The sequence below is a fragment of the Vipera ursinii genome (assembly GCF_947247035.1).
Source record: "Vipera ursinii genome assembly, chromosome: 1".
Taxonomy (NCBI): domain Eukaryota; kingdom Metazoa; phylum Chordata; class Lepidosauria; order Squamata; family Viperidae; genus Vipera; species Vipera ursinii.
Window position 1 is genome coordinate 112,851,834 of NC_139512.1, and position 138,710 is coordinate 112,990,543.

The 138,710-nt window shown below is 42.1% G+C and overlaps 2 protein-coding genes across 2 annotated transcripts; both read left to right on the forward strand.

Annotated features, from left to right (window-relative positions):
* Window positions 1-8,858: 8,858 nt before the first annotated feature.
* Window positions 8,859-39,379, forward strand: LOC310631686 (acyl-CoA (8-3)-desaturase-like; the record flags this gene model as incomplete). The annotated part of the gene is made up of 12 exons (XM_083348342.1): window positions 8,859-9,370; window positions 17,038-17,148; window positions 28,909-29,106; window positions 29,938-30,039; window positions 30,715-30,843; window positions 31,821-31,878; window positions 32,369-32,445; window positions 33,559-33,656; window positions 36,095-36,191; window positions 38,286-38,365; window positions 39,044-39,169; window positions 39,328-39,379. The coding sequence occupies exons 1-12, from the start codon at window positions 9,149-9,151 to the stop codon at window positions 39,377-39,379; spliced, it is 1,350 nt and encodes a 449-aa protein (XP_083204468.1). The 5' UTR covers window positions 8,859-9,148.
* Window positions 39,380-48,140: 8,761 nt separating this feature from the next.
* Window positions 48,141-85,184, forward strand: LOC310631687 (acyl-CoA (8-3)-desaturase-like; the record flags this gene model as incomplete). The annotated part of the gene is made up of 12 exons (XM_083348343.1): window positions 48,141-48,362; window positions 67,485-67,595; window positions 69,904-70,101; window positions 70,894-70,995; window positions 71,671-71,799; window positions 72,132-72,189; window positions 72,729-72,805; window positions 75,002-75,099; window positions 81,449-81,545; window positions 84,093-84,172; window positions 84,849-84,974; window positions 85,133-85,184. 12 exons carry the CDS (start codon window positions 48,141-48,143, stop codon window positions 85,182-85,184), a joined length of 1,350 nt encoding a protein of 449 aa, XP_083204469.1.
* Window positions 85,185-138,710: the final 53,526 nt, after the last annotated feature.

Sequence of the window (138,710 nt, forward strand, 5' to 3'; positions counted from 1 at the left end):
ACAAACACACACACACAGAGATATGATATAGATATAGATATATAGATATAGATACAGATATAGATAGATGTATATTGTTAAATAGTGGGTTCTTTGGTGCAGGAATGAAGATGCGGAACAGAGTACAGGATAACTCATTGTTTATTTCGTGCTGGAACTGTTCTGGGGAATTGTCTGCAATTAGTCGCAATATATAGTCTAGCCCCTAAGCGGCAGCCAATAGGTTTGAATTAACCATTGCTGCCTGATGATAGCCAATTGCAACACAGGAGACTTGTAGTCTGGGTTGTTGGAGAGCCTCCCCTCTTAGATCAGACTATAATAACACCAATTAGTCTCAACAATTGTCAAGACTCATTATCCAAGCACACAAAAGTAAAGTGATAATAATAATAAAAATAATAAAAAACACAATGTAGGATACAGTGAAATTAAACAACGTCTCGATGAACAGGCTTCACAATTTGCACTATTAGACAGTTACAACATAGCACTAGTTTCTGTAGTCTAGTGGCAATGGGATTTACAACAATATATAGCTCTTTATTTTACAACGTAATCTGCAAGATATGAAGGAGGCTTGTGTGCCCTAGAGGAACGTCTTGGAGTTCCCATCACTTTGTGGTCTACCAGCTTACCCAGTGGGCTGGGTAGACTTGTGTCCCTTTGTGCTCCTGAGTCAAGGGGATTTGAAACACTCTGGCTGGCCTCTCCAGGTTGGCCCACCCCAGAGTCAGACTGTTTGGCAGAGCAGGCACAGTGGTTGCTGATGTTCTGTGGGCTTGCTCCTTCAGGGGGTCCATGTTGCACTCCAGAGTTCCCCAGTTCTCCCTCTGGTTCCACCTCAGTTAAGAAGGAAAAGTCCTGGTAGTCCCGGTGAGGGCTGGCTTGGCCACAAGTTTGAGGACCTTGGGAGGGACCTATGATGCAGTCCTCGCTTAGTGGCCGTTCGGGAAACCATTTCATGAGCTGATCAATGTGTCGTCTGACAACTCGCCCTCCCTCCAACCCCAGTTCATAAGATAGGGGTCCAGATGCCTTGGTGATTTGACCAGGAACCCACAGGTTCCCATGACCATGGTTCCTGGCCCAAACCCAATCACCCATGTGCAGCCCCCTCGGGGGTTTTGGTTGAGAGGTTTCTGCTGCCATTCTGTCTGGATGCAACCTGTCCAGTTTAGTAATCAAATGCCTCCCCCAATGTAGTTCTGCAGGACTTTTACCTGTGGCCGTGCAGGGAGTAGAATGCTGGCAGAGTAAGAAATCTGCCAATCTGTGATGCCAGTCACCTGTAACAATGCGCTTGAGTGCTTCCTTCATTGTCCTCACCATGCATTCAGCTTGACCATTAGAAGATGGATGAAAAGGTGCAGATGTTGCATGTCTGATGAGATTAGCTCTAAGAAAGGCCTGAAATTCAGCAGCAGTGAATTGGGCCCCATTGTCTGAAACTAAGACATCCAGCAACCCATGTGTGGCAAAGAGTTTTCTCAGCACCTGGATGATCCTAGCAGTAGTCATCTTAGGAACTGGAATTTCTTCCAGCCATTTTGAGTGGTTATCCACTACTATCAGGAAGAGCTGCCCCTGAAAGGGCCCAGCGTAGTCTATGTGAACCCTAGACCAGGGAGTATGCATTTCCTCCCACCTGTGAACTGGAGCCTGTGGCATTTGAGGCCTAGATTGCTGGCATGTATAACAACCATGAACTTGAGCCTCAATGTCCTTATCAGGGCCAGGCCACCAGAGGTAGCTTCTAGCTAAAGCTTTCATTCTGACAATGCCAGGATGGCCTTCATGTAATGATTGTAAAACCCTGTCTCTTAGGGAAGTGGGAATTATGACTCTGTTTCCCCATAAAATGCACCCTTTATGTGCAGATAATTCATGCTTCCAGACAAAATAGCTTTGAAATTCTGACCCTGGACTTCTTTCCAACCAGCCCGTGTATACCCATGAAAACACTCTGCTAAGTATTTTATCTGTGGAAGTTTCAGCAGCAATGTCCCCTACATGGAGGGGAAACTCACGTATGTCCTGTATGGACAATATTCTAGCAGCAGGAGCCGGATCTGGATCCATTAGTGGCAGTTGTAGTCTGCTGAGGCCATCAGCATGGCCCATTTCCTTGCTCAGTTTGTGAATTAATTTAAAATTGTATGCAGATAGGAAAATAGACCATCTCACATTCTTGGAGATAGTATGTAGGGGGAGGGGTTGTTTGTCTGTTGTAAAAAGTCCCAACAGAGGTGTGTGGTCAGTGTAGACCATGAAATCCCTGCCATATAAATAGTCATCGAATTTTGTTATTCTAGCAACGATGGCTAGGGCCTCTTTGTCAATCTGAGCACAGTTGCGCTCAGCAGAGGACAATGTCCTTGAGTAAAATGCTATAGGAACCTTTTTCCCATTTTTTTCTATGTGACTTAAAACTGCCCCCACCCCATAGGGAGATGCATCACATGCAAGACATACAGGTTTAGACTCTTTGTAGTGAGTTACAGTGTTACTTTTCTGACAATAGTGCCTTTAATTCCTGAAAACTTTTTTCATGTAAGTTAGTCCATTTCCATGGAGCTTTCTTGTCAAGAAGCCTGTGGAGGGGCTCTGCTATTGCGGCCTTATGAGGTAGAAATGTGTGATAGAAGTTTAGAAGACCCAAGAATGCTTGTAGCTCTCCTTTTGATTTGGGCCTAGGAGCCATTTTAATGGCCTTCACTTTAGAATCAGCGGGGTGAAAGCCGTTAGCATCAATTAAGAATTCTGCTGAAGAAACCCCAATACTACACTTGTTCTTTTTTAATTTGAGGCCTGCTTTGTGAAGCCTCTACAAAACAGCCCTGATCCTACTGGCCAACACTTCTGGGGATTCCCCTGCAATAAGAACATCATCAAAATAAGGGCAGATGCCCTGAATATCCTTGAGTGTACGCTCCATGATTCCCTGAAAAATGCCCAGTGCAACACTGACTCCAAACCGTAAGCGTTTAACTTTGAAAGCCTCCCTGTGAGTCACGATCGTTTGAGCCATGGCTGTGGCCTCATCAACTGGCAATCGCTGATAGGCCTGGGCTAAATCAAGTTTAGCAAAAATAGTACCCCATTGCAAGGAGGCTAAAATATGGTTGACCACTGGGACCGGGTAAGCATGTTGCTTGAGGGTTTTATTTAGTGTGCATTTATAGTCAGCACAAATGCGAACTTCCCCGTTGGCTTTAAGTGGGGTGACTATAGGAGTTTCCCATTCCCCACCATCAACAGGCTGTAACACTCCCTGTTCTACCAGCTTATTAATTTTGGAATCAATTTTATGTTTTAAGGCAAAGGGGACCCTACGAGGCTTAGCCCTGATTGGAACTACGTTGGGATCAAGCTTAAATGAGATAGGTGGGCCTGTGTATGTTCCAAGAGTTGAATCAAAAACATCCGCGTATTCCTCGCACACTGATGCAGTCTGCAGTTTGTGCCAGTAATCTGAATACCTAAGGCATCAAACCAATCAAGTACAATGAGACTCGTTCTCTGGCCCCCTACTACTATTACATCCAGGTGCCCCAAAAACCCTTTAAACTTTACCAACAAGGTGCCTTCTCCCTTAACTTTAACATGAGCATTTTGAAAATCTATTAGGATTATATCTGAGGGTCTTAGTTTGGCCCAATTGTTACTGCACCTACACACGAAGTTAAAAGTGTCTTGAGAAATAATTGAGACTGCAGGGCCAGAGTCCAATTCCATCTTACATGGAACTCCTTGTAGCTCTACCATGAGCTTAAGTTTGGGTTTGAGGGGGCGTCGAGCGCTGGTGTGGCATACGCTTCTACAGCTTCTGAAAAATCCCACACTAACTGGACCCTGGGCCCCAGTACCTCTCCTAGTCGGTTCTTCCGACTGGTGTTTGGGTGGCCGGTCTCTCTGGCGGGCTCTGCAAACCACCGCGATGTGGCCTGTCCTTCTGCAAGCTCTACACTTGGCTGAATGAAATCTGCAGTTGGTGCAAAAATGGTTGCTGCCGCACCTGTTACATCTCGGTAAGAGAACTGCCTGGTAATTGTCCTCTCGCGGCTGGCCATTGCAGTGTGGCATGTTGGGTTGCTTTTGGAGTCGGTTGATTTCAGGTTCTTCTTCCTCAGAGAGTTCTTCAGTGCATTTGGCATCCTCATGGTGGACCGTTTCTTTGAACTTTGTCGGTTTGGTGGGCTGTACAGCTTGAACGGCACCCCCAGTAGCTTCATCGGCCATCACCTCATCTTGTGCTTCAGAAAATGTTAAATTTGACCTAGCAAATAGTCTCTGAAGTGTTCTGTCCCATAGGCCGCAGACAAGCCGGTCTTGTAGTCGCTCTTCTAAATTTGAAAATTTGCATAGGTGTGCGGCCTGTCTTAGGGCCACTATGAACTCTGATGCTGACTCTCCGGGAAGCTGCACTCTTTGGTCAAACTTGAACCACCAAGCCATTTCAGACATCTTGGGTGGAAGTGCCCGGTTAGCTTCTTTTTGAGATCTGCGTAGGAGACCGCTTCGATTGGTGTTGGCGCAAAAAGGTTCTTGTCTAAATGAAAGATAGCTGGGCCGCACATGCAGAGTAGCATTGCGGCCTTCAGTCCTTCTTCCGCGATCTGGTTGGCTCTGAAGTAGTCTTCTACTTGTGATAAATATGATGTTCATTCCTCCGGGTGTTTCACGTCGAATTCTCACAATTTGCCAACCTTCGGCATTCTTCTTGTTGATTCCTGCATTTTCCGGATCCTGCTTCAGGCTCAGGGAATGAGTCCACTGAGTAGGAGGTCGCTAGCGTAGCTTGCTAGCTGACCTTAAGGGGGGGGGAAATGCCTCTTCCCTCCGGCATGTGCGGCCTTTCCCTCGTAAACTTGAGCTCTTTATTCGGTGAAGCAGGATCCCATCCTCGTCGCCACTGTTAAATAGTGGGTTCTTTGGTGCAGGAATGAAGATCCCGAAAAGAGTACAGGATAACTCATTGTTTATTTTGTGCTGGAACTGTACTGGGGAATTGTCTGCAACTAGCCGCAAAATATAGTCTAGCCCCTAAGCGGCAGCCAATAGGTTTGAATCAACCATTGCTGCCTGGAGATAGCCAATTGCAGCACAGGAGACTTGTAGTCTGGGTTGCTGGAGAGCCATTAGCTGCTCCAGCAACCCACGTGGTGTTTCACAAGAGCCCAGTACATAACATATATATTGCATTTTCTGGCTGTAATTCCATAATCAAGATTAAGACTGATGTTTTTACAGAATTCATTGTGTTACTGCTTGCTATCTCTTCTAAAAACTTTCTGAAACCCTTTATTATGTTACTTCTTGAGATTGTTATCTTTCTTGCCTTTGGCTTCTAGATAGTTTCTCTTTTTGATAATTTCTGCAATTAATTCTATACCCTATTTGCTTTCTTCTGTTCCTTGGTCTTTGTTTGTCTCTTTTACATATATCCTTAACAACCTCTTTGATTTAATTCCATGGTTCCTCTGGTTTATGTCAGTGAGGAGACTTAGGATTTCCAAGCAGTTTCTGGTATTATCCTTAAAAAGGGTGATATATACTCAAGAGAGGAAAGCAAATCAAGCTACCTTCATTTTTCCTCTTTAGCTTGACTTGGAAATTGCACATGAGCAAGAACTTGAAGTCCACGGTCTGTTTACCATCAGTCTCTAGCTATGTCTTTATTGTTATACTTGAACTCTTCCACCTCTTTGCGACAACAATATAGTCAATATTACTTCTGTGTACTTCTCCTGGTGATAGGCATGTACAGGTGAAACTTGAAAAATTAGAATATCGTGCAAAAGTTCATTTATTTCAGAAATGCAACTTAAAAGGGGAAACTAATATATGAGATAGACTCATTACATGCAAAGCAAGATAGTTCAAGCCGTGATTTGTCATAATTGTGATGATTATGGCTTACAGCTCATGAAAACCCCAAATCCACAATCTCAGAAAATTAGAATATTGTGAAAAGGTGCAATATTCTAGGCTCAAAGTGTCCTACTCTAATCAGCTAATTAAGCCATAACATCTGCAAAGGGTTCCTGAGCCTTTAAATGGTCTCTCAGTCTGGTTCAGTAGGAATCACAATCATTGGGAAGACTGCTGACCTGACAGTTGTGCAGAAAACCATCATTGACACCCTCCATTAGAAGGGAAAGCCTCAAAAGGTAATTGCAAAAGAAGTTGGATGTTCCCAAAGTGCTGTATCAAAGCACATTAATAGAAAGTTACGTGGAAGGGAAAAGTGTGGAAGAAAAAGGTGCACAAGCAGCAGGGATGACCACAGCCTGGAGAGGATTGTCAGGAAAAGGCCATTCAAAAGTGTTGGGGACTTTCACAAGGAGTGGACTGAGGCTGGAGTCAGTGCATCAAGAGCCACCACACACAGATAGATCCTGGACATGGGCTTCAAATGTCGTATTCCTCTTGTCAAGCCGCTCCTGAACAACAAACAAAATCAGAAGCGTCTTACCTGGGCTAAAGAAAAACAGACCTGGTCTGTTGATTTTGGAGCACTTCATGCTTCCTTCCGCAGACGAGCTTTATGGGGATGCTGACTTCATTTTCCAGCAGGACTTGGCACCTGCCCACACTGCCAAAATCACCAAAACCTGGTTCAATGACTGTGGGATTACTGTGCTTGATTGGCCAGCAAACTCGCCTGACCTGAACCACATAGAGAATCTATGGGGCATTGCCAAGAGAAAGATGAGAGACATGAGACCAAACAATGCAGAAGAGCTGAAGGCCGCTATTGAAACATTCTGGTCTTCCATAACACCTCAGCAGGGCCACAGGCTGATAGCTTCCATGCCATGCCGCATTGAGGCAGTAATTGCTGCAAAAGGGGCCCAAACCAAGTACTGAGTACATATGCATGCTTATACTTTTCAGAGTGTTCTATGTACACTCCTTGTTTTATTGACTGCATGTAATATTCTAATTTTCTGAGATTGTGGATTTGGGGTTTTCATGAGCTGTATGCCATAATCATCACAATTATGACAAATCACGGCTTGAACTATCTTGTTTGGCATGTAATGAGTCTATCTCATATATTAGTTTCCCCTTTTAAGTTGCCTTACTGAAATAAATGAACTTTTGCACGATATTCTAATTTTTCGAGTTTCACCTGTATATAGTGTAGGCATTGTTTTGATAGTTTAGAGATTGGGAAAATTCAGAGAATTCCAGACAAATACAGAGAAATAACTGGATTGGAAGAAAATGATGAACCATTATAGTACTTCATTTCTGTTTTCTAGATGTTATAGTTCAGTTATATTTCCTTCCTTACTGTTATAATGCAATAAAAAAATACAATTTTGACATTCTAGTCCCCCAACCTCTGTTCATTCCGCCGGGACCTGAAGACCTGGCTCTTCGAGCTCTCTGGCCCAGGCTGAGAATTTTTAATTTTAATTTTAATTTTAATTGGGGTTTTTACTGTTTCAGGGACTGTTATAATCTTTTTAATTGTTTTTAATTTTTGTATTTCTTGTTTTAATTCCCTGTAAACCGCCCTGAGTCCTTCAGGAAAGGGCGGTATACAAATCCAATTAAATAAATAAATAAAATAAATAAACTATAGGTAACACTTCCAGTTTCCAGTTTCTGTCAGGATTGAAGTTTACCAGAAAACATGTCAACCACCTATTCTGCTTCAGGGATTAGATAAAAAACCTGGATATCTGTCATTTTAAATTGTTGTATATGAAGTCTAATCAACCTTATTCAGTTCTTGACTGCATTGTACCCAAGTACTGCCCTTGCTGTTTCTTTCCTGGTTATAAAGGCAAGCATCCAATTTAAGTCTATTTCAATTAGCTCATGCTTCATATGTTAAATGAATTCATTTCATTTTTCACTGTTTGAACTTTCTCACACTGATACTTTTTTTCCTTTCCTGTTCCCACTGTAACTATCTTTGCATCTTTGAAATTTCTTTCATCACAACATTGTTAATTATTTACAATCCTTTAATCTTGTTGCCTCATAAGCACCAAATAGTCTGCAAGATGTACACTGTGTCTTCATATTGTATGGATTATCTGACTTGAGATGCCCGTTATCTAACATTATTTTCTCAATCACTTTATTTTATTTATCCATGTGATTTTCCATTACTGTTTTGTCTTGTTACTAAATGACAATCTGGCTTCTGTATTTTACATTGCTGCTCCCTTATATAGTTTTACATTGCTGCTGTATATAGTTTTGTGGACTTTGGTAGGAGAATCTAGTCCTAAATATTCCCAGGATTCTTCACCCATTCGAGAAACACTGGAGTCCTGCACACTACTACCACAACAAGGCAGCAGAACAGGACTGAGGTGTGGAGATAGTCAGGATCTAAAATTAATTTTTCAGCCAAGTTTACAGCATGTTAGCAATCTTCTAGATATTTTAGACTATAGCTCTTTTAATCCCTGGCTATTAGCCATGCTGATTGGAATAGACATTCATAAGACAAAGCTTCAAGAAGGCAGATAGTTGTAGGTTCTCCTCTCATTTGTATCTCTTTGCTTTAATTCACAGCTATGTTGACATAAGTGTCTCTATACCATTTTGAGCATGCACTGGCATCGGGAATGAAATTAGAAGTGATTATGAGCTTGAAAAAGTGAGTGATTTAAGCATTCCCATGCCTAGAAGGATTTAGAGTTTTGGAAGCAGCCTTATGAAATGCTGATTCTTTGCAGTACTTCTCTCCCTGAATGGGTTTCCCAATTCTCTGCTTTCTTATCTTATCTTTAAAAGTAAGTGTTGGTGATGAGGCTACTAGACTCCTATAGAGAGTTGTTGTCGAACTTATTCAATTCTTACACAGTTGTTTATTATTCTGTTTTTTATTATTATTATTTCTAAAAACCCTCAACAATAATATCCTCATTAAATCAGCTCAAGACTCTAATACTATCCAGTTTTACAACTCCTACAGAGGGAGGAGATAGAAGCCTTTCAAGAATAAATCTGGAGCCACAAAAGGTTAATAGCAGTGTGGGTAGTTGATAAAGGTGTATATAAAGTTGTCTGCAACATTTAACAGAATGAAGAGGTAGAGTCGTTTCAACTTTCCACAGGGGAAAAAAAAACCGCCCAGGAGTTAGTGGAACAGCATCCCTCAGTGCTTCCAGCCAGGATGCCTCCTCAATCAGGAGCCAGTGTAGGGAATCCAGAGACTGAGCCTGGGGTCCCACGTCTCTTCACTTGGCAGGAGGTGGGGCTCCGCACAGGCAATGGAGACTTGAAGGAAGAGAGATGGCTGGTAATCAACCGAAAGGTTTATGATGTAAGTCAGTTCTATTTGCAGCATCCCGGAGGGCCTCGCCTCATCAGACACTATTCTGGACAAGATGCCACGGTAAGTCCTTGCTGAGGGGAAAGAGGGTTGGAATGACCTGAAGGCTGCCACAAAACACTTGCTTTGTATGCACACACTCCAGGTTGAGGCTGTCTCTTCCTCAGTCTTTCTCCAAGGGTCTCGAATAGAAGAATGAGGGGAAAGAATCTCTCTTGTCAGAAGCCATAGGGAATTCTGGCATTACAGAATATCATTCTGGATTGGACAGTCCAATGCTTTGACACAATGTAAGAAGCTCCAGGTGGTGGTTGTATCGCTTGGCAATTCTGTAGTATCTGAACAAAATTTAGAAGTGTTATTGGAGAAAGGACAGGGCAGGGGCCTGGCAGACATACAAGTTGCTTTGATTTGCCAACTTTCTATTTTTCAGTTTGGGGGTCAATGTTTGCCTGCACTTCAGCTACTTAACTTTATTGACTTCTAGACAATGTGAACAAAATACAGTTTAGGTTTGAAGACCTGCTCAGAAGGTGTTTTGCAAGGACATGGACTCAGCTTATATTTTGCCTAAGCAAAATTCACAGGCAGACTTTTTCTGCTACCAATATTACTCAATATGAGTAATATTGGTAGCAGAAAAAATCTGCCTGTCAATTTTGCTTAGGCAGAGAAGTGCGTGCTCTACCAAGGCTTGTTGAATTTTAGGATTTTTTAGTAAATATTTTTTTTAGTAAATACACTGGGGACTGAATTCTATGTAAGTTTAGCATCTGTAGACTCTATTGTACATTTCAACAATAGTTTATAGACCCAGAACCTATTTATAATATTTATTTTGATTAAATGTTTAAATGCATACTCGCACATGTATACATACATGTATATCTAACCCTATGTCATTATTGCTTCAGTGTATAAAATACATAAATACAAGCTAAATAAGAAATTCCCAGGTCAGAGATGGACTTTTTCATTTACCTGTTGTAATTTGCATATACAAGGATCAGTAGCTGAGGCTCAAAAACATCTGGGAATGGGAAAGGAAAGGGGAAAACTGGGGAATTAGCAGATGAGGGTTGCTGGAAACAGGTTACCTACTGTAATCATGATGGGTTAAAACCCCACTGTCTTTGTTAAGGCCTTCTGAGATTGCCTGCTACTTCTTGATATATGTAGATACAGCTGTCTCACATTTTTTTCTGCTGGTGAAGGTTTTTGTGACTCTGTACTTGAGTATAGACTGTCCATTTGATGGTATATTCTGGATGGAAACTGGAAGCATGTAGGTATGCATGGTGATTTATAAGCTTCCTGGTGTTTATGTGTCCATTATGTAGTTTATGCGTCCATGAAGGTCTATTATCAGAAAAGTGGATTTGTTGTTGAATACATCAAGACTTGGGTTGTTAATGGGATTGAAGTATTGGAAGCATTGAAGTCCTTGATGGAATTTAAAGAGGGACTGTTTTCTTGGGTAGAGATCATGAAAATGTCATCAATAAATTTCATATAAATTCAGGAGTTAAGAGTTGAGAACATTTGAAATCTTTCATGAACATATTGCAGAGTGATGTATGTGCACATAAGTGTGCCATTCATACACAGATATATCTGTTACCAGAGTAAAAATAGTGATGAATGAAAGTCATGAAGTCTGGTGGTAAACTGAGCTGGGTTGTCATTGGTTATTATTTTCTTGATAATTTGAAGTCCATGCTTGTCCATGCTGATTGCGCAGTTCATTCTGATAACTCAGTGTGGTACAGGGTTGCCTTTTAGCTTCATGAACTTAATAAGCCACAATCATAATGACAATTATCCCTCCTTTATCAGCTTATTTAATTACAAAAGCATTGTCGGTTTTAGAGCCTTAGATGGTATTTTATTTTTCCCTGCTGAGAGTATTGTGCAACTGCAGGTTGTGTGTTAGTTATGCCCTTTCCTGGACCAACAATCCCTACTCATGGTCACTCATGGCCTAGTCACCTCTTGTCTTGACTATTGCAATGCGCTATACATGGAGCTGCCCTTGAAAAGCTTCTGGGAGCTCTGGTTGGTTCAAAATGCAATTGCCCACATGGATTTGTCAGACCTCAGTGTGCACATACATCACCTCTCCTGTAGGTGTTGGATTGGTTGCCAATTTGCTTCTGGGTGCAATTGAAGGTGCTGCTTGTCACCTTAAAAGCCCTTCATGACTTGGGACCAGGTTATTTGAGGGACCATCTCTTGCCGGTCAGATTATATATTTATTTATATTTTATATTTATTAAATTTTTATACCGCCCTTCTCCCGAAGGACTCAGGGCGGTGTACAGGGCAATAAATATCAAAATATACATACAAAAATTAAAAAAGATTAAATTATTATGCCCAATATAATACAATAATTAAAACAATGTTAAAACCAAATCCAAACCCCAAACCGATCAGACCAGGCCAGATTGTTCAAATAGATAGGTTTTTAAATCACGCCGAAAGGACCGAAGGTCAGGGGCCGTCCGGAGATCAACCGGCAAGCAGTTCCATAGGTCTGGCACGCCCACAGAGAACGCCCTCCCCCTGGGGGCCACCAATTGACATTCTCTGATCGGAGGCACCCTGAGGAGGCCCACTCTATGGGAGCACACTGGACGGAGGGAGGTTGACACCGGCAGCAGGTGCTGCCGTAGGTAATCCGGACCCAAGCCATGCAGGGCTTTATAGGTCATTACCAGCACCTTGAATCTCACCTGGAGGGCAACTTGCAGCCAATGCAGCTTGCGGAGCAGAGGTGTAACATGGGAGTATCAGGAGACTCCCAACACTACTCGCGCGGCTGCATTCTGCACCAGCTGAAGCCTCTGAGTGGTCCTCAAGGGCAGCCCCATGTAGAGAGCGTTGCAGTAGTCCAAACGAGAGGTCACGAGTGCATGAGTGACTGTGCGCAAGGCATCCCAGTCTAGATAGGGCCACAAATAGCGCACCAGGCGAACCTGGGCGAAGGCCCCCCTAGTCACAGCTCCTATATAGTCTTCTAAGGAGAGCTGTGAATCTAGGAGGACCACCAAGTTGCAAGCCCGATCTACAGGGGGTAATAACTCAACCCCCCATAGTAAGAGATGGAATAATCTGAATTTCCCGAGATGCCGGCACGCACAGCCACTCAGTCTTGTCAGGGTTGAGCTGAAGCCTGTTCCTCCCCATCCAGACCTGGACCGCCTCCAGGCAATGGGACATCACATCGAGGGCATCACTGGGGTGGTTTTGGGTTGAAATAAAAAGTTGGGTATCATCAGCATACTGATGATAACCAACTCCAAAACCACGAATGATCTCACCTAGAGGCTTCATATAGATGTTGAACAGGAGAGGCGAGAGGACCGATCCCTGAGGAACTCCACAAACGAGAGGCCTCAAGGTCGACCTCTGCCCCCCTGCCAACACCGACTGTGAATGCTCCAGAAGGTAGGAGGAGAACCACTGAAGAACTGTGCCTCCCACTCCCAACCCCCTGAGATGCCGCAGCAAGATACCATGGTCGATGGTATCAAAAGCCGCTGAGAGATCTAACAGGACTAGGACAGAGGAACAACCCCTGTCCCGAGCCCGCCAGAGATCATTCACCAGTGCTACCAATGCCGTCTCTGTGCTGTACCCGGGCCTGAAACCCAATTGGTACGGGTCCAGGTAGTCAGCTTCATCCAAGAACAAAGGGAGCTGATGCGCCACCACGCTCTCAACAACCTTCGCGAGAAAGCGAAGGTTGGAGATCGGACGAAAGTTATTTAATACAGCTGGGTCCAGGGCAGGCTTCTTGAGGAGGGGTCTCACCACCGCCTCCTTCAAGGCGGCGGGAAAACTACCCTCACCCAAAGAAGCAGTTAGCACTGCCTGGAGACAGCCTCGTGTCCCATCCCGGGCTGCATAGACCAGCCAGGAGGGGCACGGATCCAATAAACACGTGGTGGAGCTCAGCTTCCCCATGATCCTGTCCACATCTTCAGGAGTCACAGGATCAAACTCCTCCCAGATAATATCGACAAGACTGCCCTCGTCCTCATCATCAGACTCTGCCCAGTCGGAGTTCAAACCGGTTGGAATCTGAGCGATTTTGTCCGACAGATGTTGACTAAACTCCTTGGCACGACCCTGCAAGGGCTCCTCCCTCACTTCCTGATTAAGGAGGGAGCGGGTCACCCTAAACAGGGAGGCTGGGTGATTATCTGCGGACACGATGAGGGCGGCAAAGTGATTAGACCTCGCCGTCTTCATCGCCGTGAGATAAGATCTCGTAAAAGACCTTAGTCGCAACCAGTCAGATTCAGATCGGCTTGATCTCCAACAGCTCTCTAGGCCCCATCTCTGATGCTTCATCTCCCGGAGCTCCATGGAAAACCATGGAGCCCATTGGGATCTGCAACAGGTCAAGGGCCACATGGGTACAACTCGGTCGAGTGCCTCCGTGGCCACCCTTTCCCAGGCTTCCACTAGGGCATCGGCCAAGCTGTGAGCAAAGGAGGCAGGTGGGGACCCAAGCGCCGCCTGGAACCGCCTAGGGTGGAACCATCTCGTTGGTTCAACAACCCCACGACGAGGAGTGGCAAAATGGAAGACCAACCTCAGGAGGTGATGATCGGTCCATGACAGGGGCATGACAATTGGGGAACCCCCACCCAGATCATCTAACCACCATCCAGATAGAAAAACCAAATCGAGCGTGTGACCCCCCCATGAGTTGGACCCTGAATAACTTGCGTCAGGTCCATGGCCATCATGGAAGCCATGAACTCCCGAGCTAATTCAGATGATCTCCCCAGGGATGGTAGATTAAAGTCACCCAAAACCATAAGTTTGGGGAACTCAATCACCAACCCTGAGAGGATGTCGAGAAGCTCAGGCAGGGCTGCTGCTGCGCGACTAGGTGAAAGGTACACCAGCAGCAAGGCCAACTGAGCTCTAGGGCCACATCTCAGGAGGAGGGACTCACACCCGACTATCTGGACAACGGTGGCCTCCTGCGGACATAAGGTCTCCCTCACAACTACCGCCACTCCACCACCCCTACTCTGAGCCCGAGGCTGGTGCAGCACCCGGAAACCCGATGGACAAAGATCAACCAGAGGTACACCACCCTCTGGGCCCAACCAGGTCTCTGTAATGCAAGCCAGGTCCGCATGCTCCTCCTTGATCAAATCACGTATAAGAGGAGCCTTGTTAGCTACGGACCTGGCATTGAAATATACGAGCCTGAGCTCAGGTGGCTGCTCATCCTTGCTCCCGGAACCATGGGCCAGAACCAGAGGGTCGGAGCGCATCACCGCTTGGAGACAGCAGAGACGCACTCCCGAATATTGATACCACCCTCTGTTCGCACGCCTGCTGCCATTCCCTACCGCTGTGGGAGTAGACAAACCCACACCCTGCTCCGGGGCCCCGGAGGCACCCAACCCAAGCCTCGTCACAGTGCAATCAATCCTGGGCCTGGTCTGAGAAACGGTTGGTGGAAATACACGAGCCTGAGCTCAGGTGGCTGCTCATCCTTGCTCCCGGAACCATGGGCCAGAACCAGAGGGTCGGAGCGCATCACCGCTTGGAGACAGCAGGGACGCACTCCCTCTGTTCGCACGCCTGCTGCCATTCCCTACCGCTGTGGGAGTAGACAAACCCACACCCCGCTCCGGGGCCCCGGAGGCACCCAACCCAAGCCTCGTCACAGTGCAATCAATCCTGGGCCTGGTCTGAGAAACGGTTGGTGGAACCCCCCCAGTTCCCGACCAAACCTCATGTGAACCCTCCCCCCTCCCTAACCCCACAAAAAATCGAGCTAAAAAGTGCACCAGGGGCCTCTTGTTAAATTTGTGACAGAGGCTCCTGTCCTTGCCCAGCTAAGTGGGGAGGCAAGGAATATTACATGTCCCATCCCCTAAGGAGGTACATCTGGTGACACCCAAAACAAGGGAACGGTCAGTCCAAATGCAGCTTGGTATGTGGCTCCCTCCTCCTTTCAGCTGGATGACCTTGGGGTAGCATCTTGAGGAAGTACTGTCTCTACTTTCAATTTCCCAAGCACTCCTCCCTCCTCCCTACAGTTATGGCAGTCTTTCACCACATAATAGTGAAGCACAGCAAGTATAAGGTGGCACTGACTTTCTGCCCTTCTTGAAATAAGGCATTAGGCCTGGAAATGAAAAGAGAAGGAGAAAGCTAATTAATTAGTGTGGTTTATCAGGATATTGGGCATGGAATTTATGTAAAAGCTTTGGCACTCAGACATGTAGCTTCCCATTCAGCTTCAGAGGAGTGGAGATGATTCCACTGAATAAGACATTTTTCCCTATATATTATGTTTTTATTGTTTGCAAGCTTCCTAGAGTCACTATGAGCAAGTAGACAGCTATATAAATTTTGTAAGTAAATAAATACATTGGGTGAGGAGCTTTTTCTTTAACTGGTTATTGTGACTTGGGTTTATTGGTGAAAGCACTAGATGTAGAAATCCAGTTTAGTGTTGTGTCCATCTGGGGATGTCCATGTGGGTTGTTCATTTAAAGTCTTTGTAGTCTGTTGTCAAACATGTTTTCGATTGATGGTGGCTGTATGTATCCTGTTTCCTGTCTTGAAAATATTCCTTAAGCAGTGAAAAAATAATAATCTCAAGGTCCCCATAGAGTTTAATAATTTTTGAATGTTTATTTCAGCCCCACTAAGTAGACTAGACCAGGAAATCAATTCTACAGTAAGGATAAAACTACTTTTATTGAGATTGGCTATAATAACATAACCTAAAAGTCTGATTGTGCTGCCCCTCCTTTTGTATATTTTCTAAAATTAATTGTGCCTTCATTTTCACTTTTGTGTGTGTGCGTGTGAAAAGAAGGTTCTCAATTTGCTACCAAGGGGATTTCTTCCTCCAACTGAATAGGCAGAGCAAGGAGGGGGTCAAAACCTGAAGAGTGGAGGTGTTGATGCTTATACAAAAGGGCCAAAGTGCCATGCCTACAATCTTGTGGATTCTGAACCACCACCCCATCCCCTCAACTGAGCAGGGTCGGAAAGGAGGGGACTCCTCCATGGGACAGGAGGGAAAAAGCCATTTTCCTTTTTCACTTTCTGCATTCTTGCTTCTGACAGACAAACGTGTAATTCCATTCCTTTTTGTTAAAAAAAAAAGTTCCTCCTCCTTTTTATTTCTCACAGTCAGCCTTGAACTCCTTTCTCCTTCCTTTCCAGCCTTTAGGCCTGAGCACTCAGGAGGCAGCTACGCTGCCAAACTTTGTTTTTTCCCCTGACACAAATGCTAGAAATGCCCCTGTTCTTCTTTTTAAGCAAAAGAAATAACCATTAAGGGTTTCTTTGATGCTGTCTCCCATAGAAAAGCACAGAAATTGCAGCTCTAGAAAGCGGTTAATGTAGGAAGCTCTTCATCAGGCTGCTTCATATATAACAACAAGCTCTTTGCATTGCACCATGCTGAGGGACAGGGTGAATCAGGAGCAAAGCCAATAGAAAAAGACATCTCCATAAGTCCAACCTTTGCAGGGGAAGATGATACTTATTTTCATTTCAGGTAAACTACAAAAACACAGCTTCAGTCCTCAAAATAATCAAGATCATAGAGTTGGCTTCCTCCATAGTCCTTTGGGAAGCATCACCTACAGTGCACTTTTCATTATTTCCCAAAAGTACACCTAGCCATGTTAACCTTATTTTTGTGTGTGTTTGTCTGTCTCTGTGTGTGTATTTAGGATGCCTTTGTAGCTTTCCACAAGAATGAGGATCTGGTAAAGAAATATTTGAATTCCCTCCTAATTGGAGAGCTTGCCCCAGATCAACCGTGCTGTGAGCCCACCAAAAATGTGAGTATTGGGTGATCTCAGCTGTTGGATTTCTTTTGTTGAAACTTTACTGTAGCAACTTAGGCACGCATGTGTTTGTGTATGTGTATGTCCCCATCACACTAATCCCTTTCAAGGCAAAGAACATTATACAAAATGCAGAAGTGTAACATTAAACCAATTGAATGAAAGATATAAGGTTTTAAAAAAAAGGAAAAATACAGCTAAATCTAGGTGACATCTATACTATTCACTTTATCTGTTCATATTTTTCTATAGAAAGTGAAGATGAATGGCTACCACAAATGTGATAGACAGACAAGAGATATTCTTACAAACTGTAATTGTTTCATCTCTATTTACCATTTCATTCATTGTCTATTGCACTTTTAGCTTCTTCTCTCTCTGACTTTAAGGATATCACCAGCTCTTTCCAGTCACAACTTTCTCAGTCTTCCCCTTGACCCATTCACCAATTACTAATTTGTTTTGCAGTTGGGTCCTCATTCATTCTTTTTCACTGATCAAACCACCTCAACGTATTTATTTCATACAGTCACTCACTTTTGTATTTAACAACCTTCACTTGGGATCTTTTAACCCTACCTCCTTCTTTTACCGGTCTACTATAGAGAGCATCCTCTCGCACTTTATTGTGGTTTGGTATGTTGGCCTGACAGCCGTGGATAGGAAAGTATTACAAAGGGTGGTGAGCACAGCATAAGACATTGTGGGCATAAGCACAGCATAAGACATTGTGGGCTGTCTCCTTCTTCAGTACCTCATTCCCACTGCATTACATTTACTTGTATGTTTCTCATGATATAGCAAATTTCCATTTAAGCAGATTTGCAGAAGAATGCTCTTATGTGCAGATAATTTGACTTCTTTTTAACAAACATTTATTATTTGCAACACACCACATACTATCCACTGCATTCATATCAGCCATTGGACAGCCTAACATTTCTCCATCCAGTTTCCTATATTTAATGAATGAATGAACCTTTATTGTCAAAGTACAACCATGTATACATTGAGATTGGCTTAGCCTCCCTTCATGCCCCCACCCCACAACTCACAATGACAACAAACCACCCATCTTGTTACACCATGTGAGCTAATTGCACAAAACCCCGGCCTTGCAAGTCAAGCATACATAAAATTATAAAATTATTTTCCATTCAAGAGCCTAACAGCCCATGGATAAAAGGTGTTCTTCAGCCTGTTAGTATGGCTGGCTATACTCCTGTATCTCCTACCCGACGATAGGAGAGTAAAGAGATACCGACCAGGGTGAGTCGTCCCTGAGAATTTTCCTTACTCTTCCAAGGCAGCGAGCCCTGGTGATGTCATCCAGTGGTGTCAGGGGACAGCCCACAATGTCTTATGCTGTGCTCACCACCCTTTGTAATACTTTCCTATCCACGGCTGTCAGGCCAACATACCAAACCACAATAAAGTGCGAGAGGATGCTCTCTATAGTAGACTGGTAAAAGAAGGTCATTAGCTGTTGTTCTACTCTGTTCTTCCGCAAGACCCTGAGGAAGTGGAGTCTCTGTTGGGCCTTTCTGGCCACCTGGGTTGTATTAACTTTCCAGGTAAGATCTTTACAGAGGTAGACTCACAGAAATTTAAAGGAGGAAACTCTCTCCACACAGCCCCCCCTGATGTAAAGTGGGGAGGTTCCTCTCTTTTCCTCTGGAAGTCTAGCACCATCTCTTTTGTCTTACCAATGTTTAGGTGGAAGTTGTTCTCTGAACACCATATGGATAGTTTTTGTACCTCCCCCCTGTATGCTGTTTCATCTATACCTGTAATAAGACCCACTACGGTGGTATCATCTGCGAACTTAATTATCGCAGTAGATGGGTTGAATGATACACAATCATATGTGTACAATGAGAAGAGGTAGGGGCTAAGCATGCAGCCCTGTGGTGAGCCAGTGCAAAGCTTCAGGGGGGTGGATAAAACAGACCCAACTCTCACTGTTTGTAGCTGGTCCCTGAGAAAGTCTTTAATCCAATTGCAGATGGAGGGGGAAAAATTCAAGTCAGTCAGCTTTTCAATGAGAGTGCTCGGCAAAATGGTGTTGAAAGCCAAGCTGTAATCAACAAAAAGCATCCTGACATAGCTTCCAGGTTTCTCTAGATGGCTTGCTACAGAGTGTAGAGCAGTAGCTATGGCATCATCTGTCGACCTGTTCCCCCTGTAGGCAAATTGATGTTTGTCAGTCTGGTGGGAGGCATGTCCTAAGATGTTAGAGAACCAGTCTTTCGAAGCATTTCATCACTACAGACGTTAATGCAACAGGTCTGTAGTTATTCAGGCACTCAACTGCTGTTTTCTTTGGGACTGGGACAATGGTAGCTGCTTTCAAGCATAATAGTACATAGGTCGTTTGCAAGGAGATGTTAAAGATCCTTGTCAGGACCCCTGCTAATTGGTTGGCACAGTTCTTAACTACTATCCCCAGCATCCCCTCTGGGCCTGTAGCTTTGCTGGGATTCACAGCCTTCAGTATAGCTCTCACTTGGTATTCACACAGGGTGAGTGGCTGAGAATCAGAAGGCCGGCCAGCAGAGGCTACGGGGTCTGGTCTTTTCACCTCGTAGTGAGTGAAGAAGATATTCAGCTCCTCTGCCAATGAGGCATCAGTATTAACCGTGTTCCTCATATTGCCCTTGTGGTTGGTTAGATGCTGCAGTCCCTGTCACACTTGCTTCGGATTGTTGTCTGCTAGGTGGTTCTCCACCTTGTGCTTATATTGTTGTTTCGCCATCCTAATGCCTCTTCTGAGATTTGCCCTGGCCTCTCTATATGTGTCCCTGTCCCCTGCCTTAAAGGCAGAATCCTGGGCTCTCAGGAGTGTTCGTACCTCTGCAGTCATCCAGAGTTTGCAATTCCCATAAACTCTAAAGCATTTTTCTGTTGTCACACTGTCAGTGCACGTTTTGATATAAGAAAGTACGGCATCTGTGTATACATTCAGGTCTTGATCTTTAAATACACTCCAGTCAGTGGTTTCAAAGCAATCCTGCAACTGACTGAGAGCACCCGCTGGCCAGGTTTTAACCCTTTTCATGACTGTTTGAGTTCTTTTCCTGAGAGGGACATACTTTGGGCACAACAGGAGTGAAAGATGATTGGATGTACCCAGGTAGGGGAGGGGGAATGCTCTGTATGCCTGTTTCAGATTAGAGTACACGCGGTCTAGAGTGTTCTTCCCTCTGGTGGAAAATTACATATACTGTACAAACTTGGAGAAAACTGTGTTTAGACAGGCTTGATTGAAGTCCCCAGCTACGACAAGAGCGCCCTCTGGGTGAGTTTGCTGCTGCTTGGAGATGACATATAGCTTGGAAAGTGCTGTGCTGACATTGGCATCAGGTGGAATGTAAACAGCTATAATAATTACCACAGTAATTTCTCTAGGCAGATAAAATGGCCTACATGTGATAGTCATCAATTCCACATCTGGGGAGCAATATGTGTAAACTAATCTGCTGTTGGCATACCAGTCACAATGTATAATTTTGTTTGAGAGAGAAAAGCAGTGAATGACTTTGAACATTCTATCAAAGGACACAAATTCATGTACTTTCTCTAATTTTTCAGCATTTAAATGCAATCCTTCATTCCATTTTCTCTCTCAAACAAAATTATCTTAATCTTTGGTACATTATACAGCATTAAATGGTAGAACCTTGAATATATGATTGTTATGAAGCTCCAGAACATTATAGAAGCAAGCTGATATCTACTCAAGCTACATTTCTATCTGGCTCAACAGCATGTCTGATAGGAACGTAAGGCAACAAAATCAGAAGTAGTGCATATCCAACACCGCTTTCAATACTGCACTCAGTTAGAAAACAATCATGTGCTTTCATTTACCCAGTTCAAGCAATGATTGCACACTCTACTTCCTCAGTCATCTGACCCTACTAGGTCCCTTGGTAAGGGACTTGGTGCCCAATCACTGACAAAAATTTTGCCTCTTATCACTAGTAAAGTGGTTTGCTGGTAAAGGATCCTTCTGATTTGATTTCTCATTCACTTGGCACCAGTTCATCATCAGTTATCTCACTCAAATTGAGTACAATTAGTTGGGGAATGTCACGCTCAAGCCCAGAGATGAGACACTGAGATCCAATTGAGTCCAATCCTTTATTTACTTACATGTAATAGACAGAATCTTGTTGTCATGGTTCTGACAGATGTTACTCTTCAAAGAATTTCCAGGCATTATTTACCTTAAAGAATCTTTATTCAAACAACATGGCATCGGCACGTACATGGTCGAAGCCAAAATCTGAATTCTCCTCCCCTAAACACATAATATCAAAGCACAATTCCCTCCTGTAATTAATAGTCATAAATTACATTCTCCAATTAGTTTGAAATGCTGACCTTCCTTCCAGTTCTCCGACCCTCCATTCCTTATCATCTCTTATTTAAAACAGCCTTGAAAAAAACACTCTACTACGAGGTTATGTCTAACTAATTCCCATACACATTCTTCCTTCTTCCCCCCCCCAGCATCATCTAATTCTATCTCTAAAAGTAACACACGTTAAGGGGGAAATGGCTGTATTTTCATACATTGTCAAAGCAAGAACACCCAATGTTAGCAGCATTGACATCTGCCCCCCTTACAAAAAGGATAGATCATGTAACGTAAACAAAAGCATATGTTAGGGACTATCTCTTGGTTTGTTGGGGTGTTTCTCATAAAACCTTTTGATGAGTTTGTCAGCTTTCACATTGCTAGTTTTCACCCAAGTGGCTTCGGATAATGAGTATCCCTTTCATTATACTAGGTACTGCAATTTCTCTTTAAAAATTCTAGAGTCAAGAATACATTTCACTTCATAGTGCATCTGTCCCACCACTATGAGTTCCGGGGGGAGGTCTTAAAGTGGAGGCCCGAAAAGTCTTCAACAAGCTGCAATGGAAGACAGGGTGAATTCTCCCTAAAAGTCTAGGGAGTTTCAATTCTACTGTGACCAGGTTGATGATCCTTATGAGAATTTTGGTCCTAATTTCTTTCTGGGTAATTTGGGGCATAAATATTTAGTTGACAGATAAACATTTTCTCCAACTTGGAATGTTCTTTGGGGAGCCCTCTTTTTATGAGCCTGATTTTTATAGGTCTCGGAAGTCTTTTTTAAAGCAAAGTTTCTCCAAACTTCTTCCCACCCCTCACCCATTGATTAAGTGTCTGGAAAGTGGAGGGCACCTGAGGATATTCAGTCATTGGGCTGAACTCTTTTCCTGTAGCTACTCTGAAAGGCATGTAGCTGGTGCTGTTGTGAACAGAATTATTGTAGGCCTCCTCTGTGAAAGGGAGGAGGTCAGTCCAGTTTATTTGTTGGTAGAAAACATAGCATCTGAGATATTGTTCCACCATTTCGTTAGCGGATTCTGCAGCCCCATTGTAGCCGGATGAAAACCGGATGGTAAGTCTTGAGATGATCCAATTAATTTAAGAAAAGTCCTTCAAAATTTCGCTGTGAACTACACCCCTCTGTCCAAAATTATTCACTTAGGGGCACCATGCAGCTGGTAGATATGTTTCAGGAACAATTTAGTCAGTCGTTGGGCAGATGTGAGTCCTTTGCAGGCGATGAAATGAGCCTGCTTCAAAAATATGTCTATCACAGTCCAGATAGCTGTATTTCCTCTACTTTCAGGTAGGTCTGCTATAAAGTCCATAGTTATTTCTTCCCATGGTTAAGAAGGGTCTGCCACTGGCTGCAGTAACCCAGGGGGTTTCCCTGGAATTCTTTTCATGGTGGCACATACAGTACAACTCCTGACATAGTTTTCCATATCTCATTTTAACCTTGGCTATCAAAATTGCTGGTGGATGAGGTGTAGTGTTTTTAAATATCCAAAGTGTCCAGCCTGTTTTATGTCATGGCTGTGTTTGAGAGCATTAAGACAGAGGGCTTCAGGCAAATACAATTTCTCCCTTTGTAAGCCAAACCATCCCTGCATGTTAGGGAGTTTTGATTGTCTTTGAACCATTGATCAGTGAGGAGCTCTTGTTTTATCTTCTTTGCCTCAGGGTCATCAGCATTAGGGGCTCTGTGGGGAGTGAGTTGAGCGGCAGTTTGTGGATTGGAGATAATTGCCTCGGTAACCTCTTCACGTTCATTTTTGTACTGGGACAATCACAATAGCACATCAGCTAGGAAGTTTTTTCCTCCTGGTATACACTTTAGAGTGAAGTTGAAACGGTTATAGTACTGTGCCCACCGCACTTGCTTTGGGGACAATTTGCAGGGAGTTTTCAGTGCTTCAAGATTTTTGTGATCTGTCCAACTTCAAAAGGCACCTTGCTCCCTTCTAGATAGTGTTGCCAGTTTAATAGCCCCCACCTAATTGCGAAGGCCTCCTTCTCCCAGACTGTCCATCTCCTTTTGCTTTCAGTAAATTTTTTAGAGGTGTAGGCGCAGGGTTGCAATATCCCACTTTTGTTCTTTTGCACTAATACAGCTCTGACTGCCATGTCGCTAGCATCAGCTTGGATTACAAAGGGCTTCCCTGAGCAGGGGTGCTTTAGGACCGTTTCAGCAGCAAATAGTCTTTTTAAATTCTCAAAAGCTGTTTGACAGCTCATCGTCCATGCTAGTGGTTGGCCCAGTCACGGCTTCCCTCCTCCTTTGATTGTTTTGAGTAGTTCTGTAAGGGGTAGGGCAATCTCGGCAAAGGAGGGGATGAATTGACGATAGAAGTTGGCAAAACCTAGAAAGCTCTGGAGCTGTTTGCGAGTCTTTGAGGGCTGCCATTCAATTATAGCCCTCACTTTGGTTGGGTCCAAAGTGGCATTTTCAATGCCCTCATTGGAAATTCTGTAGCCAAGATAATCTAGTCGGGTCTGGTGAAATTCACATTTTGACAGTTTGACATAAAGCTTGGGTTTCAATAGCTTCCTTAACATTGCTCTCACCAGCTTTATATGATCAATCATATTCATGCTATATTCAGTCATATCAGGATGTCATCAAGATACGCCAGAACCCCTTTGTATAAATGATCATGTAGGACCTCATTAATCAACTGCATGAATACGGCTGAGGCCCCCTGTAGTCCAAATGGCATGACTTTGAATTGATAGCTCCCCATGGGGCAGTTCAAGACAGTTTTCCACTCATCTTCCTCCTTTATTCTCACCCGATAATATGCCTCTCTCAGGTCTAATTTAGTGAAGACACTCACCTTAGCCAGGTGGATTAGTAAGTCCTTCAGGAGGGGGAGGGGGTATTTATTTTCCACACTCACTGCATTCAGATCCATGCAAAGACCCATCTTTTTTTTTCTTTAAATAACACAGGGGCTCCCACAGCAGACTTGGCCCATTCAATGAATCCTCTCACTAGGTTTTTGTTCACATATCGCTGCATCTCCTCCATTTCAAGGGGGGACATAGCATATATTCTCAGTTGTGGGAGTTTGGCTCCTGGCAGCAGTTTGATAGAACAATCATTGGGTTTGTAAGGGGGTAGGGCATCACATTCTTTCTCACTAGGTCCCGGTACTCTCTGGGGATGAGTGGCAGTGAGGCAGCCATGTGCGCTCACTCATTTGGTGGCCTAAAGTGTCCTGCAACATCTGTTGAATCAGTGGGGGGGGGGGTTAGGCCCTATAGGTAGTCTCACAGTTCTCATTCCTTTCTCCCATCAGATAAATGACTTCTATTTGTCCAACCAGGCTATTCCTAGGATCACAGCCTCAGTCATTTTTGGAGCCAACAGGAAGCTAATAAACTCCCAGTGCTCACCTATTTCTAGGCATAAGGGCTCAGTTAATTGCGTGACTAAAATCCCTCCCATCAGGGAGCCATTGGCTTACTCAAATCTCATGGGTTTGGAGAGCAGTTTTGCTCATATGCCCAATTTTATGGTAAATGGCAAGCTAATGAGGCATTGGGAGCATCCAGAATCAACTAGCACTTTTAAATCTACCTGTGCCCCCGACTTAGGGATTATGAGTTTGGCAGGTAGTGAGAAAGGTAGGATGTGTCAGCTCACCATCAGGTCGATCTCTCCTTCATTGTCACTGTCAAAAAAGGGTAGAGCAGGGGCGGATTCAGCCTGAGTCTGGTGTCCTGTGTGGGGGATGTGACTTGGGCAATAGGTTCTTGTGTGATCTGGTTAGATTTCTCTCTCATTAACTACTGGGCAGGTTTCTTTCTCACTGCTGGTCCTGGTCCCGATCTGTTCTGCTGTTGGGGGTAGGGGACTGGGCAATTCACTGCTCAATGGCCCTGCTGTCCACATCGGAAGCACTTCATTGGCGGGCCTGTAGGTGGCCTGGATCTTTCAGCCACTTCAGCAGTTGGACATTTTCAGGGTGGTGGTTGCTCTCACCTCAGCTCGGCTTCTTATAGTGGGCAAGATGAATGTCTAGCCTTACCACTGTTTGGTACCACTCTTGCAACTGATCAGGTACTGCTCAATAGATGCAGGCTTGAGAGAGGTGATTGTCTATCCCTTCTTTGAAAGGATGGACTAGGGACTGCTCAGGCCACCTCTCTATGTGACCAGCTATCTTGCGAAACTCTCTTACGTACTCCAGAGCAGGCCTGCCGGCTTGTTTGATCTTATGGATTTGTTCTTCTGCTTTGAGGGCAATGGAATGGGGGTCCTCCAATTCTGGGGCTCGCTCACTGTATAAATTATTTAGCCATTCAGATGCCTCTTCCTCTAAGCTGGACGTAATCACATTGACCATAGTGGTTGGGTCCGGGTAGAGATAGGCCCAGTGTTTCAAATGAGAGCGTACTTGGTTGAGAAAAAAAATCAGCTTCAATGGGTCCCCATTGAAAGTTGCTTTGAAAGGTGGAGCAATCACTGGCTGCTGGACCCCCCACTGTGGCTGGTGCACCTCAGGTTGCTGCTGGCCCCACCCTGGCTCCTGGTCAGCATGGAGTTGTGGCACCCTCTACGGCTGTAGGCCGCTCAATGGTTGTTGGATGGGTGGGGGTTGCTGATGGATCTCCCCAGTGGCGTAGCGTGGGGGGTGCAGGGGGGGCCGGCCGCACCGGGCGCAACATCTGGGGGGGGGCGCTCGCACTGAGCTGCTCAGGGAGCCCCAAGGGATGCACAGAGTTGGCTTGGCTCCGCTCTCGAGCTGCTCTTTCTTGCAAAGCGAAATGAGTCCGGCAGGTGAGATGGGCGGCCACATAAACTGAATAAAATAAATAGAAGCGGCCAACTCTCCGCCCAGGCTCAGGCCAACCGCAAGCGCCCCACAGGCGCCCTGGCAGGTTTGGCCGAGTGAAGACGGACCCGCCGGCCGGCCGGCCTAGCTTCGTGTGCATGCGTGGCTTTATTTAGCGGGGCTCACATGCGAGCTTGAATGCAGCGGCTCTTGCAGGTCGGAGCCCCGCCCAGCCGCCCTCGAGAGGGACCCGGAAGCATCCCGCATGCGCGCGACTCTTCTTGGAAAGTCTACGCCACTGTGGGGCGTGTCTTTTCAGCAGTGCCGTGACGTCACCGCCCGCCCGCCCCTCTATTTCCGCTTCCGGTTGCCTTGCCCCGGGTGCTGACAACCCACGCTACGCCACTGGATCTCCCTCATCTGCAGGCCCCTCAGCAGTTGCTGTACAATCGTGGGTTGTGACCAACCTCCTTGCTGCAGTTGTCCTCCCACCAGTTGCTGATTTCCTGGCTTCTGCACCACCCCAAGCTGTTGTAAGGCCTCTATTAGCTGCTGCAAGCTCAGGGATTGCTGACTTTCCACCTGCGGGGGCTGCCATATTCCCTATTGCTGCAGGGAACCCATACTGGGTGATTGATATGCACACTAGTCTGGGGATTGGCTGTCCTGGAAACTGAAGCTGTCTCTCTCTGTGGGACTGGAGGCCCTGGCAGGGGACTTCAGGGGATAGAAGGCTTTTCTCAGCAGGAGTTGATTTCTGCTTCTCATCTCTAGCTCTTCAAATCTTTCCACTGACTGATGAGCTGTAGACAGGTATTTCCACTCACCCAAGTCCTCAGTGGCAAATGACCTGGTAGCTCTCCACTGGTCTGCTTTTGAAGGCTTTGAGGGTGGCAAGGCAGTATCAAGGCGTCTGAAGTCTCTGCTGGGCTGGGCCCAATCTGACGACCAGATCAGCTCTCCTAGCTGCTTGGGTTTTGCCTCCAGCTGGGAGTCCAGCAAAAGCTCTTCCAACCCTGGCTCGCTGGCTTCAAGCAATTTCTCTTTCTCCATAATGAAATCTCCTGAATCTTTGTCAGCTTCCCTCAAGTCTAGAGATAGCGACTGGGGCTCAGGACCCCTAGAAAGTTTCGAAAGTTTGTAGATTTTGCTTAATGTCATGGTTCCGACAGATGTTACTCTTCAAAGAACTTTGAGGCATTGTTTACCTTAAAGAATCTTTATTCAAATAACATGGCATCGGCACGTACATGGTTGAAGCCAAAATCTGAATTCTCCCCCCCTAAACACATAATATCAAACACAATTCCCTCCTGTAATTAACAGTCATAAATCACATTCTCCAATTAGTTTGAAATGCTGACCTTCCTTCCAGTTCTCTGACCTGCCATTCCTTATCATCTCTTATTTCAAACAGCCTTGGAAAAAACACTCTACTACGAGGTTATGTCTAACTAATTCCCATACACATTCTTCCTTCTCCCCCCCCCCCCCAGCATCATCTAATTCTATCTCTAAAAGTAACACACGTTAAGGGGGAAATGGCTGCATTTTCATATATTGTCAAAGCAAGAGCATTCGATGTTAGCAGCGTTGATGCTTATTCTATCTTTCTAAACTACTTGATATATCCTGAGAAATTCTAGTTTCACTTTTCCCCTCCCCCTCAGCTCTGGACTGTGTTGTCTCTTGATCTGGGTCTCTGTCTGGGGAAGTTCTCAGTTGGCAAAATTCTTCCTCTCTGCTGCTGCAGGTGCACATTCCACTAGAGAAAGAGAATTGCTTTAGGTGTATTCCTCAAAGCACAAGGGCCAAGGCAATGGAGGAGGAGATCTTCAGCTTCTCTAGAGATTACAAGTGTTATGGTCCAGAGTGGTGAGAAGCATAGGGCAAAAATGAGTCTACTGTTGAAAATCTAGGACTAGTATCTGTGCTTGTACTGAAAGAGAGCTTTTTAAAGGAGCCAGGGAATCCCTATTACAGATTTTTTTCTATTGCTGCTATATTATCAACTCCAAATATTGATGGCTTGGTTCTTTGTTTTAAGATCTGGATGTCCTGCTTAGCATAAAGACAGAAGTGCAGTAGGACACATTTTCCATATGAAACAATGACCTGGTCAATGACCAAGATCATATTTTCTGGTCATCAAGTCGCATAATTGAAATAAATCTTTGGGTATTAACTCCATTCCCTTTATTATTTTGTTAAAAGGAGAATGCACAGTAATTTTTGAAAACACTCTAGTTGCCATTGCTGAGGAGATATGATTGAGAAGATATGATGCCCCACATGTGAGAATCCAAAAACCTCTGGCTGTGGAATCAAGATGACAGAATAGATCATTATTTATTTATATCGTCCACTTTCTTTGAATCTCCAGATGTCATAAATGGGGGTCTCCCTAATTTATCCCAGCAAGTCTGTGTTACAGCTTGCTCTGAGACAGAGCAACTGGTCCTAAGTCACCCAATAAGATGTATGGTTAAGTGGTTCATCCTGGTGCAAATCCAACCTTAAGTTTAATATATACATTGGCTTTTGGTCTAGTCTACCAAAATGGTTTTTACATTCTGAAGTGAGTAAAAAAACTGTCATCACTTCTTGTAGGAAATGCTGGTAAAGGATTTTCATGAACTGCGTGCAACAGTGGAGAAGATGGGGCTCTTGAAGTCAAGATTCAGCTTTTTTGTTTTCATATTTCTGCATGCTTTCCTACTAGACATTACATCTTGGTTTACTATCTGGTATTTTGGAAAGTCCTGGATGCCTTTCCTTCTTGGAATAGCAATGTTCACCGCTGCACAGGTAACCTCTTTGCATAGCAGAACATAGCAGAGTTGTCAAACAGTCTTCAACGTATTTAGAACAATTTAATTGCTTTAGTAATTTCACATCTTGTATACTTATCTAGATTCTCAATTCTTTCAGCTGTTGAATCTGAATGTGGTAATACAACTACACACAGATTAAGAAAAGTGCTATTCCTATTGCTTCAGATTAAGAAAATTGCTACCCCTATTGTTTCAGGACCTGAGGAAATTACATTGCAGAATATGAATGATATTGCTTCATCTTTTTTGTCTGCTGAAATTAAAATGTTTGGAAGGAAGGCATGCTTCTCCAACCTAGAACTAAGGAGAAACTTCCTGACAGTTAGAACAATTAACCAGTGGAACAACCTGCCTCCAGAAGCGGTGAATGCTCCAACACTGGAAGTTGTTAAGAAGAGACTGGACAACCATTTGTCTGAAATGATATAGGGTTTCCTGCCCAAGCAGGGGGGTTGGACTAGATGACCTCCAAGGTCCCTTCCAATTATTATTATTATTATTATTATTATTATTATTATTATTATTATTATTATTATTATTATTATTATTATTATTATTATTATTATTATATTTGCTGACAGCATACAGCGTACAAAGTATTATATAGTTGTGTACTATACAGTACACAGACATAAACAAATACCTATACCTACAGTATATAATCGCACAATATATGTAGTATAACAGGGGTTCTTTTTGATTAATTAATGGTGATTAATGATGTAAATGTGCCAATTACTCCATTCAGAAAATATGTGGAGAAATTACATACATATATGTTGTGTTTGTTGATTTTTACTTCCAGATACAATATGGTTTTCTCCAGCATGATCTTGGCCATGTTTCAGTCTTTAAAAAGCTCAAGTGGAACAGAGTTGCTCACTATGTGGTGCTTGGCATTCTTAAGGTCAGAATCCATCCAAAAGAAGGGATGGTTTAAGTGATGACTTGTGATGATTTATATATTTGAAATTGGATCTGCCAATCCATTGTTATTTTCTGTTTCTAGGGTTTTGAAAAATAGGATAAGGATAATGCATTTATTTAGCACACTTTAAGCATTGAAGTTTTGAAAATATAAGAAAATATAAGATCATCTTTGCCACAAACCTGCAAAAAATGATCGTACTAGTAGTGCTTCCTTACATAAAGGAGAGATGGGGTTAAGAAAAATGTAGCCAGTCTATATTTCATAGCTATGAAGCATTTTTAAAAGTACTGCACTATACTTGCTTTACTTTTTCACTACGGAAGAGAAACTAGTGGAGTATTTCTAGTCTGTTTTTCCTTCACACAAATACATTTAGCATCAAAACTGGAATTTCCAATAGTCAGTCTTGAGAGCAGTATTTTCAGATAATTAATAAGAAGGAGAAGAAATGGAGTTACCTTACATGGAGGTGATGGAGGCCAGAGCGCTCTCATTGTACACAATTCAATTCGTGCCAGACAGAAGGAAGTATAAACCAACAGAACTGCAGGTGTTTTTGCTTTGTTTGTAGATAGTCAGTGGGGAATATATAGGATACAGCTTTATTCACAATTGGATGGAATTCATGTTTGTATTTCTGTGCTTCTCAAGGGAGGACCGGTGAGCCAATGGAACCACATGCATAACCAGCATCACGCCAAACCCAACTGCTTCCGCAAGGACCCTGATCTCAACACGCACCCGTTCATTTTCAGCCTGGGGAAGAAACTTTCTTTTGAGGTAAATAAATAGAAAATCTTAGACAGACAAAAGATCCTGAAAAAATATTCGCCGCACTAAAAGGAAAATAAAACACCACCACGTCTCTGATGAGCAATCTAGGAAAATAGGAAGAAGGGATTCTTTCTATCTCCCATATTTCTTTACAGCAACTCTTGCTGCTGCTGCTTGGTTCAGGTGCTACCTTATTTTCTGTAATGAATCTGTCAAACTTCTTTTCTTTTTTCTTTTTGGATAACAATTCCCTTGACATTTGCCTGCCAGTTACATCACAGTCTGTTGCTACATTTCATTTTGTCCCAACTAGGTACAAGAGAACGCCACATGATTAGAAAGTGGTTCCTGTCTTAACAGATCTTGATAGCTCCCCAGCACAGATTCCCTCCCTGCTCAGAGCATCATTTCATAGTACAAATTTACAACCCAAATCTCGTGTTTTGATCCACATTTTCTTGCAAAGTGCAGTCTAAATATGCATTCCCCTTCCGAAAAGTTGCGCTTAGATGAATGCAAAGTCAAAGAATTTAACCAAGTTATTTGTGCCTATTTAGGGCTGAAATAAAATGCACTGCCTCTCCAAAAATTGAGAAACTATCATTTTTAATTTGACAAAAAAGATTAAGTAATTTAAGTCATGAGGATTCAATGTATGAATTGAAATAAATTGAATTAAATTGAATCAAATTAAAATGAAACCACATTTAATGTAGTTATTGTCTTGTCCATGTTTTTTCCTGGCCCTGTTTATTTTGGAAAGGTAGCTTCTCTCAAAGATCAGGTGCAACCCGGAGGCCACAAAAGCGTGTGTACGGCAGAAATGGAAGAGACACAGATCAAACAATCTGTGACATAGTAACATGCAAAGATCAAACTTTTCAAGAATCTATATTGTAAAGAATGGGTCATGACAACATGAGCCTGATGTGGAATTTACATAGTTGTCAATTTACCTGTTTGCTCTCTTTCTCCATGTTCAGCTGGGAAGGAAGAAAAAGAAGTATATGCCTTACCACTACCAACATAATTACTTTACCTGTAAGTGTTTTACCATGTTCACAGGAGCCTAAATTTGGAGGAGAATAATAACCAATAAAGTCATATATCAGCACTATAGAGCAGAACAGACTAAGAAATCAATGCTATATAGGCCAGGATTACTTTTATTGGAACACCTAGCTTAACTGGATCTTGTGAATATAAATGTGTTTCCTCCCCTTATGTGAACCAGGGAGCTGCCTGAGACATTTACTCAAATTACTTTCTTGGAAAGGGCTCATTGCCTTGATAGCAACTCTTCCTCCTGGCTTTCAAGGCCATTCCCTCTTCCCTCTACATCAGATCTTTAACTCAGTCACTACAGAAATGCCCTGATGAGCAGTGGGGCCATAGGTCAGGGATTAAGGTGGTTGATTTAATGGAAAATGGGATTCAAAGGCAGATGCTGTTTTTTTCTTCTAGGATATAGTCTATCTGTATTTTAGTCACACAATCATTTCTGTATTCTCCTTTTGCATTTTTATATTAGTTTTCGCACCATTGTTATTTACGGTTGGCGCCCAAGTGGTTTCTTATCGCCATGTATTTAAAAGAAGAAAATGGCTGGTAAGTCATAACAGCTCCTTATTTTAGGGGATTGGTGTATGGTCAAGTGTAACATGTAAATGTCCTGAATCTTCCTCCTTTCTAACGAGCTACGGGAGATGCATTACAAAACATAACTTGTTTCTTTTCCTTAATTGTCCACAATATCATGGGAACATTCCCTGCCATTTATGATTTCACTGCCATTTATGATTTCACTTCCCTTTAGTCAGCACCATGGAACAGAAGATGTAACTGGTTTGCTTGGGAAGGGAAGGGAAGGGAAGGGAAGGGTGAGCAATAGGCAAATTGTACAATGAAAGCCAAGGAATGCTTGTCACAGCTGCAAAGAGCTGACCACAGTATCTACCCTGATGTTAACAATTAGCCTGTTCCATTGGGTTACCTCAGACATTAGTGAAGTTATCTCCAAGACTGTGAATCTTTTCCAAACCAACTTGAAAATCAGAAAACAAGCACGCACTCCTCCAGGCAGTGGAAGTGTCAACAGTGGAGCAGAAAGTGAGGAGCAGCAGAGGAAGAGATTGCCTGGAGATTGCATTTCTAACTGCTATGGATATTGTGCTGCATTTGCAGAGTGATGGGGGAGAGATTATCTGGGGCACTGATATGGGGAGTACAGATACAGTTTAATAATAATAACAACAGCAATGCTCCACAGTTAGATATATAGTGGGCAGAAAACTTAAGTCCTCCCCAAGGGTGCAAAAATAACTCTACTCAGGTTGAGTCATGTCACTATCCATTGCAATTCTCAGCCACTGCAAAAGAAATGGAGACCTTTAGTAGCTTCAGGAATTCCACTTCTGTCCTACAGCAATTCTTTCCATTTTGATGTAAAGCAAGGTTTTTGTAGAAGTGAGTCTAGTTATGTTCCATCCACACTTTTTTGTCCTTGTGGGAGTTTTGCTACATGCACAAATGAAGTGACCCTGAAAGTCCTTCAGCACTACAGTGCAGATTGCCTATTACTCTGCATTTATTGCATTATAGCCTTTAGCCTCTCTATTTGCCACTTTGCAGCTAATTAATCTGAAATTAACAGAGCAACTCATAATAATGATCCACCTGTTGTTACTGTTGTGCTTATTTAACACTCTTTTTCTTTGACAGGAGCTGTTTATCAATCTTTTCTTTAACTTCCGTGTCTGCCTCATGTATGTTCCTTTAATGGGATTTAAGAGCTTTATGGTTTACTACTGGTTAGCCAGGTAATAATAATAATGTAAAACTCTACCCTGCTACTATCACCCAAATGATGCTTTTAAACACTGTGAAGCCAAAAGGAGACCTGCCGGCATCAACCTCCCTGCGCCCTGTGCGTTCCCACAGAGAGGGTCTCCTCAGGGTGCCACCGATCAGTGAATGTCGATTGGTGGCCCCCAGGGGGAGATCCTTCTCTGTGGGCGTTCCGGAGCTATGGAACCAGTTACCGGTAGAGCTCCGGATGGCGCCCGATCTTCGCTCCTTTCGCCGCGATCTGAAGACGTTTTTGTTTGCACAAGCCGGCCTGGCCTGATGGAAGATTTGTGGGGTTTTTATTTTTGTATTTTTATTGTTGTATCTTTGGGGTTTTATAAATGTAGCATATTAATTGTTTTAAAATCGGGCAATTATTTAATCTCCTTTTAATATTTGTAACTTTGTATTTTATTCTTGCCCTGTGAACCGCTCTGAGTCCTTCGGGAGAAGGGCGGTATAGAAATATTAATAAAATAAAAAATAAAAAATAAATATGTACATAGCTTTGTACATAGCCAAAAAACCCCAATGAGCACTCCATTTCTTGTTGACTTAATATAGGGATGTAAAACAAATAAACACATGTTAAAATTAGTATACACTATTACTGTTCTTTTCACATGACACAATGGTTTCTACACAAGTGCAAGTCCTATTATAATCATAAGGCTTTTATTTGCTATGGATGTAGTTACTTAACATAGATTTGAGAGACGCAATACAAATCTTCCACAAGGTGCATGCCACCAAAGGGCAACATGTAATGTCTATGTCTATATTGTTTGGGCTTTTTAACTTAAAAAAATGATATGTCATCCTTCCTCAACCTCACCTCAAACTAGTTTATAACATATAAAAATGAAAGTAAATGAAACATAGAAAGAACATAGCTCACCATTAAAAAGAGCATAGCCCACCACAATGATATTGAGCAAAGTCCTGTTATTGTTTGGTTATCATCAATTATCAAACTATTACTTACCAAAACTTTTACAGCCTCCAACTATGTCTCAAATGTACTTTACTAATTACCAGAGGGGTGTCAAATTGCCGGCCCATAGGCTGGCCCCATCACGCGGAAGCCGTGCCCATCCCATTGCTGGCAATGGCAAAACTATCCCGATATGTTGCGTGACATCACGTGATGTCGCATGTTTGACAGGTTGGTAGAGGAGTAGAAATTTCTTTAAAGATTGGCCTGGTACTTCTTAGTCTCAGAAAAAAAACATTATTTATTTGTCCTGCAATTCATAGTTGGAGAAAAACTGCATCTCAGTGGCTTTATCCAAGGAATGAGGGCCTTTGGGGAGCTGCTTCCATATGCATATACAACCCGTCTCCTATCTTGTGTATCTCAAGGCAAAAGGCTTCAAAGGCAGTTTTGCTGTCATGCCATTTTGCAGCCCTTAAAACCATCTCAGAACTTGTTGGATCAATTAGCTTTAAGGCTGATCCTGCACCAGAGAAATGAATGATTTTTAGGTTTCTTTAACATTTTCACAAATCAGTCCTCTGTTGCAATCTGGCTAGCAATCTACTTGAAAGATTATTTCCTTAACAAACTGACAAACACACATATTCGTGCTGCAAAATGCCTAGATGGTGCATGTTATGGGGAAGGACTAGAAACCTCTTTGAGATTTTCTGTCAGGTTAGAGGAAGGAGGTGTTTGTAACTCATATGCCCACTAAAAGCTCTGGAGACAATGCCCCTAGTGATATTCAAGCCAGAAGAATGGATGTTTAGTGGCTGGGATTCTTGGTGTTAGCTGTTGGCCAGTTCAAACTGAGCAACAATCGGCTCAGGGTGAAATGTGTGGAATCCAAACTTGCAAATATATAATTAACATTGAGCTAAAAGTGTTTTGATCAATTGATAGTGAGAACACAGTGGAGAAATCAGGCTGGTTTTAAAATATATTGAGAATTATTTGCAAATGGGAAGAGAGATGGTGGAAAAGGAGTTGTGAAAGCAAATACAGACAAATCTTTGCCCCTTCTTTAGAAACTAAACCGAATTTAAGCACTTTTATCTACCTTTCCTGCCCAATGGGTAATCCACATGTGGGCAGTTCATCATGTAATGAATAATACTACTTGCTTAACTGAGAACTCTGAAGAATGTGAGTTTACACAGCTTTAGAATACCGAAAACGTCTAACTGGATATGAGGGCTTAAAGTGTGATAGATTAATCTACAAGATTGTTATAAAACACCATAGCTTTAATTCCCTGCTTTTACCTATAAAAATTTACTTTTCCATATAGTCTGTTAAGGCAATGATGTGGTAATAGTAATTATCATGTCATGCTTTTGGCTAATAAAAGCAAAGTAGTTTTTACTAGTGAATAAACTGTTTAAAGAATTTGTTTGAATGACTATTGTTACTGCTTGTATGTCTACACAGGTATTTAGAAGCTGCATGGTTTATCTGGGTCTCACAGATGAACCACATTCCAATGAATATTGACTATGATCAGAATTTAGATTGGTTCTCTGCCCAGGTGAGATAGTTTCTATTTAAAGGGGAAGTTTCCTTTCTTTGGATAATCTTTTATTCACAAATGTTGGTTCCTTAGTTCTGAAACACAGGGGCAGATTATGCTGCTATTTTCTTAAATATTTCATGCCCTTATCTTCATGGGAACATGGTCTTATAAAGAGCAAGTAATGCAAATGGAATGCCTGTGGTGGCAGCTAGAAATCTCTCTCATATTGCAGTTTCTGGGAAAACCACAATTGCTCAATGATGCCCTTTTTCTTCTCATGGAGAAGAGCTAGATGGACCAACAATGATCTCATTGTCCATGGTAATAATGATGAGATGATAAACAGTGTAGTACATTGACTGTTAATCTCCATTGCTACTTACAACAAATCAGGAATAGGCACCAATACTATTCGTCCTCCAAAAGGACAGTTTACAATTCCAATTCCCCACATGTATACTCCAATTTACATAATTGTTCTTTTTGTGGTTATGAACCAGTTTTTCAATGGCATCAGAAATTAACTTTGCACCAAATGTTATGGGAATGGAGATTGTGTTGGATACATTCTATGTCTGTAACACTACAATTTCACACTGTGGTTTAGGCAAGGTAATTAAGGGATGAGTCTAAATGAACAGATTATATGAACTGTCCTCTGGCAAGCATTAGGCAATTTAAACGTGACACCTGAAACCTGATCACAGTGATGTAAGGCAACAAGAGAAACAACATATAATGTTGTAACATTAATAACAGATGGCTTCTGCACAGATAACCTGACCTGTCACAGAATGAGAATGAGAGATGATGAAAGAGAAGACAGGTTTTCTATCTTTTTTTAACAGTAAATCATGGCTAGTTGTATATTATCTTGTAGGTCCTCCAAATATAAACTAGTGCCATTCTTTATTATATAATTATTGTTTGCACAACCTTGTGTTAGCCATGTATATATTTCATTTGGATTCCACCTTTTCTTTATGGGGCTTACTTCCAGTTTTTAAGGTAGCTCTAAAGTTGGTTTATTCATACACAGTTTTCCTGTTCTAATTTCTGTTTTGTTTTGTTTTATGTTTGTAGTAGCATGATATAACTCCTGGGGGTGGGAAGTTGTTAACTGCTAATGCATGTTTATATTATTATTTTTATTAAAATTAAAGGGTACATTAATTCACATGATTTTGTTATACCCAGTTTTGATTTCTGTTTGGAATAAAATTAAAGCCCATAAAAGTAGTTTTATGAAGAAAAGTTTTATATTAAATATTATTTTGAATATATTCCAAAATCGTGGAAGTGGTCTCAATGTGTTTGCTAATGGCTGGAGAACTGGATAATACTGTCCTTTTTTATTGAAAAGTTTTATAAAAGGTTACAATATTATCCCCTTCCCAACCCCCCCAACCCCTCTCCCCCACTTCCCAAAGCTGATTACAGGGTTACAAATATATAATAATCATAATCTAACTAACATTAATCAACTAGAAAACCAAATACATAATACACTTTAACCCGCCTTTAACATAATTACCAACACTCTAAAATACCCAACTTCTAGAAAAAATTTAAATTATAACAATAACAATCTAAAATTTACTCATAAGCTAAATGAAACTTTTTAGTCCCATATTTTTTTGAATATAATCTATCCATCTTCTCCAAACTGAAATGTATCTCTCTTGTGAATGATCTTTCAAGTAAGCAGAAATCTTAGCCATTTCTGCTAGATTTGACACTTGCAGACAATCCTACTGTCCTTGATCCTAACTAATGTTCTAACTTTCACAGGAGTAATCACATAATATTTTCATGTTTACTTCTAAAGAAATAGTTCAGTAAGGATGGCTCTCAGGGAAGTCAACTTCATTTTGGATTTCATCCCACACATATAGCATCAGTGGAGTAGTTGGCCTGGATTGGCCTGGATTCAGAAATATTTCTAATGTCTTTCTGGGCAGTGACCATACTATAAATGTAAAAAACATCTGGAAATGAATGAAGGTCTATAATACTGTAAATTGATAGAATTACTGTGCTGTTGGTAGAAACTAGGAAGAAACATGAAGGAAGTCATTGAAACGCTACATGTTTTAATTTCTCCCTTAGCTCACAGCAACATGTAATGTGGATCAATCTCTATTCAATGACTGGTACACTGGGCACTTAAATTTCCAGATTGAACATCAGTAAGTACAAGCTATATGGGAAGATTGTACAGTTTATAATGCAGGTTTTGTGCAGCTTTTATCCCCACTAAGCACTAGGTGTATGTTATGGCTCAAGTTTTAATGCAAACAATGGCTGTGGCCAAGAGTTTTGGCTATGTCTAAAGAAGGCAGATCTTTTCCCAGTTATACATGCTGTGGCCATTCCAGACTAGACTTTGTGACATATCATGTAAAAATGCCTAGAAGCAGTATTTCATACAAAATACAACAATGAAACTGATGTCTAGAGCTGGGCTTTTCATATCTTACTTCAAGTTTAATAGCAGATCAAATGGTTGATAACTATAATTCATTTCTGGACCAAGTCAAATGCTGGGGTTTTTTTTTAACTTTCAAAATTCTTAACTAGGTGTATAAAACCTGTGAGCACCTCCACAATTCTGCTGAACTGCAGCTCCTAGTAGCCTAATACAAAGGGTCTCATTAGGAAGGATCGTGGTTCAGCAATAATCCAAAGAACTTTAGCTGGTTCATCCCTGTCCAAAACTCTTTGGGAACCAGGCAGGTGAAAGATTATCTCTTGTATGAACCTGCCTGTATGCCCTGAGATGGGAAGGGCAGTAATGACAGCAGGATCCATATTACAGAAGTATCTTCTACCTTGTCCTCTTGACAGTTTTTCCTCTCTTTCCACAGTCTTTTTCCAACCATGCCTCGTCACAATTTTTACAAGGTGGCTCCCCTGGTGAAATCCCTGTGTGCCAAGCATAACATTAAGTATGAGTGCAAGCCCATGATGACTGCTTTTGTAGATGTAGTGCGGTAAGTACGAGCCCCAGGAAAGTCCATTTGCAGGCATTTCGTCATGGGGAGATCAGTGGGGCAAGAGAATATCTCAAGCGGACAGTGGCAGGAAAGAACTCACTGCTGTGAAAATGTGCTTTTGGTGAATGTGTCCCCTGTTCTCTTTCCCTCTGCAGCTCCCTGAAGGAATCAGGAAAGGTCTGGCACAAAGCTTATTACCAGGAATAAAATAAATACCAGCGAGGAATTGGGATGGCTCCGTTGTTATGAACACCTGCTGTTCTCTCTTAGCCTTTGTGATTTTAAAATCATTTTAATAATAATAGTTTTTATCTATTGATTGAGTGGCATATAACAACATTATAAAACAGTCAGTTTTTCATGAGTTTGACGTCCATGTACATTTGATGAATACATAAATAAATTATCTTGAAAAAGAATCTCATGCTATCCTCCCAATCTACAGCCCAAATATTCTTCATGGATGGATGGATGGATAGATGGATGGATGGATGGATGGATGGATGGATACAGTGGTGGTGAACCTATGGCAGGCATGCCAGAGGTGGCACTCAGAGCCCTCTCTGTGGGCACGTGTGCCATTGCCCCAGCCTCGCCTCCTCCCGTAGCCCCCTCCTCACCAGTGGCTCTCCTGGAGGAGAGTTGCCCCCGGGCGCACCCCGCATGGAGCAGCACAGCCAAGGACATGGCAGCCGGATAGCAGGGAGAAGACTCCACCCTCCCGCCCCAACATGTGCAGATGATGCTGTGGGGCATGGGTGGAAGACGTGGTCACCATGGCGCTGCAGGGGTGAGGCAGTAGGTGGCTCTGTGGGCGAGTGTGGTGGGGGGCAGAGTAGGGATGGAGCAGGCGCAGGATGGGTTGGGCAGAGTCAGGGGGCAGGGTGAGGGTGGAGCAGGAGGTGGGCGGTTTTTGGGCACTTGGTGTCTAAAAGTTTTGCTTTCACTGGATGGATGGACGGATGGATGGAGAGACAGACAGACAGACTAGAAAAGCAGAGGCCAAGATTTAAATGACCTAGACTATTCAGAGTCACAGCAGCCCTTCTCCCAAAGGTATGTGACCAACACCCATGATGATGTGATCACATTTTGGGTGCTTGGCAACTGGCTCACCTTTTACAGCAAGGGTGGAGAATTATGGCCATTTTATGAGCTGTGGATTTCAACTCCCAGAATTCCAGAGCCAGCATGGCTGGCTCAGAAATTCTGGGAGTTGAAGTCCACAAATCATAAATGAACCATAGTTCCCCACAAAAAATGCCCATTGGATAAAATGGATTTGCTACTGCATTCGCTTAACGACTGCTGCAATTAAATTGCAAAAATCAGGTGCGGTCATGTGGTGATTTGCTTAATGACTGTAACAACTTACTACCATAATTCGGGATACAATCATGGTCATAAGTCATAGACTACCTGTATGCACTTGATCACACATACAAGCAAATATGTGTTTGCTACTAAACCTCAGTAATGAAGAGCAGCTTGTTAATAAATATTTTGAACAGTCATTTGCTGATCACAGATTGACATCTCCCATTAAAAGCAGTTGGACTGCTGCCCCCAAGGAACAGAAGCAGCACAATTACGCATCTGTCTGCTCAGAATTAGGGTCCTATGAGTGAAAAAGGTTTTGTAGCTTAGCAAGGTATAGAGCCCAGACCAACTGTGATTTATTCAATAAACCATTGTTTACCACACCCTGGCAGTCAACAAGTAAATCTCTCAAAAGTGGCTGTTTAGCTTTTAGAGAGCACCTGAAGAGATTTTTTGAAAGATTCATTAACAGCTTATCCTTCAGGAAATTCTACTGAGCTCTTGTGTATGTTATCTAAAATTTGGTGAACTGTATAGCTTTTTAACTGTAAGGTGTTTTTTTCCTACAAAGTCTAAAACCTAGCGCCAAAATATCTGAAGGACTGACTGTCAGTTCCATGTGAAGCTACCCAGAGTCTCAAAAACTATGTCTAAAATCATAAGAGGGCGAGACAGACAAAATTGGGGTGCCAGCAACTGTGACAGATTCACAAAGTCACTTGGAGTCAGGTGACATATATAGTTAAATAATCCCCCCCCAGACTGGCTGCATTGGCCGGCGACTCGAAGATCGGCAGAGGCCTGGCTTGCCTGCTTTCTTGCTTTTTGTGCTGGCAGGCAGGTATTATGGCTATCTCCATGCCCGGCTGGAATCAAGACCCCCCCATTGACAGTCCAGTTTGGCTGGGACTTGACCGTGGTGGGAGGACGGTTTTGGACTGGTCATTGACCACCTCACTGGTGTGAGAGACCAGTTGGGGTGGGCTCGGCCCAGGACTCCCTTTTCTCTCCACTCCAGATTGGACCCCTCAGCCGGAGTGAGAGGACGGCTGAGGCTTCCCTTTTGATTGCCATCTCAGGTGAGAGCTGAGATGGTCTTGTGGATTGAGAGACATGCCTACTGAACTTCTTTTCTCATCTATAACAATACCATCGAACTACCCTTTGGACATATCTGTAACATCTGCCCTATGTGATTATTCTAGCGCTGCATGGTTTGCTTCCATTACTCCGAAGCTGATCTGTATGCCCTCAGGGGGGTTTCTCCCTCCTGGGCGCGACCTACCGCCTGTTTCCACACTCCCCTTAATGACGAGCCCAAGTGTTGGGACTCCGAGAGGTGGCTGGGCCTAGATAGGGGCCTCGAGTTGAGACGTGCTAAGAGGCCCCTGATAAAATTTTTAGCCGGTTATTTTAAAAGGTTAGGGAGGGGGAGGGGTAGGAGGGTGGGGAGGGAATCTTTAACTGGCACTCAGTCTGGGCCTGTTAGGGGTCCTGACGGGACGGGGTCGGGGGAGGTGGCTGCTGGTTCTGTGAATGTTGGGGTGGGGCTTCAAATCCCCACAACGATAGGGAATGGCAGCAGGTGGTTGCACGGAGGGTCATATCAACACCTGGGATCGCGCCCCCGCTATCTTCAAGTGGTTGCGCGCTCCAACCCTCCGGTTAGCACCCTCTTACCCGGGGATGAGGGTGATTAGGTCCCTGAGCTCAGGCTGGTCTATTTTAACGCTAGATCCGTCGTTAACAAAGCTCCCCTCATTCATGATCTGATCGAGGAGGAATGTGCGGATCTAGTGTGCATTACGGAAACTTGGTTGGGCTCGGAGGGAGGGGTGCCTCTGACCGAGTTATGCCCTCCAGGTTTCCGGGTGCTACACCAGCCACGGGCTCAGGGCAGGGGTGGTGGGGTGGCAGTGGTTGTTCGGGAGACTCTGTGCCCACGGGAGGCCACCATTGTCCAGATGGCCGGGAGTGAACACCTCCTCTTGAGATGTGGTCCTCGGGCTCAGTTGGGCTTGTTGCTCACATACCTGGCGCCCGGCTGTGTGGCAACAGCCCTGCCTGAGCTGCTTGACACTCTCTCAGGGCTGGCGGTGGAGTTCCCCAGGCTTATAGTCCTGGGTGACTTCAACCTGCCGTCACTGGGAGGGTCGTCTGAGTTAGCTCAGGAGTTCATGGCCTCCATGATGGCCATGGGCCTGACCCAAGTTATTGAGGGCCCGACTCATGTGGGGGATCATACTCTCGACCTGGTGTTCCTATCTGGACAGTGGTTGGATGATCTGGGAGGGGGGTCACCAACCATCACCCCCCTGTCATGTTAAGATCATTACCTCCTGCGGCTGGTTTTCCGTTATGCCACCCCACGCCGCTGGGCTGCGGAACCGACCAGGTGGTTCCGCCCCAGGTGCCTAATGAACCCAGAACGGTTCCAGAGGGCGCTTGGGCCTATACCCATCACCCTTACCCACAGCCCAGTCGATGCTCTGGTGGATGCCTGGGAAAGGGCGGCCACCGGGGCACTTGACTGCGTTGTACCCTTGCGACCTCTGACCTGGCGCAGATCCCGCTGGGCTCCATGGTTCTCTGTGGAGCTCCGGGAGATGAAGCGTCGGAGACGAGGTCTAGAGAGCGGTTGGAGGTCCAGCCGATCCGAATCTGACCGATTGCAGTTAAGAACCTTTATAAGGTCTTATCTTGCGGCGATAAGGACGGCGAAGTCTAACTACTTTGCTGCCCTTATCACGTCTGCAGATAATCACCCAGCCGCCCTGTTTAGGGTAACTCGCTCCCTCCTTAACCAGGAGGTGAGGGAGGATCCCTTGCAAGGATGAGCCGAGGAGTTTAGTCATCATCTGGCGGACAAAATCGCTCAGATCCGGACCGGTCTGGACTCTGACTGGGCAGAGTCTGATGTGGAGGAATCGGACGGTCTTGAGCATGTTATCTGGACTGAGTTCGACCCTGTTTCCCCTGATGATGTGGACAGGATCATGGGGAGGCTGAGCACCACCACCTGTTTGTTGGATCCGTGCCCCTCCTGGCTAGCTTATGCGGCCCGGGAGGGGACACGAGGCTGGTTCCATGCAGTAATAACTGCTTCTTTGAAGGAGGGTGTCTTCCCTGCCGCCTTGAAGGAGGCGGTGGTGAGACCCCTCCTCAAGAAGCCTGCCTTGGACCCGGCTGTTTTAAATAACTATCGTCCAGTCTCCAACCTTCGCTTTTTGGCGAAGGTTGTTGAGAGTGTGGTGGCACATCAGCTTCCTCTGTTCCTAGAGGAAACTGATTATCTGGACCCGTACCAATCGGGTTTCAGACCCGGACACAGCATGGAGATGGCATTGGTCGTGCTGGTGAATGATCTCTGGAGGGCTAGGGACAGGGGTTGCTCTTCTGTCCTGGTCCTATTAGATCTCTCAGCGGCTTTCGATACCATCGACCATGGTATCCTGCTGCGGTGTCTCAGGGGGTTGGGAGTGGGAGGCACCGTTTTACAGTGGTTCTCCTCCTATCTCCTGGGCCGCTCGCAGTCGGTGTTGACGGGAGGGCAGAGATCCACCCCAAGGCCTCTCATTTGTGGAGTTCCTCAGGGGTCGGTTCTCTTGCCCCTCCTGTTCAACATCTATATGAAGCCGCTGGGTGAGATCATTCGTGGTTTCGGGGTGGGGTATCATCAGTACGCTGATGATACCCAACTTTTTCTTTCCACCCCGAACCAACCCAATGATGCCCTCGCCATGATGTCCCGGTGCCTGGAGGCGGTCCAGGTCTGGATGGGGAGAAACAGGCTTCGTCTCAATCCCGCCAAGACTGAGTGGCTGTGCATATCGGCATCTCGGGTCAACCAGACTATTCCATCTCTAACGATGGGGGGTGAGGTGTTACCCCCCGTTGATAGGGCTCGCAACTTGGGCGTCCTCCTGGATTCACGACTCAATTTTGAAGACCATATAGGAGCCGTGACCAGGGGGGCTTTTGCCCAGGTTCGCCTGGTGCGCCAGTTGCGTCCCTATCTGGACCGAGATGCCCTACGCACAGTTACTCATGCGCTCGTGACCTCCCGTTTGGACTACTGCAACGCTCTCTACATGGGGCTGCCCTTGAGGACCACTCGGAGGCTTCAACTGGTGCAGAATGCGGCCGCGCGAGTTGTAATGGGGGTCTCCCGATACTCCCATGTAACACCTCTACTCCGCGAGCTGCATTGGCTTCCGGTTGCCCTCTGGGTGAAATTCAAGGTGCTGGTCATTACCTATAAAGCCCTACATGGCTTGGGTCCGGGGTATTTGAGGGAACACCTGCTGCCAGCATCAAGTTCCCTTCGTCCAGTGCGCTCCCACAGGGAGGGTCTTCTCAGGGTCCCACTGGTAAGAGAATGCCGGCGGGTAATACCCAGGGATAGGGCCTTCTCAGCCTGCCCTCTGGAACCAGCTGCCAGTGGAGCTGAGGACTGCCCCCGACCTCCGCTCATTCCGCCGGGGCCTGAAGACCTGGCTCTTCGAGCTCTCTGGCCCAGGCTGAGGATTAATTTATTTTGATTGGGGTTTTATTTGTACAGGGATAAATTTAATCTTTTTTAAACTGGTTTTAACTTTTGTATTTTTGGTTTTTAATTCCCTGTAAACCACCCTGAGTCCTCCGGGAAAGGGCGGTATATAAATGTAATAATAAATAAATAAATAAATAAATAAATAAATAAATAAATAAATAAATAAATAAATAATATAGGTAGTCCTCAACTTACAATGACAACTGAGTCCAAAATTTATGTTGCTAAGTGAGTCATTTCTTAAGTGAGTTTTGCCTCATTATATTACTTTTCTTGCCACAGTTGTTAAGTGAATCACTGCGGTTATTAAAATAGTAACCCAGTTGTAAAATGAATCTGGTTTCCCCATTGACTTTCCTTGCCAGAAGGTTGCAAAATGTGATCATGTGACCGTGGGATATTGCAACCATCCTAAATATGAACCATTATAGCATTCCATTTCTGTTTTCTAGATGATATAGTTCAGTTATATTTCCTTTCTTCCTGTTACAATTCAATACAAAATACAATTTTGACATTCTAGTCCCCAACTATAGGTAACACTTCCAGTTTCCAGTTTCTGTCAGGACTGAAGTTTACCACAAAACATGTCAACCACCTACTCTGCATGAGGGATTAGATCATAAACCTGGATGTCTGTCATTTTAAAATGTTGTATATGAAGTCTAATTGACTTTATTCAGTTCTTGACTGCATTGTACCCAAGTACTGCCCTTGCTGTTTCTTTCCTGGTTATAAGGGCAAGCATCCAATTTAAGTCTATTTCAATTAGCTCATGCTTCATATTTTAAATGAATTCATTTCATTTTTCACTATTTTGAACTTTCTCACACTGATACTTTTTTTCCTTTCCTGTTCCCATTGTAACTATCTTTGCATCTTTGGAATTTCTTTCAGTGCATGACATCTTTGTTAATTAAATATTTATAATCCTTTAATCTTGTTGCCTCATAAGCACTAAATAGTCTGCAAGATGTACACTCTGTCTTCATATTGTGTTGATTATCTGACTTGAGATGCCCATTATCTATCATTATTTTCTCAATCACTTTATTTTATTTATCCATGTGATTTTCCATTGCATTCTCTAAGTATAAAGTTACTGTTTTGTCTTGTTACTAAATGACAATCTAGCTTCTGTATTTTACACTGCTGCTCCCTTTTTTATTAAAAAGTTTTACAATACATTTTATCTTTAACAATCCCTCCCCCCTCCCTCCACCCAACCCCTCCCAACCCTCCCTAACCCTCACCCTCCCCTTCCCTCCTCCCCCCTTCCTGACTTCCCAGAGCTAAATACAAGGTATAAAAGTAAAAACAATCATAAACAACCATACGTTAACAACAATAAACTATTAAGTCTATCGCACTCTAGCTCATATAAAATGACTACAAGCAGTACTAATATCACATAAAAAATTATTCAAATGCTAAATGAAACTTTTTAGTCTCATATTTGTTCTGGATATAATCAATCCACTTTTTCCACTCCATAATATACAGTAATGTTGTTGCGAATGGTCTTTCAAATAAGCCGAAATCTTTGCCATTTCCGCCAGGTCAGAAACTTTTAAAGTCCACTCTTCTATAGTCGGCAGTTCCTCCTTCTTCCAATATTGACCTACTAAAAGTCTTGCTGCCGTAATCAAATTCAACATCAACTTAGTGTCCACAACAGTAGTATCCGTAATTATGCCCAATAAAAACAATTGCGGACAAAACTATCCTTTGCTTGAATATCTTTTGCATATTACACCAGATTTTAATCCAAAAAGCTTTAACCTTTTTACAGGTCCACCATATATGAAAATACGTTGCGTCTTTGCCACCACATCTCCAGCATTTAGGTTGATAGTTCGGATACATACTTGCAAGCTTTTTAGGATCTAAATGCCACCTATAAAACATTTTGTAAAAGTTCTCTCTTAAGTTTTGAGCTTGCGTAAATTTTACGTTCCTCACCCAAATCTTTTCCCAAGTGTCCATTGTGATAACTTCTTGAATATTCTGAGCCCACTTTATCATACAATCTTTAACAAGTTCTGTTTCTGCTCCCTTATATAGGTATATATAGATTTGTTGACTTTGGTAGGAGAATCTAATCCTAAATACTCCCAGGATTCATTTGAGAAACACCAGAGTCCTGAAGTCTACTGCCACAATGAGGCAGCAGAACAGGACTGAGGTGGGGAGATAGAAAATATCTAAAATTATTTTTTCAGCCAGGTTTACAGCATGTTAGCAATCTTCTAGATATTTTAGACTATAGCTCTTTTAATCCGTGGCTATTAGCCACGCTGATTGAAATACTCATTCATAAGACAAAGCTTCAAGAAGGCAGATAGTTGTTGACATAAGTGTCTCTATACCATTTTGAGCATGCACTGGCATCGGGAATGAAATTAGAAGTGATTATGTACTTGAAAAAGTGAGTGGTTGGAGCATTCCCATGCCTAGAAGGATTTAGAGTCATGGAAGCAGCCTTATGAAATGCTGATTCTTTGCAATACTTCTCTCCCTGAATGGGTTTCCCAATTCTCTGCTTTCTTATCTTATCTTTAAAAGTAATTGTTGGTGATGAGGCTGCTAGACTCCTATAGAGAGTTGTTGTTGAACTTATTCAATTCTTACACAGATGTTTATTATTCTGTTTTTATTATTATTATTTTTAAAAAACCCTCAGAAGGAAGCCCTTTAAAAGTAACTGTTGGTGATGAGGCCGCTAGACTCCTATAGAGAGCTGTTATTGAACATATTCAATTCTTACCCAGAATATTTTACACAGTTGTTTATTATTCTGTTTTTTTATTATTATTTTTTAAAACCCTCAACAATAATATCCTCATTAAATCAGCTCAAGACTCTAATACTATCCAGTTTTACACCTCCTACAGAGGGAGGAGATGGAAGCCTTTCAAGAATAAATCTGGAGCAACAAAAGGTTAATAGCAGTGTGGGTAGTTGATAAAGGTGTATATAAAGTTGTCTGCAACATTTAACAGAATGAAGAGGTAGAGTCGTTTCAACTTTCCACAGGGGAAAAAAAAAACTGCCCAGGAGTTAGTGGAACAGCATCCCTCAGTGCTTCCAGCCAGGATGCCTCCTCAATCAGGAGCCAGTGTAGGGAATCCAGAGACTGAGCCTGGGGTCCCACGTCTCTTCACCTGGCAGGAGGTGGGGCTCCGCACAGGCAATGGAGACTTGAAGGAAGAGAGATGGCTGGTAATCAACCGAAAGGTTTATGATGTAAGTCAGTTCTATTTGCAGCATCCCGGTGGGCCTCGCCTCATCAGACACTATTCTGGACAAGATGCCACGGTAAGTCCTTGCTGAGGGGAAAGAGGGTTGGAATGACCTGAAGGCTGCCACAAAACACTTGCTTTGTATGCACACACTCCAGGTTGAGGCTGTCTCTTCCTCAGTCTTTCTCCAAGGGTCTCAAATAGAAGAATGAGGGGAAAGAATCTCTCTTGTCAGAAGCCATAGGAAATTCTGGCATTACAGAATATCATTCTGGATTGGACAGTCCAATGCTTTGACACAATGTAAGAAGCTCCAGGTGGTGGATGTATCGCTTGGCAATTCTGTAGTATCTGAACAAAATTTAGAAGTGTTATTGGAAAAAGGACAGGGCAGGGGCCTGGCAGACATACAAGTTGCTTTGATTTGCCAACTTTCTATTTTTCAGTTTGGGGGTCAATGTTTGCCTGCACTTCAGCTACTTAACTTTATTGACTTCTAGACAATGTGAACAAAATACAGTTTAGGTTTGAAGACCTGCTCAGAAGGTGTTTTGCATGGACATGGACTCAGCTTATATTTTGCCTAAGCAAAATTCACAGGCAGACTTTCTCTGCTACCAGTATTACTCAATATGAGTAATATTGGTAGCAGAGAAGTGCGTGCTCTACCACGGCTTGTTGAATTTTAGGATTTTTTAGTAAATACACTGGGGACTGAATTCTATGTAAGTTTAGAATCTGTAGACTCTATTGTACATTTCAACAATAGTTTATAGACCCAGAACTTATTTATAATATTTATTTTGATTAAATGTTTAAATGCATACTCGCACATGTATGCACACATATACATGTATAACTAACCCTATGTCATTATTGCTTCAGTGTATAAAATACATAAATCCAAGCTAAATAAGAAATTCCCAGGTCAGAGATGGACTTTTTCATTTACCAGTTGTAATTTGCATATACAAGGATCAGTAGCTGAGGCTCAAAAACATCTGGGAATGGGAAAGAAAAGTGGAAAACTGGGGAATTAGCAGATGAGGGTTCCTTGAAACAGGTTACCTACTGTAATCATGATGGGTTAAAACCCCACTGTCTTTGTTAAGGCCTTCTGAGATTGCCTGCTACTTCTTGATATATGTAGATACAGCTGTCTCACATTTTTTTCTGCTGGTGAAGGTTTTTGTGAATCTGTACTTGAGTATAGACTGTCCATTTGATGGTATATTCTGGATGGAAACTGGAAGCATGTAGGTATGTATGGTGATTTATAAGCTTCTTGGTGTTTATGTGTCCATTATGTAGTTTATGCATCCATGATGGTCTATTATCAGAAAAGTGGACTTGTTGTTGAATAAATCAAGGCTTAGGTTGATAATGGGATTGAAGTATTGGAAGCATTGAAGTCCTTGATGGAATTTAATGAGGGACTGTTTTCTTGGGTAGAGATTATGAAAATGTCATCAATAAATTTCATATAAATTCAGGAGTTAATAGTTGAGAATATTTGAAATCTTCCATGAACATATTGCAGAGTGATGTATGTGCACATAAGTGTGCCATTCATACGCAGATATATCGGTTACCAGTGTAAAAATAGTGATGAATGAAAGTCATGAAGTCTGGTGGTAAACTGAGCTGGGTTGTCATTGGTTATTATTTTCTTGATAATTTGAAGTCTGTGCTTGTCCATGCTTTCAGGGATGTTGCCAATGGATTTCAAATTTGTTAGGGAGTACAGTATGTAGTCTCTCTTGTATAGGTGAGACTGCACAGTTCATTCTGATATCTCAGTGTGGTACAGGGTTGCCTTTTTGCTTCATGAACTTAATAAGCCACATTCATAATGACAACTATCCCTCCTTTATCAGCTTGTTTAATTAAAAAAAGCATTATCGACTTCCTGTTCCGGTTTTCAGCGAAGCAGTTGGAGAATCCGAAACGTCGGATCCTCTGGTTGAAATTTCTTTTTGTTGGGGACCCTAAGTGGCCAAAATCCACCCTGAAGGGGTGGACTGAAGGAAGGAAATCCTAGGGACTTAGGAGAGACGGTGGTCTCTCCGAACAGTCCAGGAGAAGCCTCCCAGAAACCAACAGAAGAACAGGCTGACTAACGCCATGTTCAGCCACAGCTGAACCAAATGGAAGTCACAAGCGATTAAACTAAGCAAATAGTAAAGCAGAATGCTTGAATCTGGGTAAGAATATTGATTTTCTCTATTCTACCTACTTTCCTGAAGAAGAAAATCCCCAAAATAAGAGACCTCCGAAGAAAAAAAGGGGAGGGGGACTCCGTTCCTTCTCTCTCACTTGGGCGGCGAAATTTGCTCTTTAGAGAAGGAAAATAACCAGAAAGACATGAAAAATGAGCAAATGCTGACCCCTGCTGGTGGAGGAGAATTTTTTCTTTTCTTTTTTCCCCCTTTGAACTCTTAAACTTTGAATGCACCTGCTTAAACAAATTGGATAACACAGCTGAAGCAATGAATACTCTACAAAAGGAAACATGTGATGAGCGACAACAGTTCCAAAGGACAATGACCTTAAACTACATAGAAATTCACAACAACTTTGAAAACATGAACCAACTTATTTCCAACCTAATTTCACTCCAAGAAATCTCTCAAAATACAGTAGAGATGACTCAAAGAATCTCTGAATATAGAGACTTAAAGGAACCTTATAAACCGCTCATTTCACAAAAGGAAACATATGATAAGCAGCAAAAATTTCAAAGGACAATGTTTTTAAACTACAAGGAAATGCAGAAGAAATGTGAGTGCATGAATCAACTTATTTTCAACTTAATTTCACTCCAAGAATGTTTTCAGGAAAATATAACAGAGATGATTAAATATAATTTTGAGGATGGAAATTTGAAGATGGAATCATATAAAATAAAGAGTTATGATTTAATCCAAATGGGAAACAACTTTGAAGATAAGGAAAAGAATGAGAAAAAATTCCCTTTAGGGAAACAAATGATGAAACAGCAGGAAAAAGATAGAATATTTCAGAAAGAATATTTCAAAAAGAAACCTTTGTTTGAATATGGCTAAGAAATGAGGTAGAGGACAGGAAGGCCTGGAGGAATGTTGTCCATAGGGTCGCAATGGGTCGGACACGACTTCGCAGCTAATAACAACAACAAAGAAATTGGAAAATTTTAATATACTACTCTTAGAGGGAAATTTTTTCTTCTTTTTCTTCCTCCAAATCAATATAATTGTGTTTTGTTTTTGTTTTTTGTTTTTTTCTATTCTTCTGAGTTGAGTTGATTTAAACAAAAGAAAACGTTTTAGCCACTTAAATGTGATGATAAGAAAAATATAAAAAATGTGTTTTGAAAGAGATTTAAAGGATTAAATCAGACATGTCAAACACAAGGCCCGGGGGCCGGATCCGGCCCGCGAAGTGGTTTCGTGTGGCCCGCGAAGCCATCCTGGAAACAGTGAGGGAACGGCCCCCTCTACCTTGGCCCTGGCCCAGAGACCCTCCTCCTGCCAGAGACCCTCAGATCTGTCCCACTCCTACCCAGGCCCCCATAGGCACCCTTGATGCGAACGATGTAGAGCTGGCCATGCCCACCTAGTAGGCCATATGCACTCTAGCCACACCCACTCAGTAGGCCACGCCCACCCAGGCCATACCCACCCGGCCCCCTGAAGGCAACCGCAATGCTGATGCGGCCCTCAATGAAATTGAGTTTGACACCCCTGGATTAAATGATTAGAACTATTGAATGGAATGTTCAAAATTTAAATAGACTAAATCAGACATGTCAAACACAAGGCCCGGGGGCCAGATCCGGCCCGTGAAGTGGTTTCATGTGGCCCGTGAAGCCATCCTGGAAACAGTGAGGGAACGGCCCCCACTGCCTTGGCCCTGGCCCAGAGACCCTCTTCCTGCCAGAGACCCTCAGATCTGTCCCACTCCTGCCCAGGCCCCCATAGGCACCCTTGATGCGAACGATGTAGAGCTGGCCACGCCCACCCAGGCCACACCTACCTGGCCCCTTGAGGGCAACCACAGTGTTGATGCGGCCCTCAATGAAATTGAGTTTGACACCCCTGGACTAAATACATTCTTAGCTATGGTTAAAAAGAATGAGAAATTGAGGGAATAAATATATATTAATTTAGGAGAAATACATATTTTCATATCTTATTTTTTGTAGTTTAGTACTTAAATCCACTAATGTAAATATAGTTGAATGTTGAACTGATTGTTATTTGTAAGAACATTTAGAATTTGGAGGGAGAAATAAGCTGCTCTTCTTTCTTTCTTTTTTTGTTTCTTTTTATTTATCTTTTTTTAAATTATTGATTGGGAAATATAAAAATATGAGAGGATACGAAAAAACAGAATGAAATCCACCAAGGTAAATATAGTTAAGTGTTAAAAAGGGGAGAAATAAGCTGAAATAAATATGGTGACAGGATTTATGATAAGGCAACTAAAATGATATACAGGATTATTGAAACTATATATTGAACTGTTGTTAAGCAAATAAAACTGTCTTAATGTAATCTTTTGCAAAGAAAGATACATTGGGGAAAGGGGAAATCAAATAATCATAACATATGGAATATAGATTATAGAAATTAATTGTTAAGGATTGTCTTATAAATGTTACCCAGACAACATTTTGTTTTATAATGACTTATGTTATGTTAAAAAATCCTAATAAAATACTTACAATAAATAAATAAATAAGCATTGTCATTTTTAGAGCCTTAGATGGCATTTTATTTTTCCCTGCTGCGAGTATTGTGCAACTGCAGGTTGTCTGCTAGTTATGCCCTTTCCTGGACCAACAATCCCTACTCATGGTCACTCATGGCCTAGTCACCTTTATTTCTGAAGCTCCAAGAACATACAAAGTCAGTGTTGGGAGCTATCTGCCCCAACGCTCATTTTATAGTGGTGCATTTCTCTTACCTACCCACCCTTCCCCATGCAAACCAGCATCCAGCTGATCTCTATTAAATCCTGCCCTCTTCCTGTCTCCTTGCACATCCCGCCACCTGTGCTCCCCGGCAACCCACTGGCCATGCGGTAGGTAAGTATCCCCCCCAACCCTTTTTTCGTGCCACCCTCCACCACCCAGTGTGTACCCAGCTCGGCGGCTCCCTTCCACAAGTCCCACCATGGTCCACTGTCTGGCCTCGGCCCTGGCCCGTCCAGTGTTAACGGCTGCTTTGCAGTCACACAGTCATTCACAGAGATGACCTTCCTCTGCCAAGGCCCCCTCTGGGTGTCCGCCTCCAAAAACAACAGTTGGAGGTTATCCGGGCTGTCTTCATGAGTGCCTGCGGGGCCTTCCGCCTCCTCCTCTGATGCAGGCGTGTGAGTGAGCTCTGGATCAGCTGTTTGCGAAGCGGCCAGCTACTGAATCTGTCTAACAGCAAGCGCCTGGGGCCCTTTTAGGGTCTGCGAGGTGGGTGCTCATGGAATACGGTGTCCACCGTGTGCCCCCAAAGACCGACGCCCGGCTGGCTGGTGGGCCTGCCGCTCCCGGGTCAGCCTCCCCGAATGCCCCTTGAAGTGTTGAGCCCACGGGGCTCAACAGGTGGTTCCCCTTGCCAGGGCTTCACCTGGAAGGCAAGAGGAAGATGTTACACATACCCCTACGTGGGCAACAGGCTCTACACGTCCCCTCCCGGGTTTCTCTGGATATTTACGGTGAAACGCCCGAACCAGGCTAGGTACTTGGACATCCACCTCCACCACCCATGATGCTTCAGATGCTGGATACCCCTTCCATAACAGAAGATATTGCACATTTCCCCTCCGTATCCTGGAGTCAATGATCTCCTGTACTTTGTAATATCCATTATGAACAGGACTGGAAGACCCCTTCTCCACAGCCCCTGCAGATGTAGGGGCCAGTTTCAGCAAGCTGCTGTGGAAAACCAGGTGGATTTTGCCAAGGAACTTGGGTAGCCTAAGCCGTACTGTCACTGGGTTAATGACTTGGGTGACTTGGAACGGACCTATATATTTGGGGCCCAATTTCTTGCTAGGTATTTGCAAGCGCAAATAGTTCGTGGATAAATACACCCAGTCCCTGATTTTCGGGGTGTGAAAAGGCTGTCGTTTCTTGTCTGCCTGCTCCTTGTTTGTGCTAGCTGCCTTTTTCAGTGCCTTCTTGGTCGCTTTCCATACCCCCTCCATTTGAACCATCCATTCTTTAGGTTGGCAGGGGGAAGCCGTCCCCTGGATGCATTCTGGAATAGGAATAAACTCATATCCCAATACCACCTTGTATGGGGAGTAACCGGTACTGCTATACACCGCATTGTTATGGGCCACCTCTGCGAATGCCAGTAGGTCCACCCAGTCTGTTTGCTGGTAGGAGACATAGTTACACAGATACCGCTCTACAGTGGCGTTGGCTCATTCGGCTGCTCCGTTAGTACAAGGATGATATCCGGAACTCAATCCCTGGGATGACCCAATGAACTGGACAAACTCCCGCCAAAATTTAGCTGTGAATTGTACCCCTCTGTCCGAAATGATCCGCCTGGGCACACCGTGTAAGCGATAAATATGCATCAGGAACATCCATGCCAATCGCCGGGCTGATGGCAGTCCCTTACATGGCACAAAATGGTTCTGTTTAGAAAACAGGTCCACAACTGTCCATATAACTGTATACCCTCGGCTTTCCGGTAACTCCACTATAAAATCCATGGCTATATCCTGCCACGGTCTGCAGGGATCAGCCACTGGTTGCAGGAGTCCCAAAGGCTTTCCAGGATGGGGTTTAGTGGTGGCACAGACTTTGCAATTCCTTACATACTCCTCGATGTTTTTATGGTCCGTCCAGACCTTGAACGGTTTTTCCCCACCTTCCAAATGGTGCCGCCACATTTCCAATGCCCACTGAACAGCAAAGGCCTCCTTTTCCCAGATAGCCCAGGCCGTTTGGTGGCCGTTAGCTTCTTTGATGCATATGCACATGGTTGTAGTGTTCCGCTATCATTCCGTTGCAGCAGAATGGCTCCTACCGTCATGTCACTGGCATCCACTTGAATGATAAATGGCACGTTAGCGTCTGGGTGTAACAAAATGGGTTCTTTGGCAAACATCCTTTTCAACAACTCAAATGCCTGTTGACATTTGGCAGACCATGCCACTTTTAACCCTGGATGTGGCTTCACTGATAGCTGTTTGGTCTGCAGCAAATCCGTCAGAGGCAAGGCAACTGCAGTGAACGATGGGATGAACTGCTGGTAAAAATTGGTGAACCCCAAGAAACTTTGCAACTGGCATCGTGTTTTTGGTGCTTGCCACTGTTGCACCGCCTTCACTTTCTTGGGGTCCATTTCAATCCCGGCTGCCAATATCCTATAGCCCAGATAGTCCAAGCGAGAGGTATGAAACTCACACTTTGTGAGTTTCACATATAACCAGGCCTCCCAGAGTTTTTCTAACACTTGCCATACCAAGGCAACGTGCTCCTCCATGGTCTTTGAATAGATCAAAATGTCATCGAGATAAACGAGGACCCCTCTATCCAAATGTTCATGCAACACTTGATTTATTAATTGCATGAACACCGCAGGAGCCCCTTGGAGACCAAACGGCATCACACGGAACTGGAAGCTGCCAAGTGGGCAATTAAATGCCATCTTCCACTCATCACCCTTCTTGATCCGTACCTGGTAATAGGCTTCCCGCAGATCCAACCGGGTGAACACCCTTCCGCTAGCCAGGTGGGCCAACATGTCTTTCATTAGGGGTAATGGATACAAATGTTCGACGCACACCGTGTTAACTCCATGGTAGTCCACACATAGCTGGAGAGTACCGTCTTACTTTTCTCTAAAGAGGACAGTTGCTGCCATCCGTGAACGTGCAGGCTGGATGAATCCCCTTGCCAAATTTTTGTCTATGTACCACCATAACTCCAGCATCTCTCTTGGAGCCATAGCATAAATTCATGGCTTGGGCAGTTTCACCCCCGGCTCTAGCTCAATTGCGCAATCTGTGGGTAGATGGGGTGGTAAAAGATCGCACTCTTATTCATTGAAGACCTCCAGTAAGTCAGAATACTCTGATGGTACTTGAATCTCCGTCCTGGACTTTACTCCACAGGCCTTCTCTTTACCAGGCCTCGTTCTTTCCATGCGTTCGTGGTTCGGGGGCTGGGGACCCACCCCAAGGCGAAGATGATGGCAACCCCCTCCCACCAAATGGTCAGACCCCATTTATCTAACCGCGTGAGACCCAAAATCACCTCCTCGGTCATGGAAGGCACCACAATAAACCGCAACAATTCCCAGTGCTCCCCCATTTCTAGGCGTACGGGTTTTGTTACATGCATAATGGGTGCACCCCCCAAGAGGGATCCGTCCACCTGTTGGAAACGTATAGGGGTATTTAACCGCACCACCTTAATACCAACCTTGGACACCACTTTTTGGTTAATTAAACAGCGAGTGCTACCCGAATCGATCAAAGCTTTAAACTCTAGTTTGCCACCCATGTTGGGACTCACCAACGTTATGGGGACCATGAAGGGGCATATAGGTGCACTTACCATTGGGTCCTCCTCCCATTCCTCAGTGCCATCGTCCACACCCGTTGGCCTCTCTGTCTCAGTCTGGATGTCTTTTCGGGGTGTCACACCTGGGGTCTGATGAGTGGCATGGGAACGTTCCACAGACTGTCCAGGGGAGAGACCCTGTGTTGGCGGTGTACCTGCCACTACCTGAGGCACGCACTGGCAATCCGCAACACGGTGCCCCAGTTGATCACACCAGAAGCATAGGAGCGTCGCCCGAGGTGGTGGTGCTGTAGGTGTCATCACTGGTGTTGCCAGCTTTTGTTCTTCTGGCTGCAATTTGTTTAGGGCTCATTGCGGTTCGGCCTGGGTTCCTATACACCATTTACAGCCCTGCAAACCGACGTCCAATTCAACCAACACACGGAGCCATTCCTGGAGTCTAGGAGGGATCCTGCGGATGATACAAGCCCTCTGGAGAGCCCTGTCCAGCCCAGTCCGGAAGTGGTGGATCAACATCTGCTCCGTCCATGAACTAAGCTTTCCGGCCACTTCCCTGAACTCATGAACATATTCTGTTGCCGGACGGCCATTTTGTCGGAGCCCAACGATCTCAGCCTCAGTGCGGTGTACACGAGTGACGTCTTCGAAGCATACCCACAGCGCTTCCAAGAACAATCCAACATCCCCCAGCTCCCTAACATGATCGCTATATAAATTAGCCACCCACACCGCAGCCTCCTCTTGAAGTGCTGTCGTGACCTCCATCACCATTGTCCATTGGGAGGCATACAATGGTCTGAATATGTCTAGATGGTGTATGACATGGCTTAAGAATATAGCTAGACGGTCAGGGTGGCCGGCCCCATGCTGTGCCAGGTCCCCAGGGACCCATCTGGGCTTGTGGTCCTTGTGTCATGGCCCCCGGATGTTGCCAGCCAACCCCCCCACAGGTGGTCCTGTGCATCGTGCGGAACTGCCATCCCCTGTTGTGGGTCCCCTCGGTGTACCAATACCTTGTGGAGCCCAGAACCAGGGACTTGCCAGACGGAAGTGGGTCTGGCCCTGACGCACAGGGGCGGCTCCATCTTGTGACCAGCGTCCAGTATCAGGTTCGGGTTCAATGGGGGTCCATGGCTGGGGTTCCCCAAATCTGTCTCTTAGAACATCCAGGGTGTAGCTACCCGGTGCTGTGGAATAGCTGCACTCCTCACCCTCCTCATCCGTGACACGTCGTTCTCTCCACTCCAACAACGCCCCCCTCTGTTTAGATGGCTGTTCCTGGCCTGTGTCTGCCTGTCCCAGAACAGGACTCAACCACCATTCCCCACCACTTGCTTGGCCACCTGTCCCCTGGGGCCTGCTGCCAGCCACCACAGAGCAGGGGTCCGGGCCTTGGGCCGCACAACAGGCAGGGCCTCTGCTAGCTCCTCAACATCAAGGGGTGCTGTGGCCCTGGCCGGCTCTCCTCCTTCAGCCGCAGGTATGGCCCCCTGGGTTCCCTTTGCCATGTCGGTCGGCTAGGACACCGAAGCACAACACAGCAGCAAGAAAACAGAACGGTGGAAACGCTGACTTACTGTCGAAACCTGTTGTGATTCAGGGTCAGCCTGTGGGTTCAGCATTTGGGTCAGACGATTCAAAGGAGGAGGAGGGGGGTGTTGGAGAGGTTGCTGAGGGGGTTGGAGAGCTTGCTGATGAGAGCCCTCAGCCAGGCCCCTCCCACCTGGTCACGACGCAGACCCAGCTGTGTGAGCCTGACAGTGTGGATGAAGATGACCCACAGCTGGCCCTGTTCAAGGACGCCCGGCGCAGGAGGCAGTCAATCAGGTGTAAACAGAGGAAGGCAATGGGGCACCTCGGAAGGAGGCAGAGAGAAGCCACGCCCTGAACTGTTTAAAAGGGGAATGCATGGGAGAGCTGGTTTGCTGAAGGCAACCGTTTGAATAGTTCCTGTTTCATGGTTTGTGTCTTATTTTGCTCTATTTGCTTTTGTGTTCATAAATTTGGCAGGCTTAGTTCCAGCCTCTTGCCTTCTTGTAAAAGGGGTTGTCCCTGCCTTATCTGCAGGGCCGGTAGTAGGCTGGTACAGAACAAAACCGTCCCTGGCAAGACAAGCAATCGATGAGGCATGGTACGGTCGACAACAAGGATTCCTTTCTTTCCAAAGCTCTAAGTACATACAAAGTCAGCGTTGGGAGCTATCTGTCCCAATGTTCATTTTATAGTGGTGCATTTCTCTGCCCCACCCTTGCCCACCCAAACCAGCATCCAGCTGGTCTCTATTAAATCCTGCCCTCTTCCTGTCTCCTTGCACGTCCCGCCACCTGTGCTCCCCTGCAACCCACTGGCCATGCGGTTAGTAAGTATCCCCGCCAACCCTCTCGTCGTGCCACCCTCCACCACCCAGCGTGTACCCAGCTCGGCGGCTCCCTTCCACAAGTCCCACCATGGTCCACTGTCTGGCCTCGGCCCTGGCCCATCCAGTGTTAATGGCTGCTTTACAGTCACACAGGCATTCACAGAGATGACCTTCCTCTGCCAAGGCCCCCTCCGGGTGTCCACCTCCAAAAACAACAGTTGGAGGCTATCTTTGCTGTCTTCGTGAGTGCCTGTGGGGCCTTCTGCCTCCCCCTCTGATGCAGGCATGTGAGTGAGCTCCGGATCAGCTGTTTGCCGGAGCGCAGGCATCCGGGAATGCGAAGCGGCTGGCTGCCGAGTCTGCCGAACAGCAAACGCCTGGGGCCCTTTTGGGGTCTGCGAGGTGGGTGCTTGTGGAGTATGGTGTCCACCGTGTGCCCCCAAAGACTGAAGCCCGGCTGGCTGGTGGGCCTGCCGCTCCTGGGTCGGCCTCCCCGAACGCCCCTTGAAGTGTTGAGCCAACGGGGCTCGACACCTCTTGTCTTGACTATTGCAATCCGCTATACATGGAGCTGCCCTTGAAAAGCCTCTGGGAGCTCTGGTTGGTTCAAAATGCAATTGCCCACATGGATTTGTCAGACCTCAGTGTGCACATATGTCACCTCTCCTGTAGGTGTTGGATTGGTTGTCAATTTGCTTCTGGGTGCAATTGAAGGTGCTGCTTGTCACCTTAAAAGCCCTTCATGACTTGGGACCAGATTATCTGAGGGACTGTCTCTTGCCGGTCACATTAACCACCCACTAAGTGGGGAGGCAAGGAATATTGCATGTCCCATCCCTAAGGAGGTACATCTGATGAGACCCAAAAGAAGGGAATGGTCAGCCAAATGCAGCTTGGTATGTGGCTCCCTCCTCCTTTCAGCTGGATGACCTTGGGGTAGCATCTTGAGGAAGTACCGTCTCTACTTTCAATTCCCCAAGCACCCCCCTACTCCTCCCTCCTCCCTACAGTTCATGGCAGTCTGTCACCACATAATAGCGAAGCACAGCAAGTATAAGGTGGCACTGACTTTCTCCCCTTGTTGAAATAAGGCATTAGGCCTGGAAATGAAGAGAAGGAGAAAGTTAATTAATTAGTGTTGTTTATCAGGATATTGGGCATGGAATTTATGTAAAAGCTTTGGCACTCAGACATGTAGCTTCCCATTCAGCTTCAGAGAAGTGGAGATGATTCCACTGAATAAGACATTTTCCCTATATATTATGTTTTTATTGTTTGCAGGCTTCCTAGAGTCACTATGAGCAAGTAGACAGCTATATAAATTTTGTAAGTAAATAAATACATTGGGTGAGGAGCTTTTTCTTTAACTGGTTATTGTGACTTGGGTTTATTGGTGAAAGCACTAGATGTAGAAATCCAGTTTAGTGTTGTGTCCATCTGGGGATGTCCATGTGGGTTGTTCATTTAAAGTCTTTGTAGTCTGTTGTCAAACATGTTTTCGATTGATGGTGGCTGTATGTATCCTGTTTCCTGTCTTGAAAATATTCCTTAAGCAGTGAAAAAATAATAATCTCAAGGTCCCCATAGAGTTTAATAATTTTTGAATGCTTATTTCAGCCCCACTAAGTAGACTAGACCAGGAAATCAATTCTACAGTAAGGATAAAACTACTTTTATTGAGATTGGCTATAATAACAGAACCTTAAAAGTCTGATTGTGCTGCCCCTCCTTTTGTATATTTTTAAAAATTAATTGTGCCTTCATTTTCACTTTTGTGTGTGTGCGCGTGTGAAAAGAAGGTTCTCAATTTGCTACCAAGGAGATTTCTTCCTCCAACTGAATAGGGAGAGCAAGGAGGGGGTCAAAACCTGAAGAGTGGAGGTGTTGATGCTTATACAAAAGGGCCAAAGTGCCATGCCTACAATCTTGTGGATTCTGAACCACCACCCCATCCCCTCAACTGAGCAGGGTCGGAAAGGAGGGGACTCCTCCATGGGACAGGAGGGAAAAAGCCATTTTCCTTTTTCACTTTCTGCATTCTTGCTTCTGACAGACAAACGTGTAATTCCATTCCTTTTTGTTAAAAAAAAAGTTCCTCCTCCTTTTTATTTCTCACAGTCAGCCTTGAACTCCTTTCTCCTTCCTTTCCAGCCTTTAGACCTGAGCACTCAGGAGGCAGCTACGCTGCCAAACTTTGTTTTTTCCCCTGACACAAATGCTAGAAATGCCCCTGTTCTTCTTTTTTTTTTTTTGAAAAGTTTTAACATACAATTTATCTTTAACAATCCCCCCTCCCCCTCCCTTCTCCCTCCCCCCCTACCTCTCCCCCCTCCCCCCTCCCCCCCCGGACTTCCCAGAGCTAAATACAAGGTATATATAAAAAAAACAATCATAAACAACCATATACTAACAACCATAAACTCTAAAATCCATCACTCTCTAGCTTATATAGGATAAGACAAACCTTAGAAATATTAAATATATATAGAGAAACTAAAATAGAAAAAGAAAAAAAAAGAAAGAAGACTTATTCAAATGCTACATGAAACTTCTTAACCCTATACTTGTTCTGGATAAACTCAATCCATTTTCTCCATTCCATAATATAGCGTTCTTGCGAGTGATCTTTCAAATAGGCCGAAATCTTCGCCATCTCTGCCAGGTCGGAGACCTTTAAAGTCCACTCTTCTATAGTTGGCAGTTCCTCTTTCTTCCAATACTGACCTATCAAAAGTCTTGCTGCCGTAATTAAATTTAACATCAACTTACTGTCCACAACCGTAGCATCCGTAATTATTCCCAACAAAAAGAGTTGCGGAGAAAACTTTATCCTTTGCTTAAAAATCTTCTGCATATTCCACCAAATTTTTATCCAAAAAACCTTGATCTTTTTACAAGTCCACCATACATGAAAATATGTTGCATCTTCATCTCCACATCTCCAGCATTTTGGCTGATAGTTCGGATACATACTTGCAAGCTTTTTAGGATCTAAATGCCATCTATAAAACATTTTATAAAAGTTCTCTCTTAAGTTTTGAGCTTGTGTAAATTTTACGTTCCTCACCCAAATCTTTTCCCACGTGTCCATTGTGATAACTTCCTGGATATTTTGGGCCCATTTTATCATACAATCCTTAACGAGTTCTGTTTCTGAATCAATCTCTATCAACGCAAGATATATCCGTTTAATATGTGCTGGTCCCTGATTTCTAATTTGCTTTATCAGATTTTCATCAGTCATTGTAAAACCATTTTTCTGGTCTTCTTTCCACCTGGCCCGTAGCTGAGTATATTGAAACCAATTTTGAACAATCTTCTCGTCTCGCAAGAGACTATATGGCTTCAAACACCAATCATTTCTTTCCAAGCTTAGGATCTCCTTGTACGTAGTCACATCATGTTTGAAACCAGCATGTATATTTTCTATTGCATGTTTTGCAATTGCCCACAATGGTATCTTACAATCTAACTTATGTCTGTACTTCTTCCAAACTCTCAGCAATGCCTGTCTTAAAATATGCACTCTAAACACATTATCTACCTTCTTATCATACAACAAATATGCATGCCAGCCAAACAGCAAATCGTGGCCCTCAAGATTTAATAATCTCTCTTGTGTCAAATTAATCCAATCACTTATACCTGCTAACGCAGCAGCTTCATAATATAATTTAAGATTAGGCATTTTAAGACCACCTCTTTCACGAGTATCCTGCATAATCTTAAGTTTAACTCGTGGCCTTTTCCCTGCCCAGACCAATTTATTGATACCTCTCTGCCATTCCTCCAAATTAGAATCTTTCTTAAGAACCGGTATCATTTGAAATAAAAATAAAAATTTAGGCAGGACATTCATTTTTACTGCTGCAATTCGCCCCAACAAAGACAATTGCAGTTTTTCCCAACTCTCCATTTCTTTTTGGATTTTTCCCCATAATTTTTCATAGTTATTTTTATATAATTTTGTATTAGAGGGCGACAAAAACACCCCCAAATATTTAACCCTTTTGACAATCTCAAATCCAGTTAACCCTTCTAAAAGGGCCTTTTGCGATGCTGTCATGTTTTTAGCCAAAATTTTAGTTTTCTGTACATTAACTTTAAATCCAGAAACCTTCCCATATTGCATTATTATCTCCATCAGGTCCACAACAGAGTTCTCCGGCTGGGTCACTGTAACAACCAGATCGTCTGCGAACGCTCTCAATCTAAAATCCTGATCTCTGATCTGTATACCCTTAATTCTTTCCGAATTTCGTATTTTTACCAATAATATCTCCAATGTTAACACAAATAACAAGGGCGATAACGGACACCCTTGCCTTGTGCCCTTCTCAATATTACAAACTTCTGTCAGACTATTGTTAACTATTATTCGGGCTGTTTGTTTTTGATATAATGCCCTGATTGGTTGCAAAAATTTATCCCCAAAATTCATTTTGTCTAAAACTTTCATCAAAAATTGCCAATTCAATTGATCAAAAGCTTTTTCAGCGTCTAAAAAAATTAGCGCCGCAGGGATCTGGTTGTTCCTTTCCAAAAATTCCAACACATCTACTATATGCCTCACGTTATTTTTCATTTGCCTACCACTAATAAACCCAGTTTGATCCCCATGAATCACCCGTTGCAGAACCCTCATCAATCTATTAGCCAACACCTTAGCAAATATCTTATAGTCTGCATTTAATAGTGATATCGGTCTATAGTTTTTTACTTGAGTAGCATCTTGGTCTTCCTTCGGAATCAAAGAGATAAAGGCAGTTCTCCAAGATGGAGGCACCTTTCCCCCTCGCTTCATTGTCTGGAACAGTTCCTTTAACGGTTTAACCATCTCTAATTGTAAATTTTTGTAGTAGGCCGCCGTCAAACCATCTGTACCTGGCGCTTTGTCTACCTTCAATTCCTTAATTACTGTATTTCTTCTTCTGTAATCAGTTGATTAATCTCCTCTTTTTGTACTTGTGTAAGCACCGGGATGCTAGCATTCTCCAAATATTCATCAATGTCTTTTTCATTAATCTTCTCCTTAGCATATAATTTAGAATAAAAATCCACAAAGGCTTTCTTAATAAAATCCTGTTGAAACACCATTTTTCCCTTATGTTCAATTTTGTCTATGTTAGAAGCCCTCTGCTTTTTCCTTAGTCTATAAGCTAGCCATCTACCTGGCTTATTAGCATTGCAAAAAGTATTATGCCTGGCAAACCTCAAATTGGTTGCCACTTGATCAGCCATTAATTTATCAAATTGTCCTCTTAATAGCTTAATAGACTCCTTAGTCTTCACATCCAATGGATTCAGAATCAAAGCGTTCTCTTTTTCCTTAATTTCATTCTCCAATTCTTTCCTTCTAGCTTCCAAAATACGTCTATGTTTATTGTTCATATATATCAACACTCCTCTCATATAGGCCTTGCTAGCATCCCAGACCATATCCATAGAGGTATCCTTATTCATATTAAGTTCAAAAAAATCCTTCATTCGCTGTTTACACTCTTCAACATTTTTCTGGTTTCTAAACAAATTCTCATTTACGCGCCACGAGTGCCTATCTCTGTTATCCTTATTAATCTCTAACCATACTGGGCTATGGTCAGAAATAGCTCTTGCACAAATCTTCACCTTTTTAATCCTGGAAAAAAATTATTAGTCAGCAAAATAAAATCAATCCTAGAAAAAGATTGATGTCTATCAGAAAAAAAAGTATAATCCTTTTCATGCGGGTGTATGTCACGCCAAATATCTCGCAATTCCAAATCATCCTTCATTTCAAAAAAAGACTTTGGCAATCTGGCATGACACGGAATACGCTTAAAAAAGCCAGCCTTGTCCATCTGTACGTCCACTACACCATTCCAATCCCCCATAAAAATAAACGATTTGTAATCCAACTGGGTAAGCTTTGTATGAAGTAAACTAAAAAAGTCAGCCTGTTGTTGTTGTTGATTAGGGGCATACAGTCCAACTAAAAGCGTTTTTTTGCCTTCTAACAACAAGTCTATCATTACGTATCTTCCATGCTTATCTGCTTCAATTAAGTCCGCTGTTATGGCACTTTTAATATAAACAACCACTCCATTTTTTCTTATTCATTGCAGAGGCAATAAAGTGCGTACCCAGTCTTGAGTTCAATAAAAGCTTTTGGTCCATAGCCCTAATATGCGTTTCTTGCAAACATATAACATCAGTCTTAAATTGTTTTAAATATAAAAAAGCTTTCTTTATCTTCTGAGGCGAGTTCAATCCATTAACATTCCAAGTCAAAAATTTAGTCGCCATTCTTATCGCCTCGAAGCTTTTGGAGCACCTCACCAATGGCCTTGCCGCCTTTAGGCCGCGCTCCTCCCACTGCCTCGCTGTAAGTGCGCTTTGAAGATTCCAAAAACTTCTGCTGGTCTTGTTCTTTTACTTGTTTTGCTCTTTTTAAAGAAGCATGCGTCACCCTCTGCTCTCCAGCGTCAGCCAACAAAGTTATAGTTTGATCCACTCCTGCACCATTCTCCTCTGTCTGTCCATCTTCAGCCTCTTGAGGTTTCCCTTCTCCAGATCCCTTTGCTGCTTCCAGAAGTGATAGTGGAGTTGCTTTTAAAACATTATTGTAGAATTCACGCGCCTGTGCCACAATAACCAGACGGTATCTTTTACCTTCATGCATTACCACCAGCCCTACTGGAATCTCCCATCTGAAACTTATGTCACGTTGTTTAAGTTCCTGCACCAGAAATGCAAAGTCCTTTCTTCTCCTTAAAATCTTTGGAGGGATTTCCTTTAAAACCAAAACTTCTTGGTCAGCAACCACTACTTTAGTATCATAGACAGCTTGAATAACTTCATCTCTAATTTCTCTTTTTGTGAAATAAACCACCACATCTCTGGGTAGCTTCCTCTGTCTGGCAATCCATGAGTTTACACGAAAAACTTTATCCATACATGCCTTTATTTCAGATGCTGGCTGACCCAATACTGCTTCCAGGGCTTCAGAAATCAGCTGCTTTAAATCTTCTTTAATATTTTCTTTTAAGCCCCTAATTCTAATAGCATACTGCATCTGGTAAAACTGAACAAGGCTTAACTCTCTGTCCGCTTTGTCTTCATTCTCCAATACCTTAACTTCTAGTACAGCATTTTTTTGAGTCAAATCTTCCACTTTTTCTTCCAGGCCTTGTACACATTCAGCCACACTTTCCACTGTAGACAGAATGTCTACCCTCATCGCACTAAATTTCTCTTCCATCCTCTCATCTATTCTCTCCTCCATTTTCGCCAGTTTATCACTCAATGTTACTAAAATTACCTGGGCATGCTTTTCAAGGGCATCTTCTAAATCTTTCGATGTCAATGCAGCAGGAGGAAGCAAGGCTTGCAACGATGTCTGTTGCACCGGAGAAGTTCCAGCACTCCGAAGAGTTTTTGAAGGAGGTTTAGCCGCCATCTTTTACTTTCACTTGTGACGCACTTTCACTTTAAGTTTAAAAAGTCCATCAAGCTCGAGAGTAAAATATAATAATCCTCTTCACCTTTTCCTCTTGTACCGCTCTGCCTGCTCCTTTTATTCCATAGTCCTTCCTTCAGGCAGGGGTGGTCGCAAACGCCTGGCTCTGCTCCAAGAAATCCGGAGCAGAGACGCTGGCCAGCTGGGAGCGACCCAGGCTACGGGGGAGTTTGATCCTTCAGCCGCCCAAGCTACAAGCTCAGGCGGCCCCGGAGAACTCGACCCCTACCTGGGGCCTCATCGCCTCCTCTTCTCCCAAGGAGGGGGCTTCAAATTCACCCGAACAGCTGATCGGCGCTGTTTCGGGTGAAAATTACTCAGCTGAGCCGCGGGCAGCCCGAAAAGGCTGTCTCCGGCGCCGCGCAGCCACCGGAAGTCAAATGCCCATTCTTCTTTTTAAGCAAAAGAAATAACCATTAAGGGTTTCTTTGATGCTGTCTCCCATAGAAAAGCACAGAAATTGCAGCTCTAGAAAGCGGTTAATGTAGGAACCTCTTCATCAGGCTGCTTCATATATAACAACAAGCTCTTTGCATTGCACCATGCTGAGGGACAGGGTGAATCAGGAGCAAAGCCAATAGAAAAAGACATCTCCATAAGTCCAACCTTTGCAGGGGAAGATGATACTTATTTTCATTTCAGGTAAACTACAAAAACACAGCTTCAGTCCTCAAAATAATCAAGATCATAGAGTTGGCTTCCTCCATAGTCCTTTGGGAAGCATCACCTACAGTGCACTTTTCATTATTTCCCAAAAGTACACCTAGCCATGTTAACCTTATTTTTGTGTGTGTTTGTCTGTCTGTGTGTGTGTATTTAGGATGCCTTTGTAGCTTTCCACAAGGATGAGGATCTGGTAAAGAAATATTTGAATTCCCTCCTAATTGGAGAGCTTGCCCCAGATCAACCGTGCTGTGAGCCCACCAAAAATGTGAGTATTGGGTGATCTCAGCTGTTGGATTTCTTTTGCTGAACCTTTACTGTAGAAACTTAGGCACACATGTGTTTGTGTATGTGTATGTCCCCATCACACTAATCCCTTTCAGGGCAAACAACATTATACAAAATGCAGAAGTGTAACATTAAACCAATTGAATGAAAGCTATAAGGTTAAAAAAAGGAAAAATACAGCTATATCTAGGTGACATCTATACTATTCACTTTATCTGTTCATATTTTTCTATAGAAAGTGAAGATGAATGGCTACCATAAATGTGATAGACAGACAAGAGATATTCTTACAAACTGTAATTGTTTCATCTCTATTTACCATTTCATTCATTGTCTATTGCACTTTTAGCTTCTTCTCTCTCTGACTTTAAGGATATCACCAGCTCTTTCCAGTCACAACTTTCTCAGTCTTCCCCTTGACCCATTCACCAATTACTAATTTGTTTTGCAGTTGGGTCCTCATTCATTCTTTTTCACTGATCAAACCACCTCAACGTATTTATTTCATACAGTCACTCACTTTTGTATTTAACAACCTTCACTTGGGATCTTTTAACTCTACCTCCTTCTTTTACTACTTCTTCAGTACCTCATTCCCACTGCATTACATTTACTTGTATGTTTCTCATGCTATAGCAAATTTCCATTTAAGCAGATTTGCAGAATAATGCTCTTATGTGCAGATAATTTGACTTCTTTTTAACAAACATTTATTATTTGCAACACACCACATACTACCCACTGCATTCATATCAGCCATTGGACAGCCTAACATTTCTCCATCCAGTTTCAATATTTAATTAACATTCTATCAAAGGACACAAATTCATGTACTTTCTCTAATTTTTCAGCATTTAAATGCAATCCTTCATTCCATTTTCTCTCTCAAACAAAATTATCTTAATCTTTGATAACATTATACAGCATTAAATGGTAGAATCTTGAATATATGATTGCTATGAAGCTCCAGAACATTATAAAAGCAAGCTGATATCTACTCAAGCTACATTTCTATCTGGCTCAACAGCATGTCTGATAGGAATGTAAGGCAACGAAAGTCAGATGTAGTGCATATCCAACGCCGCTTTCAATACTGCACTCAGTTAGAAAACAGTCATGTGCTTTCATATACCCAGTTCAAGCAATGATTGCACATTAGTTATCTCACTCAAATTGAGTACAGTTAATTGGAGAATGTGACGCTCAAGCCCAGAGATGAGACACTGAGATCCAATCGAGCCCAAACCTTTATTTACTTACATGTAATACACAGAATCTTGTTTTATCTTTCTAAACTACTTGACATATCCTGAGAAATTCTAGTTTCACTTTTCCCCTCCCCCTCAGCTCTGGACTGTGTTGTCTCTTGATCTGGGTCTCTGTCTGGGGAAGTTCTCAGTTGGCAAAATTCTTCCTCTCTGCTGCTGCAGGTGCACATTCCACTAGAGAAAGAGAATTGCTTTAGGTGTATTCCTCAAAGCACAAGGGCCAAGGCAATGGAGGAGGAGATCTACAGCTTCTCTAGAGATTACAAGTGTTATGGTCCAGAGTGGTGAGAAGCATAGGGCAAAAAAGGAGTCTATTGTTGAAAATCTAGGACTAGTATCTGTGCTTGTACTGAAAGAGAGCTTTTTAAAGGAGCCAGGGAATCCCTATTACAGATTTTTTTCTATTGCTGCTATATTATCAACTCCAAATATTGATGGCTTGGTTCTTTGTTTTAAGATCTGGATGTCCTGCTTAGCATAAAGACAGAAGTGCAGTGGGACACATTTTCCATATGAAACAATGACCTGGTCAATGACCAAGATCATATTTTCTGGTCATCAAGTCGCATAATTGAAATAAATCTTTGGGTATTAACTCCATTCCCTTTATTATTTTGTTGAAAGGAGAATGCACAGTAATTTTTGAAAACACTCTAGTTGCCATTGCTGAGGAGATATGATTGAGAAGATATGATGCCCCACATGTGAGAATCCAAAAACCTCTGGCTGTGGAATCAAGATGATAGAATAGATCATTATTTAGTTATATCGTCCACTTTCTTTGAATCTCCAGATGTCATAAATGGGGGTCTCCTTAATTTATCCCAGCAAGTCTGTGTTACAGCTTGCTCTGAGACAGAGCAACTGGTCCTAAGTCACCCAATAAGATGTATGGTCAAGTGGTTCATCCTGGTGCAAATCCAACCTTAAGTTTAATATATACATTGGCTTTTGGTCTAGTCTACCAAAAGGGTTTTTACATTCTGGTGTGAGTAAAAAAACTGTCATCACTTCTTGTAGGAAATGCTGGTAAAGGATTTTCATGAACTGCGTGCAACAGTGGAGAAGATGGGGCTTTTGAAGTCAAGATTCAGCTTTTTTGTTTTCATATTTCTGCATGCTTTCCTACTAGACATTACATCTTGGTTTACTATCTGGTATTTTGGAAAATCCTGGATGCCTTTCCTTCTTGGAATAGCAATGTTCACCGCTGCACAGGTAACCTCTTTGCATAGCAGAACATAGCAGAGTTGTCAAACAGTCTTCAATGTATTTAGAACAATTTAATTGCTTTAGTAATTTCACATCTTGTATACTTATCTAGATTCTCAATTCTTTCAGCTGTTGAATCTGAATGTGGTAATATGTGGTAATAATGTGGTAATAATAACACACAGATTAAGAAAAGTGCTATTCTTATTGCTTCAGATTAAGAAAAGTGCTACTCCCATTGTTTCAGGACCTGAGGAAATTACATTGCAGAATATGAATGATATTGCTTCATCTTTTTTGTCTGCTGAAATTAAAATGTTTGGAAGGAAGGCATGCTTCTCCAACCTAGAACTAAGGAGAAACTTCCTGAAAGTTAGAACAATTAACCAGTGGAACAACCTGCCTCCAGAAGTGGTGAATGCTCCAACACTGGAAGTTTTTAAGAAGAGACTGACAGCCATTTGTCTGAAATGATATAGGGTTTCCTGCCCAAGCAGGGGGGTTGGACTAGATGACCTCCAAGGCCCCTTCCAATTATTATTATTATTGTTATTGTTATTATATTTACTGACAGCATACAGCATATAAAGTATTATATAGTTGTGTACTATATAGTACACAGACATAAACAAATACCTATACATACAGTATATAATCACACAACATATGTAGTATAACAGGGGTTCTTTTTGATTAATTCATGGTGATTAATGATGTAAATGTGCCAATTACTCCATCCAGAAAATATGTGGAGAAATTACGTACATATATGTTGTGTTTGTTGATTTTTACTTCCAGATACAATATGGTTTTCTCCAGCATGATCTTGGCCATGTTTCAGTCTTTAAAAAGCTCAAGTGGAACAGAGTAGCTCACTATGTGGTGCTTGGCATTCTTAAGGTCAGAATCCATCCAAAAGAAGGGATCGTTTAAGTGATGATTTGTGATGATTTATATATTTGAAATTGGGTCTGCCAATCCATTGTTATTTTCTGTTTCTAGGGTTTTGAAAAATAGGATAAGGATAATGCATTTATTTAGCACGCTTTAAGCATTGAAGTGTTGAAAATATAAGAAAATATAAGATCATCTTTGCCACAAACCTGCAAAAAATGATCGTACTAGTAGTGCTTCCTTACATAAAGGAGAGATGGGGTTAAGAAAAATATAGCCAGTCTATATTTCATAGTTATGAAGCATTTTTAACAGTACTGCACTATACTTGCTTTACTTTTTCACTACTGAAGAGAAACTAGTGGAGTATTTCTAGTCTGTTTTTCCTTCACACAAATACATTTAGCATCAAAACTGGAATTTCCAATAGTCAGTCTTGAGAGCAGTATTTTCAGATAATTAATAAGAAGGAGAAGAAATGGAGTTACCTTACATGGAGGTGATGGAGGCCAGAGCGCTCTCATTGTACACAATTCAATTTGTGCCAGACGGAAGGAAGTATAAACCAACAGAAATGCAGCTGATTTTGTTTTGTTTGTAGATAGTCAGTGGGGAATATATAGGATACAGCTTTATTCACAATTGGATGGAATTCATGTTTGTATTTCTGTGCTTCTCAAGGGAATACCGGTAAGCCAATGGAACCACTTGCATAACCAGCATCACGCCAAACCCAACTGCTTCCGCAAAGACCCTGATCTCAACACGCACCCTATCTTTTTCAGCCTGGGGAAGAAACTTTCTTTTGAGGTAAATAAATAGAAAGTCTTAGACAGACAAAAGATCAAATTAAAATGAAATCACATTTAATTTTGCTATAGTTTTGTCCATGTTTTTTCCTGGCCCTGTTTATTTTGGAAAGGTAGCTTCTCTTAAAGATCAGGTGCAACCCTGAGGCCACAAAAGCGTGTGTACGGCAGAAATGGAAGAGACACAGATCAAACAATCTGTGACATAGTAACATGCAAAGATCAAACTTTTCAAGAATCTATATTGTAAAGAATGGGTCATGACAACATGAGCCTGATGTGGAATTTACATAGTTGTCAATTTACCTGTTTGCTCTCTTTCTCCATGTTCAGCTGGGAAGGAAGAAAAAGAAGTATATGCCTTACCACTACCAACATAATTACTTTGCCTGTAAGTGTTTTACCATGTTCACAGGAGCCTAAATTTGGAGGAGAATAATAACCAATAAAGTCATATATCAGCACTATAGAGCAGAACAGACTAAGAAATCAATGCTATATAGGCCAGGATTACTTTTATTGGAACACCTAGCTTAACCAGATCTTGTGAATATAAATGTGTTTCCTCCCCTTATGTGAACCTTGGAGCTGCCTGAGACATTTACTCAAATTACTTTCTTGGAAAGGGCTCATTGCCTTGATAGCAACTCTTCCTCCTGGCTTTCAAGGCCATTCCCTCTTCCCTCTACATCAGATCTTTAACTCAGTCACTACAGAAATTCCCTGATGAGCAGTGGGGCCATAGGTCAGGGATTAAGGTGGTTGATTTAATGGAAAATGGGATTTTATTTAATTGAATTTCTTTACCGCCCTTCTCCCGAAGGACTCAGGGCGGATTCAAAGGCAGATGCTGTTTTTTTTCTTCTAGGATATATATGTATTTTAGTCACACAATCATTTCTGTATTCTCCTTTTGCATTTTTATATTAGTTTTCGCACCATTGTTATTTACGGTTGGCATCCAATTGACTCCTTATCGCCATGTGTTTAAAAGAAGAAAATGGTTGGTAAGTCAATTTGTAGGCAAATTGTACAATGAAAGCCAAGGAATGCTTGTCACAGCTGCAAAGAGCTGACCAACAGTATCTACCCTGATGTTAACAATTAGCCTGTTCCATTGGGTTACCTCAGACATTAGTGAAGTTATCTCCAAGACTGTGAATCTTTTCCAAACCAACTTGAAAATCAGAAAACAAGCACGCACTCCTCCAGGCAGTGGAAGTGTCAACAGTGGAGCAGAAAGTGAGGAGCAGCAGAGGAAGAGATTGCCTGGAGATTGCATTTCTAACTGCTATGGATATTGTGCTGCATTTGCAGAGTGATGGGGGAGAGATTATCTGGGGCACTGATATGGGGAGTACAGATACAGTTTAATAATAATAACAACAGCAATGCTCCACAGTTAGATATATAGTGGGCAGAAAACTTAAGTCCTCCCCAAGGGTGCAAAAATAACTCTACTCAGGTTGAGTCATGTCACTATCCATTGCAATTCTCAGCCACTGCAAAAGAAATGGAGACCTTTAGTAGCTTCAGGAATTCCACTTCTGTCCTACAGCAATTCTTTCCATTTTGATGTAAAGCAAGGTTTTTGTAGAAGTGAGTCTAGTTATGTTCCATCCTCACTTTTTCACCATTTTTTTATTAAAGAGTTTTACAAAAACAAGATTTTACAATATATCCCCAAATCCCCCCACCCCAAACCCGCCCACTCCCCCCCACTTCCCAGAGCTAAATACAGGATTATAGTTATAATAATCATATTCTAAATAAAAAATTTGCATAATATACAATTAACCAAATTCATAATGTGCTTTAACTCCCCTTTAACATAACTACATACAAAGTACCAACACTAAGATCAATAACAATATCCCTCTAAAATCTACTCATAAGCTAGATGGAAGTCACTTTTTCACCATTGTGGGAGTTTTGCTACATGCACAAATGAAGAGACCCTGAAAGTCCTTCAGCACTACAGTGCAGATTGCCTATTACTCTGCATTTATTGCATTATAGCCTTTAGCCTCTCTATTTGCCACTTTGCAGCTAATTAATCTGAAATTAACAGAGCAACTCATAATAATGATCCACCTGTTGTTACTGTTGTGCTCGACCCCAAACCACCCCAGTGATGCCCTCGCCGTGATGTCCCGTTGCCTGGAGGCGGTTCGGGTCTGGATGGGGAGGAACAGACTTCAGCTCAACCCTCCCGTTGCCTGGAGGCGGTTCGGGTCTGGATGGGGAGGAACAGACTTCAGCTCAACCCTGACAAGACTGAGTGGCTGTGCATTCCGGCATCCCGGGACATTCCAAATGTTCCATCTCTTTCTATGGGGGGTGAACTTTTACCCCCCGTGGATAGGGCTCGCAACTTGGGAGTCCTTCTAGATTCGCGGCTTACTTTGGAAGAGCATATAGTGGCCGTGACTAGGGGGGCTTTCGCCCAGGTTCGCCTGGTGCGCCAGTTGCGGCCCTATCTAAACCGGGATGCCCTGTGTACAGTCACTCATGCGCTCGTGACCTCTCGCCTTGACTACTGTAATGCTCTCTACATGGGGCTTCCCTTGAAGACCACTCGGAGGCTCCAACTGGTACAGAATGCGGCCGCGAGAGTTGTCTTGGGAGTTTCCCGGTACTCCCATGTTACACCTTTGCTCCGCGAGCTGCATTGGTTACCAGTTGTCTTTCGGGTGAGGTTCAAGGTGTTGGTTACGATCTTTAAGGCCCTACATGGCATGGGTCCGGGTTACCTCAGGGACCACCTGCTGCCGGCATCGACTCCCCTCCGCCCTGTGCGTTCCCACAGAGAGGGCCTCCTCAGGGTGCCGCCAGTCAGGGAATGTCGACTGGTGGCCCCCAGGGGGAGGGCCTTCTCTGTGGGGGCCCCGGCTTTATGGAATCAGTTGCCGGTGGAGCTCCGGATGGCACCAGACCTTCGAACTTTCCGTCGGGGCCTGAAGACCCATCTGTTCGAATTAGCTGGTCTGGCCTGATGGGGATTATGGGTTTTTTAATTGTTTTTAATCTGTATTACTGTTTTATTGGGCAAGGGTTTAATTCTTTTTAATCTTTGTATAGTGTTTTTTGTTTTTTATATATGCCCTGTGAACCGCCCTGAGTCCTACCAAGGAGAAGGGCGGTATATAAATCAAATAAACTATAACTATAACTATAACTATAACACTCTTTTTCTTTGACAGGAGCTGTTTATCAATCTTTTCTTTAACTTCCGTGTCTGCCTCATGTATGTTCCTTTAATGGGATTTAAGAGCTTTATGGTTTACTACTGGTTAGCCAGGTAATAATAATAATGTAAAACTCTACCCTGCTGCTATCACCCAAATGATGCTTTTAAACACTGTGAAGCCAAAAGGAGACCTTCAATATGTACATAGCTTTGTACGTAGCCAAAAAACCCCAATGAGCACTCCATTTCTTGTTGACTTAATATGGGGATATAAAACAAATAAACACATGTTAAAATTAGTATACACTATTATTGTTCTTTTCACATGACACAATGGTTTCTACACAAGAGCAAGTCCTATTATAATCATAAGGCTTTTATTTGCTATGGATGTAGTTACTTAACATAGATTTGAGAGACGCAATACAAATCTTCCACAAGGTGCATGCCACCAAAGGGCAACATGTAATTTATTTATTTATTTTATTTATTATATTTTTATACCGCCCTTCTCCCGAAGGACTCAGGGCAGTGCACAGGACAATAAATACAAAACAGGATACAAAAGTTAAAAGCAATTAAATAAATGCCCAAGGTTAAAACAATAATTAAGACGTATTAAAACCCCAACCCTAACCCATCAGACCAGGTCAGATTGCTCAAATAGATACGTTTTTAGATCGCGTTGGAAGAAGCGAAGGCCAGGGGCCATCCGGAGCTCAACCGGCAAGCGGTTCCATAGGTCTGGCGTGCCCACAGAGAACGCCTTCCCCCTGGGGGCCACCAATCGACATTCTTTGATCGGAGGCACCCTGAGGAGGCCCTCTCTGTGGGAGCACACTGGACGGAGGGAGGTTGACGCCGGCCGCAGGTGTTGCCATAGGTAATCCAGACCCATGCCATATAGGGCTTTGTAAGTCATTACTAACACCTTGAATCTCACCCGGAGGGCAACCGGCAGCCAATGCAGCTCGCGGAGCAAAGGTGTAACATGGGAGTATCGGGAAACCCCCAGCACAACTTGCGCGGCTGCATTCTGCACCAGTTGGAGCCTCCGAGTGGACTTCAAGGGCAGCCCCATGTAGAGAGCATTACAGTAGTCTAGATGAGAAGTCACAGGTGCATGAGTGACTGTACGCAAGGCATCCCGGTCTAGATAGGGTCGCAACTAGCGCACCAGGCGAACCTGGGCAAAGGCCCCCCTAGTCACAGCTCCAATATGCTCTTCTAAAGAGAGCTGTGAATCTAGAAGGACCCCCAAGTTGCGTGCCCTATCTACGGTGGGTAATAGCTCACCCCCCATGGCCAAAGATGGGATAATCGGAATTTCCTGGGATGCCGGCATGAACAGCCACTCAGTCTTGTCAAGGTTGAGTCGAAGCCTGTTCCTCCCCATCCAGACCCGGACCGCCTCCAGGCAGCGGGACATCACATCGAGGGCATCACTGGGGTGGTTTGGGGTCAAAATAAAAAGCTGGGTATCATCAGCATATTGATGATACCCAACTCCAAAACCACGAATGATCTCACCCAGCGGCTTCATATAGATGTTGAACAGGAGGGGCGAGAGAACCGATCCCTGAGGAACTCCACAAATGAGAGGTCTCAAGGTCGATCTCTGCCCCCCTTCCAACACCGACTGCGAGCGTCCCAGAAGGTAGGAGGAGAAGCACTGGAGAACTGTACCTCCCACTCCTAACCCCCTGAGACGTCGCAGCAGGATACCATGGTCGATGGTATCAAAAGCCGCTGAGAGGTCTAAAAGGACTAGGACAGAGGAGCAACCCCTGTCCCGAGCCCGCCAGAGATCATTCACCAGCGCGACCAATGCCGTCTCCGTGCTGTACCCGGGCCTGAAACCCGATTGGTACAGGTCTAGATAATCAGCTTCATCCAAGAACAAAGGGAGCTGTTGCACCACCACGCTCTCAACAACCTTCACCAGAAAGCGAAGGTTGGAGACCGGACGAAAGTTGTTTAATATTGCTGGGTCCAAGGCAGGCTTCTTGAGGAGGGGTCTCACCACTGCCTCCTTCAAGGCAGCGGGAAAGCTACACTCACTCAAAGAGGCAGTAATCACTGCCTGGAGCCAGCCTCATGTCCCATCCCGGGCTGCATAAGTCAGCCAGGAGGGACACGGGTCCAACAAACACGTGGTGGAGCTCAGCTTCTCCATGATCTTGTCCACTTCTTCAGGAGTCACAGGGTCGAACTCTTCCCAGATTACATTGACAAGGCTGCCCGTATCCTCATCGTCAGACTCTGCCCAGTTGGAGTCCAGACCAGTCCGGATCCGAGCAATTTTGTCTGACAGAAATCGACTAAACTCCTCGGCTCGACCCTGCAAGGGTTCCTCCCTCACCTCCTGATTAAGGAGAGAGCGAGTTTATTTATTTATTTATTTATTTATTTATTTATTTGATTTGTATACCGCCCTTCTCCCTAAGGACTCAGGGCGGTTAACAGTGACATAAATAACAGAATGCACAAATACAGATATTGAAAACAAATTAAGCCCTAATTTTGCCCAAATGCAGAAGATAGTTACCTTAAAACAATAATTACAACAGAACCCGTCAGACCAGACCGGATTGCTCAGAGATATGTTTTTAGGTCGCGACAGAAGGAGCGAAGGTCGAGAGCCATCCGGAGCTCAACCGGTAAACGGTTCCATAGGTCAGGCGCGCCCACAGAGAACGCCCTCCCTCTGGGAGCCATCAGATGGCATTCTCCGAATGGCAGAACCCTTAGGAGGCCCTCTCTGTGGGAGCGCACTGGACAGAGGGACGTTGACGCTGACAGCAGGTGATTCCTAAGGTACTCCGGAACCATGTAGTTACTCTACTCTAATTTTATTTATTTTTATTTTAATTCCATTTATATCCCGCCCTTCTCCGAAGACTCAGGGCGGCTTACAAGCTTAGCAGTAGTCTTCATTCTATGTATATGCCTGCTTATTAGGGTTTTCACACACACCCCAAGCGGCATTATTACAAAGTCAGCTTATGTCTATGTCTATATTGTTTGGGCTTTTTAACTTAAAAAATGATATGTCATCCTTCCTCAACCTCACCTCAAACTAGTTTATAACATATAAAAATGAAAGTAAATGAAAAATAAAAAGAACATAGCTCACCATTAAAAAGAGCATAGCCCACCACAATGATATTGAGCAAAGTCCTGTTATTGTTTGGTTATCATCAATTATCAAACTATTACTTACCAAAACTTTTACAGCCTCCAACTATGTCTCAAATGTACTTTACTAATTACCAGAGGGGTGTCAAATTGCCGGCCCATAGGCTGGCCCCATCACGCGGAAGCCGTGCCCATCCCATTGCTGGCAATGGCAAAACTATCCCGATATGTTGCGTGACATCACGTGATATCGCAAGTTTGACAGGTTGGTAGAGGAGTAGAAATTTCTTTAAAGATTGGCCTGGTACTTCTTAGTCTCAGAAAAAAAACATTATTTATTTGTCCTGCAATTCATAGTTGGAGAAAAACTGCATCTCAGTGGCTTTATCCAAGGAATGAGGGCCTTTGGGGAGCTGCTTCCATATGCATATACAACCCGTCTCCTATCTTGTGTATCTCAAGGCAAAAGGCTTCAAAGGCAGTTTTGCTGTCATGCCATTTTGCAGCCCTTAAAACCATCTCAGAACTTGTTGGATCAATTAGCCTTAAGGCTGATCCTGCACCAGGGAAATGAATGATTTTTAGGTTTCTTTAACATTTTCATAAATCAGTCCTCTGTTACAATCTGGCTAGCAATCTACTTGAAAGATTGTTTCCTTAACAAACTGACAAACACACATATACGTGCTGCAAAATGCCTAGATGGTGCATGGGGAAGGACTAGAAACCTCTTTGAGATTTTCTGTCAGGTTAGAGGAAGGTGGTGTTTGTAACTCATATGCCCACTAAAAGCTCTGGAGACAATGCCCCTAGTGATATTCAAGCCAGAAGAATTGATGTTTAGTGGCTGGGATTCTTGGTGTTAGCTGTTGGCCAGTTCAAACTGAGCAACAATCGGCTCAGGGTGAAATGTGTGGAATCCAAACTTGCAAATATATAATTAACATTGAGCTAAAAGTGTTTTGATCAATTGATAGTGAGAACACAGTGGAGAAATCAGGCTGGTTTTAAAATATATTGAGAATTATTTGCAAATGGGAAGAGAGATGGTGGAAAAGGAGTTGTGAAATCTTTGCCCCTTCTTTAGAAACTAAGTCGAATTTAAGCACTTTTATCTACCTTTCCTGCCCAATGGGTAATCCACATGTGGGCAGTTCATCATGTAATGAATAATACTACTTGCTTAACTGAGAACTCTGAAGAATGTGAGTTTACACAGCTTTAGAATACCGAAAACATCTAACTGGATATGAGGGCTTAAAGTGTGATAGATTAATCTATCTCGGTTTGGAATCCGACTGGGCAGAGTCTGATGACGAGGACATGGGCAGTCTTGTCAATGTTATCTGGGAGGAGTTCGATCCTGTGACTCCTGAAGACGTGGACAGGATCATGGGGAAGCTGAGCTCCACCACGTGTTTATTGGACCAGTGCTCCTCCTGGCTGGTTTATGCGGCCCGGGATGGGACACGAGGCTGGCTCCAGGCAGTGATAACTGCTTCCTTGAGTGAGGGTAGTTTTCCCGCTGCCTTGAAGGAGGCAGTGGTGAGACCCCTCCTCAAGAAGCCTGCCCTGGACCCAGCTGTATTAAATAACTTTCGTCCGGTCTCCAACCTTCGCTCTCTCGCGAAGGTTGTTGAGAGCGTGGTGGCGCATCAGCTCCCTTTGTTCTTGGAGGAAGCTGATTATCTGGACCCGTACCAATCGGGTTTCAGGCCCAGGTACAGCACGGAGACGGCATTGGTCGCGCTGGTGAATGATCTCTGGCGGGCTCGGGACAGGGGTTGTTCCTCTGTCCTAGTCCTTTTAGACCTCTCAGCGGCTTTTGATACCATCGACCAGGTATCTTGCTGCGGCGTCTCAGGGGGTTGGGAGTGGGAGGCACAGTTCTTCAGTGGTTGTTCTCCTACCTTCTGGGACATTCACAGTCAGTGTTGGCAGGGGGGCAGAGTTCGACCTTGAGGCCTCTCGTTTGTGGAGTTCCTCAGGGATCGGTCCTCTCGCCCCTCCTGCTCAACATCTATATGAAGCCTCTGGGTGAGATCATTCGTGGTTTTGCAGTTGGGTATCATCAGTATGCTGATGATACTCAGCTTTTCATTTCAACCCCAAACCACCCCAGTGATGCCCTCGACGTGATGTCCCATTGCCTGGAGGCGGTCCGGGTCTGAATGGGGAGGAACAGGCTTCAGCTCAACCCTGACAAGACTGAGTGGCTGTACATGCCGGCATCTCGGGAAATTCAGATTATTCCATCTCTTACTATGGGGGGTGAGTTATTACCCCCCGTAGATAGGGCTCGCAACTTGGGGGTCCTCCTAGATTCACAGCTCTCCTTAGAAGATCATATAGGAGCTGTGACTAGGGGGGCCTTCGCCCAGGTTCGCCTGGTGCACCAGTGGCGACCCTATCTGGACCGGGATGCCTTGCGTACAGTCACTCATGCGCTCGTGACCTCTTGTTTAGACTACTGCAATGCTCTCTACATGGGGCTGCCCTTGAGGACCACTCGGAGGCTTCAACTGGTGCAGAATGCAGCCGCACGAGTTGTGTTGGGGGTCTCCCGATACTCCCATGTTACACCTCTGCTCCGCGAGCTGCATTGGCTTCCAGTTGCCCTCCGGGTGAGATTCAAGGTGCTGGTGATGACCTATAAAGTCCTACATGGCATGGGTCCGGATTACCTATGGCAGCACCTGTTGCCGGTGTCAACCTCCCTCCGTCCAGTGCGCTCCCACAGAGAGGGCCTCCTCAGGGTGCCTCCGATCAGAGAATGTCAACTGGTGGCCCCCAGGGGGAGGGCGTTCTCTGTGGGTGCGCCAGACCTGTGCAACCGCTTGCCAGTTGAGCTCCGGATGGCCCCTGACCTTCGCTCCTTCCGACGTGATCTAAAAACCTATTTATTTGAACAAGCCGGCCTGGTCTGATGGGTTCGGGGTTTGGGTTTGGGTTTTAACATAGCTTTTAACTATTGTATTATATCGAGCATAATTATTTAAACTTTTTTAACTTTTGTATTTTGTATTTTGATATTTATTGCCCTGTACACCGCCCTGAGTCCTTCGGGAGAAGGGCGGTATAAAAATTTAATAAATATAAATATAATATAATACAAGATTGTTATAAAACACCATAGCTTTAATTCCCTGCTTTTACCTATAAAAATTTACTTTTCCATATAGTCTGTTAAGGCAATGATGTGGTAATAGTAATTATCATGTCATGCTTTTGGCTAATAAAAGCAAAGTAGTTTTTACTAGTGAATAAACTGTTTAAAGAATTTGTTTGAATGACTATTGTTACTGCTTGTATGTCTACACAGGTATTTAGAAGCTGCATGGTTTATCTGGGTCTCACAGATGAATCACATTCCAATGAATATTGACTATGATCAGAATTTAGATTGGTTCTCTGCCCAGGTGAGATAGTTTCTATTTAAAGGGGAAGTTTCCTTTCTTTGGATAATCTTTTATTCACAAATGTTGGTTCCTTAGTTCTGAAACACAGGGGAAGATTATGCTGCTATTTTCTTAAACATTTCATGCCCTTATCTTCATGGGAACATAGTCTTATAAAGAGCAAGTAATGCAAATGGAATGCCTATGGTGGCAGCTAGAAATCTCTCTCATATTGCAGTTTCTGGGAAAACCACAATTGCTCAGTGATGCCCTTTTTCTACTTCAATTCACATAATTGTTCTTTTTGTGGTTATGAACCAGATTTTCAGTGGCATCGAAAATTAACTTTGTAAGAACCATTGATCTACAGCAGGAGTGTGAAACTGCTGGCCTGCGGGCCAGATGTGTCATGCTGAAACCATGCCCACCCCATTGCTAGCAATGAAGAAAAAGTCATGATATGTCGTGACATGTCATGTGATGTTGCAAGTTTGACACCCCTGATCTACAGAATGAGAACATAGAGCCATACATATTGTTTCCAGATAGGAGTGGCCAAACATTGATGGTGAGGGAGGAAACACTGCCATTTTCTCTTGATATTGTAGAGAAGAACATATTGGAGGAAATCTAATGCTCCTGGTGGAGCAATCTCCAGCAATCTCCCCAGAGAATGTTTATGTTTATGTTTATTGGACTTATATACCGCCCTTCTCCTGTAGGACTCAGGGTGGTTCACAAGGAATTTAAAATAGCAATACAAATTACAAAAGTTAAGAACAATTAAAATAATTAAATTTAGTCCTTGAATAAAATGAAACCCCTATTAAACTCCAATTAAAACCCAATTAAAATAAAATTAAAATTAAAATTCTCAGTCCTGGCTGGAAAGCTCAAAGAGCCAGGTCTTCAGGTCCCGGCGGAATGAACGAAGATCAGGGGCAGTCCTGAGTTCTACGGGCAGCTGGTTCCAAAGGGCAGGCGCACCAACAGAGAAGGCCCTCCCCCTGGGTGTTACCCGCCAGCAATCTTTTGCTGGCGGTACCCTGAGAAGGCCCTCCCTGTGGGAGCGCACAGGACGAAGGGAGCTTGATGCCGGCAGCAGGTGTTCCCTCAAATATCCCGGACCCAAGCCATTTAGGGCTTTATAGTTCATCACCAGCACCTTGAATCTCACCCGGAGGGCAACTGGAAGCCAATGCAGCTCGCGGAGCAGAGGTGTTACATGGGAGTATCGGGAAACCCCCATCACAACTCGCGCGGCTGCATTCTGCACCAGCTGAAGCCTCCGAGTGGTCCTCAAGGGCAGCCCTTGAGAATGTAGAATGACTGTGTACATGTGGGGGGAAAACAACCCAATGATTTTTTAAAAGCATTTTTTCATACTTTCTCGCTGCCCTTTTCCTTTAGGGCTTTGCAACAAATATTATGGGACTGGAGATTGTGTAGGATACATTCTATGTCTGTAACACTAAAATTTCACACTGTGGTTTAGGTAAGGTAATTAAGGGATGAGTCTAAATAAACAGATTATATGAACTGTCCTCTGGCAAGCATTAAGCAATTTAAACATGACACCTGAAACCTGATCACAGTGATGTAAGTCAACAAGAGAAACAGCATATAATGTTGTAACATTTAATAACAGATGGCTTCTGACCTATTACAAAATGAGAATAAGAGATGATGAAGACAGGTGTTCTATCTTTTTTTAACAGTAAATCATGGCTAGTTGTATATCATCTTGTAGGTCCTCCAAATATAAACTAGTGCCATTCTTTATTATATAATTATTGTTTGCACAACCTTGTGTTAGCCATGTATATATTTCATTTGGATTCCACCTTTTCTTTATGGGGCTTACTTCCAGTTTTTAAGGTAGCTCTAAAGTTGGTTTATTCATACACAGTTTTCCTGTTCTAATTTCTGTTTTGTTTTGTTTTATGTTTATAGTAGCATGATATAACTCCTGGGGGTGGGAAGTTGTTAACTGCTAATGCATGTTTATATTATTATTTTTATTAAAATTAAGGGGTACATTAATTCATATGATTTTGTTATACCCAGTTTTGATTTCTGTTTGGAATAAAACTAAAGCCCATAAAAGTAGTTTTATGAAAAGTTTTATATTAAATATTATTTTGAATATATTCCAAAATCGTGGAAGTGATCTCAATGTGTTTGCTAATGGCTGTAGAATTGGATGCTACTGTCCTTGATCCTAACTAATGTTCTAACTTTCACAGAAGTAATCACATAATATTTTCATGTTTACTTCTAAAGAAATAGTTCAGTAAGGATGGCTCTCAGAGAAGTCAACTTCATTTTGGATTTCATCCCACGCATATAGCATCAGTGGAATAGTTGGCCTGGATTGCCTGGCCTGGATTCAGAAATATTTCTAATGTCTTTCTGGGCAGTGACCATACTATAAATGTAAAAAACATCTGGAAATGAATGAAGGTCTATAATACTGTAAATTGATAGAATTACTGTGCTGTTGGTAGAAACTAGGAAGAAACATGAAGGAAGTCATTGAAACGCTACATGTTTTAATTTCTCCCTTAGCTCACAGCAACATGTAATGTGGATCAATCTCTATTCAATGACTGGTACACTGGGCACTTAAATTTCCAGATTGAACATCAGTAAGTACAAGCTATATGGGAAGATTGTACAGTTTATAATGCAGGTTTTGTGCAGCTTTTATCCCCACTAAGCACTAGGTGTATGTTATGGCTCAAGTTTTAATGCAAACAATGGCTGTGGCCAAGAGTTTTGGCTATGTCTAAAGAAGGCAGATCTTTTCCCAGTTATACATGCTGTGGCCATTCCAGACTAGACTTTGTGACCTATCATGTAAAAATGCATAGAAGCAGTATTTCATACAAAATACAACAATGAAACTGATGTCTAGAGCTGGGCTTTTCATATCTTACTTCAAGTTTAATAGCAGATCAAATGGTTGATAATTATAATTCATTTCTGGACCAAGTCAAATGCTGGGGTTTTTTTAACTTTCAAAATTCTTAACTGGGTGTATAAAACCTGTGAGCACCTCCACAATTCTGCTGAACTGCAGCTCCTAGTAGCCTAATACAAAGGGTCTCATTAGGAAGGATCGTGGTTCAGCAATAATCCAAAGAACTTTAGCTGGTTCATCCCTGTCCAAAACTCTTTGGGAACCAGGCAGGTGAAAGATTATCTCTTGTATGAACCTGCCTGTATGCCCTGAGATGGGAAGGGCAGTAATGACAGCAGGATCCATATTACAGAAGTATCTTCTACCTTGTCCTCTTGACAGTTTTTCCTCTCTTTCCACAGTCTTTTTCCAACCATGCCTCGTCACAATTTTTACAAGGTGGCTCCCCTGGTGAAATCCCTGTGTGCCAAGCATAACATTAAGTATGAGTGCAAGCCCATGATGACTGCTTTTGCAGATGTAGTGCGGTAAGTACGAGCCCCAGGAAAGTCCATTTGCAGGCATTTCGTCATGGGGAGATCAGTGGGGCAAGAGAATATCTCAAGCGGACAGTGGCGGGAAAGAACTCACTGCTGTGAAAATGTGCTTTTGGTGAATGTGTCCCCTGTTCTCTTTCCCTCTGCAGCTCCCTGAAGGAATCAGGAAAGGTCTGGCACAAAGCTTATTACCAGGAATAAAATAAATACCAGCGAGGAATTGGGATGGCTCCGTTGTTATGAACACCTGCTGTTCTCTCTTAGCCTTTGTGATTTTAAAATCATTTTAATAATAATAGTTTTTATCTATTGATTGAGTGCCATATAACAACATTATAAAACAGTCAGTTTTCATGAGTTTGACGTCCATGTACATTTGATGAATACATAAATAAATTATCTTGAAAAAGAATCTCATGCTATCCTCCCAATCCACAGCCCAAATATTTTTCATGGAGGGATGGATGGATACAGTGGTGGTGAACAGGGGCGTGTTGGGCGGAGTGGGGCGGGTAGGGTGAGGGTGGAGGGTGGTGGAGAGGGAGGTGGGCGGTTTGGGGCACTCAGTGTCTAAAAGGTTCACCATCACTGGATGGATGGACAGACAGACAGACAGACTAGAAAAGCAGAGGCCAACATGTTAAATGACCAAGACTATTCAGAGTCACAGCAGCCCTTCTCCCAAAGGTATGTGACCAACACCCATGATGACGTAATCACATTTTGGGTGCTTGGCAACTGGATCACCTTTTACAGCAAGGGTGGGGAACTATGGTCCTTTTATGAGCTGTGGACTTCAACTCCCAGAATTCCTGAGCCAGCATGGTGTAGTGCAGAGCTTTTCAACGTTTTCACAGATTGTACCACTTTTAGGACATGACAATATATCAGTACCACCAGTGCTTAGCAAGATGTGAAAAAACTGATGACTAAAAAAAAAGGGGGGGATTTTGGGTTTTACTGATTAGATTCATTTGTTGTTATAGAAATGGCTAGTTTATTATATTATGGAAAAGTAAAAAAGTTAAGGTTCAATGTTAATGCTTCCTTCTACTGCAAAAGAGAAAGTCTGTTCTTTCCCCCCTCTCCCCCTCACTTTTTCCTCCTCACTGTGTCCTACTATTTGCTTTTGTATTTTTGTATTTTATTCTATAATCTAATAAAATATTACAAACTGTAGAAAAAATGGAAAAAGTACCAGTTTTAATTTCTTTGGTGGCTATTCCTTTGCTGAATCACTTTCCCATTGCACTGATAAATGGATGATGAATTTATCCATGCTTATTAATATGCACTACTACCAGCTAGCTCAGGGGTCTTGAAACTTGGCACTTTTAAGACTTGTGAACTTCAACTCCCAGAATTCTTCAGCCATCATGGCTGGATGAGGAATTCTGGGAGTTGAAGTCCACAGGTCTTAAAAGTTGCTACGTTTGTAGACCTGGGCTAGCTGGTCAGCCTATCTTAGCTATCCTTCCACAGTGTAGTAAGAATGCACCCCCCCATCCCTTCCCTATAGCCTTAAAGAGCTGTATTGAAGGCTGTGAATCCCAGCAAAGCCGCAGGCACAGATGGGGTCCTGGGGATAGTGGTCAGGAATTGTGCCGATCAATTAGCAGGGGTCCTGACAAGGATTTTTAACATCTCCTTGCAAACGGCATGTGTACCATCGTGCTTGAAAGCAGCTACCATTGTTCCAGTCCCCAAGAAAACTGCAGTTGAGTGCCTGAATGAATACAGACCTATTGCACTAATGTCTGTAGTCATGAAATGCTTTGAAAGATTGATTCTCCAACATCTTAGGGCATGCCTCCCAATGGACTTTGATAAACATCAATTTGCCTACAGGGGAAATAGGTCAACAGACGATGCCATAGCTACTGCTTTACACTCTGTAGCAAGTCATCTCGAAAGACCTGGAAGTTATGTCAGGATGCTCTTTGGTTTTTTTTATTAAAAAGTTTTAGAATACATTTTATCTTTAACAAACAACAAAAACAAAACAAAACAAAAAAAAGAAAAAGAAACCCCCCCCAGCCTCCTTCCCTCCCACCCTCCCCAACCCTCCCCAACCCCACCCTCCCTTTCCCCTCCCCCCCTGCTTCCCAGAGCAGAATACAGGGTATAAAAATACTAACAATCATAATCTAGCTTACGCAAACAATCCTGAACTATATAGACTATCGAACTTTAACTCATATAGATAAACTCCAAACATATATATATATATATATATCATATCAATAATTATTCAAAAACAAGATAATACTTTTCAATCTACCCAATAAAAACAATCACAAATAAAACAATTTATATCAATTGTCTAATGCTGTTCTTCTTCCCAACTAAGCTTTAAATTCATATTATCCTGATATATTATACAAATTAAAATACCATAGATTACTTCCAAACTTAATTTTTTTTATATAATCTCATCATTCTTATATTCTTATATTATATTACCTACTCCAATATTGCCCATAAAAGTATTACAAATTAATTTCAATCACACATAAAACAATTTATATCAGTTTTATAAAACTATTCTTCTATCCAACTAAACTTTAACATACTAAAACCAAATTTATACAACCTTTCCTTCTCCTAATGTATTATACAACTTAAAACACCATACATTACCTTCCAGGCTTAAAACTTTCCATCCAAATAACAAAGCATAACCTACAGAATATCAATAAACACTACTACAAATCTTCCCAATTAAATTTTCATAATCATCTTAAAACTAAAGCAACACAAAATATTATATAATTATTTTATAAGGGTGAAAAATGAATCCCCAAATACTTAATCCTTCTAGCATCCTTATTACATTATTATCTCTTGCAATTATGCAGCTAAATCCTCAGGTTTGCTTCATTCTTCCAGAAGCAGCACACCTCTTCCAATTTCTGGCTTCTCCCGTGGTGATGAAATTTGACCCACTCCTGTAGCTTTCACATCTGTCTGCGTTAACCCTTCAACATCTTGTGAATTCTCTCTGGAACGTTGAGGCTCTCTGTCACCTTTTTTCTTTGTAGACTCCAAAGACGATATGGGGACTGCTTTTAAAACATTACTATAAAAGTCACGTGCCTGAATCACCGTGGTAAGACAATGCCTCGTACCTTCATAAGTCACCACCATACCCTCTGGTATTTGCCATCTAAACTTAATATCACGTCGTCTCAATTCTTGTGTCAAAAAAGCAAATTCCTTCCTTATTCTTAAAATTCTTGCAGGAATCTCTTTTAAAATCAAAACTTTTTGCTCATCCATTACAAAATCAATATTATAGGAGGCCTGGATAACTTCATTTCTAATCTTTCTCTTTGTGAAATAAACCACCACATCTCTGGGTAATTTCCTTTGTCTTGCAATCCTCGAATTAACACGGAAGATTTTATCTATATCTTCCATTATTTCATCTGCTGGTCGCTCCAACACCCCTTCCAAAACCTCAGAAACCATTTTCGTCAAATTTTCCTTAGGATTTTCTTTTAGGCCTCTGATTCTCAAAGCGAACTCCATCTGAGAACACTGTGTTGAAATCAAATCATAATCCATTTTCTCTATCACATTTTCAGTTTCTGTCATTTTGGCTTCCATTCTAATATCATTTTGAACAAGATCTTCCACTTTTTCATCCAAAATCTCAATGCTTTTAGCCAAATTTAACATTACAGATGTGATGTCTGCTCTCATTTCTGCTAATTTCTCTGTAAACTTCTCCTCCAACTTTTTCTCCATTATCTCAACAAATTGTTGCATTTGCTTTTCCATAGTTTCTTGGAGCAAACTCTGCAAATCTTTTACTGTAAAAGCTGATACAGATTCAGATGCAGAGGACAATAAAGTTTTCACCGAAGACTGCTGCCTCAGGGCAGGAACTTTAGAAGATATAGCCGCCATTTGCACCCTCTATTGTTAACTACGCACTTTCACATGCAGATTCAGCAGAGTCCATTGAGTTAAAGATCAAAACATCATCTTCACCAAAATCTCCTGCATCGCTCTGCCTGCGTCCTCGTTCTCATAAGCTCTTCCTTGCTAGCAGGGATGGTTGCGAACGCCCTGTTCTGCTCCAAAAAACCCGGAGCAGAGACGCCTCGCAGTCTGGAGCATGCCCAGGCTTCGGGGGGGGCTCAATCCTTCCGCCACCAAAACTCTAAGTTCTGGCGGCCCCGGAGAGCTCTACCCCTACCTGGACGCTCACCCCCTCCTCTTCGCCCAAGGTGGTGGCTTCCAAGCCGCCGAACAGCTGATCGACGCTGTTTTCGGCGGCTCTACGGAGCCGCGAGGCTGGCAGCCAAGAAATGGCTGCCTCCGGCGTCGCCTTGCCATCTGGAAGCCGCTCTTTGTTGACTACAGCTCGGCTTTCAACACCATTTTGCCGAGCATTCTCATCGAGAAGCTGACTGACTTGAAATTCTCCCCCGCCATCTGCGATTGGATTCAAGACTTTCTTAGGGATCGGTTACAAACAGTGAGGGTCGGGTCTGCTTTGTCAACCCCCCTGAATCTTTGCACCGGCACGCCACAGGGCTGTGTGCTTAACCCCTACCTGTACTCTTTATACACTTATGATTGTGTATCATCTGACCCATCCACTGCGATAATCAAGTTCGCAGATGATACAACTGTGGTGGGTCTTATTACAGGTGGGGATGAGACAGCATATAGGGCAGAGGTACAAATACTATCCATATGGTGTAGTAACAACAACTTGCACCTAAACATCGGCAAGACGAAAGAGATGGTGTTAGACTTCCGGAGAAAAAAGGAGGAACCTGCCCCACTTTACATCAGGGAGGACTGTGTGGAGAGAGTTTCCTCCTTTAAATTTCTGGGAGTCTACCTCTGTGAAGATCTGACCTGGAATGTTAACACAACCCAGGTGGCTAGAAAGGCCCAACAGAGGCTTCACTTTCTTAGGGTCTTGTGGAAGAACAGGGTAGAACAACAGCTAATGACCCTCTTTTACCGGTCTACTATAGAGAGCGTCCTCTCGTATGGTATTGTGGTTTGGTATGCTGGTCTGACAGCTGCAGACAGGAAAGTATTACAGAGGGTAGTGAGCACAGCACAAAACATTTTGGGCTGTCCCCTGACACCACTGGATGACATCGCCAGGGCTCGTTGCCTTGGAAGAGTGAGGAAGATTCTCAGGGATGACTCACACCCTGGATGGTATTTCTTTACTCTCCTACCATCTGGTAGAAGATATAGGAGTATAGCCAGCCATACCAACAGACTGAAAAATAGCTTTTATCTGTGGGCTGTTAGGCTTTTAAATGGGATATAATCTCTGTGAACTTATGCAGAATTGACTTGGGAGGCCGGTGTGTGGTGTAGTTGGTTCACATGGTGTGGTAGGATGGAGGGTTTGTTGTCACTGTGTGTTGGGGGGAGAGAGCATGGGGGGAGGCTCAGCTAATCTCAATGTACACATGTACTTTGACAATAAAGGTTTATTATTATTAAAGACACAGAAGTCAAGTGCAAAGCAAGAAAGGCTCATAAAATAAGGAAACACATAAACTCCGAGGTTTTTTTTCTTTAAGGTGCCTCAGGGGTGTCACATGTCACAATGTTGCAATCCGAGACTGAAAGGCTCCAGCAATTGTGAAAAACTTTAGCTTTAAAATTAAGCCTGTTTACCTTCAAAGACCCCTTCATGGATTACTGCCTTGTCGTGGCAAAGCGGCTTGTGTAATTCAATGAAGCTATGAGCTATGCTGTGCAGGGCCACCCAAGATGGACAGGTTATAGCAGAGAGTTCTGACAAAATGTGATCCACTGGAGAAGGAAATGGCAACCCACTCCAGTATCTTTGCCATGAAAACCCTATGGACAGTACCAAAAGGGAAAATGATATGACGCTGGAAGATGAGCCCCTCAGGTTGGAAGGCATCCAATACACTACTGGGGAAGAGCAGCGGGCTAGTACTAGTAGCACCAGAAAGAATGAAGCAACTGGGCCAAAGCCGAAAGGACGTTCAGCTGTGGATGTATCTAGTGGTGAAAGGAAAGTCCAATGCTGTAAAGATTTTTTCTCTATAGGAACCTGGAATGTAAGATCCATGAATCAAGGAAAGCTGGATGTGGTCAAACAAGAGATGACAAGACTGAACATCGACAACTTAGGAATCAGCGAACTAAAATGGACAGGAATAGGTGAATTTAATTCAGATGACCATCAAGTATACTACTGTGGGCAAGAATCTCTTAGAAGAAATGGAGTAGCTTTCATAGTCAATAAAAGAATAGGAAAAGCAATACTGGGATACAATCCCCAAAATGACAGAATGATCTCAGTTTGAATCCAAGGCAAACCATTCAATATCACAGTAGTCCACGTCTATGCCCCAACCACCAGTGCTGAAAAGGATGAAATTGACCGGTTCTATGAAGCCCTACAGCACCTTATAGAACTAACACCAAAAATGATTTCCTTATCATCATGGGGATTGGAATGCTAAAGTAGGAAGCCAAAAGATAACTGGAATAACAGGCAAGTTTGGCCTTGGAGTACAAAATGAAGCAGGGCACAGGCTGATAGAATTTTGTCAAGAGAATACAATGGTCATAGCAAACACTCTTTTCCAATAACCCAAGAGACATCTCTACACATGGACATCACCAGACGGTCAACACAGTAATCAGATTGCCTATGTGGTCTACAGCCAAAGATGGAGAAGCTCTATACAGTCAGTAAAAACAAGGCTAGGGTCCTCTGTCTCTATGGGTCTGTAGGGCTTGGCAGGGGACTCCTGGGTCTGGCAAGCAGTCTGATCTGCAGACAGGATTTTCCACTCACCCGAGTATTCAATCTCAGCTGGCCTAGCTGCTCCGAGGCTCCTGGAGTTTCTGCTGGGCTTAATCCACTCTGATGACCAGTCCAATTCTCCTGGTTGTTTGGTTCTAGCTCCCAGCTGGGAGGATTGCTGGAACTCTTTCCCTGCTGGCTTCTTTGCTGGCCCTTCCCCCACTGTGGTGGCTGCTGATGCCGGGGAGCTGGCTTCAGGCAATTTTACTCCCTCCATTATGGGATCTTCCCCAACTCTTTGCCAGACTGCCTCCCAAACTTGGAGACAGCGACAGGAGGTCAGGACTCCTTAATTAGTTTAAAAAGTAGTGTGGATTCCAGCTTGATGTCAAGTTTCTGACGTATGGGCTTTTCAAGTGACTCTGAGGCATTGTTTACCTTAAAAGTCCTTTATTAGCCTAATACACTGGCAAATGCTTGCTCGAAGGAAGCTGGAATCTGAAATCTCTGCCCCTTGCACAATATATTAAAACACAATTCTCTACCTTTCTAATTTTGTCATTAATCATATTCTCCAATTAATTTAAAGAATCAGTTTCCCTTCTGTTAGAAAACCTGCCAAGGTCTTATCTTTTTAGTTAGAGATGGCCTTGAAAGGTGCAATCCTACTCATCCCCCTCCCAACCTTAAACTAAATGTCTTAAAGCAATACACAAGTTTAACATATTAAATAGCTACTTCTTCATCTCTTGTCAAGCAATAACATTTGATGTTAGCAGTGTTGACAGCCTGGAGGTGTACAAGATCAACAGGAGACTAAAGACCTTCCTTAGGAATTCAAGGGGTCTGTGGAAAACAATACTGGAAATCAACTCAAGAAAGCTGAAGAGACCACTCAAAAGGGAGAACAAGATCCACACTATCAACACATATGCCCTGTCTGTCATCAGATATCCTGCCAGCATAATGAGTTGAGCAAAGCAGGGCATGGAAGCTGCTGATGTGAAGATTTAGAAACTCCTCAGAATGTATGGAGATTTCCATTCAAAGTCCAACATACAGAAACTGTACACCACTTGGAAAGAGAGTGAGTGAGTGACAAAACTACTGTCCTGGATGAGACCCAGAACATCCTGATGTAAATCAATAAGATGGTACCCAAAGGTGACCCTCTGACGGAATGCCTGATGCAGCAACAGACATGGGAGGAAGATGAAATAAAGGAAATGCCAGAGAAGACTCTACATGGGATATTCCATTGATAGATAGTTGAGGTGGCAGACATTGGGAAATCCTACCAGTGACTGGAAAGGGATGAATCAAAAGGCACCATGCTCCAGATCCATAGAAGCAGGTACCAGATTGACAGGACTCAAGGTGCAGACTATGCAAAGAGGCCTCAGAAGCAATCTTACACATAGTTACAGGGGGTAAAATGCATGCAAAAACACATACCTTGAATGGCACAACCAAGTAGCTGGCACCATATACAGGAACATGTATAGAGTATTTGGGGCTAGACACTCTGAAGTCCAGAAGGGAGACTCCACAACAGATTGTGAAGAATGAAAGGACTAAGATCCTGTGGGACTTCCAGATCCAGACTGACGAGCAGATACTGGCCAATCAACCAGACACCATAGTAGTAGACAAATACCAGAAGACAGCAGTGATAATAGATGTAGCAGTGCCAAGTGATAGCAACATCAGACAGAAAGTGCATGAGAAACTGGAGAAGTACCAGGACATGAAGGAGGAACTGGAAAGGATGTGAAAAGTCAAAGTCAAAGTAGTTTCAGTAACATTAGGAGCACTGGGGGCTATGACTCCTAAACTGGGAGAGTGGCTCTAACAGATCCTAGGAATAACATCAGAGCTCTCTGACAAGAAGAATGCAGTAATAGGAACAGCTAAGATTCTGCATAGAACCTTCAAACTCTCAGGCCTCTAGTAGATTACCTGAGATTGAGAAAGACTTACACCACCCAAGGAGTGAGAATAGAATGTGTATGTGTGTGTGAAGAGGTATTAATAGAAAATAGAACATAGATTGGGGAGAGAGAGAAAGAGAATAAATATCAAATATAGTGCAAATGCTTTTTATGCATCACAACTGGTTTCAAAATTAAGCAAGATCTGGCTTCCGGTTTGCACGCGTGGTGCTTGTGGATGTGCAGAAAGAGTCCGCTCCCTGCCGTCCGATCTTTCTTCCCTGGAGGACCCTGAAAAGGGTTGAAAGTCGCCCTGGAGGGATGACCACCACGAGGAGGCCCTCCTTGTGATTGCAGAAGGGCAGCAGCCCTCTGCTTGAATCTGGAGCAGCTCCTTTGGCCCAAAGAAGAAGAGATCGGCCATTAAGATGGCCGATCATTAAGCCGCTCCATGCCAAAAGCGCAAAGCACTATCTAGCACTAAAAAGCAATCTGGAGGACCTGGGTGAGACTTTACCTTTCTTATTCCCCTAACCATCTTCCTGTGGGACTTTTCTGAAAATTTCCTCCCCCTCCTTTGAAAGAACAGTGATTGTATACTTGGGGAACAAATTTTTAAAGCCTTAAAGCCTTAAAAGAAATCAAGTGACTAAGCAAAGAAATCAAGCAATCTTATATGTGCTTATTAAAAAGCTTCTATTTTTGGTGGGGATCTACTACCCTATTTTCTGTTTAAGCTGTGAATTAAGGAGAAAAAGAAATGGACTAATTGTACAAAAGCTTTATATTAATCTGGGGGGAAAAACTTTACATCTTATTCTATATGCTATTGGTGACATCTTGTGGTGAAACTTGGTATAGCAAGTAAACCTTTTTCCTATTGTGAGAGCTGACTGAATAACAGAGCTGTCCTTGACATTACTTTCAAGATAAGAGTGGGAACACCTGGCACTGAAAACAACTCTTAGGAATAGTGGAGATGGATAGTCATTGACTTTTATTAAAATAGCCTCCATGAAAGACTTAGTTGTAAACACCAATGAAATGGATGAATATATCCCACCACTTAATTACAAACTGATACTGGACACAATCTTGGCAGTAACTGAGCAATAAGGCTCCTCTCATCCGTGATTTGGTTGAGGAGGAGCGTGCGGACCTGGCTTGCACTACAGAGACCTGGTTGGGCCCAGAGGGAGGTGTTCCTCTGGTCGATATCTGCCCACCAGGTTTCCGGGTGCTTCACCAGCCTCAGGCTCAGGGTAGGGGCAGGGGTGTGGCGGTAGTTGTGAGGGAGACCTTATGTCCGCGGGAGGCCACCATTATCCAAATAGTAGGGTGTGAGTCTCTCCTCTTGAGATGTGGCCCTAGGGCTCAGTTGGGCTTGCTGCTGGTGTACTTTTCGCCTAGTCGCGTAGCAGCAGCCCTGCCTGAGCTTCTCGACATCCTCTCAGGGTTGGTGGTTGAGTTCCCCAAATTTATGATTTTGGGTGACTTCAATCTACCATCCCTGGGGGGATCATCTGAGTTGGCTCGGGAGTTCGTGGCTTCCATGTCAGCCATGGACCTGGTGCAAGTAATTCAGGGCCCGACTCATGGGGGGGGTCACACGCTCGATTTAATTTTCCTATCTGGACGGTGGTTAGATGATCTGGGTGGGGGTTCCCCAATTGTTATGCCCATGTCATGGACTGATCATCATCTTCTGCGGCTGGTCTTCCATTTTGCCACTCCCCATCGTGGGGTCGTTGAACCAAGATGGTTCCGCCCTAGGCGCTTAATGGACCATGAGTGGTTCCAGGCGGCGCTTGGGTCCCCACCTGCCGCCTTTGCTCACAGCTCGGCCGATGCCTTAGTGGAAGCCTGGGAAAAGGCAGCCACGGAGACACTCTACCAAGTTGTACCCATGCGGCCCCTAACCCGGTGCAGATCCCAGTGGGCTCCGTGGTTCTCTGCGGAGCTCCGGGAGATGAAGTGTCGGAGACGGGGCCTAGAGAGCTGTTGGAGGTCCAGCCGGTCTGAATCCGACCAATTGTGACTAAGGTCCTCTATGAGGTCTTATCTCGTGGCGATGAGGACGGCAAGGTCTAACTACTTTGCTACCCTCATCTCATCCGCAGATAATTGCCCGGCCGCCCTGTTTAGGGTGACCCGCTCCCTCCTTAATCAGGAGGTGAGGGAGGAGCTCTTGCAGGGTCGTGCCGAGGAGTTTAGCCAATATCTGTCGGACAAAATCGCTCGGATCCGGACCGGTTTGGACTCCAACTGGGCAGAGTCTGATGGTGAGGACATGGGCGGTCTTGGTGATATCATCTGGGAGGAGTTCGATCCTGTGACTCTGGAAGAGGTGGACAGGATCATGGGGAAGCTGAGCTCCACCACGTGTTTATTGGACCCATGCCCCTCTTGGCTGGTTTATGCGGCTCGGGAGGGGACACTAGGCTGGCTTCAGGCAGTGATAACTGCTTCTTTGAGTGAGGCCAGTTTTCCCACCGCCTTGAAGGAGGCAGTGGTGAGACCCCTCCTCAAGAAGCCTGCCCTGGACCCAGCTGTTTTAAACAACTATCGTCCGGTCTCCAACCTTCGCTTTCTTGTGAAGGTTGTTGAGAGCGTGGTGGCGCATCAGCTCCCTTTGTTCCTGGAGGAAGCTGATTATCTGGACCCGTACCAATCGGGTTTCAGGCCCGGGTACAGCATGGAGACGGCACTGGTCGCACTGGTGAATGTTCTCTGGCGGGCTCGGGACAGAGTTTGTTCCTCTGTCCTAGTCCTATTAGACCTCTCAGCGGCTTTCGATACCATCGACCATGGTATCTTACTGCGGTGTCTCAGGGGGTTGGCAGTGGGAGGCACCATTTTATGGTGGTTCTCCTCCTACCTCCTGGGACGTGCGCAGTCGGTGTTGGCAGGAGGGCAGAGGTCGGCCTCGAGGCCTCTCATTTGTGGAGTTCCTCAGGGGTCGGTCCTCTCACCTCTCCTGTTCAACATCTATATGAAGCCTCTGGGTGAGATCATTTGTGGTTTTGGGGTTGGGTATCATCAATATGCTGATGATACCCAGCTTTTCATCTCTACCCCAAACCACCCCAGTGATGCCCTTGATGTGATGTCCCGTTGCCTGGAGGCGGTTCGGGCCTGGATGGGGAGGAACAGGCTTTGGCTCAATCCCGACAAGACCGAGTGGTTGTGCGTGCCGGCATCTCGGGAAATTCAGATTATTCCACCTCTAATCATGGGGGTGAGGTATTACCCCCCGTAGATAGGGCTCGCAACGTGGGTGTAATCCTCGACTCACAGCTCTCCTTGGAAGATCATATAGGAGCTGTGACTAGGGGGGCCTTCGCCCAGGCTCGCCTGGTGCACCAGTTGCGGCCCTATCTGGACCGGGATGCCTTGTGTACTGTCATTCATGCACTTGTGACCTCTCGTTTAGACTACTGCAACGCTCTCTACATGGGGCTGCCCTTGAGGACTACTCGGAGGCTTCAGCTGGTGCAGAATGCGGCCGTGTGAGTTGTGTTGGGGCTTTCCCAATACTCCCATGTTACACCTCTACTCCGCGAGCTGCATTGGCTTCTGGTTGCCCTCCGGGTGAGATTCAAGGTGCTGGTAATGACCTATAAAGCCCTAAATGGCATGGGTCCGGATTACCTACGGGAGCACCTGCTGTCGGCATCATCTTCCCTTCGTCCAGTGCGCTCCCACAGAGAGGGCCTCCTCAGGGTGCCGTCGGTCAAAGAGTGTCGACTGGCGGCCCCCAGGGGGAGGGCGTTCTCTGTGGGCGCGCCAGACCTTTGGAACCATTTACCGGTTGAGCTCTGCATGGCTCCTAACCTTCGCTCCTTCCGCCCTGACCTAAAAACGTACTTATTTGAACAAGACGGCCTGGTCTGATGGGTTTGGGGTATTTTAATATTAATTTTATTAATTTTTATTGTAATTGGGCTACTTATTTAATTCTTTTTAACGTTTGTACATTGTATTTTATTGTATTTATTGCCCTGTACACCGCCCTGAGTCCTTCGGGAGAAGGGCGGTATAGAAATTAAATTATTATTATTATTATTATTATTATTATTATTATTATTATTATTATTATTATTATTATTATTATTATTATTATTATTATTAAATTAAAGCCAAACTGCAAGATAAATCTGACAACTTAAAGCCACCAAATCAAACTTTGACCTTAAATAATGAACTGACAATCCGAAAACAAACAGAAGTGGAAATTAACATTAAAATAGGAGACTTCAAATAACAACAAATGCAATTTACAGACAAACTTGAAGTCCAAACTTTAACTTCAACTACAAAACCTATAACTCAAAAAATAATAGCACCCGAAGAAAGCAACACTAAGAGTGAAGATATTAAAGGCCTTCAAATACAGTATGTTGAGGATTCAGCTAATCAAATGATAACCATAATACCAGCTACTACTTTCTACCTAAGCCAGATGGAATCGGAAGAAGAAAAAGACCAGACTGAAATAATGACAACTATATTACATCAAGCATCAAAAACCGACCTATCAAAGCAACACTTCAATGATTACAAAAGGGACACTTTCTTTGCAAAACTGATGTTTGGATGGTCTCCCTGGATTCAAATAAGGGGTGTAGGAAGAAAGGGAGATACATTTGAGAATTTAAAGGCACCAATATGGAAGCCTGATTGGCACAAAAAGAAGGTGAGAGTTAGATTTAAAAAATTAAATTTGTCTCTTTTTTTGGATTGTGAGGATAGAGCTTAAAACATTTCTTTTAATGGATTAAGGGGAATCTTTAAAAATATAATCTAATTTTATATTTAGGTTTTAGATCTTTAAGGGAAAACAAAATTAAGCTTCTACAATATAACTCTGAACTATATTATAGAATTTGGAATGATATAACAAAAGACAGTATTTTAATAATTGATGTGCGGTTAAGATGACATATAGCATATATTAGTTGTAATGATATTGATAGAAATTCATCTTATATTTAACTTTTAAAGGAAAGTTGGCTATTAGAATTGATGTATATTTCAGAATTTGGAAAGGTATAACAAAAGATATTTTTCTAATAATTGGTGAATTGTTAAAATAATAAATAGACTTTACTGGTAAAAAATAATAATACTTTGAAATGAACAATGTAAGTTTTTTAGACAGGATAATAGGGAAATGTAGGTTACCCCAAAATTAAGTTTTCTTCGATATAGCATAGGCTACTCTAGATTATTTTATTGCAATTAGATAAAACTTAAAAACGGGACATTGATATGTATTAGTGAAAATATATTAAAAATTCTTTTAATTGACTAGGTCACAATTAGAAATGTATTAATTTGACTATGTTATAACTAAGGGAATTGGAGAGGCAATCCTTGTTGATGCAACCTGAGCTATTTACAAATAACTTGTTATTTGCTATTGTTTACTTTTGATTACCCAACCACCGTATTACTTCATAAATATTTGAATGTAAATATTAAAAAAATAAAAAACCTTGTACAAAAAAAAAGTTAAGCAAGATCAGGCTAGATAAATAGTTGGAGGGGGGAAGGAATCATGAAGAAATATGTGTAGGTTACATCATGGAGTTTAAAAAAATATTTCCGGAGAAGGCAACTCAAAATCATTTCCATGTTGTTGCCAAGAAAATTGCATGAGTATTTTCTTGCAATACATAGCAATGTCCTAGAGAAGCAAAATATTTCAACAGAAATGAGAACTGAGCTGTTGTATTGTCACATTCAGGTGCAGAAAACAAATGAGAGCAAGCAGAGTGTACCAGCTTTGCAGCAAATACACAACACTATAGGAATATATAGGAATATATATTTATATAGGTATTCATATTTATTTATTATTTGTTTAGAATAACACTCCCTCAACTAGTAGACTGTGATCCATGAAAGAATATACAAAAATAAATGTGTTACTATATGAAATGTCAAAAGAGTTTTCTTTTTCTATCTGCTTCAAAGTCTTTTGCCAAAGAGTATGTATGTATGTATGTATGTATGTATGTATGTATGTATGTGCTTTGTTTTTTGTATCTGTATCTGTATCTGTAATGAAAAGGAGTTAAACTTTCTTCAGTTTTATTTCCTATAGAAAGCTTTGAAGGAAATTCCCAAAGTCCAATTTCTTGCTGGAATTATACGATCTTTGTATGTAAAAACAGGTTTTTACTTGCTACTATATATTAAATGACTCATTTACAAAGTAATTGTGTTTGTCTATCTTTATACATCACATGAACAAGTGAATAGCATTGCCTTCTCTGATCTCAATATCAGTTCTCCAATCAACTTTCTTGTGTTATCAGTACAACTGCATATATTAAATAACTATTGCATAAAATGATGTTCCCATAGGAATTACTCTATTGCATCACTGGGAGATTTCTCAACAGAAACTGAACTTGCAACCGTATTCTGAATTCCCTTTTCTCCAACTCCAATGAGTTTGTTAGTTTAATGGGAAGGAATCTATAATGAATCTATATTTAATATTTTTAGAAAAAAGCTTTCACACAGTAATTCACCTCCTAACACTCTGTCAGTCAACTGAATCAAAATCAACAGGGGAGACCAGTGGGGTAGCCACCCTCAAACTGGGCTCCATTTTGTGGACTGTGGACTGTGAATGACCCATCTATCTGAATGCTAGGAGCATAGATGTGTAGGGGTTTCTCTCTCCTTCTCTACCTTCCTTTTAAAATAACCAACCACATTGAGTATGTATAACGTGTTAACATTAAGCAACTAGTGCTTAAGCATTACAGAAGTTAGGTCCTTGGTGCTCTCTGAACTTGGTTGTTTTCTGCAAGACATTTCATTACCAAAATAGGTAACATCATCAATACCCTGGTAGGGGCTCAGAAGTGGGCAATTTCAGAGGTCACCCCACCTTTGGGAATTCCTTACCAGAAGATATTTGATCAGTTTCTTCCTGGATTCTAGAAAAATTGTGAAGTCCTATCTGTCTTGTACAGGAAGAGGCTGTATTATGACTTGAGACAAAATTCACTGGCTTAGGACATTTTAATTGCCTGTTTTTTAGTCTTTTTAAAAATATAAATGTGGGGTTTGGAGGGGGATGTTATTTTATGTTGAGATTATTAGCCACCCAGAGCCTCCAGGAATGGAAAGTATACAAGCAATGTCAATCAGTTGTATTGTACATTGTGGCAAGGATTTGGGTGTATTACTTGATCACAAATTCAACATGTCCCAGCAGTGTAATGAAGCTTAAAGAATCCCAATGACATGTTGAAGAGCATTAACAATTGCAGTAGGTAATTATCCCCTCTACCCTACCTTCGTCGTATCTCACTTAGAACATTTTAAACAAAGAGCCTTGGTGGCGTAGTGCTTAGAATGCAGTATTGCAGACAAACTTTGCCCAAAGCCTGGAGTTTGATCTTGACAGGGCTCAAGGTTGACTTAGCCTTCCATCCATCAGAAGTTGGTAAAAGGAGGACTCGGATTGTTGGGGGCAATAATAGACATTGTAAACTGCCCAGAGAGTGCTATAAAAACTATGGGGAAGTATAAAAGCCTAAGTGCTCTTGCTATTGCATTCAGTTCTGTACATTCTATTTAAAGATAATAAACTGGAGCAAGTCCAGAAAAGAGCTATGAAGATTGTAAAAGCATTGCAACCAAGTCCTAAAAGGAACAGTTAAAAGACAGGAATGTTTATTTTGCAGAAGAGAAAAGACAGACGTGCTGGCTGTCTTCAAGTATTTGAAATGCTGTCCCACTATAAAGAGTTCTCACTTGCTCTGAAGAATAAGGCTAGAACTAAAAGGATGAAGCTTCAAGGATGTAGATATAGATTAGATATTAAGGAGAACTTCTTGACAATAAGAACTGTCAATCAGTGGATAAGCTGACCACATAGAGAAGTTTCTTCCTCTTCACTGAAGCTGGGTAAATCCTCTGTTGGGGATGGGATAGTGAATCACTCTTAAAGGGACACAGACCCTGCTGAATCATTACTATCATTGCCTCATCCACCTTATATTCCATTACATCATTACATAAGCTGTTTAGCTATTAAATCCTTACCTTGACAATGTGTTTAAACTTGCTTTAGTTGTAACAGCTGCTTTTGATCTGGTTGTTAAATTGGGTTTACAATTACTTCTTGTAATTATTGTGTCACTGATCTGTACCACATCTTAGTTAAGTTCCATAATAGCATGATTGATTGATGATGATGATTATGGAATGGTGATGGTGATGATTCGTTTAAATTTTCTTATGTGGTTACCCCAGATTAGTAAATTTCCCCACCCAGGCTATTTATCGCTCTTTGATTGTTTCCCATTTTCCCAAAATGTATCTCACAGAGGGAGTGTAATAATGATTGTAGTTTTGCTTTACAGCAGCATGTTCCCACCCTAACAGAATATCTACTTTGCTGTAACAGTAATGTTTCAGATAAAGGGGCTTTGGGAAATATCATTTCCTGGACTCCTAGAATGCCAGTTCCTTTTTCTGGACTAAGGAGCTAAGCGGAGCTGTCTTCCTTGGATGAGAGATCACTGGAGAATATTTTAAAATAAAAATAAAACAATATCCAGAAGAAGACAATAATCAGGAGTAGAGCTAAAGTTAAAGAAGACAACTTCTCCATTTTCTGCTGCCAGTTCTTCAATCACACATGGGGCTATCCCCACTTCAATCACTCACTCATTTTCTCATTATATGTACAGGAGAAATAGCAGATAATTGATTCTTTAGTGCCAGTCTTGTGTTCCCACAGAGTAATCAGATCCATGAGAAGAGGAGGATGAGCACAGAACAGCTTCTCTCTTTCCAGCTCTCTAATTTCACAGGATTAAGGAACTCATGGCCAGATACAGTATGATTGGCTTTTCTGCTGCTGGTAATTTGCATCAAATGAAATGAGACATTTTCCACCCTATCTTTCTCCTTCCCTAGCTATGGGTGAAACAGAACTTTAACACTACCTTGTTGCCAAAACAGAGTAGTGTTGGGAGTGAAGTCAGCCCTTCTTTCAGCTGGCACAGCTTCCTGCTGGCTGCTGCTCTTGAGAGGGGCACTTAAGTGCTACTCTGTGCGAGAACCAGTGTTGGGATTCAGATGGTTTGCACCACTTCGGCAGAACCGGTAGCTAATTTTTTTGTTGCCCAGGCCCAGAATGGACTTCCGGAAGCAGCATCCACACAGAGAACTGGTTGTTCACATATTCTAATCCCACCACTGGCGAGAACCCTAAGTGTCTTGGAGTGTACAAAGTTCATTGTTTCTAGTTGCATTGCACCCCAGTTTCACTTCCTTTACTGCTTAGGTAAAATTGATGTTGCACTGGTATCCATGTAAGCCAATCAATGTAAAAGGACATTGTTTCCACCTCTTTCACTGCAAGTGGGGAGAAATATCAGTCAAAAGGCTCAGTTATACTTCCTGGTTGCTCCAGCATAGGAAAAGGCTGATTACTATTTCAGGAAAGCAGGAATAGATAACATCATTGGCAGCCCACATCTGAAATTCCAGAGTTTCAAAATATCTTCCTTGTTGCAATTATGTGACCTGGGGAGATTTTGCAAAAAACCACAGCAAGCCATAGAGGTAGAGCATTCAGTCTATGAACTCGATTTACATATCAGCAATTGCTTCAGATTCCTGTTTGCTAGACATTAATTCACTTACTGCTTCTGCAGTTACAGGAATGGTGAATACAATAAAAGAGATCTGATCTTCTGCAATTTTGTACTAATTTATGCTGGCTTGGTTTTTAGAAAAAGATTAAAGAAGTTAATGAGTTTTGTTTTGATAAAATCTTCCTTCTTCAAGTTTATTTTGCCATTACCAGCACTTGTTTTTTTTCTAGACTGTTGCCTTGTCTTTAGAAGAGATGAAGATAAGCACCAATACAGCAATACAGATGAATGACGGCCAAAGTAATTTTTAAAAAGAGATTTCTGCATTCAAAACATCCAACCTGGGGGAAAAATGAAAAAGGAAAGTTTGGGGAAATGGCTTTTGTGCATGAATTGTCTGAACTGTCAGATTCATTTGGATCAATCACATTTAATGGTTTGAGTAAATCTATTTAATTTGGAAATGTGTTTGAATCTCTTATGAATCATATCTCTGAGTTTTCAAACCTAATCAAAGCTTTCCAAATGTTGTGTACTGGGTTCATTGTGCAGGAATGAAGATGAGGCGAGTGAGTTCAGCAAAGATCATGGTTTATTGCTTGCAGGATCTGAACTAGAGAACAGGGCTGCAGATGCTGCAATTTATACTCTGGCCCCTAGGAGGCAGCCAATAGGTTTGAAGCAACCTATTGCCGCCTGGGGGCAACCAATGGCAGCGCTGGAGATGCGTTGTCTGAGATGCTGGGAGTCATTAGCTAGCTCCCTGCTCCAGCAGCCTACCAGCCATTACTACATGGTGTTAACAAGCAAGCCCAATACATTACACCAAATTCTTATTACTTTGTATTGCTCACAAGATAATAGTGCTCTCTGATCTCAGTCCATATTTTACACCTGGGGACAGAGAGAGCATAGCAAAGCAGGAGTGGTGAAAATGAGGGGATTTGGCACAACGAAGGAAAACCTCAATAATTGATTTGGTACAGTTCACAGTGCTGCAAAGACAGAACTTTGGAAGCCTAATTGTCTTTTCTTCATCTTCATGTTCCTTTCTCCTACTTAATGTTGCATCCTCACTCCTTATCTGACATTCTGAACAACCCTGGGTGCCATTCCTTGTGAGGACAACAATGATCATCTCCATCAGTGCTCTGTACCCAGGCAGAAGAGATCAATGTTATGGGCTGTAACCATTTGGGTGACTTGTTCTAAGTGCTTCAGAAATCATACTGTTTTTTTCTTCCAGAATATTTTCAAAATTTAATTGAAAAGAAAGTACATGAAGGCATTGCATTTTGTGGATGGAAAGGAAGTAAGGTTAATTTCAAATGAGCAATCAGTGCTTAATAATAATAATAATAATAATAATAATAATAATAATAATAATAATAATAATAATAATAATATAAAGTTGGAAGGGACCTTGGAGGTCTTCTAGGGCCCCCTTGCTCAGGCAGGAAACCCTATCCATTTCAGTCTCTTTTTAAAAACTTCCAGTGTTGGAGCCTTAGCTTTCCTCACTTCATCTTTATAGGCTTGGGCTATTTGCTGATATTCTGTCTTAATTATGTGCCCCTCTTTCCACTTTTCATACTTGTCCTTTTTGTCTTTCGGTTTATCGGAGAGTTGTTTATGTAGCCATGCTGGTTTCTTTTGAGAGCTGTTATTTTACTTCTTTGTTGGTATTGTGCTAGACTGGGCTTTTATAATCCCACTTTTCAAAGTTTCCCAAGCTTCTTGGATTGTTTTCCCTTTGAGGATTCTCAACCATGGAATCCTTCCCAAGTTGATTGAAATTAGCTCTCTTAAAGTCCAAGACTCCAGTTTGACTTTGTCTATTGCTTGTGCTTCCACAATGTTGAATTCCAATATTGGATGATCACTGTGGCTTCAAAACCTTCTATCATTTCATTTCTGATAGTGAATTGTATCTAATTTGGATAATTTAGAGTACTTTTTCAATTTTATCAAATTTAGCTTCCAGGGATTGTAGCAGTATTTTAAGAGAAGTTCAGTCTGCAGGAATATGCTGCACTTTGGCTTTTTTCTCAGCATATTAAATATCACTCTCTGGTGGCTGAAGGGAATAATTACACTATGATTTCTCAGAAAAAACAACGAGGAAGCCAAACAGAGAAAGGGCTTCTCCAAGTTACCTTAGTTGATAGATCTGAACCAAATAGCACAGAGCTAAGTAAAAACAAAATAACCTTATCATGAAAGTTTGAAATGAAAAAAGGGAAAGGATACAGCCTTGAATATCACAGAAGCAGATTCCTCAGAGTAATTCCTAATTAAAATAAGCAGCTAAGTCACAAAAACCTTTTAAAATCCAAAACTTTGTCTTCCTGTTCTATAAGCTAAATTCAAGTACCAAATCATTTTTTTTAGTTCAAAAGAACTACTGAACTATTGAAAGTACAGTTTCCTAACTGAAGGAAGCCTCCCTTCAACTTAAAGATTAATAAGTTAAATAATAGGTTTAAGAAATGGAGAAATCAGTTCTAGTTTCCATTTGTCTCAGCTGCACCAGTATTGAACCTAATGGAAAGTAATTCTTTCTAGGTTGCCAGTCGAGGGAAGCTTTTCTATCGGTCATCTAAGATGGCGGCGCCTGGAATGGCTGCGGCTGCATTGGCTCTTGAAGGCGAATAGTTTTGGGAGGGATAGTAAGGGCTATAGGCCACATGATCAGGAAGATTTTAATGTGTTTGTGCAACATGGTGGAACTAAGGTAACATACGACATACGACCGACAATCTTTGCTGGCATGGCGAGTTTCTAGTTGTTTTGGAACTGTTGGTGAGACCATTAAAAGTCGTTGGCGCTGTTTGAATTTGTTTTACCAGCAGCAAGATCTGACTGCTGGCCTAGTGATGGACTGTATTGCAAATTAGGGCTGTTTCCAGAGGAGGCAGAGGAGGAGAGGACCTGGAGCTTATGGAGTGAAGGAACTGGATGAGGCTGTCGGCAGGCCCAGAGGAAGAGAGAGAGGCTTTTGGAGGAGTTGGTGGTGGCAGCAGCATGCTCCAGGGGCAAAAAGAAGCAAGGCCTCTTAAAGGAAAAGGTGGAAGAGTCAGGATTAGAAAAAGGAAAGAAGGCAAGGTTGTCAGAATACAAGCGAATTTGAGGGCTAATCCACATGGAGCCCCATTTCCATCTGTCCTGTTTGCCGTCGTTCACTCCCTAGAGACTAAAATGGACAATGTAAAATTTGAGCGGGCCATGAACAAGGAGTATATATCGGAGGTGGTGACCCTTTGAGAGCTGTATGCAACAAAATTTCATTTTGATGTATGCCAATTGGTGTACATTCAAAGTGACAATAAAGATATCATTATTATCATTATTATCATTCACTGCCGGAAGTACAGGAACAATATTCTTCATGCATTCTGATCAACCCAGAATAGAAACAATGGATATTCTTCATCTTGACACTATACCACCGTATTTTATTTAATGGCTCCTGAATCACATGATTAGCTCCTGATCAACTTATGAGCCATTAAGACACCCAGATCTTTTTTCATCCTATATACAAGTCAATAACTTCTAATGATTTGCCCCCAAATTATTTCTGAACAATGTTCTTTAAAAATAAGCAAGATTTAAAATAAGGACATGATATCAAGTATAGCTCCCATCTTCATGATTAAAACAGGGTTCCAATCCTGCCCATCCCAGAGCCTAAAGAGCATAAACAAAAGAATACAGGGAGCCTTCAACTTATGGTTATTCATTTAACAATGGTTCAAAGTAACAATTTCAGAAAAAGTACTTTACAACCTGTACTCACATTTATAACCATCAGAGCAACCTTGGGGGTGGGGACACATCATTTCAGTTCATGTATTTGGCAACAGGCTCACATTTATGACTGGTGTCATGTAATCACAAATTGTGAGCTTTTTTGGCAGTTTTTGGCAGGAATCTGGATTCTCTTAACAATCATGTGATTTGCTTAACAATCCCATGATGATGATGATGGTTTAAATAATCTGACTTCCATGGATCTTCTCACACTTTTCCTATGAAAACTCTCTGCTATCTCAACAGTAGAAACAAACAGATCCATAATGGTACTCATGCTCTCATAATATGTGAATATGTCCAGTGGTGGGATTCAAATATGTGAACAACCGGTTCTCTGTGTGGATGCCGCTTCTGGAAGTCCATTCTGGGCTTTAGCAACCTTTCCTCTAAGCAGAAACTGAGCAAGCCAGCTTTTAGAAATGCAGATTTGATAATCCTATTCAGAAAGACTATGCCACCTATTCATAAGCAAAATACCTTCAGCCACCACCCCAAAGAAGATTTGAGCTGATGGGATTAGAAAAACAAAGACTCCAAGGACAGGAACATGACCTTTAGGACGTAATAGGATTAACCCTATTATAATACCAAAAGGGCACACTCAAGCTCAGGTCAAAGTGCTGAGACAGAAACAGGCACCTCAAACACAAAGCCCAAGAAGGTATAAAAACCCAGCCAATTCTCGACTCCATTTTGTCAGCCACCCCAGAAACATGCTGTGTCACTGAAGTTTCCGGCAACTAAATAAACAAGAACCTTCTTTCTTAAGCAGCCTCCTTTTTATTTCTAGTGTCTTAGCCTCCATTTTGTTTACTCCCAGCTTGGACTGGACCTGATGATTTTCCTTTCAACACTTTTAGACATCTTGTGTGCTGATCCAGGATTCCATAGAATGAGATTCAGGCACAATCTACTTTTAACTGTGCAGAAATAGCACAAGAGTCTTTAATTTTGAATTTTTTTTACCCCTGCTCCCAGAATAAAAGTGGTGGTTTAAGCTGTCTTGGGGGGAAATAGAGAAGACTATAAAATTAACTTGGACACAGTAGAGAAAAAAAAGTTTGGGGAGTTATAATACTTTTTTTTAAATTACCTTCCTTGGAGTGTATCAGAGCAAAGCCTTATTAAAAAAAAATCCTGGCTGGAAAGTTACAAAATAGACACCTATCAACATCTAGTGGTAAAAAAACGAACCACACCAGGTTCTGTTTATATTTTGTCTGGAGTGAGGGAACTTGGCCTGAAGCCCAGACATAGATAATAGACTAAATCCTTCGCTGTCTCTGAATTTCATAGCCTTGTAAATTGCAGCTGGAAAAAGAGAAAACCTTTTTGGGCTGTCTTTTCTGCAGGATGGATTACAACTAAAACTACAAACTATTTTGAAGGCACCTGGCTTCTTTGGATTACAAATACTGCTTGACTTATAATTTTACAAACTATTTAGAGACAGAGTAAATGGTAAGAAACTATCAACAGTAAAACATTTTGGATTATAACCTTGGCAGACTGGCAACTTTGTAGTTTGGGACAATTGGTTATAGTTGGTGTCAGAAGACAGAAGTGGATTGTAAACTTTTTTTCCTCTCCCCATTTTTTTCCTTTTTTATTTTTTAATTTGTTTTTTCTTGTTGCCTGGGGAGCCAACTGTATTATAGAGTTTTAATCTCAGAACTATTTAAGGACAGTGGAAGCTCAACTGTTTGCGACTTCCCTTGGAGAAGGCCCTATGAACTATTAACTTTGAATAGTAGGACCTTGTGGATTATAAATTCTGACTGAGCGATAACTTTGGATTTTGGATAACTGCTCTGGAAGTGAGCCTTACAAACAGAAATGGATTACAAATCTTTTTTCTTTGTTCTCCATTTTCTTTCAGGAGTTTATTGGATTACAGATATTATAGACAAGAACTATAAGAGTTATTTAAGACAAATTTAAATGTTATATTGTGGTATTGAATATAAGATTAATAGTTTTGTTTAATGCAGGCATTGAGTAAAAGTATTAGAGCTGATAAAAGATTTGGGGGGTGGAAACAAAAGCGAGTGTTCTGAATTTAGCTAAAACTGGCAAGAAAAATACCCTCATCCCATCCTCCACCTCTACAAGTTCTGTGTATCAGAGATCAATTGAATTAATGCTTCAACAAGAAAAATCTAACAATTTTCAGAAGGAGATGCAAGTGGCATTACAAGCAATTCAAGAGGCAATCTCCTCTCACAAAGAAGATACAAGGAAAAATCATGAGGAGACAAAAATCAACTTTGATAAAATGAATCAAGAAATTCATAACATAAATTCTCAACTAGAAAGCTTCCAACAAATGGTTACAAAGAATGAACAAATAATTCAGAAAATAGAAGACAAGTCAGTAGAGAATGATCAAAAGATGGAAGAAATAAAAGATGAAAATCAGAGGCTGATGCAGGCAAATAGAGAATTGGAAGATTCAACGGCAGTTTTTTAAATGGAAAAAAGTATCTTATTTTTAAAGATTTCAAAACATAATGGAGGATAAGGAAGAGGACCTTGACTTGATGACAGAGCTATTGGCTGAGGCACTGGAAATCGGAAAACAGGAAATGGAAGGAGAGATAGACCAGATATTTTGAGTCAATTCAAGCTATGCAAGGAGAAATAAAGTCCCTAGAAAAGTACATGTTAGATTCATAAGAGACTCATAAGAGATGAGATATTGAGAAGAGTGAAAAGGAATTTGTAGCATTGAAGCAGATCCCCAGGAGGATAAGAGATTCACGAAGAGAATACCAATTCCTGACCTGAAAATTAATTGAAAAAGGAGTAAATTTTAGATGGCTGATTCCAGAAGGGGTTTTAATTAATTGGGACATGAAAAGATACTGATTGGACTCTGTACTCAAGGCAATGGAGTTCTATGAGAGCTACAAAGCTTTTTTGGAAGGGCAAAGTCCAGAATTTCATGCAGAGAAAGAAGCAAAAAAACAGGAAGAGAGAGCAACAGAAGGAGCTGCCCAACCAAGGGAAGAAGAAGAAACAGACAACACAAACATTAGAAGAAGGGGCAAGAGAACAGAGACAGATAAGAACAACTAGGAGAATAAAACCTAAATATAACTGAAGAAGATGGAAAAGGAAAATGGATTTCTTTCAAGGAATATAAACAGATTGAACTCCCCTGCAAAAAGAATTTTTTTTACACAACTAAAACCATTAAAAACGGATATAATTTTTCTCTAAGAAACACATATTAAGAGACAACACTATAAACTGTTGGAACAACCAAAAATTGGGAAACTCCACTTCACACTAGCACAAAAAAAGAAAAGAGGAATAGCTTTATAAGAGACAATGAACCCCAAACAAATCTATGCAGATGAAGAGGGAAGAATATTAATGGTGGAAATAATGATAAATCAAAAACAGATATTGGTAGTAGCAATATATGCACCTAATAACAAACAAGAAGAATTTTATAAAAAATTACATAAAAATAGTGGAATTGGAATATCAAAATATTTGCTTAATGGGAGACTTTAATGCAATTGTAGACAGGAAGCTGGATTACAGAAGTAGTGAAATAGGGAAAAAAGGAAGGAATATACTACCTAAGACTTTCTTTAAAATGGCAGAAAAATCTGTATACAGGATATATGAAGAGAAAAGAACCCCCCAAAAATCACAATATACATTTTTACTCAAACAGGCACAAATCATGGTCCAGAATTGATATTGTTAAATAGCGGGTTCTTTGGCGCAGGAATGAAAGACGTGGAACTGAGTACAAAGTAACTCATAGTTTATTTCGTGCAGAAACTGTACTGGGGAAATGGCTGCAACTAGCTGCAATATATACTGTAGTCTAGCCCCTAGGCGGCAGCCAATAGGTTTGAATCAACCCTTGCCGCCTGGAGATAGCCAATTGCAGCACAGGAGACTTGTAAACTGGGTTACTGGAGAGCCATTAGCTGCTCCAGCAACCCATGTGGTATTCCTCAAGAGCCCAGTACATAACACCCCTCCCCTCTTAGAACAGACCATAATAACACCAATTAGTCTCAACAATTGTCAAGACTCATTGTCCAAACACACTAAAGTAAAAGTGATAATACTAATAAAAGATAAAAAACAATGTAGGTTACAATGTTATTAAACAAAGTCTGAATGAATAGGCTTTGAAGATGGCACTTTTAGACAGTTACATCATAACACTAGTTTCTGTAGTATAGTGGCAAACAGGAATTACAACAATATATAGCTCTTTATTTTACAACGTAATCTGCAAGATATGAAGGAGGCTTGTGTGCCCTAGAGGAACGTCTCAGAGTTCCCATCACTTTGTGGTCTACCAGCTTACCCAGTGGTCTGGGTAGACTTGTGTCCCTTTGTGCTCCTGAGTCAAGGGGATTCGATGCACTGTGGCTGGCCTCTCCAGGTTGGCCCACCCCAGAGTCAGACTGTTCGGCAGAGTAGGCACAGTGGTTGCTGATGTTCTGTTGGCTTGCTCCTTCAGGGGACCCATGTTGCATTCCAGGACTCCCCAGTTACACCTCAGTTAAGAAGGAAAAGTCCTGATAGTCCATGTGAGGACTGGCTTGGCCACGAGTTTGAGGACCTTGGGAGGGACTTATGATGCAGTTTTCACTTAGTGGCCACTCTGGAAACCATTTTATTATTATTTATTATTTATTAAATTTTTATACCGCCCTTCTCCCGAGGGACTCAGGGTGGTGTACAGGGCAATAAATATCAAAAGTGTAAATACAAAAGTTAAAAAAGAGATTAAAAAAAATTAAATAAGTATGCCCAAGAATACAATACTAAAAATGTGTTAAGAACTTATTTAAATCCAACCCCAAACCCATCAGACCAGGCCAGATTGTTCAAATAGATAGGTTTTTAAATCACGCCGGAAGGAGCGCAGGTCGGGGGCCATCCGGAGCTCAACCGGAAGGCGGTTCCACAGGTCTGGCATGCCCACAGAGAACGCCATCCCCCTGGGGGCCACCAATCGACATTCTTTGATTGGAGGCACCCTGAGGAGGCCCTTTCTGTGGGAGCGCACTGGACGGAGGGAAGTTGATGCCGGCAGCAGGTGCTGCCGTAGGTAATCCAGACCCATGCCATGTAGGGCTTTGTAGGTCATAACCAGCACCTTGAATCTCACCCGGAGGGCAACTGGCAGCCAATGCAGCTCGTGGAGCAGAGGTGTAACATGGGAGTATCGGGAGACCCCCAACACAACTCGCATGGCTGCATTCTGCACCAGTTGAAGCCTCCGGGTGGTCCTCAAGGGCAGCCCCATGTAGAGAGCATTGCAGTAGTCCAAACGAGAGGTCACGAGCGCATGAGTGACTGTACACAAGGCATCCCGGTCTAGATAGGGCCGCAACTGGCGCACCAGGCGAACCTGGGCGAAGGCCCCCCTAGTCACAGCTCCTATATGATCTTCTAAGGAGAGCCGTGAATCTAGAAGGACTCCCAAGTTGTGAGCCCTATCTCTTCCTGAGCTGATCAATGTATCGTCTGACAACTCGCCCTCCCTCCAACCCCACTTCATAAGATAGGGGTCCAGATGCCTTGGTAATTTGACCAGGAACCCAAAGATTCCCATGACCATAGTTACTGGCCCAAACCCAATCACCCATGTGCAGCCCCCTTGGGAGTTTTGGTCGAGAGGCTTCTGCTGCCACTCTATCTGGATGCAACTTGTCCAGTTTAGTGATCAAACGCCTCCCCCAATGTAGTTCTGCAGGACTTTTGCCAGTAACAGTGCAGGGCGTAGAATGCTGGCAGAGTAAAAAATCTGCCAATCTGTGATGCCAGTCACCTGTGACAATGCGCTTGAGTGCTTCCATTGTCCTCACCATGCATTCAGCTTGACCATTAGAAGATAGATGAAAAGGCACAGATGTTGCATGTCTGATGAGATTAGCTCTAAGGCCTGAAATTCAGCAGCAGTGAATTGGGCCCCATTGTCTGAAACTAAGACATCTGGCAACCCATGTGTGGCAAAGAGTTTTCTCAGCACCTGGATGGTCCTAGCAGTAGTCATGTTAGGAACTGGAATTACTTCCAGCCATTTTGAGTGGCTATCCACTACTATCAGGAAGAGCTACCCCTGAAAGGGCCCAGCATAGTCTATGTGAACCTTAGACCAGGGAGTATGTGTTTCCTCCCACCTGCATGGAGGGGAATTTCAGGTATGTCCTGTATGGACAATATTCTAGCAGCTGGAGACGGATCTGGATCCATTAGTGGCAGTTGTAGTCTGCTGAGGCCATCAGCATGGCCCATTTCCTTCCCTGATTTGTGAATTAATTTAAAATTGTATGTAGATAGGAAAATAGACCATCTTAGCATTCTTGGAGATAGTATGTGGTGGGTTTGTTTGTCTGTTGTGAAAAGTCCAAACAGAGGTTTGTGATCAGTGTAGACCATGGAATCCCTACCATATAAATAGTCATGGAATTTTTTTATTCCAGCAACGATGGCTAGGGCCTCTTTGTCAATCTGAGCATAGTTGCGCTCAGCAGAGGACAATGTCCTTGAGTAAAATGCTATAGGAACCTGTTTCCCATTTTTTTCTATGTGATTTAAAACTGCCCCCACCCCATAGGGAGATGCATCATATGCAAGACATACAGGTTTAGACTCTTTGTAGTGAGCTACAGTGGACTTTTCTGACAATAGTGCTTTTATGTCCTGGAAACTTTTTTCATGTAAGTTAGTCCATTTTCATGGAGCTTTCTTATCTAGAAGCCTGTGGAGGGGCTCTGCTATTGCAGCCTTATGAGGTAGAAATGTGTGATAGAGGTTTAGGAGACCCAAGAATGCTTGTAGCTCTCCTTTTGATTTGGGCCTAGGAGCCATTTTAATGGCCTTCACTTTAGAATCAGCGGGGTGAATGCCATTAGCATCAATTCAGAAACCCAGGAATTCTGTTGAAGAAACTCCAATACTACACTTGTTCTTTTTTAATTTGAGGCCTGCTTCATGAAGCCTCTGCAAGACAGCCCTCAGCCTACTGGCCAACACTTCTGGGGATTCCCCTGCAATAATAACATCATGAAAATAAAGGCAGACACCCTGAATACCCTTGAGTGTATTGTCCATGATTCCTTGAAAAATACCCGGTGCAACACTGACTCCAAACTATAAGCGTTTAACTTTGAAAGCCCCCTTGTGAGTCACGATCGTTTGAGCCACGGCTGTGAGCTCATCAACTGGCAATCGCTGATAGGCCTGTGCTAAATCAAGTTTAGCAAAAATAGTCCCCCCCTTGCAAGGAGGCTAAAATAAGGTTGACCACTGGGACCGGGTAAGTGTGTTGCTTGAGGGCTTTATTTAGAGTGCATTTATAGTCAGCACAGATGCAAATTTCCCTGTTGGCTTTAAGTGGAGTGACTATAGGAGTTTCCCACTCCCCACCATCAACAGGCTGTAACACGCCCTGTTCTACAAGCTTATCGATTTCGGAATCAATTTTATGTTTTAAGGCAAAGGGGACCCTACGAGGCTTAACTCTGATTGGAATTACGTTGGGATCTAACTTAAATGAGATAGGCGGGCCTGTGTATGTTCCTAGGGTTGAATCAAATACTGACGCGAGGTCTGCAGTTTGTGTCCGGTTTATGCCAGTAATCTGAATACCTAAGGCATCGAGTCCAATGAGACTCGTTCTCTGGCCCCCTACTACTATTACATCTAGGTGCCCCAAAAACCCTTTAAACTTTACCAACAACTTTAACTTTAATGTGAACATTTTGAAAGTCCATTAGGATTATATCTGAGGGTCTTACTTTGGCCCAATTGTTACTGTGCCTACACACGAAGTTAAAAGTGTCTTGAGAAATAATTGAGACTGCAGAGCCAGAGTCCAATTCCATCTTACATGGAACTCTTTGTAGCTGTACCATGAGCTAAAGTTTGGGTTTGAGGGGGCATCGAGCCCCGGTGCAGCATACGCTTCTACGGCTTCTGAAAAACCCCACACTAACTGGACCCTGGGCCCCAGTACCTCTCCTAGTCAGTTCTTCCGACTGGTGTTTGGGTGGCCAGTCTCTCTGGCGGGCTCTGCAAACAACTGCGATGTGGCCTGTCCTTCCGCAAACTCTGCACGTGGCTGATCAAAATCTGAAATTGGAGCAAAAATGGTTGCCGCCACACCCCTTACATCTCGGTAAGAGAACTGCCTTGTAACTGTCCTCTTTCTGCTGGCTGTTGCGGTGTTGCATGTTGGGTTGCTTTTGGAGTTGATTTATTTCAGGTTCTTCTTCCTCAAAAGATTTTTCAGTCCATTTGGCGTCCTCAAAGTGGACCGTTTCTTCAAACCTTGTCGATTTGGTGGGCTGTACTGTTTGAACTGCACCCCCGGCAGCTTCGTCGGCCATCACCTCGTCTTGTGCTTCAGAAAACATTAAGTTTGGCCTAGCAAAGAGTCTCTGCTGAAGCATTCTGTCCCGTAGGCCTCAGATGAGCCGGTCTCGTAGTTGCTCTTCTAAATTTGAAAATTTGCATAGGCATGTGGCCTGCCTTAGGCCCGCTATGAATTCCAAAGCTGATTCACAAGGTAGCTGCACTCTTTGGTCGAACCTGAACCTTCAAGCCATTTCAGATATCTTGGGCTGGAAATGCTTGGTTAGCTTTTTTTTGAGATCTGTGAAGGAGACTGCTTCAATTGGTCACGGCGCGAAAAGGTTCTCAGCGAAATCAAAGGTTGCTGGGCTGCACATGCAGAGTAGCATTGCGGCCTTCAGTCCTTCTTCCGCAATCCTGAGGTAGTTTTCTACTTGTGATAAATATGATGGCTATTCCTCCGGGTGTTTCATGTCAAATTCTCGTAGTTTTCCAACCTTCGGCATTCTTTTTTGCTGGTTCCTGCATTCTTCTGAATCCTGCTTCCAGGCTCAGGGAATGAGTCCACTGAGCACGAGGTCACTAGCGTAGCTTGCTAGCCGACCTTGAGAGAGGGGGGGAAATGCCTTTTCCCTCCGGCGTGCACTGCCTTTCCTTGTAGACTTCAACTCTTCAATCAGTGAAGCAGGATCCCACCTTCGTCACCACTGTTAAATAGCGGGTTCTTTGGCACAGGAATGAAAGACGTGGAACTGAGTACAAAGTAACTCATAGTTTATTTCATGCAGAAACTGTACTGGGGAAATGGCTGCAACTAGCCACAATATATAGTCTAGTCCCTAGGTGGCAGCCAATAGGTTTGAATCAACCCTTGCCACCTGGAGATAGCCAATTGCAGCACAGGAGACTTGTAACCCACGTGGTATTCCCTCAAGAGCCCAGTACATAACAGATATGATATGAATATCCCCTGAATTAAGCATAATTATACAAAAGATTGAGATAGAAACCAATATATGGGCAGACCATAATCTGATAAAGATGACTTGGAGAGGAGCTAAGAAAAAACTAAGATGGTCTCTGAATCAATCTTTACTGAAAGAGAAAGAATTTATACAAATAACAACAAAGGAAATGGAATTTTTCTTTAAAATAAACAAAAAAGAAAAGACAGCGCTTCAAAATATGTGGGATACAACTAAAGCATACTTTAGAGGTTTGTCTATAATTTACATGGTGAAAAAGAGTAAAGAAAAAAAGCAACAACAAACGAAGTTAAAGGAGGAATTTATAAAGTTGAAATCAGAACTACAAAGAGATTCACAAAAGAAAACTCTTAAAAAGCAAATGGAAATAATAAAACATAAATTAAACTTAACAGAGGCTGAGCAAATGGCCTAACAAATTAACAGGGCAAAACATTTTTTTTGAAAATGCTAATAAGCCAAGTAGCATACAAACTGAAAAAAGAAAGCGAGAAAAAATTGATAAATAAATTGCAATATTCAAAAGGCATTTTACAATTTCAAAACTACATAATTAAAAAAATAAGCAAAGAATTTAAAAGACACTTTACAACACAGAAGAAACTTCTCAAGAAAAAATAAAGCAATACATAAAAAAAACGAGATATGAAAAAAATGCTAAAACATCTGGATTTTATAAAGAACAAACAGAATTTGACCAGATGCTATTGATATCAGATGGAAAATTGATTAAGAAACTGTATAAATATATGTTAAGTTTAAAGATCGAAGAGGAACAAGTTAAAGAAACTGTAATGTATTGGGCTTTGTTTTGCTTAGGAACATCACGTGGGGTTAATTGCTGGAAGGTTGCTTAAGCAGGGAAGCTGGCTAATGGCTCCCAGCTCCTCAGACAATCCGTCTCCAGCACCGCCATTGGCTGCCTCTAGGGTGGCAATAGGTTGCTTTAAACCTATTGGCCGCCACCTGGAGGCCAGGGTATAAATTGCTGCATTCGCAGCCCTTTTTCTCAGTTCAGTTCCTGCAACCAATAAAGAATGATTCTTGCTGAACTCACTCATCTCATCTCGTCAATCACGCATCAAACCCAGTACCTAACAGAAACAATGATAACATGGGCAAAAACTTTGGGCATAACATAGAGTTAGGAAACTGGCAAAGCCTTTGGGAAAGAATCTCTAAAATAACAAAGGCAGTGGCTTAGAAAATCTATATAAAATGTTTTACAGATGGCATTGAACATTAGCAAAAATGTTGAAAAATATGTCTACCAATTGTTGGAAATGTAGAGAAAAACCAGGCACATACTATTATCTTTGGTGGACATGATGATGATAACTTTATTGTCACTTTAAATGTACACCAATCGGCATACATCAAAATGAAATTTCGTTGCATACAGCTCTCAAAGGGTCACCACCTCTGATATATACTTCTTGTTCGGGGCCCGCTCAAATTTCACATTGTCCATTTTAGTCTCTAGGGAGTGAACGATGGCAAACAGGACAGATGGAAATGGGGCTCCATGTGGATTAGCCCTCAAATTCGCTTGTATTCTGACAACCTCGCCTTCTTTCCTTTTTCTGATCCTGACTCTTCCTTTTCCTTTAAGAGGCCTTGCTTCTTTTTGCCCCTGGAGCATGCTGCTGCCGCCGCCACCAACTCCTCCAAAAGCCTCTCTCTCTCTTCCTCTGGGCCTGCCGACAGCCTCATCCAGTTCCTTCGCTCCATAAGCTCCAGGTCCTCTCCTCCTCTGCCTCCTCTGGAAACAGCCCTGATTTGCAGTAGAATCCATCACTGGGCCAGCAGTCAGATCTTGCTGCTGGTAGAACAAATTCAAACAGTGCCAACGACTTTTAACGGTCTCATCAACAGTTCCAAAACAACATGCCCTAAAGCCAAAAGATTTTGGTCAAGAATACATATATGGTTAGAGAAAATGATAAAAGAAACATGTAGCTTTTAAGCCAGAATTATTTTTGTTAGACATAATTGTAGGAAATTATGAGAAAGAATGTGTATATTTAATGTTACATGTACTAACTGCAGTGAAAATAGTATTTGCTCAAGTTGGAAAGATGAAGAATTACCAGCAGAGGAAGGGATAATTAAGAAAACCTTGGACTGGGCAGAAATGGACAGACGGTCCATGTGTCCAGCTGCCAAACAGAATGGCAGCATTTTCCAGAAGTGACCTGGCAGTTTCTCAACTAGGCAGGAGAAAAATGACAAGGCCAAGGCCAGCCAGCTGGCTCTCTGCCCGAGACAGGACTAGAACTCACCAATTCCTGGTCTGTAATCTGATACACCAAACATCTCACTACTCACTGATAACTACAGTTAAAAAGAAACACATTTAGAAAAAACATGTGAATTGCCCTTTCTCTTTCATTCATCCACCATTTCCCCCTTTTTCTCTGGATGTATGTTGAACTTGTTTAAACTTTATTTATTATGAATTTAGAAACTTTAGAACTTGAAACTTTTATAAAATTAATAGCGACAGTGGACCTTGTGCACTGCAATATTTTAATTAACAAATATCAATTAAACCTTTTGGGAAGGGGGGAGAGAAATTAATTCAACTTTCAATTTTGGGTGGAGGAGGGAAATTAAAGCTTTTTTTGGAGGGAGGAGGAGTTAATTCAACCTGTTTAGGAGAGAATTGCTCTTTCGTACTCTGAAGGCTCTGAGGTTTGAAGCAGGCCAGCTACCAGAGCAAGGCAGCTCTCTGCCATCTGAGGAAAAGGCCCCAAGCTCACTGCCTCAGCTTTGTTGAAGGAAAAGTCTTCATCATGGTTCAGTCCAAGCCGGGAATAAACAACATGGAGACTGCTTTAGAAAGAAGGTTTGAGTTTATTGAAGAGGACAGTCAGACAGGAAGACGGCTCTGGAAGAAAAAGAGAGAGAGAGCATATGTAGGGAGTGGGTTTTTATACCCTCTGGAGCCTTTTGTTTGGAGCTGTTCCTGTGGTGTTAACTTTGACCTGAGTCTTTGGCATCTGTGGGTTAATCCTATTATGTCCTGTCTTATAGTCTGGGTGGGGAATGTAGATTTTAGGTGTCTTTGTCATCTTAATCTTCTAGCTTCAACCTTCCTGAATGGTTTACATCTGCATTTCTACAGAGCTTGCGACTTGGGAATATTTCTGCCTCTTAAATATTTCCAAAAATATTTCTTTCTTCCCACAACTTCATTGCCCTGGCACTTGGTGTTGCTGCCCTGTGACTGAGGGGGAATTCAGCCAATGCCATGGCAATACTGCGCAATCTATGCTGCTGTAATTAGGCTGAGTCGGCAAGCTTGTGCAGAATTCATCATGCATTGCAAGGCCAGAGGTTTTTTGTGATTGGGAACTAACTATATCACAGGTAATTCTCATGTAGCAAATGCAATTTGTTTCAGAGAAATAGTCGCTAAGTGAAACAGTTGCTAAGTGACATGGTCACTAAGTGAACCATGTGACAGAGAAAGAGAGAGAGAGAGAGAGATACGCTGCCAAGATCGCTAGTTACTGCCATCACATTCAGATAAAATTGTCTCATACAGCAACACCAGCTTTACTTTCATTCCAGCGTGTCTTGTTCTCAGGTGTGGAAATTTGGGCATAAGTGTACAACTAGTTTAAAAAATCATATTTACTAGTTTACTACTGCTTTTGACTATTGTTTTGACTATTGTATTTGCAAAGAGTTGCTACTCAGGGCAGTTGTTTAATGAGGGCTACCTGTATTATTTAGTTTCTAAATGTAATATTATCTATGTTTTGTTATAGTTTGACTTGTTTTCCAGAAAGATGGGGACCTCTGTTCAAGGGGCTTCTCCTAGAATGAACTAGATTAGTTCATGAAATTCGGGAAGTGGAGAGCTGAAACATTTTGGCTGTCCCAAAAGGAACAGGATCTGTTTTATCCTAGTTTCTGGTTATGTCAGGGCAATATTGTTGCTGCATTTCAGGATATTCGTTTTGCTTACTCCTCACCCCCCACCCATCCACCTGAGTTTCTCCAAACTGTTTAGATAAATGACAAACATGTGGAACTTAGTGTTATTTTGCTTCATGTCACTTTTATGGAGGGGACAAAGGAATTTTTTGTGTGTGAATTCTAGGAAACATTTCTTGCATCAGCTAAGAAATAATTGACAATTATAATACATCGCCATTATTGGATAATCTGTGTTACACCTGAATTGGCAATAAAACATGTTGCAATCCATCCACCTAACAATTGAAATCATAGTATTACACTCAGTGCTCATATAATAGTGCAGATCAACTTATGTTATAAAATAAACTCTGAAAATAACAAAAGCAATAGTGTGAGTAGGTGTTGGAAATCATGGTATTGCACATAAATGCTAGGATTACTATTTTGGGTATCCATCTATAGAGCGGTTTTCAAACTTGGTCCTTTTATGCCTTGTGGACTTCAACTCCCAGAATTCTTCAGCCAGGCACACTGGCTGAGGAATTTTGGGAGTTGTAGGCCACAAGTCATAAATGGGCCAAATTTGAAGACCCCTGATTTATAGGATGTAGCCTTGAAGAACATTAGCTGCACATTTCTATTTCTCTACAAATTTAGGATGATATATTCAAAACAGACAAATATGAGCAAGCAATATGATGGAGAACTAAAAAGAAAAATCTTGGCCTGCACTAACTGAAGTATTCTGTTATATCAAAAAGCAATGATTTCAAAATATCATATTTCAGTTATATTCCCTCAGTGAATATAATTGCTAGACTGCTAGACTGTGATTTGAGCCCATGGTTTATAGGTTGTTGTTTTTTTTTCAAAATTGGGCATCCAACTCAGGCTGCATTCATATGGTGCCATCAAAATGTCACAGACTATTCTCAATTAAGCATTCATTATAATTCAAAATAAACAGAATCCAGCTGTCATTATTTATTTCAATGCTGAGAAAAGTTTTAATATGGTTATGTAGAGATTTCTGAAATAGACTGTAATTCCTTTGAATTTCCCAAAAGGTTGTACATTCTTTGCTATTTCCGGGTCATGAATGGTTTATGCATGTGAGTTGTCTCTTTGTCATGGGAAACGCAAAGCCATAAGATTCTGCTTTCCATTCATAAGTCCTTTTACTCATATGTTAAATTCATGTTTGCAAATGTGTATTAATTACTAATCATAAATGAATCAGTATGTGACATTTGGGGGAAAAACATGGACACCTGCTTATTTTCCATTGCACACATCTATCTACCTGGAACGTATATTACTACAAAATTACTAGATAAGGTCTAACATACTTATGAATTCAGGCATCTGATCCTTCTTAGATAATAGGCTACTAATCAATGATGTTGAAGATACTATTTTGTGTTTTGTATTCTAATTACAAAGGTATTGTATTTATCTGTGTTATCTGCATGTGTTTCTAAATACTTGTCTGACATTTAATCAAATGGTCTTAGGAACAAAAGCCACATACAGATTTGTAATGAGAAAAACATTTCTTAACTGGCTTCATACAGAGAAATCTAAGGATGACAAAAGGGAGGATTGATTGCAGAATCAGAAAATGAGGCCACTGTTCAATCATCAAGATTATAATCTGGGTTGCTCTAAAAAGGCTGCAGTGTTCATCTGTTCCTTGAGTGCTGTACAGTATGATGTTAGAAGATATTTGCTACTGGATGCCATGTCCTCATGTCATCCTCAAACATTAAGCACCATAGCATATGCAGATTACACAAAATTGCTAAACACATTGATTTGTGCTTAAATTGTAAGCCGCCCTGAGTCTTCGGAGAAGAGCGGGATATAAATGGGATTAAAAAAAAAAGAGAGAGGGCAAACAGAAGAACAAGCCACAGATGACTAGCACCTGGGTTTTCTTTTTTCTTCTTTTTTCAAGAATTACAGTATGTTAGGATTTAATCTCTGGTTGGTTATCTCCTTTAAAATCCACATTTTAAATCCACATTTTATCTCCTTTAAAATCCACAAGCAAGAAAATATGCCCACATTGTTCCCCATGAAAGAGACAAAAGTTCTTTATGAGGGAAGATTCGTCTCTTACGAAAATCCCTATAGATCAAATAGAGATCTCAGCAAGCAGATAGAAATCTATAACAGGATCTCCCATTTTGTGTTGTCTCGGGACTTTTCATGATTTACACTTAGCTATTGCACAAACTTGCTCTGGCATCATCTTTCTTCTGCTAATCTGCCTGTTTCTGCAGCCCATGAATGAAGTAGCCACAAGTCACATGCCAGTGTTAAAGTAGTATTTTCCCCTTTGTTTCAACACTAACTGAGGACAGCATCATAAAAAAAACCTCTCAGGCTTTGTCCGTAGTACTTTGGAGGGAGGTTTGGGGGCTGCTGTGATGGAAAGGGAACAGGAAATGGCCTTGAAGGGCAGGAAGAAGAGCTGCTGCCCAGGTGAGATAGGTGGGGCCTGAGCCCAGGCCAAAAAAACAAACATGGACAAGCCTCTCCCTGGTTCACATGAAAATAAAGAGAGGTAGGGGGAAGCACATTCTGACCTGTAAGATTTGCAATCTGACCTGTAGTATCACAATCCTGATGTCAAGTTTCCGATGTATGGGCTTTTCAAGTGACTCTGAGGCATTGTTTACCTTAAAAGTCCTAATACACTGGCAAATGCTTGCTCGAAGGAAGCTGGAATCTGAAATCTCCACCCCTTGCACAATATATTAAAACACAATTCTCCACCTTTCTAATTTTGTCATTAATCATATTCTCCAATTAATTTAAAGAATCAGTTTCCCTTCCGTTAGAAAACCTGCCAAGTTCTTATCTCCTTTAGGTAGAGATGGCCTTGAAAGTACAATCCTACTTGTCCCCCCTCCCAACCTTAAATTCAATCTCTTAAAGGAATACACAAGTTTAACATATGAAATGGCTACTTCTTCATCTCTTGTCAAGCAATAACATTCAATGGCTTGGGTCCGGGATATTTGAGGGAACACCTGCTGCCGGCATCAAGCTTCTTTCGTCCTGTGCACTCCCACAGGGAGGGCCTTCTCAGGGTGCCGCCGGTAAAAGACTGCCGGCGGATAACACCCAGGGGGAGGGCCTTCTCTGTGGGTGCGTCTGCCCTTTGGAACCAGCTGCCTGTGGAACTTAGGACTGCCCCCGACCTTCGTTCATTTCGCTGGGACCAGAAGACTTGGCTCTTCGAGCTTTCCGGCCCAGGGTGAGAATTTTAATTGGGGTTTTTATACTTTTTCAAGGAGCGAAGTTAATCTTTTTTTAATTGTTTTTTAATTTTTGTATTGATATTTTAAGCACCTTGTAAACCGCCCTGAGTCCTACGGGAAAGGGCGGTATATAAATTTAATAAAATAAAAAATAAAATAAATGTTAGCAGCATTGACACCTAGCCAATTGGACAGTCATTGTTTAATCAAACCATTAAAGCTCTAAAATTACTAAATGAGGAACAAGGAGAAATAATAATAGTTGTTATTCAGAATAAACAAGCTTTAGACATAATTTTGGCAGCAAAGGGTGGAGTATGTGCATTAATAAACTCCCATTGCTGTGTCTATATTAGTAATTATCAGCCTAATATCATTGAAACCATACAAATGATGGAAAAATTGATTAATGAGAACCCAATAAGGGCTGAAAATAATGGGGACTTTGGCTGGTTAACCAGCTGGATTCCTAATTTGGGTCTATGGGGGCAGAGATTACTCACATTGAGCATCCTGATTATAGTTTTACTTTTGAGCTTATGTTGCATGCAATGTTTCCCGCTACTTATTTCATCCTTTAGGGAAGGAATTATGAATATCGGTCAAATTAAATTAATGAAGGTGATGCTAGCCTGGATAAGCCAACCTCCCAGGACTGATGATATTGAAAAGACAAATAAAATGCTACAAGAATTTTGAAAGATATCAATATTTTCTTAATTAGCATTTCTTCAGTTGGTAAACTCTCATTTTTCCAATATTGGGCATACATAATTCTCGCTGCTGTTAATACATGTAATATTAAATACCCAGTCTTTTTATCATAATTGGGATGTATCATTCCTAACAAGAACAATTCTGGTTTAAATTCTATTTGTTTTTTAACTGTCTTCTCCAACCATAAATGTATCTTAAGCCAGAACCTTTTAGCTTTAGAACATGTCCACCAGAGATGATAATAGGTACCTGGTCTTTGGCTGCATTTCCATCAAACATTTGGATTATTTTTAAACATTTTTGCTAGTCTCACTGGTGTCATGTGCCATCTATAAAACATTTTATACAAATTTTCTTTATATGATACAGCTTTGGTTAATCTAATATTTCTATCCCATAACTTTTCCCATTCTTCAAGTTCTATAGTGTGACCAACATTTTTTGCCCAAATTATCATTGTTTCTTTAACTTGTTCTTCCTCCATCTTTAGATTAAGCAGAAATCTGTAAAGTTTTTAAATCAGCTTCTCATCTGTTTTTAACAATATATGATCAAGTTCTGTCTGTTCATTGTAGAGCCCCGTTGTTTTCAAGTCTTTTTCATATCTTGTTTGAATTTGTAAATATGGCCACCATGCTAAATCAATACCTTGTTGATATAGGTCTTGTCTAGATTTCAATCTTCCTTCATTATCCAATAAGTCCTTTTAAGTTACAAGTTTATCATAGTTAATTAAGTTTGGGTAAGCAAAAGCTTCCATTGTTGAAAGCCATTCAGGTGTCTTAATATAAGTTTTTCCCTTTATTTGTTCCCATTCTAAGAGAAGTGCATTTCTTATGGTATGGTTCTGAAAGTATCTATGGGCTTTATTCTTCCCATACCATAAGAAGGCATGCCAGCCGATCTGCAGGTCATGCCCCTCAAGATACAATAGTCTTTTATCTCTGAGTGTTATCCATTCTTTAATCCACATTAGAATAGCTGCTTGGTAATATAACTTCCAGTCTGGGAGTCCCAGTCCTCCCCTTTCTCTAATGTCTTGTAAAATTTTCACTTTAATTCATGCTTTTTTCCCTTGCCAAATAAATTTCAATATTATCGTGTTCAGTTCATCAAAGAAAGCTTTTTCTAATTTTGCAGGAATGGTTTGAAATAGAAAAGGTATTTTTGGTAAAATGTTCATTTTAATTGTAGCTATTCTCCCCAACATTGAAAGTTGGAGGTTTTTCCAGTTTTCTAAGTTCAGTTTCATTTGTTTTAGTAATTTTACATAGTTATCCTCTTTTATTGTTGCACATCTTGCTGTTAAATAAATTCCAAAATACTTTTTTGACCGTTTGAAGGTGGGTTTTTTTTCCCAAGTCACTTTTCAACTCTTCGTGGTTTTTAGTTGCTGGGGTGGACTGTGCAGCGTTGGCATCAAAAATTGCTTGTAAGATAGCTTGGGTATCGTTCTATTGGGTATTGGTCTTCTCCTGTTGTAACATTGTGGTTATTGATTTCTGGTAAACTAGGCTTGCAGAAGTTTGAGGCAGAAGCAGAAGAGCCTTTTTTTCCAAGTTTAAATAAATTAGAAATATTCAACTTTTCCTGGTATCTCCAGGTATCATATGGTATCTCCACCCAGTGGTTCATATATGGTTCAAATCATATGGTATCTCCACCCAGTGGTTAAGTTTTGTAATCCTAATAGTTAGGACCTCCTAATAGTTAGGAGAGATGAACCATCAAAAATAGAAGAGGTAGTAAAAGTAAAGGAAACAAAAAAAGAAGTCCCAAAAAGATAGCAGATGAGCAAAAACGAAAAAAGAAGATAAAAGAAAAAAGAGAGCAAAAATAAAAATAGTGATAATAATAAAAAATGAGAATAGAGGGGGCCAAAAAAGAAGTATGTTGAAAAATAGTAGAGCAAAAAGAGGAGATGCCCCAAAAATAAAAATAAAGAAAAGGAAAAAAGGCCCACAAAAGGCTAACAATAAAAAGAGATAAGAATAAAAAACAAAAAAAATTCAGTAAAAATATAGTAAAAGTAAGTGATATGAGTTGGTCCAATGTAATAAAAATAGGTAGAAATGTCCAAGTTATAATCCAAAAAGTTATAGTCAGAAGCAAGTAGAAGCAATTCCAAATCTCTGTGTACTTGTAGTCCAAGGGAATCAAATAGCTTCAAGGACAAACTTGTTTAAACAGTAATCTTCAAAACCAACAGGCCAAAAAGACCAAAGGGAGTCCTTTTTTTCTTTTGAAAACAAAGATGCCAAAGACCTTCAGGGCAATGTCTGGGCGAACAGCCAAATTCCAGTGTGAGATAAAACCGTTCAGAGAGGGTGTGTGAAATTTTCAAGTTTCACCGCTAGATGGGATTATCTATCCAGTCCCACCCTTTGCAGGGAAAATAAAAAAGAAGGAACAAGGAGAAAAAAAAGTTTCAACTTTAAAAAGAATTAAAAATTAAAAGTAAGAATAAAAAGTAAAAAAATCATAGTGGCTTTCACACAAAAGCCCAATTTTATAGAAGCAAAAGCTTTCCCAAGCTTCTAGTCAAAGACAGCCCTGTGATAAAGTAGCATTTTCACTTTGCCAGAAACTTAAACTGCCCCTTGTAAATTGGAAGGGGGGGATAAAAGAGAATTCCACCCCCCTCCCTCAAGTAAGGGCTTTGCTCACCTTCCACCTGGAAGGTTGAGAGTTTAATCCTAGATAGTGGCAGACGTTTCTCTACTAGGACACAAAGAAAAAATATCTGCTGTCTGGTGTTAGGAAGGGCATCTGGCCAGTAAATGCTCAGTTCCATCCAGTCACCCCGACTCTACCCTGAATAGGGACTGTAGGTATTTGGATGGGGAACAAATCCCCATCAGCTCAATTCTGGCAACATTGAGTGGCTTTGAGTTGGAGCCGGGGGGCACTTGGAACTTGGAATTTACTACCTTTGGTTCTGGATGAGATTGTCCTTCCTCAGACAAACCCAGTGCTCAATCTGGGGAATATTTGGAACCCATGACTCCTGCTCAAAGTGCAGTAGGTACTTATGGCTAGGAAGGCCTTTATACAATTTCAAGTTGCATGCCAGTTGCACCCAGTCCTGGGTCACAAGGCTCTATACTGAGTCATTTATGTCCTTGCCATCTCCCATATGGTATTCTAGCCCCCAGTCTCAGAATAGTGTTAATCTGTTCTTTATAATATACTGTGGTCCAGTTTGAGGTTTGTCACCTTGATTTATTTGGGGACAGCCTGTAGTAATAGGCCTCCTCCTGCCCTTACAGGCATATGTTGGCATATCCAACAGTCAGTGATATTCAGAGTTTGTGCATAAAGGGTCACATCCTTCAATGACTCATTTACAGAAATTGTGCTTTTTCAAGTGGTCATTTCTCCTTAGTAGTCACCTGGCAAGAATCAGCTGTCTTAAACACTTGTGGATGATCTTAATTCCTCCCCTTATCCGAAGAGGAATTAACAAAGAGCTAGTCTACTTGCCAGCTCTTCATTTTATCATGAACAACAGCTCCACTTTTCAGAGCTGCCTCCAGTCTTCCATTTCTTCCTCTGGAACCCCTGGAGGGAATGATATTGCATGGGGGCAGCAGCAAAGATCCTCCTCCTGGATCCTGCCAGATGACAGCCTCTCATCCGTAGTCACATTATGCATTAAGCATCAAAATAGTTCATCAAGAAGAAGGTTAGGAGACTACCCCCTTTGTAAATACACTCTTCAAATGAACACATCTGGCATGAGATTTATAGAAGTGATAGTGTGTGTGAAAGATGGTATTATAATAATACTCTATGGCATGCATATTACTAGAATCCCTGATTGCATGATTGCATTCCAGGGAGTACGACAGGTTAACCAAGAATTTCTATTTGCTATAGGCGATTGGTGGTTTTTGTGTGGCCACAGTGCTTATAAGGAATGCGTTGGAATTGGTGTAGTATCACAATCCTAGCCAATTGGACAGAGTCATTGTTTAATCAAACCATTAAAGCTCTAAAATTACTAAATGAGGAACAAAGAGAAATAAGAATGGTTGTTATTCATTTTTTATTATTATTTTTAGTTTTTTTCTTTTCTTATTAAAGAGTTTTACAAATACATTTTAAACATAAAACCCATCCCTCCACCACCCCCTCCCAGTTCCCTTCCCTCCCCCTCCCCCCCCCACTTCCCAGAGCAAAATTCAGGGTATTGACCCTAACAATCTTAAACTATAATATGTTAATTAGCTATAATAACACTTTAAATCCTATCGCACTTTAACTCTCCTTAAAAAAAACTAACTAGATAATGGTTGTTATTCAGAATAGACAAGCTTTAGACATACTTTTGGCAGCAAAGGGTGGAGTATGTGCATTAATAAACTATAAGAATTTGAAAGATATCAGTCTGTGGAGAATTCCAATGGGTATGTAAAAGAAAAAGGGTGGACTGTGAGATATAATATAATAAATTGTAATTTTCCATAATGTGGACTAGCATACAGCTTATGAATGATAAGATTTATTCTTTGTTCAAATTACCTAGAGTTAGTATTTTAAATATAACCACACACTACTACACATCCAAAGCACAGCCATGCTTAACCGATGCATGAACTCTGCTAGGCAATGATGTGCACAGCTTCTGGCTTAAGATATGTACCAGGTACTGCATTGAACAGATAAACAAGAGAACTGATAAGGGAATACCCAAGAAGTGAGAAATGAAGGGGATGAGTGCTTAGCAAGTTTGGATGACAATAAGGGCTTAATTAACTTTAAGCATTTAAGTGTGATGACAGCTTATAGGCAGACTGTTAGCATGTGACTGACCTAGGCCTATCAACTGGGCCTGGGAAGGATGGACTGTGCAGCCAGGATAGAAATGTATTTAAACTGCTGAGATCTGTAACTAGCTGTGGTCTCTCTCTCTTGCTTGTATGCTTAGAGATCCGCCAGCTTTTGCAAAAGCTCTAATAAAACTTTGTTATTTCCAACCATTTGAATGTGAGACTTGTTTCTCACATTATGCTCACCAGCAACTTAATACTGCTTATTTTGTATTTGGGTTCTTATTGTATGTGTTTCTATTTTTCCCAGTTTCACCATCCTGTTCCTTTAATAAAGGATACAGATCTACACACATGGTCTGTTCTATTGGAGGATAGGTGAGATTAGCTGCATGTCAAGCTACCCACAGACTAAGGTGTAGCAACAAAAATAATTATTGTCAGCAGCAGAATCCATTCTTATGTCAGCTCAACATATCCAGTATAAGAGCACTCCATCTTGCTGGACTCATAAATTCTTGTATATGCCCAAATGTCCTACTCCTCTGTTGGGTAGGGATAAAATATGCAAATTAGAAGCTGAAATTTCTTTTGACAACAATACAATTACACTTAAAGTATCTAAGCAAGAGGGGTATAAATTATAAGCATATTTGCTAGGTCTTAAAGCCACACCGACACAAATACCTTCAGCAGTCACTGATGCAGTAGCCATGGATTTGCTAAGGAAAATAGGATGGCCTTCCTGGAGTATGCAATATATGTTAAGGAAGGCAGAAGCCTTAATCCTGAAGTTTACAGAAACCCCCCCCCCCCCCACACACACACACATACACAGATCAATAACTACATTTTGATTCTTACCACCAACCAGAGCACAAAATGGGAGTGATCAGAACCCTACACCATAGGGCTGAAAGTTTGCCTACCAGCAAAGATGGAAAAGAAAAAGAACTAAAACAGGTCAAGTAAGCCCTCAGAACTTGTGGCTATCCCAAATCCAAAAAAAAAAGACCCAACAGGAGGTCCTCTATAACAGACAAAGAAGAGAAGAACAAACAAAGCAATATTGTCATTCCATATGTTGCAGGAATATCTGAAAAGCTCAGAAGGATTTTCAACCAACACAATATACAGTATATACATACTTCTAACCCAAAAATACACTAAGGCAGAAGCTTATCCACCCCAAGAATAAAACACCTAGACACAAACTGAGCAACATGGTACATGAAGTACAATGCAGTGAGATATGTACAGATCTGTACACTGGAGAAACAAAACAACCACTTCAAAAACAACAAACATAGATCAAACCCTTCAGGACAAGATTCAATCATCTATCTGCATTTGAAAGACAAAGGTAACTCTTTTGAAGATAGCAAAGTCCAGATTCTGGGCAGAGAAGACTGCTGGTTTGAAAGAGGGGTCAAAAAAGCCATCTATATTAAGAGTGAACAGCCTTCTCTCAACAGAGTGGGAAGGATAGAAACCACTTATCTCCTGTGGCCTTGATGTTCAGAAAGAGTGCTAATGACTAGACAACTGCAAAGGAATATAAATCCTTCCATCCTTCCCAATTCAGTCAGAACTGAAGAAGCTTCTTGGATGATAAGTGAAGCTTCTTCAAGGAAAAACAAAGCCCAGTTGCCTTTTGAAAAAGCACTTTGGGAAACACACATACCTGCAAGGTCAAAGAATGCAACCCCTATACATGTAGATGTAATTCTTGGGTTCACACTATCTTGGATTTGGCAAGAAGCCTAATAGGATTGGCACCATTGGTTTACAATTTTTTTTTACAATTTGGGCTAATACAGAAATGCCTGGCTGCATTTAACCCTCATTTTATCTGTGAAAAAAACAAATTCACCTGAATGACATTTCATGCAAGATCTCAGATCTGTGAACTGATTTACTGTAATGATTCATCCTACTGTACCGAATGTTACACTTTGTTCACTACTCTACTGCCTGAGGGATCTAGGTTCTCTGTGATAGACTTTAAAAGATGCTTTCTATTGTATTCCATTAGATGAAGATCATCAGAAAATTTCTGCTTTTAAATAGGAAGACTTAGAGGGATATAAAACTCAAATGTGCTGGTGCGTTTTACTTCAAGGATTTAACAACAGCCCCACCTTATTTGGAATTCCTCTTGCAACAGATTTTTGTTCTTGGCAACCACCTAAATCCTCCCTTTGTACTCTCCTTCAATATGTTGATGACCTATTATTTTGTACATCAATTAAAGAAGATATATTCAAGCCACCATAGACTTACTCAACTTTTTAGCTCAAGCAGATTACAAAGTGTCCAAAGGTAATGCTCAAATTACTCAACAAATTGTTACAAACTAGGTTTCATCATAAAACAAGGGAAAAGGCTGATTTTATCAGAGCAAAAAGAAGCCATTTGTCACTTAGCCTCCCCCCAAAATCAGAAACAACAGTGTGAAGTTTTGGGAATGGCTGGGTTTTGTCGTATCTGGATTCCAAAGTTTTGGAATGATTACTAAGCTACTACATGAAGCCAACCAAGGTAAGGACTCTGACCATTTTGAATGGCCCCCTGGGTGTGAAAGAGCTTTCCAAGATCTAAAAAAGGAAGCTTATGTCAGCCCCTGCATTGGGACTGCCAGATATGTAAACCTTTTCAACTGTATGTTCATGAACAAAGAGGGGTGGCAGTTGGAATTTTGATTCAGCATGCCTTCAAGATAAATGGCAAGTTGGTTTTGCTAAAATGCCAAGGTGAGGAGATGCAAATATTCACTGATATTTCTAGATACTTTTACTGGCTGGCCTGAGGCATATCCTTGCTGAACCAACAAGGATAGGGAGGTCATTAAAACATTAACAAACTGGACTTCCGGTTAGGCATCATGGCGTGATGGATGCAGGAAGATAGGGCTCCATTTTCCATGTTTGATTTTGTCCCACTGGGACCCTAAAAAGGGTTGAAAGTCACCCCAGAGAGTTGACGAACAAGGAGGGGACCCTTATTGATCATGGAGAGGTGGCAGTCCTTCCTCTGGATCCGAGGCCCTCCAAACCAGATGTTTGAATATGGTTAATATGGTTAGAAGGATAGGATTTGTAACTAGAATATTATACTTTGTTATGAGATGGTTTTTTTAAAAGGGTTTGAATAAGGGAAGCTTTTGATTACCCAAATATAATTTATTATGAGAAAATTATAAGGGATATATTTTGAACGCTGATGGGAAATTAAAAAAAATTTAAAAGTGAAGAAAACAGGATATTGATTGAACAAATGGATTTTAAGTGCAAATACAATTGAGATATGTTCTGGCTAGAAAAGATACTGTATAAACCGACACCATTGATATTATGTGAAAAATGTGATGAAGATGTCTATATTTAATTGATAATGTATTAACAATAACAAGAATTGTCTTTGCCCAGTGTGGAAAAATGCATACCACCGGAAGAAGAGAGGACCAAGGAAGCACTGGATGGTGTAGTATTGGAACTACACTGAGAAAGTTGATATGTACCACTGAATTACCAAAGGACCCAGACAACACATTGTTTATTAAGTACTCATGATTGTAAACTTAGAAAATTAATATTTATTAAAAAAACATTAATAAACCATCTTATTGTTACATTTGGAATGCTTTCTAGCCTTGGGAGAAACTGTGGGCCACATTTCATTGCACAGATAACACAAATAGCAAAGTACCTTGGTATTCAATGGAAATTACACACTATTTATAGGCCCCAAATGAGCTGAAAAATAGAGTAATTGAATTGTGCTTTAAAGCACCACATAGCTAAACTTTTGTCAGGAAGCAACATTGAAATGTTGTAATCAGGGAGACCCAGGGCAGGGGCTGAGGCTAGAGTTTACTTTATTCTTTGGAAGGTGTTAATTAATTTTTTTGTCCGTTCAATGGGATCTGGTTGATCCTTTGCAGTTAATTGGATCAAAGGTTTTGCCATTTCCCCAAAAGAGGGAATCCAAGGGTGACAGAATCCCAAGACCCCCCCAATAAGGCTCGAACTTGATGCTTGGTTTGTGGGTGTTTCATTCCTAAAATGGTTTTAACCCTTTCTGGTGCCAACCACCTAATCCCAGGGGCAATGATGTATCCTAAGTAGGTCACTTCCTTTTTTAGCTACTGTAGCTTTAAGAGTGAGGTTTTGTGTCCTCTTTGGGTCGGTCTTCTGGGTGGTCTTAGGGGGTGTCTTAATGGGACTTGTGAGCAAGTAAACTTATAAAAATGTATTGTTTAAGGCAGGGGTGTCAAACTCAATTTCATTGAGGGCTGCATCACCATTGCTGTTGCCCTCAGGGGGCTGGGTGGGTATGGCCAGGATGGACGTGGCCTACTGTTTGGGCGTGGCTGGAGTGCATATGGCCTACTCGGTGGGAATGGCCAGCTCTACATTGTTCGCATCAAGGTTGCCTATGGGGGCCTGGGCAGGAGTGCGAGAGATCTGAGGGTCTCTGGCAGAAGGAGGGTCTCTGGGCCAGGGCCAAGGCAGTGGGTGCCGTTCCCTCACTGTTTCCAGGATGGCTTCATGGACCACATGAAACCACTTTGCGGATCGGATCTGGGCCCTGGGCCTTGTGTTTGACATGTCTGGTTTAAGGTGTAGCATACAGTAGACAGGCATAATGGGAGTGGTCCCCCTGTGTTCTCCTTCTGTGCAGAATAAAGTATTTTCTACTTTCCACTTCAGTGTGTGTTTTCATTGGGTTTTACATGCTGGGCAAGACCAGTTTTCTGAGATAACAGTCCTGCCCTCAAGTGCTTTGAAGGATAGGTAGACTGTCTCTTCTCTGTGACAGCCCCTCAAACATTGGAAGAGTGCCATCATGTCCACCCTAGTCCTTCTCTTTGCTAGGCCAGATATACCTAATTCCTCCAGCCATTCATCATACAGATTAGCCTCCAAATCATCTTCATTGCTCTTTTCTGCATTCTTTCTAAAGCATCAACATCTTTTTGTATTGTGGAGATCAGAACTGGATGCAATATTCCAACTGTGGTCTTACTAATGTGGTATAAAACAGTACTATCACTTTGTGTAATCTGATATTATCTATCCTTCTGTTGATGCAGCCTAGCACTGTATTGGCTTTTTCGCTGGCTCATACTTATTTACTGCTGTTGAGCCAGGCACCACCTATTCTATATCTGAGCATTTGTTTTTTCTTGCCTAAGTGTAAGACCTTACTTTTCTCACCACTGAATTGCATTTTGTTGGATAGAGCCCAGGGTTCAAATCTATCAAGATCCTTCTGTATCTTGAGCCTATCTTTTGAAGTTTGGCTATTCCCCTCAAGATGGTATCATCTACTAATTTGATTTAATGTTTTATCTTGTTGTTTTCATTTCATTGTAAGCCACCTAGAATTGCCAATATTTTGATTGCATCTTTAAAATCTTAATGGATTAGATGTTCTAGATGCAATGTTGCATGTTTATGATCTTCAGATTATTTTATCTATCTATTTGATAGATTCCATATAATTCAGACATTCTTAAAAACAATGCATAAATCTTTAATATTCAGCAATTGAACCAAATTCATGTTAGCAGTCCTTCTGATGTCAACTCAAAGTGATGAAAATAGAACAAGCCAAAACCATATGGGATAATATTTTAATTTCTTAGTTGCATCACCAATTGTCTTAGTTGCAAGACAATTATAACCTTCTGTATAAAGTATTTTAAGGTATCCAGTATAATGAAGCATTGACAAATGTAATCAGTGGTGGGATTCAGCCATTTTGCACCAGGAAACAAATTTCAAATTATTTATTGACTTTCCTTTGATTTACCAAGACAAAATAGTCAAGTTTATTATTCCAGACATTCTGTACATAATTAGTTGAATCAACATCCTTCAATATCCTATTCAGCAAATATTTAATTCTGAAATAGAGTAACCAAAACAAAAAAACCACTCCACTCTAAGGCATTTTTGCAATTCTGCAAATGTTTTTAAAAATGTTTTCTCCAAAATGAATTGATCCAAACTAATAATACTATAGAAAGGCTACTTTGTCCTTCTCAAATAACTAACATGTGCTATTTTTTTCAATTGAGATTATTTCATAGCGTAAGCTATTCACTATGAATAGTTTGGTATAAGTCTGGTGTAATAGTTAAGGCACCCATTTAGTATAGATCCAGTTTGGTGTAACACTTAAGATATCAGACTAGAAACAAGGAGACTTTGGGACTTCTGGTTTTTGCACCATAGCTCATGGCTGCAGGATTGCAAAACTCTGGATCCCGTGGCTGTTTTTGTCCTGCCAGGGGACCCTAAATGGTCTAAAGTTGCCTCGGAGAGATGGCAAAGGAAGAGGGGCACCCCGCTGATCATGGAATGGTGGCAGTCATTCCGTTTCGATCTGGGGGAAGCTCTCTGACCCGACAGGAGAAAGGCTAACCTCATGCCAGTGTCTAGCCCAAGCTACCTGCAGCCGAAGTCCAAGAGTACTAGCCAGAACAATGGTGAACAGCGTGCTTGGAATTGGTGAGAGTATCTGATTTTCGCTCCTTTATTTTGCAACTAAGTCCCTGGGAAAGATCCCCAAAGCAAGAAAACTTCCGAAAGTGAGCGGAGGGGACTACATTCCCATTCCCCCATAGATGGAAGTGGCAAATTAATTTTTAAGGATGAAAGAAACATATTGAAATTAAATTCAAAATACTACAATCTGATCAAATTTAGAAACTAAAACAAAATGCTAAGATTATATTCTAAAGGTTTTTGATGAAATTATATATAAAAAAGAAAAATAATAAGAATAATTTCTTGCCTGAAAGAGCTGGAAAACAAATATTTTCTGACACCTAGTGGACAACTAGAACATAGCACATTAAAAACAATGCCCAGAAACAAAGAAAAATCTGTTCCCATGAACTTTAATAGTCTTTCAGAGAAGAGATTATATACTGGGCCAGCTATAAGATTGGAAAGCGTCTGAAGGAAAAGAAATACTTTGATTGTGCTCTAAATTTATGAATTGTTTACAGAAAAAGAAAAACTTTGATCTATGACTAATCTTTGAGAGGGAAAGTTACAGGAAGGATTTAAGGTGGCAAAATATATTGAATTGCAATTCTGGCTGATTGACAATTGACTCCTGAAAGAAATAATTGTTATAAAACATTGATTTTACTGAAACCTTGACAATTGAAAATAGAGTGGATTATAAAAACTATATATAAAGACAAGAACTATACAAAATTGGACTGTTTGGATGTTGAGTTTTGGCCGGCTTGACAAGGCTAACTACAGAGACTATGGCACTCATGATGGATTACTCAAAGGGGGACAACATGGATATGATGTCAAGTTTCCAACGTATGGGATTTTCAAGTGACTCTGAGGCATTCTTTACCTTAAAAGTCCTTTATTAGCCTAATACATCGGCAAATGATTGCTCGAAGGAAGCTGGAATCTGAAATCTCCACCCCTTGCACAATATATTAAAACACAATTCTTCACCTTTCTAATTTTGTCATTAATCAACCTTTCATGCAAAAATGGGCCTGATAAAGGACCAAAATGGCAGGGACCTAACAGAGGCAGAAGAGATTAAGAAGAGGTGGCAAAATTACACAGAAGAACTATACAAGAATGAGCTTAATGTCCCTGATAATCACAGCGAGGTGGTCACTGACCTCGAGCCAGACATCCTAGAATGTGAAGTGAAGTGGGCCTTAGAAAAGCTGAGCAACAACAAAGCTAGTGGAGGTGACAGTATTCCAGCTGAGCTATTCAAAATTTTAAAAGACGATGCAGTAAAAGTGCTACACTCAATTTGCCAGCAAATTTGGAAAACTCAACAGTGGCCACAGGATTGAAAAAGATCAGTTTACATTCCAATTCCAAAGAAAGGCAGTGCCAAAGAATGTTCAAACTATCCCACCATTGCACTCATTTCTCACGCTAGTAAAGTTATGCTTAAAATCCTACAAGCTAGACTCCAGCAGTATGTGGATCAAGAACTACCAGAAGTACAGGTAGGATTTTGAAGAGGCAGAGGAACTAGAGATCAAATTGCCAACATATGCTGGATCATGGAGAAAGCTAGAGAGTTCCACAAAAACATCTACTTCTGCTTCATTGACTATGCTAAAGCCTTTGATTATGTGGATCATAACAAACTGTGGCAAGTTCTTAAAGAGATGGGCATACCAGACCATCTTATTTGTTTCTTGAGAAACCTATATGTGGGCCAAGAAGCAACAGTGAGAACTGGACATGGAACTACTGTTTGGTTCAAAATTGGGAAAAGAGTTTGGCAAGGCTGTATACTGTCGCCCTGCCTATTTAACTTATATGCAGAGCACATCATGAGAAAGGCAGGGCTAGATGAATCAAAAGTTGGAATTAAGATTGCTGGAAGAAATATCAACAACCTAAGATATGCAGATGATGGCAGAAAGTGAAGAAAAACTAAAGTGCCTCTTGTTGCAGGTGAAGGAGAGTGCAAAAGTTGGGTTGAAACTTAATATTAATAAAACCAAGATCATGGCATCCGGCCCTCTGAATTCCTGGCAAATAGATGGGGAAGAAATGGAGGTAGTGACAGATTTTATTTTCCTGGGCTCCAAGATCACTGCAGATGGGGACTGTAGCCAAGAAATTAAAAGATGCTTGCTCCTGGGGAGGAAAGCCATGACAAATCTTGACAGCACACTAAAAAGCAGAGACATCACCCTGTCAACAAAAGTGTGCATGGTCAAGGCTATGGTCTTCCCAGTTGCAATGTATGACAGTGAAAGTTGGACCTTAAAAAAGGCTGAGTGCCAAAGAATTGAGGCCTTTGAACTATGGTGCTGGAGAAGACTCCTGCTAGTCCCTTGGACTGCAAGGTGATCAAACCGGTCAGTCCTAGAGGAGATCAACCCTGACTGCTCTTTAGAAGGCCAGATCCTGAAGCTAAAACTCAAATACTTTGGCCACCTAATGAGAAGGAAGGACTCACTGGAGAAGAGCCTAATGCTGGGAAAGATTGAGGGCAAGAGAAGAAGGGGATGACAGAGAATGAGGTGGCTGGATGGTGTCACTGAAGCAGTAGGTGTGAGCTTAAATGGACTCCAGAAGATGGTAGAGAACAGGAAGGCCTGGAGGAACATTGTCCATGGGGTCGCGATGGGTCGGACACGACTTTGCAGCTAACAACAACAACAACATCAACAAATTAAAGAAACAACTTTGGCTATAAAGGGGCTTTAGAATAAGTGGGATAAGAGATATAAGTAATATAGTATTTTTGATAAGATACAAAATGTAAAAATACTGGGATGATGTAAGTGAACAAAAAGTTTGAATTGTAAAGATAAATTTAGTTTGAAAAAATTTAGAAATGATTGAAATATTGAAAGAAAATTAGGCTTAAGAAGTTTGAAAAAAATATATTTAGTGATTTAACAAATCAACTTTTACAAATAGAAGTGAAGTATAAATTGATTTTAAAAGATGTTATAGGTGGATGTTATGATAGATAATATCTATCATGGTAGTATAGTATTTTTATAATATATGAAATATGAAAATACTGGGATGAT